A 143,737-nucleotide genomic window follows, 5' to 3' on the forward strand; every position below is an offset into this window, starting at 1 on the left:
GAAGCTAAAATGGAACCTACAAACGACATAGACAAATATGCAGTGGCGGTCTGCAAAAAAGGAGATATTGTTGGTCATTTGCCTAAAGGAAAAACAGGAAAATTTGCCAAAACCATATTTTACTTTCTGAAGTCAGAGATGTTGTGTACTTGCAAAGTAAAAGTGACAGGGAAAAGAACTAACTTTGGAGATGATAAGGGATTGAGGATCCCCTGTTTGCTTCAATTCTCTGGACCGAAGGAGAATATTGAACTTTTGAAGAAATTGCTTGAAGAGTGTAAATAGCCATGAATATTGAAACCTGATTTTTTGAAGAAAAAAAGTGTTTTAATCGCAGAAAATCAATGTTCTCACTCGACGATCTCCCAATAAGAAAAATTCGAATAACCGAGGGTGACTTAGCCTATAATTGACCCCAAGGGGAATAAAAATTACTTCGAATAACCGAATTATTCGAATAACTGAAGTTCGAATAACCGAGAGTGTTTTTGCCTGAGTTGGGTAAGCAGATCCAAGGGGAACGCCATCTCACTTCGAATAACCGAATTATTCGAATAAGTGCAGGTTCAAATAACCGGGAGTCTACTGTATATGTGGTCAACTGTCATAACCGAGAGGTAAAGCGTCGTTCCCGTCATCACTCCTAATTATTTGAACAAAATAAAGTCAAATAAAATCTTTCCTTTCCTTAACGAAAAAAATACTTATTTTGATCAGGCTTTTCGGAATGATTTGTGACTATAAATAATAGTCGTTAGCCCGTGGAAAAATCCACGGTTTCGCCCGTCCTTTTTATACCGCATTGCGTGCGTCTCGCTACCTGCGCAGCTAAGCTACCATTTTGCGTGACAGACAGACGTACGGACAAACGTATACGGTATTATAATATAGATAAAAAATTTAATAATGTATGCTCATAAATACCACGTCATATCATAAGTACAGTGGAATCCCCCTAAAGCGGACACCCTATAAAGCGGACAGCCCTCTAAAGCGGACAAAAATTTTTGCACCGGCAGAATTTAGGTCAAACTCTCATAAAAAAATCTCTATAAAGCGGACGATTATAAAGCGGACACTCTATAAAGCGGACAAAAATCTTTGCACCAAATGACAGTTTCCCTTATAAACACTCCCTATAAAACGGACAATGGAAAAATAACGAGATGAAATGTCACTTTTTCTTAAAATTTAAACCATTTTACTTAGTACATCTTTGAGTTTTGTTATTTACCGAGTCCAACACTTTCCTTATATTTTTCTCGGCCCACTCAACTGCCTTTTCAACACCAATTAATTGGTACTGGGCAGGAATTTCTAGTCCGTAGCCAGCACCACGGTTCACTCGCTTCCCAGTCACTTTACATCCGATGGTACAGTTAGGAAGCGACATGAATTTGTTGAATAGTTTGCTAAGGTTTTTAGGGACGTGCCCAACTACTTTATCGTCATCTGTAACAGCTACAGCAAACTTGTCATGTTCGTTATCTTCTTCCGCTTTTAAACAAAAATTCTCTTCTCCGACTTTTGGGCTCCATATGTCCATGTAAGCATGGTATCCACGGATAAACGAGTCGAAGCGATATTCTTTCTGTTTTATAAGGATAATCTCAATCTGTTGGTCAATGTTTTTGAGAAGCATCTCATTTAGTTGAACGTTCGACATATCTGTGTTCTCTTCAGCTTCTTTAACTTTAAAATAGCATTCGAATCGTGAAGACATTGCAGCGTAAAATTTTAAACTGGAAAGAATTTCGAATTTTGAATTTCTAATGCACATTCAACATGGCAATGTCGAAGCAGCAGCTTGCTGGTAAACTAGCGAAGAAAACTTTATCATTAGATGATAAGATCAAGTTTTTGGATTTCGCCAAAAAAAATCCAAAACTTGGATGTAGAAAACTAGCAGACATTTACAAGATTGGAAAGACAGCCGCAGCAAATATTTTAAGAGACGAAAAGAAAATTCGTGAACAACATGAAATTTTTCGTGAGAAAACAAAAAAACGTAACCGCCATGGCAAGTATCACAAGATAAATGAGATCTTATTCGAATGGTACAAAAGATGTTGCGCTTCTAACATCTACCCTAATGGTGTAATGCTTAAAGAGGAGGCGTTGGAAATTAAGGAAAAACTTCAGAACAGCGATTTTGATAATTTCTCCGCCTCTGACGGTTGGTTGGATCGTTGGAAAACAACATATTCCGTCAAAGAACGTCGTATTGTTGGTGAAGCTGGTGACGTTTCTACAGAAACGGTTACTTCCTGGATGGAGAGGATCAAAGAATTGGTTGAAGGTTATTCACTAGAAAATATTTGGAACATGGACGAGTCTGGCTGTTTTTTTAAAGCTCTACCGGCCAAAGGGTTAGTGGAAAAAGGAAAACAAGCAAAAGGTGGGAAAAAGTCAAAGCTTAGATTAACTGTCGCTTTTTTTGTAAATGCAGCTGGGGAAAAGATCGACCAGCCTGTTGTTATCTGGAAGAGTAAAGTCCCGCGTTGTTTTAAAAAATTGAAAGATCCATCGCGTCCAGCTAACGTTCACTACTTTTCAAATCCTAAATCTTGGATGACATCTCAAGTAATGGAAACTGTACTGGCACGTTTTAACAGAAAACTTTTATTTGAGGACAGAAAAGTTATTCTTTTTCTGGACAACGCCACCTGTCATCCGGAGTCAATGATAGGCCAGTTTTCACAAATCAAAATCATTTTCTTACCGAAGAACACAACTTCAAGGCTTCAACCACTCGATGCGGGGATCATCCAAAACTTCAAGGTGAAGTACAGAAAAAGACTGGTCAAATACGTGCTTGCAAGGATCCAGGAGAATAAATCTGCAACTGAAATTATCAAGAGCGTAGACATACTTATGGCTATTCAATGGGTTCAAGATGCGTGGAAAGAAGTAACCAACTTGACCATCAAAAATTGTTTCGAGAAATGTGGCGTAGTTCAAGGAGAAAGTGAATTGATGGAAGATCAAGAAGATGACTTAGAATTTGAAGCTCTGGTGAAGGAATTAACTGAAGATATGTCTGCTGCAGAATACATCGATTTTGACGCCGATGTTCCAGCTTCGGAGCCAAGAATTAACGAATTAGAAATAAATTGGCGACATCAAATCCGAGAAGCTAGCATTAACGCAATTGAAAATCCAGAGATGGCATGTCAGGTCGAAGAGATTTCCGAGGATGATGATGAGAGTGAAGACGTGGTTGAAGAAGAAATGCTTGGTTTCACCGAGCTAATCACTATGCTTGATAAAATTAAGCGATCTACTATTTTTGATGATACATGCCAAGAAATGTTGTCAACCATTACGAAAAAGATTGAGGAACTTCAGCTTCAAAATAGAAAACAATCCTCAATCAAAGATTATTTCAAATAGGGAGAAAAACGTGTATTGAAAGACCTATAAGATAAATGAAATATATCTTCGTAATATAACTTGGTTTCTTAGTTTATAACCTTAGCAACACTTAAAGGTTGGTTGCAACACCGACAAATTTGAGCTGCTAAACTTACTTTACACAGCCAACTTGGGTTCTTTGCTCGATAAGCTAAATCTATTGATGTTGCCGTCTACCCTAGTGTTGCAAGTCACCCCATGATACCCGCCAGTACTACAAAAAAAGCTTTTTTGGTCAAAATTAGGTCTAAAACTAATTTTTTGGTCAACTTCCTATAAAGCGGACATCCCTCTAAAGCGGACACTTTTTTTTGCACCAATGGTGTCCGCTTTAGAGGGATTCCACTGTAATAATATTATTTAAATAATTTATAAAATGTTTTATGGACAAGAATTTGGCCGATACGAACTAGCCAACATCTTACCAACTATATATGACATGCTAGCATGTTCATACGGGTTCAAGGGACTTACCATTTGGCGTGACAACTTTTAAGTTATCTGTGAATAGGCGGCCACAGAGGTTGAACTTTCTTGCTTAACCAGAATCGAGACCTGATAGTATCCTGATTTTGTTTTCGTTTTTAAACTTCCTTTTGTTTTTGTTAGACTTTATCGTCCACTTCTTTACACATAAAGACTAGAATTTTTATGAAGGCATCTGAATGATGTTGTCGTGAAAACACGGCAAACACCCAATAATACTAGTCCTTAATTCTCATCTTGTTAATAGGTTTTTTAAGGTCTTTTCGTGATAAGGTAGGGTGGGGTACACGTCTATTATTTCTTGTAAATTATTTTTTGTAAACATATTCCAATAACATGTTATCACGAAGTTCTTAAGGCTTTTCTCACCGTTATGTTTGTCCACAGGCATGCGGAATGGTTCGTAGTCGTGCGTGTATAACTAAGATGCGAATGTGAAATAATGTCAAAGGGAATAATTGATTTTGAGCGTTATTATTAGAGGATTATCCGATACCTATAACAGCTGACATGTGCATTAATGTCATCTTATAAATTTAGTGTGGTTACGCTAAGTTGCAATCCACAGACCAAATAAATCTTTGCGTACAAACTTAACTTCTTCCTTCGAAACCTTCTTACTGTCACCAACGCTAAATGTGAGAGTTTAATTCTCTTTAAGCACGTCAATTCAAAGCGCACGCAAGACGGTGCTTAATATTGTGGAACATTTAGAAGCGCTGTTACCCTGCGCTGTTTGTTTTAAAAGTAAAGTCTTTTCGAAATTTTCATAAGCGGTAAAAGCACTATAGAATATAGCAAACCACCATTACGAGTTTGTGTGCGTATTTCTGTTTCCAGTGGACATTGTGTAGCGCGTATGTACGACCACAAAGCGCTAAGTACGACGGTCTTTACGATCTAAGTAGACTTTCGCTTTAAGTAGCAGCGTTTCTCACAATGTTTCATGATAGCTCGTCATGTAAAAAACGCGCAAAAAGCGATTGCGACGTTCAGAAAACGGCAAAACAAATATGGTTATCTTCGAACAGCAAAAAATTGCGAAGCTGATAAAAAAACAGGCCGCGGGAAATTGTCAAAATGCCATTGAACACACAAAAAGCATTACAAGCATTTTGTTAAATTTTATTAAAGTTTTTTGTAAACAGTATATAAAGTGCTTTACTGATGGTAAACTACATTATATATTACAGTTGCTACAATCACAAAGCTAAAACAAAATGCAAAAGATCACTTAAAAAGACATAATAAACCAGATTAACAAATGTAAGAAGAAGAACTAAGAACAAGAAAGAGATAATATAAAGTAAAATGACATATAAAATATAAACTATTAATTAGATATCCACATTATAACTACAAGTAACTCACATGCACACACACATCTACACACTGGACACTATAAACGTCAACTTAACAACCTTACAAATATATAAGACAGAAGTCTCTAATGGACAATTAAACAAACAATTAAAAAAATAGAATAGTGCACTGCGACATCACAACATAGGAACTAATGCACTCATGAACACTTTCTGCATACACTTGTACTAAAATACTTAACAACATAAAAATAGAATAATCAAGGTATAAACACATTAAGACCAGCTAAGACACTACGCACGCATATACAGTTAGCTCACGGTAACACCGAAAACTTGAACTTTCGTTATCTCATCGTTTTCTTTGGTCCTTTGAACTTTCGTTAATACTTTCTTATAATAAAACTCCAGTTAACTCAACCCTCAGATTACTCGAACATTCGTTAACTCGACCCATTTTCGTCTATCCTAATCTTCGGATAACTCGAACTTTATAATTAAGAAAAGGATATCAAAGACTAGATAAATGTCAGGTTTTATTCTATGATGTAATAAGATAGATAATGTTGTGTGTCAAGGAAAATTTAATTTTACCTGCCTTTTTCATCACCAAGATTTCCGGTAACAGTTGCCCCACCACTTACTTTACGGGCAGAAACTTTCGCGTGTCATTAACTTTCGCGTTAAAAAAACGCGAAATATTTGACAAAAAATTTTGCGTTTGCCGATTTTCGAAACAAATTTCCCGGAAAAAGCTTTCGCGAATTCAAAATAAGGTTCATATTCGCGTTAAAAAACTTTCGCGAATGGGTAAAATCCAAGAAAAAAAATTATTCGTTAAATCACATCCCGGGTACTTACCGTAATCAAAAATGTATAAAATATACAAGGTTAGGCTAAGTAAATTTAATTATCTCCCTCTTCCCATTCTGAATCAGTATCGTCTTCACTTTCTTGTATCTTGCTTCCACATGACACTTCAAATTTCTCAACTTTAACATCATAAATTGCTAAGAGATGGCTATCATCAGATTGCTCAACATCATTACTCAGCATCGGATCTATATCTTGGAAAGGATCAATCGATGGCATTTTGCCTGAACCGAATAAAACCAACAGAAGACATAGATCAATTTCGTCATGACGTTGCCGCCTACAGTCGTTACACCGCAAGCCTCCGGCAAAAGGAAGAAAAAGACTGCATCCACAAGCACTACTGTTTCAAATAATCGGAACACCCGAGAAATGCTCGCAGCTCCAAAGAAGAAAAAACACCAAGTGTTATTGTAGTTGACGACGATTAAAGTAGAAATAAATCATTACTTTTGACAATTCCCCGTTTTAATGATTTTTTTATGGTGAAAAAACTTTCGCGTTTTGATTATTTAGAATTTCCAAAGTCATAAACTTTTGCGAAAGTGACCAAAAACGCGAAAAACGCGAAAGTTAATGCCCGCGAAAGTTTCTGCCCCTAAAGTAAACCTTATTTTAGTATAAATTTGTAATAACGGGAGCTTCGCTTAACTCGAACATTAGTTAAGATGTAAACATTTGATAAACACTAGAAAAGAGACCAAAATAAAATTTTAATTTCGTCCCCAAGATGAAACTTTATGTGAAGGAGGGGGGAGGCGGGAGGGAGGGAGGGAGAGGGTACTGGATTTTCAAATCGGAAGTAACTTTTTACAAATTTTAAAAAGTGCGCTGCATCTATGTTATGGACTTTTTAGGTCAAAAATATTAATTAAAAATACAATTTATTTATCTAAAATAAGCATAAGATTTTCGGATAAAATCCGTCATAATCTACACACCATATGTTAAGAAACTGTCAGTCCAGCAAATTGGATCTAATTGAAGACATTTTATTGTTTACCTTACCTTTAAATTTTCTTACCCGTATTTTTATGTTTTCTGTCCTCTTTCCAGCGTTAATTTTCGCGAGAAAACGCAATACAATGCATGATTCTGTAATAGACTACTCGTCAATATAAAAACCTAAATATAGAGTTTTTTTCTTTGCCATATATTTTTATAAAATCCCTGTCGCACTTTCATTTGGGGGAAAGAACTAGTTTTATTACTATTAGCACTTTTAATATTTAATTACTATTACTGCGCAATCTCTTTGCATATTGGAGTGTATTTCGCCATTGGATTTTTCTTTTACAAGCGTGTCTTGTACATGATAGTAACTAACAAAATGCAGCGGCTGCATAAACTATCTCCCATGTTAATGTCAATTACACATCACTGCAACAATGTGTTAAAACCGAAAAATTGATTTACCGAAGGCAGTTTTGCGTAAAAAAAGCTCGTTGAAGACGTAGCAAATTGACCATTTGGGATATAGTTAGTTAGTTGGTCAGTTAGGAGTTGTAAACCAGTACTATCCTCGCAGGCGAGGTAGTAATTACGTCATGATAATATGAACAAATTTAACGTCAAATAATTTACTTTGCGCAAATACTCAGTGACGGAATCTACAATGGTGGCATGAAGATTGTGAAAAAGGCAAAGAAGTTTATAAAAAGTTTTAATCATATTTCTATCACATTATGTGTAACCTTTTTATAAGTTTGTGCAATGCAGTTGAAAGTTAAAAATAAAACAAAAGGGAGATCAACAAAAGAATCCCTTGTGCCTGAACAATATACAGCATGTCACACCATTTCTGACATGGATAGGTGTGAAACGTTTCCATTGCTTCAAAGCCCTTATCATACAATATGACGATTGTGATCAACTTGCACAAATTGCTTTCGATCGGATTAGTAACTATGAATAATTTTATTGCATCTTTAGAAAAGTTCATTCGATTTAATTTACGAAACGGTGTTTTGTGAGTTACAGTTTCAAAAGCCTTCAAATAGTAAACGGCTAACGTCACTTCTCTTTTGTTAAGGTTGTAAGAAAGAATGTGATACAAAATTTGATCATTTAGACGCTAAAGTAAATGCAATACCTGGAATGATTGATGAAGCTCATTGCTTTATGAATCATTTCAGGTATTGCATTTACTTTAGCGGTGAAGACGGCTGCAAAAGCTGTTGAAAACCACGAGAGAGAAAAGGCAAAAAGAGTGAAAGTCGAAGAATTAATGGAAAAGATGAAAGGGGAACGTGATGTTTTAACAAAGGAGAAAGATGGATTACGTCGCTGTGTCTTTAATATAGAGAATGTAAAATTAAAAAATTGGAAGTGCTCAACGCATATCAACAAAATGCAGTGGAAAATCTAAAGAGTAAGAATTGATGAGCAAAATGAGCAGTATGCTTAATACAAAGAGTAAAAAAAGAGTTTATCACCGTGATTCGCAAAACGTTTTATGGCAATGCAAATATTTTTTGCATAACTATTTTATTTGCAAAATTTTTTCAAGAAATTTTTTTAAAAAGAAGCTGAGAGTTGTGGCTGCAATTGAGGAAGTTCAAGAACTGCTTCAATTGCGTGCTGCAGAAATACAAAAAAATTAATTCTTTCCCTAACCCATACTACCTTTATCCATTTTTTATTAACTTTTTTTTTTAATTTTTGTTTCTATTTTCATTAAATTATTTTTTTCTAACTTTTGTTTCTGAATTTTTTTTTGAATTCCGTTTTTAGATTTCCTTTTTTTTTGATTTTTTTTGCATTATTTTCTCTGAATTTTTTTTCTTGTTTCTTCTTTTTTCTGAATTTTTTGTTTTTGATTTTTGCCGAGCCTCTTTTTTGAATTATATTTTTCTAAAATTTTTTACGCCAGACACGGCCACGCGCTATAGTCAGCCACAATTGTCCATCACATACTTTTGATGGACGCGCATTTAGAGAAACGCACTTCATTTCTTAGTGTGATAATTTTTAAGTTTTTTGTGAACAGGCAACAGAAGCTTGACTTTTCCGGCTAAGCTAAAGTTGAGTTCTGATATTACAATTATGTTAATAAAGTAGCTCTTTTTCTTTGCTTTTAAAACTTCCTTGGGTTTTTGTAAGTTTTTACCGGCCAACTTTTTTGAACATGGAGAATTTATATAAAGGCATCTGTATGATGTTGTCGTGAAGAAGCGGAAAATCCCCGACGACGTCATATTTTCTTTTTCAATAATTCTAGTCTTTAATTCTCATCTTATTAATAGGTTTTTTAAGGTCTTTTCGTGATAAAGGTAGGGTGGGGTACACGTCTATATTTTCTTTGTAAATTATGGTTGTAAATAATTCCAATATCATTTAATCACGAATTTTTTATGGCCTTCCTGACAGTTAAGTCTGTCCTCGTGTGTCACAAGGAAAAGCTTGTAACTGTGGTACAGATGAGAAACGTCGCTTTCGCAATCGATTTTTTATATGACGAGCTTTTATCAAACTTTAACTACAGAAAAGGCTGCTGTAGTCAACCTCCGGCAATGTGTCATACTGCCTCTATTAAGGCTAAAGTACACTCGCAAAACACGTTTGCGCTTTTCAGTCATACGTCCAAACGACACAATGTCCGCTGGAAACAGAAATATAAACACGAAATCAAAATGGTGGTGATGCAAGCAAATTTAGTGGTCAAGATCATGAAAATGCATTGCTATTTTCTGCAGTACTTTTATCGCTCATAAAAATTTCAAAATAATTTTACTTCTAAAACAAACAACAACGCAGGTTAATAACACTTCTAAATATTCCGCAATAATGAACGCTGTCTTGCGTGCGGTTTAAATTGACGTGCTTAAAGAGAATTAAACTCTCACACTTAGCGTTGGTGATAGTAAGAAGGTTTTGAAGAATGAGGTTAAGTTTGTACGCTAATATTTGTTAGGTCTGTGGGTTGTAACTCGGCGCAACCGTACTATACTTTAACAATATAATATTGAAAGCAATAAACAATTGAGTATTTGTAAAAAGATAATTTAAGCTTAGAGACAGCATGGTTATCGCGGTCAATGAATTATACATTATGATATAACATGTCGCGTGAGCTGAATAACTAATAGCTGTGCGATTAAGTTAACTTGTTAGAAAAATTTAAATATGAATGGCTAGCTGGAAAAAAAAGTTAAATTTAACAATTTTAAGCGAAGTGAAAAAATAAGAAAAAAAACAAGGTTGATAGAGATTAGGTTGAAAATGATGTTTTGTTTTAAAATACGTTATTTAAGGATTTGTTTGGAAAAATGAAGCTTGGTACTTGTTTTATTCTGGTCTTTATTTTATACCGTGATATTTCGGTGAGTAAGACTTTTCTTTAGTTATTTTTTATTTAAATAATAATTTTAATCATTAATTTTAATCCGTTTTTTAGACTTTCCCTTTTTTTTTCAGTTAAACTTTCATGCTTGGTTACAAATATTTATGAAAAATTCTTAAAAGTTTCATTTTTTAAGCCAAGGGGGAGAAGAGGAGGAAGAGGGTGGCTGCACAGGAGCCAGTGCAATTTGTTTCTGCCCTAGGGAGTACCATGGTTGGCACAAAGGGAAGAAGATTTTGCAAAGCGCACTTTAATACGATGCAATTTATGATTATTTTTTTTAAACTTCAAAAATATATTGTAAGGGGAGAATGTAAGGGACGAGAGGTGGTGTATTGCAGCCTCGGCTCCAAATTACTACTAACCTGACTGAAATTGAGGTTGACTTTAAATAATAAAAAAAAATTCGGCAATGATCAGTGGTCAGGCCATTCTCGTCTCCAGAGCTTTTTGAAATTAATTCGAACGAAAGTGGACGTTTCAATCACAAAGAGCTCTGGGTACAAGAATGTGATGATGCCAATGAAGCTGTACTCAGGTACACCAAGTTGATTAATTATGTTTTTAACTTTTAGAATGTAGCTTCGCTTATTCCAAATAGTGGCTCATCAGGAACCCAAGCATCTACAAGGTAAAAAAAGACACGCATCTTATGAGTGATTAAGGCCTCTCTCTCTCTTCAAACTTACACGTAATTTTTACGTAGTTACACCAGCTTCGTTCACAGGAAATTTTTGCATTTTACATAATTTTAAAAGGGTGCTCCGTAACAAAAGCTAAGGAGCCAAAAACCTGGGGACGAGGCTGGAAGTAATATGCTAAAAAATATACACGTATTTTTATTCCTATTTTGTATTGATTGGATAATCGCAAGATATATTATCGACTCACATAAGAGCTAATATATTCATTGTTATTCTGTTCTCTTTATTAACTGCAGAAGTAATATGAAACAGAGAAAAACCCAGCGCCAACAAAAAAATCTATCAATGTGTTCACCATTAACGTAGAATTTCATTTCTTCACAAAATCGTTTACAGGTTCCACCAACCTCGTTCCCAGGGCATTTTACATTTCTGATGAATTTAATAGCGGCGCTACATATTACCGGCTCAGGGACCACAAGACCCTGGGGTCGAGGTTGATGGCAAGTTTCTCCATGTTGTGACATGAAGTTTCCCTTTCGGCTACCATGTTGATAACATTAATCATTTTATTTTTAGTAATTGTGTCAGTAACTGCGGCAACGAATCATTTGTGACCGGGTAAGGTGATTCATTTATATTTGTCCCTATATGATTATCAAGTAAATCTAAATGTACCACGGCCTTTTTTATCTGGGCCTAACTTGTGTGCTTACAAGGTTGTCTTAAGGTTGCGCGTACCTTATCAATTTATGGGTACACATGTTTTACACAAAAAGAACATTAAATTTTGCAATTTTTATCTCTCCGTAAAAAAAGTTTGATACTGCTATCTCTTAAAAAAAGATAATAATTGCGCAATCAATCTTATCTTTTCATCTTTTTTTTCATTTCAGAACTGTCCTATTTTTTCTATTGTTATTCACATGCGCTTTTTGTGGTATCTTCATCAAGAAAAAGAAAATTTGGAAAAAGATCAGGAACAGATTATTTGCAAAGAAGGTTTCTACCGTACATCCTTTGGAGTCCTCCATTCGAGCAAATCCTACATACAATGTCCGTTCGGACCGAGTTAGTGTGATTGATCCTACACAGTATTACGCTCAGTTATTTGGATGCGCTCGGATGGACGACCCAGAATTTATTGTGGTCAATACGGAGCTACCTTCATACTCAGAACACGACAATGCAACCACGCAGCAAAATATGGCCGAAGACGCTCCTCCGTTGTACAACGATGAAATAAACACTCCCACAGAGGTGCAACAAAACCCACCTGATTTTCCTCCAACGTATACCTGCAGCAACGGGGAAAATGGAACTCCACCAGAGATGTCCCAACACCCGAACGATCTTCCTCCAACGTACAGCTCCATATACATCAGGGGTGAAGAGACATAGACGCCATGTATGCAATAATACCATACACACCCATCTACTTTATGGCATATAAAAGCTTGTATACATTTCCTGTATACATGACATTTCGGAAGAAGTACAAGACGGGGACACGATGCAACCAAAAGTTATCATAGCATTCTGACGTCATTCGAAATTCCTATCTCACCTTAGAACTAGCATTCAAACTAGAAGCACAAACGAAAGAAGGTTAGATTGACATAAGTAGACTTCATATTGTGGCAAATGTTTTTTCTTTACAATAGTGGAAACATTTTTTGTTGCTGTTAACACAACTCAATTGGTGTAACAGGAGCTAAATCCATTCAAAGAGATAACTCACTTGATGTAACAGGAGCTTAAATCATTTCAAAGAGAGAACAATAAAGATTGAGTTGCTGTACGACAGGTAGTATTCACTAAAAAGGTTATAACTTGTTCATAGAGGTCTGGATATTAGGTTGGATACACTTCCAATAGAAGTAGAATACTTCGGATTTGTAAATATGTAAATTCTTGTACATAAAAAATAATTTAATAAATAAATAATAAATCACGTGACACCATTCATTTCTTCCTGTTCACGCGGTAATATAATTTCTAGAGAATCAGAATTCGAGTTTGTATCTAGCGTTTCACTGGGCGGTATGTCTAGTTCAATTTCACTGTCGTGAGGTTCTGTATCCATATCCTCTGCGTTGGAGCAAGTGTTCTCCTGCGTTGGTTTTGCCTCAGAAATATGAATATTTTGGTTATTTTCAAGATCGCCATCGCCTTTTGACCCGGTTTCTAAGCTTTCACCTAGGCCTTCTTCATGCCTGGTATCTATGTTCGTTTTAAGTTCATTATTCACATCATCTTTTTCACAGCCTTCCTGCTCTTGTTGTGATTCGAACTTGGGATACAAACTAAAGTGAAGTTCTAACGGCTTTCTCTGAAGAAATGAAAATCGTATAAACTTAGTAAGTTCGTAAACTTTTAGGGTTCTTTTTTTTTGTTCCTTGTATGCTTCAACTATTTTTACCGTACTATACTTCAAACATGCACTTACGCATTTTATGATGGAGAATCATCCTTATTATTAAAAATAAAGGAGATAGTAACAACAAAAACAAATTATTACGACCAATGAAAAACGCAGAGTAAAAGAGAGATTCTGTTTTGTGATTGGCCTAAAACCTTCAAACCACGTATTTTAGTTGCATAGAAGAGCACAGAATTATTTACGTACATGTGGCGTGAGTTCGCAGTGCTTCAAATTCTCGAGTGAAGATGTATGTCACATGTCACATGTTAGGGTAGTGTTTTATTTAAACCATGATTTCAAAAAACAAGAAGCGGTAACTAACCTCCCTGTACAAACCATAGATTTGGACGAGTTGTTTTAACGTTAACTCGTCAAGTAGTGTTTCATCACCTCGCCACAATTCAAGCTAAAAGAAACAAACCGATGCATCAATACTTTGCTTTTAGCAAGCATAAAGCAAATAATTCTAGTTACATTCGTGTGCGGTTAAAAAAAAGATTTAAAAGTAGATTTCGTAATAATTTACGCCGCAGAATCCCTAAAACGTGATACTAAATAAATTAACTAAAAAGAGAAAAATTTGACTCGCTGAGTATCATTTTTTGCCGACAAAAATTTTCTAACGACTTTATTTTTCGGTGAATAAGGTTGTCTACTGATTTTTGTTTCTTCTTCCTGTAGCGCATAAAAATCAAAATGCCTAGCATTTTTTAAGTTGTCTGATATAAAAAGAAGAATATGAAAATTTCCTTTTTGCATGCATATCAAAAAACGTTCTTCCGTTACTTTATCCAAAATTAGTCGGCAAAAATTGACTAAATTCGGCATAGTGCGACAAAATCAACAAGACCACTAAAAGCAATACTTCGCTGTTTATGTTTTTGTGTTAACGATTGATGGACCGGTGTAACGAATTTGAATAAATGTTGTATAACACACATAATCACAATACTTGTAATTATGCGTGTTATACAACATTAAAAACAACAGCTGCTCAACTTGTAAGACGCAGTGAAAAAGTTACTACCCTCCTTCCACATTCCGCCCCCCCCCCCCCCCCCCGCCCCTCACAGAAAAAAATTTGAGAAGGTATAGGGGCGCAGGTCAAAACGTATATTAAATTAAAGAATAAGGGCACTCCTCAGCTGATTTCGACAAAAATAAACAAATAAACAACAAACAAAGGTTAGAAACAACAACAGACCTCAAACATATCCTGAGATATATCAAACTTGTGCTGTACAAACTTTTTTAAAACACCGACAGGCATTTCAGGTTGACAACATAAGTATCTTGTTGGAAATAACTGAAGGACCTAAAAAGCGGAACGATTCAAGTTAAAAAAAATAGTAAATAGAAAAAAACGGGTATGATGGAGGACTCACGTTTCTTTAGTAATAAAGTGCCAATGTCAGACAACTTTAAAATAATCAAACAAAATACAATGTACCTTTTCTGTTTTGATTCTCTCCATACGTGACGTCCCTCTGCAATAAAAAATGCAAGATATGCACTTGTTCACATCAATAGATGAATACATTTATAAAAATGTATGAATTGGTTGCCTCATAAAATTCATAACAGATCTATAAGATCTTAATCAAGATTATTAACCCTAACCTAAACCTTAACCCTAATCCTAACCCCAACCTCTTCAGTTACCAATAGAACTGTTATCAATGAGGGTCCTGCGAAGGGGTCCTAGTGCATTTAAAGCTCCCATTTTAGCAACGGAGGGTACGCAAGCACAACAGCCGCTTAACTAGACAACCACCTAAGACATCAATCCTACTCTCATGATGAAATTTAAGCAGAAAGGATCAATTCACATGTCTCTGTTATGACTCGGCCGGGTTTTGAACCGAAGACTTTTGCATTAAAGGCAAACGCTCTTCCACAAGGCCACCAGTCCTTCCAGAATGTAGTTAAACCTTACACAGTCATACCTGAAATATTTCAAGGTGACTAATATCCTAGTGTCGTGTGGGGAATGTTCTGTGGAAGTTGTGGTAGCACCATTTTCTAAAGAAAAGAACATAAAGAAATTAAAAATCAAGCTAGGGGGAACTCTTTCTTATTGCTAAAAATACAAGAACGTAGTTACAGATTTCTCCTCCAACAGAAGTATGTGTTTAAGAATAAGATGTTATATTTACTATTGGGTGAAGACATCTGAGTGTCCACCCTGGACAAAGCCCAGATTTTTTTACTTTCTTAACATAAACGGAAGCAACGCAACAAACTGGCTATTAGCTGTGAAAATGCTACATTTGAAAATAGATGTAGAAATAAAAACATTAGAAGAAAAAGCCATTTGGCATTATAAGTTTCATAAACTTGACCAAAATACCTTTACTTTTATGATTAGATGAGATATTAATTTTGACTACTTTCCCTGACCATTACAAGATTTCGTCAAAATTCCTCACCCCTACAAACTGTATCATCTATTAGCCATAACAAAACCCATATGGAGCAGAATTAAATTTTCAGCTGGCAGCGCCGTGCTTCGCCAACGTCGCAACAACAGTGGCTAGAAATCATGCCTAATAACGAATCTCCACGTACGGTTTTTACGATGATCGTCATCAATACAAGAATTTGATTGGTCGCGATTTTCGTCGAGGCGAAAAGGTTTCTACTTTTCGTCACAAAAATCGTCGCGAATATCGTCCAGTGGAGATTCGGCCTAATCACGAAAGATAAGCGGCGGAACACCATTTTTCAAACTTTTAAAAAAATATGAGAGAAAATTGAACCATCTTAAAATCAAAAATTAAGAAAAACTATTAAAAAAAATATTAGAGGTCAAATCTTAAATCTCTGGTTTGGTTTCGCACTATATTCACAAAATGCGAAAAAAAAGGTGCAAATTGATTTCTTTTTTTAACCCCCATAAATTATGCATGATAAATATCGTGATTTGAATCAGGTGTTTTTTTCTGCAATGACGCATCTCCTAGCCATTAACGTCACACAGTGAAAATAATATTAATAATAATAAAATATTCACCATTAGAAATGTCCAATTTTCGCCATTCATATCTGCGCTGTTCCTCTTCTAAATGTATGAGTATATTACTTTTTAGATGAATACACGTTTCCCGTTTTTTTTTTTTAAATTTTAGAATTTTGAGATTTCGACTTTAAGATGACTTTCAGCATCATTGAATTGGTGTGTATAAATTTTCAACTTAACCAGTCATGTGAAAATGCTTTTTTGGTGGTACTAATGTTACGCTTAAATTCTTTTTAATTTTTGGTTTAGGCTAATAAGCTTCTGTTTCAAGCATTTAGAAGTCAATAAGTGCAAAATTAAAAAAAAACTGTTTTATACGAATCTAAAGATTTCACATTTTATCAAGTTTTAGGTGAGGATTTTAAAAATCACATTCATTTTGTTTGACAAAGTTGAGAAATAGCAGCGGTACATCAAAGAAAACTAATTTGGGAAAAGGTGTATTCGAGACAAACACGTAGTCTAATGTGGTAAGACTAGACCATGTTCTCAAGATAATACCTCCCGCTTTCACAAACAGGTAACCTCTGAACACGTAACATAAGAATAATTTTATTAGATGTATTAAAATCAATATACTTGCAAAAAGATCTGGAACAAGTTTATACACAATTTCTTGAAGACTGGGATCTGACCTAAAATGTAGGATAGAAATTGGAGCTATGTTTCACGAAGGATTTTATTTAAGGATTTAAAATATTATATCCATTTTTGTAAAATCTTTTTTAAAGCTTTGGCACATCAAACAAAATAAAAACAGCTTTTTGAAAAAAACATCTAATATGTGTATGCTTTGTTTCTTTGTTTTACAAATCTATGTTGACTTACCTGATATACTCTAGCGGTTTAGTTTTATGAATCTCTGTGTTACATTTCGGACAGTTGTACGACAATTCGAGATGTTTGATAATGCAACTCTTACAAACTGAAATCAAACAAAAATCGATTAATCCTACATTAGCTATAACCTTAACATATCTTACTAAAAAGACATGTCGGAAAATATTTGACATTATCCATGGCAGGGTTTTCCCCCACAAGACCCAGCATGTGTTTCTGAAATAACTCCGTATTGGATTATTAACAAAAATTGATATTAGCAATCAGTATGTTCTGAATTCAGGAATATAGGTTTACAACGCTCCCAAATTTCAATGCAAACACCAAATAGTGTTTTCTTTTTTCTCTCCAACTTGTTCTTTTATCAAGAAAAAGTTTAATATAAGAGAAATGTATAAAATATATCAAATTTACTAGTCAATCACAGGGTTTAATCTCTGCATTAGTTCTACAATATCTTTCTAAAATCGTACGTTTTTTTAATATTCCGTATTTTTTACACTTCGTACGTCCAAAGAAAAAAACACGAGGTTGTAAACGTATTTCGTATACACGTTTTTTTATAAGAACGTCAAATTTCGGCTGCGCTGGATGTGCTTATTTTTACTTTTTTTTAGCTTCAAATGTCCTTATTTTGTGCTTTTCCAAAAATAGTAAACATACGGTCAAATTTACGGATGTTGATGAATATTTTATTAGGATTGGAAGAAATAGATGATGTTGAAGTTATCGTATAGCTAGCAAAAAGAACAAGAAACTGTTTGGAAAATCTATAAAGGAATTCAGGCTGAGTTCGTTCTTAATTTTTTCTTAAATTTCGACAAAATCTCAGCCGCAACGTTCTTATAAGCTAGGTATATACAAGTACTATGCAATTTTACAATTCAACACAGTAGGGTTAATTGGTTTTTACCAATGGATATTTTTGCGTTATTACTTTGTAATTTATTGGCAGTTAGAAACAATCTCATTATTATTAGCAATGGCCATTCGGTACCTAACCAAAATCGTACTCAAATAAACATCGAAGTAGCAAAAAATGATATAAGAGTAGACGAATCATACTGACAACATCAAAAATAATCGACAATACAAAAATTTATAGAAGTATAGACATAAACCCCACTTACATGAATGCAGACATTCCACTATTGTTGTCGCATCGACCAAATATCCTTTGCATAATGAACATACCAAGTAAGGATTAATATTTTGCAGAGTAATACTTTTCTGCATTCTGCATACAAAAAGAAAATAGTTATCAATAAACAGTAAGACAACAAACAAATAAATGTTAGCAAACCACATAAAGGAAATTCATTTGTCCAATCAGGGAAAGTCACTTTATTTGTCCAATCAGAGAAATGATTTCATTTGTACAATCAGAGAAATGAATTCATTTGTCCAATCAGAGAAAGTTAGAAAAAAGCAATTCTTTTGTTCAACCACAGAAAAGCACATAAAGGAGGTTCGTAGCACAAGCGAAAATATTTCCCCCAAATTATATGCGCATACGTATCCATTGTAACATCACATGACAAATCATACTGACATTATTTACGAGTCATTTAAACCTGAAAAACACCTGTTTATTTTAAAATGAAATATACAACAAGACAGGTATTCATTCTCATCTCCACTCCATATCGAAACAAATAAGACAATAACAATGATACAAAAGGATTGGCCATTTTACTAATTAATCCTTGTAATGCTATTAATTTATGAACAATTTTAGCATTAGATGCTTTAAAAAGCATCAGGCAACCACCTAAGAATTTTCGTTCTGAGGTGGCTTGACTGAAACAGAAAAACGATAATTCAATTGGTTAACTATATATTTGTAAAATAATTCTTGCATTCTTTAAATTCATCAGAAAATGCGTCAAACACAATCTGATCCAACTAAGGCATCACGTGGAACAGAAAAAACCCTATGGAAAGCCTGTTATTTCTCAAATCAAAACGACGCACATGTTGATAGCAATACTATCTAGAATGAAAGAAGAGAAGTCAGTTTTCACTAAAAGGCAATCCTTTTCCATTTGATTCGGTTACATTTCGGACTTTGGTTCTGCTGCACATTTTAATGAAGTACATTATAAAGCATTTAAATAATTATAAATAAACTAAGCTCATAAACGTAAAAAATTAAAGAAATGAATGGCCTAGATAGCTAAAGATCGACTACTGACTGGCAGGTACATAACGATTTAGACTTCTAAAGACTGTTCCTTCGTTGAGGTTTCTTCGTTGAGGAGGTTTTGTTTCAAAGATTACAAGAGTTAAAAATATGACTAATTTTGGATCTAGCCTTCGAGAAATCTCTTTCTTTGAATTCTGATAAACTTTCTAACAAGTTTAAATGAGAATAGGTATTCAAATATTTTTTTTAATTTTGCAAACCCGTATATTATTAAAAAGTACTGAATGTAATTGATAAGATTTGTGAAATTTCTATCAGAATACATCTCGGTGAAAAAACAACAACATAAGCAAAACAAGAAAAATAAGAAGAAAAATATACGTCAGAAAAATTTGGGATTGAAAAAATAATATTTGTTCTTAAATACAGTAATCGCATTATGTTTATAACGTAATAAATTAGTTAAAAAAATAAATTTTCATCGTTAGAAAAATAAAATTAATTATTACCTAGATATATCGAACGTAAAAAAATACAATATATGAAGAAAACATTTATGTGGACCTCACTCATACCACAACCAAACTAAAACAGCACACACCACACACACAACCCCAAAACTAATACAAACAAACAGGACAGAATACAGGACAACATACACAGGCGGTTGTCCACTTATTCCAATGCAAGAACGGACAACCACTGGAGAAAAAGACAGCCCATTATGCCTAAAAAGAGTGTAAACAATAACTTGTACATATAATTCGTATATAATTCATATATATAATTCGTAATTATGCTTTATTTTATTGCTTTTTCTTATTGTTTAAATTATTTCGGTACAGCACTTAGAATAGCTGTTACTTCTTCAGCAACTGCAGTCAGTGCGAATTCAAACTGGCCCTAAAACAAAGAAAGAATTTACGTTCTAAGAGAATTCATTAAAACAGGTAAAAAGATAGGATAGGTAAGATGCAGACTACTACATAACGACGTATTACCTATCCAATTGGTGCAGTATCTACAGAGCTAGTGCTAACTGACTTAAACTGTGCATCAAACAACTAGCTAATACAGTTTACGCAATTACTATTTGCTATCTCTTTTTTAAAGACCTATACAGTGGAATCTCTCTATCTCGACTACTCTCTATCTCGAATTTCCCTCTATCTCGAGCTATCTTGGTCCTTTTGTGGTCCGCCTAAGGTGTTTTCCTTTCTTTATCTTGAACTTTCTCTATCTCAAACAAATTTTTTGGTTCCTTGCGAGTTCGAGAAAGAGAGATTCCTTTGTATTTCTATTTTTCCTGTGTGTTTTTAAGAATAATACGGGGCTTATATTTCTGTTATCCAAGAAGAAGGAAAAGAATGCTGAATCATGACTTTAAATTTCAAATGTCGCAGTAATTCAAAACAAAATTCAATCTGACGCAGATTTGACAATATAACCTTCTCAAGTATATTTACGCATATGGAATATTCTTCTTACCTTAGTTTTCACCATATCAGGTCTTTGGTCTCTTAAATGCTCCAGTGTGGCAGCCATATCAATTTCTTTCGTGCCTAAAACAACATGGACACAACCACGTAAATAAAAACGATGATTGTCACGTCAGTTTGTCAAATATAGTGGAAACATACCCTTAATCATTTTATTCAAGACCATATCAAGAAGAATGTATGTTCCTGTCCTTCCGACACCATTATTGCAATGAACAATTATAGGACAGGCATTTCCACGATAGCATTTGTTAACTTTCCTAACAAAAAAATTAGAATTGTAAATAAAAACTACATGAAAAATAATACATTGAATAGAAAGATTTCGTCAAATTCAAAAACAGAACAATGAATCCTAAAAAACACATACTGATTTTGAAATTTTGTTTTTAGGTAGTAATTCTTATAAACAAAAAATACCATCAAATTAGTTCCTACGAAATAATTTGATTGTATTTCCTCAGCTTCATCAAATACCTCCCAAATGAGTGTCCCTTGCGATCACTTTTTATTAAAAAAACGCCCCTTTTTGAAAATTTAACAAAATATTACATACCTTCTAAATTCCAGTAATGGCTTTGTGGAGTTTGGGACATCTAGATCAGGCCATGCAAGAAAGTGAAATTGAGTGATTGTCCGTGTTTCACCAGTCTACAAAAGTAGAAGTAACAGATAAAAACAACAACTAAGAAACCATAATACACCATCGCAAGAAGGAAGAGAAAATGAAAAAATATATGCGGCAAAAAGTCAAATAAACGGATGGAAAAACAGTTAATAAAGGAAACACATACCTGAAGATTTTTTAAATATAAACTTCGGACTAAATAATCATCGCACCAAATGTGTTCAGAAATCAGATGAACCTACAAAAAGTTTTTGTATTAGTTCTAGTACACTCTGTATTATTAACAAAGTACCACAAAGAAATAAAATGTTTTTTAACATGCAATGGTCTCTTCTTTTTATAACAGTTTTATTAAAAACATTTTTTTCGGGGAAAAATAATGCATACACTTTTTTAAAAAAGAAATGATTTTTTGCACTTCGCCCCAAACATTGTTAAACTACTTAGGGAAAAACGCCATAAAATATTGTTTAGTTATCATTTACCAGGTATTTTGAGCCAAAAGTGTTTAAAGTCACAACATTAAAGTTAGCAAATTATTATTCATTCAAAGGAAACCTACTCAATTTAGCCCCACCCCCTCCCCCCAAATTCTTAAAGCATCATGGAGAACTGCTTATTTATGGTAAGGATTGTGCAGAAGACTTCAAACATTTCAAGCAAATAGTCCTATTTTTGACTATTCATCCGAATTGTTTAGCAATTGAGTAAAATTTCGGCATTTTTTAGGACCATTTTTTAAATTTAGCATTGTGTTTAAAAAAATTGTATTGAATTAAAGTTGTCTAATCATACCTCGTATATGTGATAAACTTCACTTCCATCTTCTGGCCAGTAACGATGACATTGTGGCTTAAAAGAACACGAGGTTCATAATTATGACATAATTATAAACGGAGCTACACAATATTTAGCGGTTCTACACTTACCAGTCCCAAATCTGATAATTTTGTAAGATTGACAATCACAACAATACCCTGTTCCCAGACCATCTAAAACAAGACAATGTTTTCATTAGACTTTTCTATATAATTGCAAGCCATTGCTATTTACAGGTCGTGAATACGATTTTCAAGCAAGAGAAATAATATCACACAAAGTCTAGTGATTATCACGAGTGACGTTTTTAGATACCGAAGGCTGACAGAATTCAGTCTAAGAAATGACTATAAATATTATACAAAACATCAAATACTTTATATTCAAGCAGTATGAGTTCAAGCCTATGGGAAAATTCATGGGTTGTGGACTGCTAGCCATACATATCCAGTCCTTAGAATTTTCGCCCATCGTACATACTCTTGGCATCACTATTTCGCGCATTCTTAGGGCAAGGTAGTGATTCGGTTCCATTTTGAATAAAATACGGGTATTAACATAGGAGACTAAAAACCAATTCTCTAACAATATTAACAATGTAAAAAATAAGATGTTTATTTCTACACAACCCCAAACACGTTTGGTGCTTTAGATAAATGTTTTTACCTCAAATTTGAATATTAATTAGTATATAAAACTAGTTGTTAGCCTGTGGAAAATCCACGGCAGTTTTTTTGTCGATAAATTATATCGCATTTGTAGCTTCAAGTTTTTGTTACAAACATTTGTTAGCGTTACAAACATAAAGATGTACAACAGCTATTATTATCGAGAAAATTATTCACATATTATTCAGACATTCTTAAAGTACCAGTTTTCCAGTCTTACCTGCCAAAAGTCTGCTGTAGTTTTTTCAAGAGGTCCTTGAGTAGCAATGTATTCAGGTTTTCGTGGGTTGGCGTCAGTCTAAAAATAATTGGTTTCATAAAAGAATAATGCATACACAGACAGTTAGGATATAAGTAGAAATCTTTCAGTGATATCGACTCACAATAAAGCTTGCATTAATGTAGTCTGAGTGATAAGCATTTGTCAATTCATGAAGCTTTACACGGTTTGTATCATCTGAAAAAAAAGTATAAAAAATACCAATTACAAGCACATAACCAATGAAAAATATGAACAACAATATGAACAAATTTGATAAGAAATGAATCTATTTTATCTATTTATTTTAAAAACTAAAAAACCTTTTTCACACTATCGTGAACTTATACAGTGTTAATTACAAGAACCTAGCTGTAAAAGGAATTTTCCTACAGAAATTTAGGGCAAATTCGAATGATAGAGCATCGCTACAATTTTTTTTTTACAAAATATTTGTATTTATAAGATTTTTTATTCCCATTTTTATACAACACTAATCTGGTTTTCTTAGTATAGTGTATATAGTGCAAAATACGGTTTCTGAAACTGCCATTTTACACAAACTTTACTAGTGAATATGGTCTATTATATGCCCGCTCTGTGTGCTGCCTTTCTCCACAATTACTATGAAATTAGAACTTTAAAAACTATAAAACTATAAAAAATAACAACATTAGTTTAGAAAATTACATGGCAAAACATCAGCATAACGATTTTTGGAGGTATTCCTGGAATCAGCACCAATATTTTTCTCTCCGTTGTCAACTTTATAGCTACACAGTGCCTATAACAATAACAAAGAATAATATTTAAAGAAAGCATTACATGGACTAAAAAAAACAAGAAACAATACCAGGAGAAGAGAGAGATGCTACTTGAAACATTGTAGTACAAACTGGTTGCCAAACTAATACATATTATTTAATTTATTTGTTTTTTTTATGATTATTCACTGTGGACAGACTTTTCAGCGTCTATTGTATTGTTACCACAGAGGCCCTAGCAAAGAATTTCTCGGCACAATTAAAGCTGCATTAGAGCTACAGAAGATCCGGCAAGATTCACCCTATACTAATCTTATCCCGATGCTAAATCCTAAGCATAAGGATCAATTCAAACTTTTAAGACTCGGCTAGGGTTTAAAGCCTTTGGAAGCAGTACTATACCACAAGACTAGTGGTCAGTAAACCATGTGTGAATGAAAATATAAACACATTTCACCTCCCACTCTTTGTTTAGTCTATCTTCATTTTTTAAGTGATCTTCCATATATGCCTGCAAGAGGAAAAATAGAATTATATCTTCTTAACCGTTCGTTGAAAGCATTATTCTGATGAGACTTTCAAGCTCCTTACAATAGATGCAACAGATTCACAAATTTCTGAAAAAAAAATTTTGTGCATGCAATGCTGACGTCATCAAAATTTCTAAGACCTCTACCTTATCCATTGTTTTCCTGTTAAAATAGATTTTTTCACAAGCTTATCGCCTATTTTTTTTTATTTCGCAAATTTTAAAAAGGCTGAATGAGTTTAATGTTTTAAGCTATTAAACAAATTTAATTCTAGCCTTCTTTATGAATACCATGCAATGTTCAATTGTTCTATGCACGAATAAACAGTAAAGTTTAAGTGCACATCCTACCTAGATAAAAATACCTAATGCAAACCAGTAAAGGAGAACAAAAAGCAAGTGTAAATTTATTACATACCAAAATCACGTGACCTGTTGTGATATCCATGTTGTATGGAAAAGTATCATCATTCCTGTAAGGAAAACATCACCAATTTTAAAACGTTAAAATTTACACCCCTATATAACCTGCAAAAAAGACTTTAAGATGAATATCCCATACCAAGCGTTCCTCATTGTATTTTCTTTTTCAATATCGTCTTCCTCTGGTTGAGAGTTCACTACGGACATTTGAGTCCGGCACAATTCCTGCAAAAAGTGTCGTACTGCAGTTTTTAAATGCAATAAAAAATCAGTTATCTGTTCCATAACTTAAAAGCTTAATTTTCACGTACCTACACTACAAACACTAATAAGAAAATAATGTTTTATGAATACATGGAATTATATTTTATGCACAATGCACCAAAGCAATTAAAAAAAGGAATAAAGTCTGGCTTGTGTGTTTTGATCTTAATTAACATAATTGAGGATATTTTTGAAAATTTTATTATCATTTAGTAAAGGTATAGTTAATGCCTATGTCAATTAACGGGAGCATTTAAACACAGTTATGTTGTTAAATGAAATGCGTAGTCTAAACATAAAGTGCAGTCTTAAAACAGTACCTGGTAATCTTCTACCGCTTCTTGCTTCTTAAACGCAACAGGGGTGTCCTTTCCTCTCCTATTTAGATAAAAAAACATAATAAAACAAAGATAGTCCAATAATATCTTAGGTACTAAAATAAAGATAAAATAAGGCTTAAAAATTATTAATTATACACAAAATGAGCAAAAGAAAAGTAACAAACGAAAAATGTAAACAAAAAATTAAAATTTTACTTTTTCACTGAGCAAACAATAAGAGCAACCACAACCAAAGCTAGTGTACAACCACCAATAATAGCTGTCAACAATGTAAGACGATCCCACGCTTTATTTGGTGCGACTTTTATGGGGGAGGATTTTCCCTAAATAAGTTAAACAATAACATTATGTAGGAGTAAAAGGGTAAATATACAGACTTTTATTTTCGAAAATTGCGGGACCTGTTTGATATCATCTAACGCCCTGGTTAGTAATGATTCACAGCAGTAGCTTTTATTTTAAAACACATAACCAGATAATTTTATTGGCAGATTTTTCTTAAACTTTCTCTTATTCTGAATGAATTTTTACAAAACTTAAGTTAAAATTGTGGTTACTAATCACACCACTACCTAATTAAACAGCATTAATGAGGTATATTAGAAATGATAGTAAATACCCATACTCTACAAACATAAACTCTGGATTAGCAAAGTGTTTTCACAAACTAATCAACAAAACAAGCAGTTGAAAACCAGAGCATTAACCGCAATAAATGTGCATTTACTTACCAAGGGAGCTTGTGAAGAAGCTGAAGTTACAGTAATTCCTGTAGCTGCTTTTATTTTATTCTTTAAATCTGAAAGACAAAATAAAAATAAAAATGCAGGTAAAAAAGCTTTAATTTATAATTAACACAGCACAAGCAGATTAAAATTTAACATGCAACATATTAAGATGTGCATCCGTTATTATTTTTTGTTATTTTTATATGATTACACAATTTTTTAGCCTTGTTTTTTACATTAAATACCTCAGAGTGCACAAAAATGCTTATCTCAATTTTTTGATGCATTTCAGTTAACTAAGGTCAATTTTTTGCGTTCCTTAGTGTGTATTTTTCAAGTATGTATTAACCCCATCTTAAAATTAGGAAAGACAATAGAAAAAGTACAAGCACAGGTCAAACATATTGTATTAATTCTGCCCCTATTTCAACACAACGCTTGAATTCTCTCAAAACAAAATAATTTTTTTAATATTTTGTTGCACTTAACTAAGCAGTCAAAAAGAAAGTTAATTTTGACAAGGTGAAATGATTTAAAGCAGAAGTATTGATCTGTGAAATAGTGCACATATCAAATCATACCAGTGTTCTTACCTTGATCTAACTTGTTAACAACAGTGCTAGCATCGTCAACAGATTCAAACCAGGTTGGCTGTGTTACCATATGATATTTCACTGCATTCTGATTCAAACTGAAATGTAAACCAACGTTTGTTTTCAAGCTAAGAAATTTTCAATCCTCTTATCAGACAAAATCATACAAGCAACATTTTTAAATATAATATAATTAAAAATTGATAACCATATCATAACATTCAACTTTAATAAAATAAAATAGAAATATAAAAAGTATTTAAAATAAAATAATAAGCTTAAATGTCTTGCTTTATTCTTATCATTCAAAAGGTTTTTGTACACATCTCATAAAACTGAGTTTTTTCATTCTATTTAGTGTTCATTTAAGACATCTAAACAATAGGTTTTTACAAAATTATAACAATAATGATGGGCTACAAAGAAAACACCATAACAACAACTTTTTCACAAAAGTATAACAAAAGTGAATCCAGACAAAATAGAAAACTTCTGGTTATCATCTTTTTTTGGTTTGAATGGTTTTTAAGGGCTTTCATTTTTCCTTATTGTATTTTATTCTTTTTTTCTTAAGCCACTAATTTTTTACTACCCCCTCCCTCCCCTGTTTAGCCTCATTAAGTTCTATCATATTTAGAACTACAAAAAAAATAACTTGGCATGGTAAAAAAATTAAAACTGACAAACATCTATTAATCCAAAGAATAAAATTTTTTTTAAAATGACGTACAAAAAAATTTCTGTCTGAGTAGAGCTTGTATAATAGTTTAATTGGCTTTATTAAAAATTATCATGCATACCCCATATAAAAGGGTCCCTCTACTAATTTCTGAAATTTTTAGTCACTTTATTTGTGTGCAATTATTTATACTACACATCTCCTATAATCATATCAACCCAAATACATCAAAAAATAAAAAAGTTCAAAATGAATGCTAAACTGCACCGACAATAAAAAACTGTGGCATACTTTTCAAGAGTGAATATCGTATGATCTGCAGCTTTTATGTTCCACAAGAGTTCTTGAAGTTTTTCAACAAGTGTTTCAGCTTCACTGTTTGTAAGGCTATAATAAAAAACGCCAGAATAACAAAAACTATTACATGATATTATAGGCCAAAGAAAGTTGATTATCTGTTTTGTGTGATGGCTTCGAAAACATTGTAATGCGGTGCGTTGTACTAACTTAAACATAGAAACGCCCCACTCACATTTTATGAACTCAAAAATCAAATTGTGTTTTTTTAAAATAGAAGAAGAAACCATTTTTAGGAAATACTTTAAAAAAGATATACCAAAACAGTAAATACATACTATACACAATGAAAAAACGACATAAATTTAAACTAAAAATTCAAATAAATATTAGAAAATTGATTATGAAAAGATTGATGAACAGTGAGCTATTTTTTTGATAATGGAATGAAAGATACGGTAAATAGCAACAAAATGCACTGTTTTGAGTATACGATCAGTGTGCATGTTGACGCACAACAGATAATTCACTCTCTTTGGCCTTACAACCAATGGACTGCAAAACTTTGATGATTGAGCCATTTTAAAGTTGATTAGTCTGTTTAGGGCTCAAATTAAACATTATTTATACACTAAATGTATCAACATGCAATATTTTAATTGCATTGTTGGTTAACGATGTCGCACAAAGCTATGTGGAGGGCTTGCCACAATTCTAACCATATATATATATAAAAGATTTGTAAGCTTTGATTAAAATAAAAACACAGGTCATTGCAGTGTATATTTGCTTCAAAATGACCGAGAAAATATATTTAAAATTACCTTTTTGTTGCTTTGAGGGTTAAATAACCTTTGTCTTCTTGAGTATCTACAAGATATGTTTTTATGTTAAAGTATGATTTCACAGAGGCAACACGAATCTAATTGAACACGAAACTTCATGCTGTGAAAAAATTTATGATGAATTTATGATAAAAAGTTATGATGATGCTAAAGCACATTACCATACATACTTCAAAGTATAATTAAATATACAAAAAAAACTTAATCAGGGGTAATGCAAAAATCTTGTAGGTTAGTATTGTTTAAAACATGTAACCTTATACAGACATTGAAACCAACACAGGAATTTCAAAAACAGAAGAATATCTTAAGCAAATGCATACCAGATGGATCCTTAGATGTTGTCTCCGGTTCTACGTCACTACGCACAAAGACTGGCACGGCTACTTCTTCCCTGTCTTTCGAATATAAAGTTGTAGATTCACTATTAAAATTGTTTTTATTCAAAAATACTTTTTTAACTTTGACAGTGAAGGGATTATTTCGATCAGAAGTGTCTTTATTCAATTTAGTTTGATCAGAATCTGAAAATTCTTTCCTTTGAATTATTTTGTTTAGGAGATGTACTGCATCATGTACTAATATTTTGTTCTTTTTAACGGATTCTGTATTTTCAATATCAGATACAAATCTTCTTGGGGTCCGATAAAATAAGGTATTCTTTATAGGTATTTCACTTTCGTAGTTTTTTTTTATATTTTCTTCCAGACTTTCACGCAATGACTCCTTTTTGTAAGCCCTATAAATGTCTAAAACTCTTGAAATTCTGTCAGTTTGTAATTCCTTTGAACTTTTCTTTGCAATAAGTTCTCGTTGCTCGTAGTCTGGATAGCTTCGTTTGTCAAACAAGCCTGGAATTAATGTTTTTAAAATACGTTTTTGTAAAACTTGTGTTGAATCAGGTGGATTCCAGTCCAATGTGGTTGACGCAGCTTTGTCTAAAAAACATAGTCCAAAAGATAAACAAATAAAGCAAGTAATCAATGCCAGTAATGAGAAGCAATAAAAAGAGAAAAAAAAAACAATAAAATTAGTTGTTATCCCAAAAGAATGTGAACTTACCAGTTATAAAACTATTATCATCCAATACATATTTGTGGACACACTTTAAAAAGAATGCTAAAGAAAAAAAAATAGAAAACGTAAATAGAATCAACAGTCACAGATACTTTATAAGGAATTATAATTTTTTATGGGTTTATTTCTTTATTTCTTGGCAAATTAAGAAACTAGCATTGGACACTTAACACAACTAAAAATTTGTGCAGGGTTCATGCTACAAGGAGGGGGGATTCCATTGTCCCCTTACATTTGGATTGTATTGTTGTTTTTCTGAGAGAAAGAAAATTGACTACCGTGCAACACGAAACTTCTTATACAGGCCTTATGTAACCTACCTTTTACCTAGTACTCGCTAGTGAACAAAGGAAGTATCTCTTAAAAAGTTATTTAAGCAGAACCTATCCTGCAAGTAACACTTCCTCCAACACATCACCTAAATAACAAAAGCTCTTGACTATCTCCAACAAGTAGCTTTGGTACATCATTAAAGGTAAAAACTCTGTAATCTATAATCTTCCTTTGCAATGCTTATAACTGGATGCCAGCTCTTAACTTCCCTACAATACCACTGCACTTCTTTTGTACCCAATGCTTAGAAACCTGACAAAAAATTAAGCTACTATCAACCCCTTTCCTGGAAACTTCACAATGTCAATTTATAACTACAAGTAATCACATCATATCACACTTGGCTTCAGTTCTACCAATCAACACTTTAGACCCCTTCTCTTTCACTGCATAATCTGCATACAATAACTCCCATGCACGCCTTGCTTTAATTCTGTTAACAACGCTGTTAAGGCTAAAACAAACAAAAAAGCTTATAGCAGCTTCAACAGTCATACTGTTTCAAAACTTGTCTTACGCACTAGTTACCTTGAGTACAAAGATGAAGCTATAAGTACAAGCATAACTTTTGAGTAACTTCTGCGTATGTTTAGTTAATTGTTTGACTACTTGTCTATTTTTATTCTTTATATAACAAAACTATGAATAATTTTTATAACCAAAGCTGAATAACTTCCATACGTTTTCGTTTTCTGCATAGCTTTAATAAAATAAATGTCATTCCATGTTCTTTTTTGATAAATATATTTTGTTTATAAAGCATGTTTTTTTTACCAGTAGCACGCCACCTTTTTTTAATTTTTTTATTTCTGCTTTGATTATCTGCCTCTTTGTGGTCACATCTGCTTGAATTAGAAACTACTTTGTATTTTATCTTAATATTGTTTGGTCAAGTAAGAAATGGTAGAAATGGTGGACAACAATTTGGCTGTCTAAACAAAACACTCATATTTTACTTTAAAGCATGACTAAACAATAAACAACATTGCTTTATAAAATGAACCATCTTGCCACTTATCCACACCTAATTTTCTCATAGCCCAGCAATAAAATAGATGTGGCGCTCTATCAAAAGCTTCCTCAAAACATAGAAAGGCAAAATTGAGATTTTTTTTCTAAATACTTTTCCTGAAGTTTAAACATATTGCATCTGTTGTGCCATGCCATGGAACAAAACCAAACTGCATCCTATCTATATCAATTCTTTTTCAAAGTAACTTATCAATCACACTTTCAATAACTTCCATTACTTGGCCAGCCAAATTCGAGCCTCCATAATTAACAGTTTCTAAGACATTGAAACAACTGACTATTAAGCTAGACTGCCAGATCTCAGGATAATAACATCCTTTATAATCTAAAATAAGCTCAACTGCAGTATTTTCAGACTCTTTACCATCTCTACAACAGCACCTCACACTCTACGGCTTTGGTAATCTTCACTTTTCTAATAGTCTCTGCTATCCGTTTTGTCTTTATCCACACATCTGGCTATTTGACTGCAGGCAAAAAATCCTTATCACGATTAAAGTCTGATAAAACTCTTTAACTTTATCTCCTCCTCTGTACTAGCCAAGACAATTCATTGTTAGAATACACTTCTCACCTACAACATCTTGATTAGCTATACTATCATTAACACTGCATTACACTTGTCTTCCCTTCTTAAGACATCTACAAATCTGTTTCTCTCTGTTTCTAACTTTGCCTTATACATTGCTGTACGAGCACAGTCCTTAGATTGTAAGTACATATTTTTATTTGACTTTCACTCTTTTTCTTTATACACCAGTCTGTTTATGACAACCAATCATTTTTTCACTTACAAGTATCATCAGAAGCATCTAGATAACAATTGTTCTAAACATTGTCCAATATGACAAACCATTAACCTATGCTGGGAAACACTCTCTTCCCCTGATAAAACTTTCACATCCTTCACCACCTCTTGTTTAAGACTTTCAAGCTCAGCAATAATCAATATATCTGCATCTCACAACATCCTCACTCTTGTGTTCTTGCCTACTCTGTGTCTTAACTGAATGTTATGTTGCGAGCCAATGTGCCGGTTGCCATTTTTAACACCAACAATCTCTCACCTTGTTGATTTCTAATTCCCCATCCATAGCCTCCATGTACATTTCTATAACCTTCAGCTGACTTCCCAGTACAACCATCAAAGTTGTCACATACTGTGACAAGCTTACTTTCTCCAAACCTTGATGTTCCTGCCATAAGCTCATTATAAAACTCATTCTTGTCCTCTTCACAGAGTCGACACTGTGGAGCTGATTAAAAAGTGATTCCATTATCTATCAAAAAACTTAGTCGCTATAATACCAACATGCACATAACATCATGAATTTGTTTACCCACTTTTCTGTAATGAGTATGCCAACTCCTACATATCCATCACAATTAGCAATCTAAAAAAGCTTATGCCTTGCTATCCTACCTACGAAGGAATCTCACTGAAACTTCTCTTTACATTACTTCCTGAATACAACACATATTACCAGATCTACATTAAACAATTTCAGCATTCTCACCTGCTCTACCTCTCTGTGCATCAACATTTACACTAGCCATCTTTAAACTAGTTTACCTTGCCAAGTGATAGCTGGGCAACAGTCTCATAAAGCTCACACCTGATAAATGTCCTGTCATGCACGACAAACTCCCTAGAGTTTCAGGCCTGTTTTTGTCGTTTATTTGACAAATGTATGGTATCCAGTAAAAAAAGCTAAAAACAGGTTAAACATTTCAAATTATATTGATTATTTTCTCTTATATATAATAATTTTGATGAATGAATTTGTAACTGGAAATAGACTCCCCTCAGTAAAAAAAAACAACACCCCCACCATCCCTTCCCCAAAAAATCACAATTCAAAATATTTTGTGAAGAGAAATAAGATGAGGAAGCAATATTATTATCACTTTTAGATTTTATTAAAATTAAACAGAAAATTTGTGTAGGTTATTTATTCGGCAAAGACCAAAATCAGAAAACTTTTGACGATGTCCTGATGCATTGAAGATCAATGAAGGTATAGAGTATGCAACCATAAAAATATTTAAAGATCTAATCACATCTTCTATACTGTTGTGAGAAAAAATATTTTAAAAATATTGAATTTTTATACCTTATACATTATACATTATTAGGAAGCCAATATTTGCTTTCGTAAAAGAATCTAACTTTTTTGATAAAAATCCCACACAGTTATCTATAACAAATGTTTTTTAAGTATATATAATTTTTTGTTTGAATATTTCCTGATGATTGCTCATTTGGAATTTTATTCCATGGTTTAACCTGAGAAATTATTTGTGTAACTTTTCTATCGCTTTTATTTCCTTCTCTTAAAACTCCTCCGACATAACATAAATGTTCTAATTAACTCTTCCCAATTGTAAGAGGGAAAATAACAATGGGGCAATTAAAAACAACAACAACAACAAAAATAATTTCCTACAGAAAAAAAGAAAGATTTGTTGCAGGTGCAGACACTTTGTTTTGTAGAAAGTGGACAATGCAATTTAAATGTTTTACTTATTTACCTAAACAAAAATTTTAACTTTACTTACTGTAAACGCATGCATGTACACTATTGGACTTACTATAGACTAGCCAATGGAAAAATTAGTAGTACTTAACCTGTGGGGGGCCAAGAATGAAGCTGCCCACAACCATTTTAAAGAAACAAAATACAGTTATTAAATAGATAAAAAAATATTAAAAAATCTTTATCACCTTTATCATCAACACACCACGGATCTCTTTTACAAACTGATGCCAATGTTTCGCATTCTAAAAGATACAAAAATGGTTCAAAACCTTAGCAGTCTATTTTAACCACATACAATCACCAAAGAAACATTTTTTAATATTATTGTATACTGCTCCTGGCTTAGTTGACAACCAGGCGATATTTTTAAGAAAGTTTTAAGAAAGTGTACTGACAACACTGCTTGTCTTGTATGTGCTTATTAAAATATCATCACAATGTTGACACTCTATTAATTGAGCACCAAATATAAAAACTACCTGCCCTAAAGGTCATGGCCTACCAAAAAATAATCTCAGGGTTTTGTGATGGTTCTAAAAGATTATTAACAACTTTTATTCTCCAAAGAATAATTTCACAAAGCAATTGGAGTTAGAACATTAACGACACTAACTTATTATTTTTTTTATCCAATTTAATTTGCAAATATCATCATCAAATGCTTGGTCATGGAATTGACCAATCACTTTTCATTGCAAAATATATAATTTAAAAACTTTAATTAGGAGAGCACTTGCCAATTCATGCTTAATTACATATACTTTTGGTATTACAATGTGTTACACCGTCTGAAGCATGCTCTATACCCAAAATGGGAAGTTTATGGTTTTGATCCCTTGCAAGAAACAGGGTCACTTTTACATAGGCAGTGACCAAGCACTGTTGTTACTAATAATTCTATACAATTTTTACCCCCAAAATTCTGGCAATTGGATTTGTGATTTCGCCACAGCTTAATCAAAACTATTTAATTTGAATAACTTAATCCTAACGATCATTTAGATTTTGAATTGATGAACATTCGAATAAACATAATAGGAGATTTATTTCACTATATTATTAAGGGTGGATAAGGAAAACTGACTCATTCATGGGGCTGACAAACCATTTTGTAGAACCACTAATAAAAACTTTGCATTTTTTTATTCTGTTTCCTTTTAAACACTCTTATGCAAAAGCACAACCCATATTAAACAGAAATCTTTTGGAATGTGCTCTCATACACAGAGACCTGATCTTGTATATGTTATTACATGTACATAAGTTTTAAAGAAGAAATCCTCCCTGGGGTGCAAAAATTCTAAGGAGATTTTAAATCGCAAAACAACTTCCCATCAGGGTTTCCCAGAATAAAAAATCTGAATATATCTTAATGAAAACACCATTTAACACCCTGCATAGAGTTTTATATACCTGTTCATGTTTAGTAAATTGTACAATATATATAGTACTGGAATAAGGACACCTAACATCGTGAGGGCGTATCATGCACAACACGAACAATCTGCGATCTAATCGTGAGCAACGCGATAGAAAAAATGTTAACGAAGAACTTCGTGATAGTCGCAATGTATAAAAAAATAACAATGTTATCGCGATCGTAACCATTGATTGTGATTGTCACAATGGATCGTGAATAACAATAAAAATATTAAACAATAAATGCGTATAATCTTGTGTCTTTGTTTTTTTTTACATTTAAAAATTCTTCTGCATCTTGTATTATAATTTCATCAGAAGTTGGATTTTAGAAGCTTACGGTTGGTCAGTCGGTCGGTGAAATAAATATAATTTTATCGAGAATGTATGGTCAGAACAACAAAAATAATAATCAAGAAATAACAACAAAGGAGGGTGTTACGACAAGCATATTTTGCATTTGTTTTTTTAATTCTTTTTAATTCAAGCTAGAGACAAGTACACTCTTGAACTCCAAACATGTTTGAACTAGAGACTCTCTCAGTATTAACATCTCTGTCTCTGATTGCCGAAATAATAATAAATAACATAATAATTATCATGGATTGTCTATAAAAGCGATGTACATAACATCCTTTTCTAATATTTATATAATTTTGTTATCCATTTACATCTCAGCAATCACAGTGTGCATCATAATAAAATAAATTGCAGCAATGAGGAGATAGTTGCACATGCCTTATTAATTGTTTTTTTAATTCAATTTTCATATTTTCAATGGTCACTTGTTGCTTGAAGGTAGCTAAGATAAAAAGAAAATTATCATCTATACATATAATTTTAAATTTTTCAATATTTTTACCAGAAATTAATATTAAAGTCCTGAGCACTTGGTTGTGAAATAAATGCCAATAACACCTAAAAATGTTACCTGTTACACTGCTCTATTACCAGAAGCAAATCATTTCAATGTGCTCAATGTGATTGCAGAGATATAAATAGATTAGAATTACATTCAACACAAAAGAAAAATGATCTCCTGAATTGTGTTTTAGAGAGAGCTTGTAAAAGGGGCACTGGCACGCAATATATAAGTATATAGTTATGCAGCAAGAATGTTTCTTTTTTTGTTTTAAAGTTATACTTGGGATGTTTTGAAGTTTATACAGCAAGTTATTCTCTTCCTCTTAAAATAATAATAAAAAAAAGATATTTGATAGTCTTTTAGACTAAATTTAAGTGTAAAATACTTTTACGGACTATAGTTTAGTTGACAATATTTAAAGTCTTTTGCGGCATTAAAACTATTTATTTAGATTCACAAAGGAGGAGGGTGTTACAACAAGCGTATTCTACCTTGTTTTTATTATTTTTCCTAAATGGTATCGACTAAAAAATTTTTGTAATTACAAAATTATCGCATTACACATTTTAGTTTCATCTTTTGTTGTTCTTTAAAACTTTTTTGCCTGATGTTATTATTTTTTTGTTTTGATGATAAGGGTGAGTCAGACCCGAAGAACAACTAGTTGGAGTTGTCTTAACAAGAAAGATGGTGATGACGAAAATATTTTCAAAAAAATCATGACACCTCGTGAAAGTCAACCCTACGATGGATTGCAACTTTCACAATGCTAAAAAATTTTACTATCGTGATAGCATCCCAAATCGTGTGTGACACGCATGATACGCGTCCATTATGTTAGGTGTCCTGATTCCACTACTGTAGTTGCTACACAAAAGAAACGAAAAGAAGGACTAATAAATAGTTATATTGTTGCAACTGCATACCTATAATGCTTTTTTGCATCCCTTAAATAGTTTTGGCTGCAATAATCAACACACGTCATTGTTAATTTGAGAGAGTGATGTGAGCCTGTATATCTCAGCTTAGACAAGCTTATAAACTTTGGGTAGGCTTAAAGTTTAAAAGCACATCTATGTGTTTTGTAGTTATATTTAAGTAACTTTGCAGATGTTTTTGGTATACTACAGTGAACTCTACTACAGTGAATTCTTACATTGTTTTTAATTTTTCCCACATGTTCAAAGAAACATGACACATGCAGTGAGTACTTTCAAACATAACAACTTTTTTAATGACGTTTTTACGCGTTTCTACTTTATCTTCAGGTTAACAAGCTTACAAGTTTGCTAATCTAATTTCCACTGTGTTAGAATATTTCACAATACTTATTAAATACAAAGGTTTCAGGATTAACTGGTGATTGGTGGTGTTCAATTATGTAGGTCGCTTTAAATTGTTTATAAATCTGTTTAAAAATATATATTTTAGAATAAGTAGAACCACATTAGGGATTGTCTTCACGATTGTTTAAAGAATAATCATTTTAATTTTGTATAATATATTTAAAAAGATCTATATATATATAATTTTAAAAGAAAATTTACCAAAAATTTATAAAAAAATAGTGTCAAATTCCTTTAATCGCTTTGTTGTAATGAAAATCATGTTGCAATTGTTTAAAAAAATCAAAATTAAGTCGTCTTAACACTTTGTGGAATTGTTCAAGTTTAAATTGTTTCAAAATCGCTCCTTACACATATCATACATCATTGATTTCTAAAGAATTTTAATTATCAATTTTTTTAAATCTTTGCATTCTTTGTTAGAAAAATATCAAAACAAGATTGCAGAATGCTGAGACGTCTTTGTAAATTGTTTCAAAATTATCAAAATGGAATAAATGGGATCACAGGAAGTAGATTGCATGAAAGGTCACCTTAAGATCATTTGAAATTATAGCAAAAACACCACCCAGATTATTTCAGAAAATTCTAATGACATATCTGTAGATTGTTTAAAAACAATCAAAAGCAGATTATAGGAAAAAAAAACAAGGTCGAAAAACTTTTAAAAAATTTCAAAAGGGGATAATAAAAAGTGAATCAAAGTGTCTGATGCACTGGTACCGTACATTGAAAAACTAATGAACTGGTACCGGATTTCTCCAGCTCACAACTAGTGAACCAGCAAAGGATTTTCCAGCAAACTTCCTAGTTTTTGTGTAAAATTTTATTTTGACAACAAAGATGATAAAATAAGTATTACTAGAAATGATAAATTCTCGCACCTTAATAATTCAACTTGAAGAGGTTCTTGCGAAATACATGTTTAATCCGTTGGCCGTTTCAACCATTTTAATAGAATGATTCATTTCAAAGAAGCAAAAGCCTGGTTTCTATTTCAAGGATGCAAACCCTTACATATTAAGTAAAAGCTTAGATAACAAGACACTTGAAGTTTCATTGAAGAAATCAACCGTACTGCTTTCATACGCAGAAAAAGATTATTTTTTTTCACTTAAGAATTTTAAATTTTAATATATGGCATCTCAATAGGCATAAATTCACTATGTCGATTATAGTATACTTTTGTTGGAGAAAATTATTGACTTTTCAGGAATTAAAAATATAATTATATAGATACATAGAAAGAATTTTGTTGATGTCTACGTTAGATAACGCAACAAGGAAAGCTGGAAATAAAGTTTAGATCCCGCGTAGGTGCACTAAATTTACAAATATGGGGTCCAGTGGTAAAGTTTCATTACTGGTGCAGTAGTTCTGAAATCTACAAACCCGGTCCCGGTTCAGTAGTTTTTTAACGTATGATTCTGGTACTGGTGCAGCAGACACTTCAAAAGTGAGAACATTATACTCATAGATCATTTAAGAAGTATCATAACGTGATTGAAGAAAGTAAAAACATTGCTGTAAATCATTTAACTACGATCAAAACAAGATTGTGTGAAGGAAACACATTCACTTAAATTGTTTAAAAAACTACCAAAAAAGGACAAAATTGCCTTAGATTACTTGATAATTATCAACAGGAAGCAAAAAAATGCTGTAGATTGATTAAATAACAAAAAGGAAAAGTTGATCTAGAACATCCCTTGTGGTCCCTCTTGAAAACAATTGACAGAGATCCTTTGGAATTAGTGGAGGCTAACAACATTTTAGGGCCTTCGAAAAAAATTTTTGGGCCCTGTTAGCGGGATATCGCCGCTAAGATTTGAACCCCCTCCTTTCCCCTCTTTTAGCGGATTTCCGTTCGTCAAATACAAACACTTGGATAAATCTTACAAGGCTCAGGGGCATGTTTTGTAGATACAAGTTATCGAAATTGATGAAAAGGGGAATTATGCTTACTAATGACAAAGAATTTTCTGGCCATGAACAAATTTTTGAAATTTCTCAATCCTTAGCGGATTTTTTTATCAAACTTTAGCTCCCCTCCCCCCTCTCCCTTAGCGGCGATATCATGCTAACAGGGCCCAAAAAAAATTTTTTTGGGCCCTGAAAAAAAAGAAAAAAAAAGGCCCCTTATATATATATAAAAAATGTACAGTTCTGGAGATGACACTAAAAGGGAAACGGTTTCCCATGTTTTATAGGGAAATTCCCATTTCATATAGGGAAATGGTTTCCCATATAGAAAACTGTTTCTTAAACTATTTTATTTTTATTTTAATTTGGGTTTCCCTTTTGGGAAACCGTTACCCATTCTCAGAACCATTTTACGGAATTGCGGAAAGAGGCTACGATAATTTTTTTTTTCCTTTGGTGAAAATTTGTAGGAAAGTATTCCCTTTCTATTTGTTAAAAAAATTTGTAGTGCGCTTCTTAACCAGCTTGTGCACAGATTCCTTTTTATTTTGGTGGTTTCCCTAATTGGAAACCATTGCTGTATTTCTGGCCTGTTTAGACTAACATTTTCCCAAATGGGAAACCGTGAAGTTTCCCAAATGGGAAACCGTTTCCCAGATGGGTAGTGGTTTCCCTTTTTGACTCGACTCCTGAACTGATGTAAGCTATAATCACATGGAAATTAGTTCCCAACAACTCCAAGCTACACATTACTGAATTATGGTAAATTTCTAGTTAATTTACCCCACAATTTCTTCATTTTGAAACTTTAGTAGCGGTTGGATTTTTTGATAAAAAGAAAACACAACATACCGTGTACTTTTAAAGAACTGGCAACTTTCAAAATTAACACAAGTATTAAGTATAACAAGCGAATTATGGACATTTGGTCATTTGCCCTTCTTGGGCAATATAGATTAATCGAATCTTCTGCAATACCACATTTCTTTTCTTGGCACACTTCCGATCAGAATGTTCCTCTGAAATTTATCCTGCTTCAAAGTGTTCTATATTATTATTGGCTTGATGGACCAGCTGCCGTGAACTGATTTCCGATATGTATTTCAGTGCGGGAAGATATAGAATCTAAATATATGTCACGTGGTATATAACAAATGTTTGTAACATCACATGGTAAATTTTTATCAGCGTTGCACAAAATATGAAGCTCTTCAAAATAATAGTTAAACTCGATTTCTTCACGCTGCAGATCTCAGGCCGTTGCTCATAAATGTAGCTCATGGTAAGTGGTTGCTTGCCTTGTCTTGTGCTCAGGAACTTGATTCCTTACAATCAAGTTCTTAACTTATCATTAGGCAATTGATGAAGGATGTATAACCCTTTTTTGTTCATTCAACCCTCATTGTTCATTTCTCTAAGAAACGTCTGTGGTACTCAGTTTATAGCTAGCTAGCTACATTGAATATGACTTCAGTGCTAATTTTTGATACTTGATCTAAAAGTTCTGGAGATATAGAAATATAGGAGGAAAACCGACCAAGCAAAAGTACTGAATAACTTTCTGGTTGATAAAGACAGACCAGTCGAATCCCCGCTAATAAAATGTTTGCAGACAATTATTGGCTGTGGTAATAATTTGGCTAAACTTTAGAATATCCCCTTAAAATAGTAAATTAAATTTAATACAACCAACAACCAACTTTTTTGTAAAATGATTAATCAAAATAAAGCTATATGCAACATCTTCGGCACTATCACGTTAGCGCCTATGCATCTTTTAATTCGTTGATTCGCACAATGCCACGACATCATATCCCATGTTAAAAGTAACGACCGTTTATTAAAAAGTCATTCTTGTAACAAACGGCTTCGCATATCTATCACCTATATCTTTTATAATGTATTCTTCAAAACCAATTATTAATTCACAACCTGAATTAAACTCAAGATTTATTAATCATGACGTCAAGTATGAAAACGTGCTATCCGAACAATTGTTTACATATCTTAACAATAAAGCAACAGCTGTAGGTACAAACATTGGATATGTTCTTGCTTCCGTAATAACTACAGCTAATCATTTGACCGCTAAAAATCAAGGTTCGATTAAAATAAGAACAATTTTCTTGTTTGTTGCACAGCAGGAAAGTGGCCTGCTATTAAGATGGCAGTTAACCAACCATTAAAGGCTATGTAAGAAGATACAGACCTTATATCTAACACCACCACATCTGGCTTGACAAAGTGCCTCTGTACAAGAAAATGTGCATACATTGTAAATGCCAAAATACAGGAGTACTTGTACAAAATATTGAAAAAAAGCGATGAGAGTTACACCGGGGATATGGAGATTCTGTCGAAGATTTTTAGTGGAGAAAATGTGTCTATTCAATTCAGTACTAAAAATAAGAGATATATACCTGAAAATTGCACATTGTGCATATTAGGTAATTATTTTTTATTTATCCTTTTCCCTTTTCTCCTTATGCAACGCATACCGTAAATGACGGATTAAGCGCCCCATGCTCAATACGCCCCCTGATGAATAAGTGTCCCAGGGTTAGGGAAATAATCGTAAATAAGCGGCTCGGGACCTTAATCCGTTATTTACGGTATACGCAGATGAGGTTTTTTAATTATAACACCTCGTTCATACCATCCGATGCCCAAGGAACAACAAATCACCCAACAATCCTCAACAACCAACGATATCAAGGATATTTATGCCAACTATATGTACACATAGATAATACAATATTCTATTTTGACGAAAATGCGTTAAAGTAAGAAGATTTTTAATAATTTTAAACTTTAAACATGGCATGATAAATAATCTCTTCTTTCTTTTCTTTAATTCTATTTCCCCCTCTTTAATTTTTTTTACCAATTTGTATAGACTGTACGACAACATGGAGACACAGTTTTTGACCGATCTAAACAAGATCTTTTGCACGGCAGACCAACCAGCAAATCTAAAAAACCAGAGTTAATTCCAAAAGTAGGGGATGCTCTACACACAGTGAAATACTTTTATAATGCCCTTTTTAATGAAGTTGAATTTACATGTCTACCAGAAGCTATTTCCTTGCCAACATTGGAACATGCCACAGGCAATTTCTTGAATAAAACTATGCCAAAGCTACAAAAAGCACCCTCTAAAAAAATTACGAGTGCTATGGTGTGCGAAAAATCACACTAGTAAGCAAAATTTACAAGTGCGATTCACACTATTTGCAAGTGTGATTCACATTTGAAGAATATAATGTTTTTCGATTTGTTACTGAATTGGTTAGTACCAGCAAAACACCAACTTCTAACGAATATAAAAAAGCCTTCGTCACATACAGATCCTTCAAGTACATCAAAAAGATTTCTCGGTTTACTATCCCAAGAATTTGTTAAGTTTATAGAAAACGTTATTGACAAAGACATTGGTCGTTTGGCTAGTGTAAAAGCAGTTGTGTCGTCAAAATCATCAAAAGTATTCATTAAAAAAGAATTTAGGGACTTGCCATCCGAAATAAAAAATTGCTTACAAGAAAGTGAATATGAAGCAAAAAGGCTCGCCAAACATCCTGCGTGTATTACGGATTGGATTATCGAGTCTATTAATCTTGAAATTCATTAGCAAAAACTTTTCAAATAATTCTTTTTCTATATCCATAGAATAAGTTGTTCTTACTTATAAAAAAGTTTACAAATTTATCAACACCAAAATATATAGGTTATAACAAACTTAATCGGCTTTAAAATTGTAAATTTATTAAACTTATTTTACTCGATTGAAAAATTGTATACAGATATGCCGAGGCAAAAAAGTGCTTGAAAAATAACAACAGATAACATCAGATAAATGTTTTCTGTTTCTTATAAAAAGTTGCTTGTACATGAAAAGTGTAAACACTGTTCGGAAATTTGCGTAACATTTGAGTTGTGTTCAGCATGTTTTTACTATTATTTGTATTGCTTAAATTTAGTCACGTTTTCTTATTTTCTGTATGATTAATATGAGTAATTGTAAAAAAAGTTTCTGAAGACAAGTCATGTGTTTTTGATGAATCTTTTAACACTACAAGAGTAGCTAAAATTATGCAATGTAAGAAATTCATTAACGTCCCATTATCTGACATAAGCTTTTCTGTGTATCACGAATGACAAATACTGTCTGAGAAATTACAGTAAGGGACCATAGTAAGTACATTTTCTATTATTTTATAATTATATTACAATTTAACGATTTATCATTCGTTCTTCAAATATACATATATTCTTTGATACAATAATTTCAATAACTTGCAAAGGAGTTGATTAATTTCTGATTAAATCGTAACTTGATTACCCACCATTAAAAAGATTAAGAAGCCGGGGGACACAATGTGGTGTTAATAGAGTTAGTCGTGACAAATCAAAGCAATTTGGACCTTCAAATAACAGTTATGATCGTTTTATCCGCTCATCCGATAAAACAGCATTTACATACAACACACAAATACTTAATCACAAACATCATGAATACCAAAGAGAATGCCTTATCGTGGTGTTTTGATAACAATTTGTTAATCAAACAAAGAAAATGCGATAAATGTAGCAATGACATGAACTTGTCTAAGTGCAAAAGTTCAGATGGAATTAGATGGTGTTGCCAAAAGAATGGTCATTTTATTGAAACGTCAATTCGCAAAGGTAGCTGGTTTGAAAAGTCATTTGACGATAGAAGAGGTGATTGAAATGACGTATTGGTGGACCACTGGTATCATTCAAAATCAAATAGCCAAACAAATGCGCATATCAAGTTCTACTGCTGTTGACTGGGATATGTTAAAGGTTTACAAGTTCAAATGCGGTAAAGCGGTAAAGGTTTACAAGTTCAAATTGACGAGAGTAAGTTTGGAAAGCGTAAATATCACAGGGGCCATCGTGTAGATGGACAGTGGGTTTTTGGTTGTATAGAAGAAGAATCGTGAAAGAACTTTCTTGTAGCAGTAGAAAAGAGAAACAGAGAAACACTGATACCTATCATAAAAAATTGGATCCTGCCTGGTACAACTATAGTTTCAGATTTTGGAAACCATATGATATTTAAGTGAATTAGATTTTGAACATTTAAAAGTTAACCACTCAGTTGAATTTGTTAACTGTAACGGAGATCATACAAATAAAATTGAAGGACACTGGAGGCAAGTTAAATCAACATTACCATCATTTGGAGTAAAAAAATCCCACTTTTCATCTTACGTGGCGGAATTTATGCGGAGATATGCTAACAAGGATCAAGATTTATTTTCGAAATTCATTTGCAACTTATGTTCTGTGTATTTGTCAAATGAAATTTTTGCATTAATTACATAAATTACTTTCGGATTTTTTCAATGGATTCTTAATTTAAATTGGAAGATAAAAAGTTTTTCAAAAATTTTGTTACAATTTTAAAAAAAGGCTTTTTCTTCGTTCTTTTTATTTAACTTTAAAGATTTCCATTTGAGCTTAGATACATTTCCACTCAAGAACAGACGGATAGGAGAATCAATCCTTCTGTACAAACTGATATTTAAAATCAATTCGACTGTCCTTGCAGATATATTTTAATCTTGGATTTGACAGGAACAAAAAATATTAACTATAAATTCTATGCTGGAATCCTTTTAAACAATTTATCACCAGGCTATTATTTTTGTGTATTTAATTAGCAGTTAATATGAAATTTTAAAATTTTAAAATGTTTTATCCACCTACTAGGATTTATAGATTTATATAGTTAACATTGGTCGTTGGCCATTGGTTCATAACCATTTGTTGCTCGTAATCGTTTCGTTGGTAGTTGGTCGTTGGAACATAACAAATAATTTTTCCTAATTGTCATCGCTGGTCATTGGTCTTGGGCCGTTGGATGATAACAAATGCTTTTTCTTGATTGTCATCATTGGTCGTTGGTCGTTGGCCGTTGGATGATAACAAATATTTTTTCATGATTGTCATTGTTGGTCGTTGGTCGTTGGCCGTTGGATGATAACAAATACTTTTTCACGATTGTCATTGTTGGTCGTTGGTCGTTGGCCGTCGGGTGATAACAAATACTTGGATAGATAATGTTTTAAATAATATGATAGTAGGTCGTTGGTTATTTGTATTACTGTCTTCTGCTTTAAAGGGGAATTTCTAAAACCGCTCCAATGATTCAAAAGCCACACCAAACCTGATAACGACGGTGCCGATAAGCTGCATTCGCCGTAAAAAGTGCGGCCGTTTTCGGGCAAGTTTGGCGTTTTAAAAAAAATTCAAGTATTGCTCGAAAAAACCCGCATGGGCCTGAACAATGCCCGAAAAAAGACTAAAAAAACAGACACTCTATAATTATATTCAAAAAAACTATAAAAATTAAAATAAACTTACTAATTGGTAGCGAAGTTCCTAAAAGAACTGTTTTTAATGGTTTTTGATAAAGTTTACTTTATAAATAACTTCGATATAAATTTTATTAACTCCTTTATCTTCAAGCGCCTTCTTCCCAACTATCGTCCGCATGGTTTGTTACAAGGAATTGCATTTCGGGAATGTCCCGGGTGAGTTTGGGAAAGTGTGGGCGGTTTGGGGGGACAACCGCCAGTTTTATTTGAAAAGTTGCCCGAATTCGCCCGTTTATATCCGCGCATTTGTGGCTTATCGGCACCCTCTTAGCAGATATTGACAAATTTTTAGTGACGGACTTATGTGGGCATTTATAGGTAATCCCAAAAGAGCGGGATTATAAAAATATGTCTGAAAAGCTGATTTCTGAGGAACTAATCATTCAAACACTATCTATTTAAAAATAAGATTAACTTTAATATTTTAATGTCAAACCTGATCCCCTGTGATAACACAACTGCCATTTATTTTGCTTTTGTTTGGTTTATAAAATTTAAAGGGCTTCTTTTGTACATGTGTAAGTTTTTAGAGGGTGCCGTTTTCCCAGACTGATAAAAGTTATTTCTAGACCTCTTTGCAAGCCAGCAGGATGAAAGACACTGTTCTGTGCAGATTATGAATGCTGCTCAGATTATGAACGCTGCCCAGATTATGTACGCCAGCTTGTCCCCTTTATAAACAGGGCTGAAAATACATAATTAGAATAATCAGGACTGGTTGACTATCATTCGTCATCATTTCCGACTAGCAAATCGTCTCTGTGGCAAAGTTGTTGTTGTTCTCAAATTGGATGAAATTTCATGGAAACTAAATTTTGGGATTTGCATGTTTAATAACTTCACCAAACTAAATTCCTGCAAGCTGAATAATTTAGGTCATCCCCAGAATTTAATTCCTTGCAAAAAATAAAAATAAGCCCAACCATCCGCAAAATCTAGTTCTGTGAAATTTAGTACTTCAAAGTATATTATGTTGAAATGTACTCAAAAGAGTAGTTTAGACTTTTTCTTTCGCCATGCCTAGTTTTCAATGGTGTTTTATCTTGCAGATCATTCACAAAAGTTCGGACAAAATGCCAATCTGCCTGGCCAGCCAATATATCAGCGTTCATAATCCGGTCACCATGACATAATCCGAGCAAAAAAACATAATTGGGCCATGCGTACATAATCCGGCTGTCCTGTTTATAAACAGGCCGCATTCGCAATCTCAGCACCACGACATAAAGGTTTTTTTACCATAATCTAACTTTTTTAGTGCCTGTTGTTGTGCTTGATTTTTTCATGTATGCACACAAATCCTGTCATTCCTAAATTTTTTTTCATTGCAATATTTTCCATTTTAAAGGAAATTGTTAGCGTTAAGAAAAACTGTTTATTTTTAGTTTTGAAAAACTGTTTTATGATATTTATGATAAAAGATGTTGTTGATGATGCCAATGTTGTGTTGAATAAAAGAAAGAGAACCAATAATTTTATATTTATATATAAGTTTAATTGGTTTTTAATTAGTTCAACATTGTTTCAAAATTTCCGCTAGACTGGTTCATTCTTCATGTACTTGCATTAGTTAGATTGACACTTTTAATCTGACTACTATTTGTAGCTCTTTTGTTTTGTTATGTATACCCAAAGCGCAAATAAACATTTTAATTTTTTCTTTTTTTGTTACATGATAACAAAAAATTGTAACTTGTATTCTCATATGACTTTATGCTATAAAAAAACAGGTGTTATTAAAAAAAAAAATTTTATGGAAAACTTTATATATTTTGGAAAAGTTTTCTTAAATATTATTTTTAAAAATGGCAGTAAAGCTAATAATCTTCTTTTTATACATGCTATATGGTGACAATATTTGCTTCTCTCCATATGAAATTGCTTATTAATACTTCGTTTGTTATAAGTGTATAATTTTATATGAAAATTCACATGTTAAATCCTAAAGTGGTTTTGTACCTACACATATACTTTTGTTTCTAGCAACTAAAATTAAATTAGTGTGTATCGAATTCCTGTTGTTGGAACATTGTTGCTGAAAACAAAATGGTTGCATACTGGAGACAAGCTGGACTAAATTATTTACAATTTTCTCGTATTGCTGCCCAGGCAGTTAGAAGGTGTTTGAAGCCTGAATTTCAAACTGAAGCCATGATAAAGAAAGAATCCGGTTTAAAGTTAACAAAATGGGAAGGTGGAAAACCGACAGGTGAAACTAAACAGATCAAACTGTAACAAACTTTTTCCTTTGTGGATAGTTTTAGATTGTATAGTCATTTTGTTATTCAGCGTTTAAAAGAAATGTGATCATGACTAACAAAGTGTTTTTTCTGTTAAATTTTTTTGTTAAATATTTGATTGCAACAAAGACAGTTTATTTACTGCTGAGATCTTAAGTTTATTACATATGCTTAGTATCCTTAGCCTAAGTCTAATTTGAATTTTGCATGTGTTTTGATTTGCGGTTTGATTTTTAAAATTGTTGTCTTCTTAAAAAAGGTGAAAATAATTTATCACATAATTTAGTCCTGCTCAACAATGTGACCAAGCAACACAGAAGTGTGTGTGTAAACTTAAAATGGTGGTGAGCCAAGTAATATCATGAACAATTTTATTTAAAATCAAAGCAGGCTGATATATTCTTCAATAGAATATTTGTGTGCAATATTGTTTTGAACACAGGCATTTGAAGGAAACATGTGTGATGTTGATATTTTTTAGTTTAAGTTAGTTGTGAAAAACGAAAAAAAGTTAATAATTTAAGTTGTTTTATTCTGCTTTGTATAAGGACTTAGCGTGATAATTATTTTTAAGTAAAATTTATTTAGTCTAATGTTCTTATAAAAAATATTCTTATGAAAAAAGTAGAAGTCATCTATACCTTAGCTGGTCAATTTTTGTGAAGACTTACTGCGGAGACTTACTCGCGAATCAGTCATGTGGAGATATTTTACGAAGATGTTTCTTGCAAATGTAGTATTTTTTCGCAACTTCAGTTTATGTCAGGCCTAAAGGATAACCTTTAATGAAGTTGCTCATATCACAAGCAACAAATACCAGCCAATAAAATCTATGTGTGGCCAGGCTAGTGGACTTGTGACTCAGTCCCATTGTGGTTGTTCTTATGCTGCTTTATATTTCAAATTTGTTTTGTCTTTTTAGCCTTTTTTTAACTTTGTTGTTAGTTTGTCTTTTTTATTATTATTTTATCTAGTTTAACTATGTTCGTTAACCTACTAGTATTATAAGAAAGTAGGGAATAGGGTTTTTTAAAATTAAGTGCTTACAAGGCATTCCAGAGAGAGTGAGTTTGAACACAGGTTGACTTTGTTTTATGTTTTTTGTTTGCCTTTCTTTTAAATGTTTTTAGTCTTTGAAGCCTAATTATTAAAAGTGTCTATCATGTGGAGGGAATAATATTCGGTACTTATTGTCAGACACCTTTACTGGAAATTGGCATTTCAAAAAACCCTATAAAAATTTCTGCACTTAATTATAATTTTTTGTGAGTTGCCAAGCTAGGTATCTCACATATATATTTATTTTTGTGGGTGATCAAAAATTAGCATATTTTTTTTAGAGTTAGATTTGTTTTAATTGTAAACATTATATAGCCAATTAAAGATTTATTTTTAGGGGTCATTGGAAGGGGTTGTCTAGGAAGTAAATTCCATGAATACCACATAATTTCTTTAACCTTCTTTACATTTTTTTAAACAAAATTTCACATTTCAAGACTTCTTTGTGGTGTACTCAGCGCAGTAAATTTATTATAATAATTCTCAATTCTATTTTTATTCTGTGTTCAAGGCAAGATAAAATTTGTGAGAATTATCTTTTTTACTTTTGTGTGAAGAACTCTATTTCTATGATAGAAGTAGTGGGGCCAATAACAGGATGGAAATACTATTTTTAAACATAACTTTCTGCACAGAGTATTAACATCTTCCTTAAAAAGCGGAACTTGCTCATGAAGTTTTGAAGTCAACAAGATTTGTTTTGTGTGATTATAACGATAATTTATGGATGGTGCTTGTTTGAGATGACAAGGAGAGCAATGGCAAATAGCTATACTGTTTATCGTAAGTGTTTTTTGTTTATGTTATAACACAGTATCAGAAATACCTTCAAATGTATTTAAAAGCCAGATACTAATTTTTATAGTTTTATGAAAAAATTGCTGGTGTTATTTGCATGCCAGGTTTGTTTACATGGTTGGTATTCACATCAGCATTTGCTAAGTGCTGATGTGAATTATCTGTATAAACCACTTTTCGTGCAACGTAATGTTTTAATCTTGCATTGAGATCAATGGCTGATGCACTTATTCCTGTAAAAAGAAGATGTAAACAACAGACCACAAAAGTCAAATTAATCCATGTAAAAAACGAATTATTCACATTAAATAAATAAAAAATAATTTCAGTGTCTTTAGAATCGTTTGCTTCAAAAAATTTGTCTAAAATTCAATAATTGCACCATATGGTCCTGCTTTTTCACCTGTAAAAAATGTGTGTGAATGTACTCTGCCAGTTTCATTAGCTTTTGTAAACAAAAACCAAGTTGATTTCACATAAAAGAGCTTGTAAATTTGTATAGGTTTTTGCTTGATTTAAACAATTTTGATGGATTTAGAAGTTTTGTCATTATGCTAAAAGTATGCCGACATCTTAATTGTTTAAAGAAAAAACTTAACCATCATTTTTTTTTTGAAAGAAGAACACTTAGCAACTGCACCGTATCCCTTTCGAAAAAGAAAACTCAGTGACGTAAAATCAACATTGCAACATTTCAGAGAAGAAGGACAAAGATTATTACAAATATGACGCAACTCCCATTTCCCAGAATTGAGAATTTTATTGGGAAATATTGCTCCATTGAATGATAAATGCTGATTTTTATCTTTTTTTTCAAACATGCACAAGTAAAGCAGGATATTTCAATAAGAAAAACCTCTAAAGTAAATATAAAACATGGAAAATTTTAGAAAATACATAGAAGATTTAAGAGACACTCAATTAAGTAAAGTGGCTTTAAAGGATGACAGAAATTTTTCTCTTTTTATGGTGGCACAATGTTTGACCTCACTTGATAATAAAACGAATAAAAAAACATGCCCAAATTTATCTATATTATAATACCCGTATACGTCTGTCTGTCTATCTGTCACACAAAATGGTAGCTAAGCAGCACAGGTAGGGAGACACACGCAGTGCTGTAGAAAGAGGACGGACGAACCCGTAGATTTTACCACGGGCTGTCGACTAGTTTACATAAATTATTTTCCATTAATATACAGCAACAAATTAGAAAGTAACTTCTATATATCAACTGAGTACACATTTTTTTATAAGAAAAAATATTTATAAGCACTTTTAACTGCTAACTTGGAAAGTATTGAAAAAAATAAAAAAAGTCAATTGATAGATAAACAGCAGTCTGACTCAATAACATTTCAAAAAATCTCCATTGAAATTAAGAAATATTAACCTATCTTTTAAAAAAAGACCAGACCAATTTCATTTTGCAAGAACTGATCTTTTAAGCCGTTACAATGATTTTTTTCTATTTTGGAGTTGACCAATTTACTTTACTAAATTTTCAAAGAGGCTTCTAGTGCATTTTTTTTTAAATATAGAATCTTAATCTGTTCGTAGTATCTGAAGTGGCCACTTTCCTTTTTACTCAAGCATGGTTGTGCTTCCTCCACTTTCAAAGTTTTGTTGCAGAAAAGGTTACTGGTTATATTTTTGCAAGTGTGTGATATTCATACCGATTTGTATACAAGTGCCATAATTCAAAAATCTTTACATAGGTAAATATAACTCACAACTATAAGTGTATACTGTGTAGTCCTTTAATGTCTTTTTTATTTCCGGTCTAGACTTTTAAAGAAAATATATTTAAAGGTTAAGGTACTCAATGACGTACAAGCTTGAGGGGCTGAACATAATAATTCCCTCTCCTTTTACTCCCAGTAGAGCAGCTAGTAAGGAGCTTAAACCTGAGTAATATTTGTCAAAAGCTAATTAAAAAATGTACACAGAAATTTCTGCAGCTATAACCCTAAAGGTATTCAGAAAAACTTCAGCAATTTTCTTATATTTCATTTTATATTTTATTTCCTCTATTATGCCTGCCCTAATTAGATGTCCCCCAGAAAACTTGATACCCTAGGTTATCCCAGTCTGTGTCTATGTTCATTCCTGTGTCTGTTGATTGTTAGCTTGCTAAACTTAGTTTAAATGAAAACTAAAATGTTCAGTGCTTATAAATATATTAGAACATTTATGAGGTGTTTTGTAAATACACTCTTTTTCTTAAATAGGACTACATTTATCCAAATCTTTGACACAGATATATTTACAGGTGCCATTCAAACAAATATTACTGCAAACAGGCTGGCATGTTGCTTGAGGTTTAACTTCTCCATAATCTAGTAATTCGTCATTTACGTCATTTTCTGTTAGGTCTTCATATAGTTCAGCTAATGCGTCTTCATCCAATTCATTTTTATTCAAATTTATATGGCGTTCTTCAGAGAAGGTGATCAATATCAGCAAGCTTGCCAGTAGGAATGCTATCAAAGAAGTCTTCATAGCTAGAAGTTTAAAGAAAGATCTTAATTGAGGATAAACAGTTGTATTTGAACATACATATCTTTTGGAGGAATTGCACATTGAGGTACACCTTTATATTTTTTTATATTTTTATTTAAGTTTCTTTGCTGCATTTACTTTGTTTACTAAAAAAGTGAATATAGTACGTTTTATGTTTTGCAATTTTTACCTTATTTATACTTTTTTTCAGAAGAATTGCTTTCAAAACGAATAATGCAGGATTTGGTTCAGGGGATTTGCCACTGTGTTTTGATCAGCAACATCTTTGTCCTGCAAAGAATTAGACGTGGAATCTCTTACGTGTATATGTTGAAAGCACTTGTACGACAAATTCTTTAATCAACAAAACAAATTTATACTTTCTCTAGTTCTAATCACAGTATTTATTGTGCATGAAAACAATTTAAAAATCAACCAAACATTTTTTTGATTCTTGAGAAATATTTTTTCTAAATAATAAATAAATTAAAATAATTTTTTTTATTTTTGGTCAAATTGCAAAAAAAAATTGTAACCTAATTTAATACTGAATTATCAAAAAAGGTAAAAATGATGTGATTTTTGTTCTGGGATCAAAGGTAAAACAGTACATTGATCTAAAAATTTGTCATATAACTTACCTCTCTAATAATTCTTCTAACACTGCGTTTACACACTTGTATTTCACGAAATTCTTTTCTATTGTCAATTCAACATTATTTTTCCATTTTTATATTTATGTTGTGTCAACATATGTGGTTTTGTTTCCCCCTGATCTAATTTTTTGATTACTCTGTAGAATTGGTTGGTTAAATAATACAACTCGAACTGTAAACATTGTGTGGATAAAAAGAAATGTGTGTGTGTTGTGTCCTGGTAACTAAAGAATTCTAATGAAGTACTCTTTTTAGCACTGTTTGTTTTGCAGGCCTAATATGTTATAGGCTTCCCACTGCATTATCCATTTAGTGTAAATTTCTTTCGGGGTAAACAACATTTTCCAGGAGCATGTCAATGCCTTTTATTGTGTCATTTTATTTTGGAATATCTTGATGAATATTTGTGAAATTAGTGAAAGCTTTTACTTCAGATGAAGCAAGTTTTGTGTGTTTAGAATATTATGATAAGCAACAAAATAAATATTTGCACTTTCTTTCACAAGTGTAATCACTCTATCCAATCGCTTTGTGTCTCTACAATTTTCTTGTTTAACAAGTATTATAGAAACCTTCTGTCTACGTTTTATATTTGTTTTGGAGATTTGTTTTCATTGAAATATATCCTGCTTATTTGTGCGTTATTTGATAAGAAAGATAAAAAGTCAGCATTTAAATTCTGATGAAACAATATTTACCCCATAAAATGCACAATTTATGGTAAAGCCCATTTCTGTGGAGGGTCACATTGGTGAATAATCTTCATAATAAGGTTATTTCCATCTTTTTGTCTGAATTACTGCAATAATTTTAGTTTCAGTTGAGTTCCAATTTTTGAATGCCATAGAGTGTAGAAGTCGAGTTATTTTTTACTGACAAACAGATTGTTAAAAAAAATGTTAAAATTTGGGTTAAGTTGCTTAGCAACTTAATTTTTTCTCTCCAACTTCTATGTTAAAGATATGCAGTACTGAAAGCATCGTATATTTTAAGCGTTCCCTTTTACTTAATTGCCTATACCGTTTTTAATTAGTTGATGCTGAGTTTAAATTTGTTTATGATGAAAAAAATTGTAGATGGACTTTTAGCATCGAGACATTTTTTATCAATATACGACCTCATTATGGATGTTTATATGTGATATACAGAGCAAAAGTTAAAATAGGATTTAGGGGGAGGCATATCTTGAAAAGAAACAATTTCTTTATAAAAAGCTCCTCGCTCTCTCCTTGGTGGGCGTTAATAATGTTGAAAAGTCCAATAATTTTCTCCAAGCAGTTTTAAGCTGCTACAGTCAGTATTTTTACCCTTTTTAAAACTCCTATTTCACAGATGCTCTTTCTTACCGTTGCGTTTGAGATAAAGACCCATGCTCCAAAGGGAGGCTTTTATTTTCAATAATAATTGTTAAAGTATATGATTATTTAAGTTCTATTTTTTAGATGCTATGTCTAGCAATTTTTTAAAAATTTTATTAATTTACGGGTTTTTGTCACGAAGATATATGCATGTTTCTGAGTTTCGACTATCAAGACTGAATTTATGTAAAAAAAAAAAAAAAAATTATAATTAAAAATGAAGACCATAGCCAATAATTTGCGTGACATTTTAAGGCACCTCAAGGATTCACTTTTAGCGAAAAGTTAAATATTGTCGATTGGAAAAAATTTTCTGTTGTTAATAATTTGACTTAAATTGTGGTTACCATTAAGGACAACCATCTGGATAAGATGCCTTGTATCTGCCCAAAACTTTACAATATTTCTAAAAAGTTCAGGACTGGAGCCAAAAAATATAGAGATTTGGATAAAAAATGGCGTTCAACGTTCTTGCTACAAATGTGCTTTTTGTGGTTACTTTTAGACGTATTTTTATGTACAACACAAGACCAAAAAATGTGATTTTAAAAGAAGCAATCACATCCCTGTGTTATTCTTACACATTTGCTTATTTCGAGGTTAACCATAAGTATATTAACTTTAATTTTTTAGATATATCTTACTACTTGTATTCAATTAAATTATAGGTACTTATTGTTTGAAGTAGGTGAAATAGTTTACGCCCTTCGCTACTAACACCCATTCTTAAATTTACGCCCACGCTTGATGATATTTTCTTAATTCATTCATTTTACAGTTTTAGCGAGTTTGGCGCTCTGTGAAATTTTTAAACAGTGTTGATGGAAGACAGTATTTTTTTTTCTTGCAAATCCTATAATATATTCTGCCATCTGTGTTTGACAATTACTTTGTCCTAGTCCATCCTTATTTTCTCATGTTCTAGTAATGTGAAAATGGAGAAAAGAAGACAATACAACCATAATTTCGTAAGAATTATTTTGAGTATAATTATACATAAATACATAAATATTCCTAATAACATCTTTAAATGCTCCTACCACAGCTGCATGCTTTTTTAGATATAAACACAAACAAAACACGTTTCACGGGTCTGGGTACTAGGTTGCGTGTTACAGTTATTTCGTTTCCTTAAACAATGGTTTGCATTCCTTACTTTTTAAAAAACACAATTTTCGACATCCGTTATAGCAAATAACGCGACAGTCGTAAATCTCCTTGCATGGAGTGCCTCCAGCAGCTCTTTTGAATATGTCTGCAGCAATCGCCTTGTCAAGGTCGTGTGAAGCTTGTTGGAGTTGCTTTTTGTAGGCAGTGCTGATAACTCGATAGTCTTCCACGAATTGGTGTGTGTTTGCAACTTGCATTTCATCACTCTTTGCCACGTGTCTTCCATTTGAAGTGTGAAGAGCGAAAGCGAAGATGGAAAGTATGATAATATGGAACTCCTAAAAACACGAAAGTATTTGTGTCGAACTTAACTGTATTTGTGGCATCTTCTGTATATATGGAACCACAAGTGAGAATCCACCTGGTCGCCACACTTCTAAGATCTCCTAAGTAACCTAAAACAAATTTGACCCTAAAACCTCCTAAATTCTCATAAAATCTCCTAAAATTACGAAATTTTATCTGTGGCCACATTTTCTATAATCTAAATAACCTAAAATTTAGACCCACTCCTAAAATTTGACCCTGAAACCTCCTAAATTCTCATAAGATCTCCTAAAATTACAAAGTTTTATATCTGTGGCCACCATACTACTGTTTTTCTTTTTTAAAAAAAAATATCTAGTTCTTTCAATTTTTGATAATGAAGAATAATATACCTACCATGTTGTTAACCTGACACTTTGTGAATACTAGTGGTAGAAATTATTTTCACCAGTCACCTGGCTATAAGTTTTTATTATTTACTCTTTCCATCTATTTCATAGAACGCTGGATTAGTTTTCTATTGGTGTGGTAATTCGAAAACGTTTGTTTTATGTTTGCAGTTCTCATTTTGACCGTGTGGTATATTTAAAAGCGTTTTTTATTTTATATATTTATTATTTAAATATTTGTTCCTGTAACGTGTAGATTGCCCCATCTAGCTAACCCACATTTTGTTGGTTTCCAATTTTTTTAGTTTCTGTAGGTTTTGACCTTTCGTGATATTTCATCAGTTTGTATGTTTCTGTATGCTTTTTATCGAATCTCTTGTTATGTTAAAAATCGTTTCTGTTGTTATGAATAGCGTTCTTAATTTTCGTATGGACAAGAAGTCCAGGTGATTGAAGCTCAAAGTCATTAAAGAAGTAATACCGGCCTCTTTTTGTAAGACATACAATTCTCGCAGTATAGGTTATGTTTGGTATAACATAAATACTAAAACTCATCGATTTAGGGCTTCTCGTACGTTACCACTATAGAAAAAGTGTTCATGGTCGGAAAAGAAATTAAAACAATCTTTTCCCCACTCAAATTTTTGCTCTGAAATTATATTAGCGTCAATGCGCCAAATTCTGTTTTTAACTAAGAGAGAAGGAGAGAGCCAAGTCGCTTTAGAAAATTGTACTGAATATTGTGTTAAAATATTAAATTTAAAAAATATTAATTTACAGCACTAAATATGCTCTTTTATATTGCATTGTCTTTTGAGTTAACGAGTTTCTGTTTGAAATATTCTCTGTCTATCACCTCAAAGTTTCAGGCCGTTACCACACAATTAGTCAATGCATTTTACAGTACCGTATTTCCTCTAATAAACGCCTTGGGTGTTTATAAAATTTATAAGATTTTTAGGTGGCTTTTATCAGATAAAGGGCGTTAATAAAAGATGAGTGAAAAAATAGGGGCGTTTATTGGTTAAAATACGTATCTGTTAAAGTAAGGGCGTATGTGTTTGATTTAAAAGTTTTATTTTATAGAGCAGATAATATATTTTTTATACTTTATTACAACCTCTTACGATTAACATAAAATGTTTATGCACACAGATCAGAACGAAGAAAGTCGCGATGAAGGTTTGTGTAAGTTCTGTTTGTTTTTCCTTTCCAATCAATATTTTGACAGTCAAAGGGGTTAGTTGCCTTGGAAGAATAAATTTTTGCGAGAATTAAATCAACATTTTATGCCACTTATTGCTAAAATATAGTGCAATTTATACGTTATATAATAATTAGATATGATTTCTTAATCATTCGCCCAAATTGAATTCTTGTGAACTCTAAAAGAATGGCTTATTTTTTTATTCGCAAAGTTGTGAACGTTAGTTCTCGCGAAAATAAGTTCTCGCAAAAATACGTTCTCGCGAAAATTAGCTCTCGCGAAAATGAGTTCTTGCGACAATTTACTCCCTTACGGCACGTTTTATGCTAGATTGCCAAACTTTGCAAAGACAAAAGATCTTGCACCAAGTTTCCGGTAGAGAAGGCTGTTTTAATGATGTTGTCATCAGCCGTAATGATGAAGTCAATCATGTGGTCATTCTGTTTCCTGGTGACGCTCAGGTACGGTATGTCTTGGTTTGTATTAATGTTATACCTTGTGGACCTACCCGGTACAGGTGAGGTCCTATAAAATGACCTGTGTCCGTCCGTTACCTGCTTTTCTCAGAATTGTGTAATTAGTTTTTACTTACTTTTTTGTACAAATATAGAGAATAATAGACTCTCGAATGTGACGAAGTCGGTTTTTTGAGAAAAATCTTATCGCTTCAAAATGGCGGATTTATGCGCAAAATAAGCCAAAACGGTCCAATAAATACGATTTAACGACATTTCTCAGGATTGGATCATTAGTTTTTTCTGATTGCACTCAATGCACAAATATTGACAAGAACTGAACCTGATATATGACGAGGTCAGTTTTTTAAGAATTTGTTTTTCCGACCAAATAATGGCGTAGTCGTGGTCAAAATGAGTCGGAACAGTTCAAAAATTGGATTTTAAAACTTGGAACTGCGATATAAGTTGTTTTAATAAATTTACAAAATATTTGATAATGAATACCAATGACACTATTTATTGTCCCTTTTTTTGAAAAATTGGATGGTGTTGTTCCAAACATGAGTTAATTAATAATTCTAAGTAAATCCATTGAAATTTCGCTTGTTTTGTTTAGAAAACGGGGCTTTTTATTTTACTTGATTTTGACTAATACATCTCTGAAAAGTAACTAGTGTTCTATTCTTTAAGATAGAAAATCTTCTGTGAAGTTTTTGTAAACCAGTTTCTTATAAGAAATCGTGTAATGTACTTATTTGTATTTTTCTTTTTTTTTCACAGTTCAATATTTTTATAAGAAACACAATGTTTCTTAACCCAGGCTGTGATTATAGACATTTTTAACAGGTAACTTGCAAAAAAAATTGAGAAAATTGATAAACTCGCATATCTCATCTTAAAAGTATTTTAAATGTATATAAAACCGGGACGTGGCTCTACAGATTTTTAGAATATGCCCTTAAATGTTCATCCATGCTGATCTTAAAATTCATGTTTCTCATAAATAATGTGGTCTGTCTTAAACAAGAACTGTCTGAACAAGTGAGTCAAACGCGCATCTCAAATCCAACATGAAGTACTTCCAGCGACAATTACTGACATTTTAACAAAACAGGCATGCAAATAGCATACCACCTCGGCAAACTTTTTAACGACGTGAACAAACTTGAATTAAAAAGAACGTAACTATTTCTGGTTTTATATCTATGATCGAACTGCGAGTCGAAAGACAAATATGATGTGGTAGTGTTTGGATAATTTTGGGAAGTGAAAGTTAAACTATTTCATGCTTACTTTCACGCTTTTTATTCACATTGTCTTCTACTTATTTTTATTATAAACAACGATAAAACTTAAACAATCAAAATAAAAATTGTTTTAGTTATAGACGCTTCTTTCACAATTCTGCTGGGTAACTAAGGCTGCATAGCAAAATTTAAATAAAAAATGGTTTACTCGCGGTTGTAAACAGTCTAATGTAAACATCCCTCTTAATCAATCAATCAATCAATCAATCAATACAAAACAAGCTTGCATCAATCACATGAGAACAGCCTGCCTAACGTGACCGGGACAATGAAACGAATCTTGGCATAACGTGGTTAAAAACAACATGAAACTTAATGCTCCTTAAGAAACATGCTTGTACGGGGCAAAATACAACAACTAAGACCGACATTGCACAACATGATCCATTGTAATATTAATTGGTCAGCTGACTACTTTTTCAAAAATTATATTGATTGTAAAATAAGAATTTTGGACGTCTATTTTCCAATTTTCTTTTTTTAGGATTTCACCCAAAATATGACTAATCACAGAGACAATTTCAGATGGAAAGAATATTCACTTGAAAACACGTCACAAATGATCAATCGAAAATATCCTCATGCATGCGTATGTCTTGTGAAGGCTAGCTATCTACACTTGAGAACATTCGCCTGTTACAGAAACTTCACAGAGTGTAACATGTTCGGCGTCCCTACATATACTTCGGTCAATTTGAATGCTTTTAGTCAACTGTTTGGTTTGTTTAAAGGCATATGTAGACAAGGTTGGTCTCTTTGCTAAAAAAATCACATATGGCAGAGTGGCCAACAAATTAAACATTTTCAATATTTTTTGATTTCTATCTGCGTGATTGGTCGGTATAATTTTGGTTAATCAATGCTAAATTCATTGAGTACAAGTGACCTAGTTGTACAAACCTCGACTGTGCAGATATTTGAAGAATGTGTAAAAAACTCTGTAGAAATACATAATTTTTTTTCAAAAACTTGTGCCAAAATCTCTTGATCCCCTAACGTTTATATTAAACGACTGGCCTATTTCTACGAGATTACGTTAGCATCTTGCTTCTTCAAACATAACCGCTGTTCTAATTCTCTTAAATAAGAATCACTGTAAATTGGATCCTACGTATCGTGGTGAATTAGGAATTAACTTTTTCCCATTGTTTTCTTTCAGATCATATAAGTGTTATTGTAATGGCATATGTTTTAATTTTGACCGTGGTTTTTTTCTACGGTTGTCACTTTCTATTATGCTATAGAACTGTTCTACGTTCTCCACAGGATCTATCCCTTTCTTTTAGAATCACTGAAAGAAGATTTACCTGTAACTTTGATCGGCTTCAGTAAGGGTTGCATTGTGTTGAACCAACTTCTGTACGAACTACCTGCTCTCTTGGAGTCTTCAGAGACTGCCATCAAATCATTCTTCAGCAACGTGCGTTCGTTTCTTTTGTTAGATTCGGGTGTTTCCGGTTCGTCTGGAGCGTGGGTAACAGATAAGAAATACATCCAATCTGCTGCTCAGAACGTATCAGATATTCAAGTTCATCTCACTCCATACCAAATAAAAGACAAAATGAGGCCGTGGATAAATAAAGAGAAAAAACAGTTTGTCGAGGGATTAAAAGAGTATGGCGGTAATGTTTATGAGAATATGTATTTCGATGACCATTTGCCACAGTTGGCAGATCATTTTGCTTTACTGAGAAGCTTTGAACCTCTTCGTTGTACAAAAGAGTTTCTGCACAAGCATACGGAAATGCAGTAATATAGCATGTTTTGTATGTTCTATGTAGGATGCTGTGCATATAATTATATATATTCTATATTTCTTTCGCATTAGATTTTATTTAATTTTTTAAAATTATTTATATAAGCACGTTACTTTTAAAAAAACATTTAAAAAAATAAATTGTCCCTAAATTAAGAAGTTTTGCAAGTTTAAAATTTCTGGTGGTTCTTAAAAATCTTCATATCTAAGCGTTTGTCTTTTTTAAATTACAAATTTGCTTCAAGACGAGGAAAAAAGTTCTCAATATTGCAGCAGCACGCTAAGTGTATTCAGCGAGTGTTACTAAGTTTCGCGTTAGACGCGTAAATCTCTTTAACGCACCGTTGTTTTTTTATTTTATTTTAAGCAGTGACCATTGTAGCTAATATAATTTTCTTCCTACAAGTTCTTCTACAAACCCATCTTTATGTGTGATGTAAGGTATGGCATGCAGGTGTAGCGGAACTGAATGGTAACGTGTAGAGTCAGTAGTTCCCAGTTTTTTGTTGACATTCACAGGCTTGGATTCAGTGGACACTTCATAGTTGGTATATTATAGGTACAACCAATCTAATCCGGAGATAAACAAAGTATATGTTTTCACCAGTGATCACATGGAGGATGATGATTCTATGCGTGATAATGATAGTATTCATGCCACGAGCAGTTTTAACCGATGGGTGTACGAAGAATATGTACCTGCACAATGACGGAAGTTGTCATCCTTTTATTGACTGTCAACATATGGACAGTGTTGTTATTCAACATGATTTGTCAACGATTGGTTTCGTAAAAAAATTGTTTCGTGCAACGGTGGATAATATGGCTGTGGTGTACAGCTATCCAATAAATAAAAGTGTGGAGAATGATTTTTTGCATGGAATTAGGATGTTAAGAGAATTTCAAGGTTCGTCACTTGTTGCAGAGATGATAGGATACTGCGATGAAAAAGAAAAATTACAAGTAATTTTTTTAATTTCTTAAACGCCCTGTTACACCTGTTCTAAATTAACGCCTGTCTTTTTACGCCTGCTGTTCTTGGCGTAAATTTTGTTGACGGAAAATGCTCATAGATAAGCATCTAACGCTAATCTGACGCTACGTTTTGATTTACGCCATGTTTCAAACATTTACGCCATGTTTCGAATATATACGCCATGTTTTAAGTATTTACGCCATGTATCAATTATTTACGTTTTAATGTTTACGCCATGCTCCAGATATTAACGCTCTTTATTGCTTGTATAAAAAGGGTCGATATTAGGTGTATATACAACAGAGAACTTACAGACACAATACTTGGTTGCACTAAATGTCGCACTAAAACAAATAGAATGGTCTTTTGTCTATTCTTAAAATTTTAATGTTTCTTTACTTAGCGTTCCTTGATATTTGCAGATTTGGACGTTTAAATGCTTGTTTTTTCTGTTTTTAATGTATCAACCTGTAAGTTTGTATTTTTCAGCTTTTAACAAAGTATTATAAATATGGTTCCGCAGATCGTTTGAAGGACATACTGGAGAAGAAATCGTTACGCGAACAGTTACAGATCAGACTGAATTTTTGTTATGATTACTTAGCAGCGCTTAAATTTTTGCATGATAGTCCACTTGGTGTAAGAGTAATGTGTGACAGCAACGATGTTACGAAAACATTATCGCAATTTTTAATCACGGACGATTATCGATTGGTCATGGTTGATTTGGATGCGTTACCGGAAGTGGATCTCGAAAATAATGTTACCGTAAAATGTGGACATAGACAATTATTTGGTGATTTTGTAGCACCAGAACAGCTGTGGCCACACGATCATCTTGTATTCGACGATAGGAAGATGCCTGGCTACGATGAAAAAACGGATGTGTGGAAGATTCCGAACGTACTATCGTATATTTTAGGGACTACTTCTATGGCGAAACAAGTTAGATTTCGTATGTTTGACATATTTCGACAATGTAAAGAGTTGGAAAGCTGGAAAAGACCTACGGCAGGTTCTGTTTTAAGAACACTTGTTGATGTTGTAAAAACATTGAATTTAAAGATAGAATTATAACACGAAATTGTTTGCGAAACACCCTTCCAATCTAGAATAAGGATACAAAGGTATCGGCAAAGCGTTATGTACCAAGGGACTACAAAACCGCTATTAGGTTTTCGACTTTAGTGACACAAAAATCGGGTTATTACCAGTGGAAAAGGTTAGGATCACTAAGGACGTAACAACATCTAAACCAACCTCGACCTCCCAGCTCTTTGTCTCTTTTTTATAACGGACAAATTCTACTGCACCGTTGATTTTCGGAAGTCTTTTAGAAAAGTAGAAAACTTTTCAAAATAGGAATAAGTGGAAACTCTCACTATTAGTTCTTTATTATCTCTTTTTATCTCGAACAATCCCACAGCCCCGAGAAAGACATAAAATATACTCGATATTGAAAACAACCCTGGAAATATCAACTTTCCAAAAGGCGGACACCTCTGCTTCGCCGACAGATATTTCTTTTACACCAATGTTGTCCACTAATTGAGGAAACTTTTGTACTATAGACTGGAGAAACGCATCTATATTTTGTCTGAATATTTACTATTTTCTCCTAGTCCTTTGGAAGAGTATTTAAACTTGCGCGAAAATGCGTGCAATATGTTATATTCCCATCGCGGGAAAATTAATATTCGAGAAATAGATTTTGTCACTGCGCGAAAATTTATACATATTGAAAATCAATACGAATAAGGTAGTATTAGAAGGGAGAATTTACACTTAGATCGCCTCTGGGTTAATTTCCAGTAATACATCGATTTACGCAAAATAAACATTCGTTATTAAGACGCCAGAAGATAGATTTATCACTTTCACTCACAGAAAGAGAGTAAAACGCCTGAGTTTTATGTTTCGTTAATCTGTTTAGAATGAACAGTGAGCTTATGAATCGCGTCGTAAACCATCAGAATAGCAGTCATTCAAACTCATCTCTTGACGATTTTAGTATCTAAGAAGAAGAGTAATCACCTTTTTTTGCGAAATAGATCCTATTGTGTTTATGCAACTATGCATGTATATTCCGTGTGTTACCGGTAATGTAGTTGGAAAAAGATAAAATATGTTTTTTATGATAAATTTATTCCTTCACACCTTTGTAAAGTAATTCAATCTTTTTCATTGACGGATGTATTCAGACACCATTAGTTGTGGAAAGTATGTGAAAATATTACCAATAAATACGTTTTTATTTTATTGTATTCTGTGGCTGGGCTTGTAAATCGTAGTATATCGTCACTTGTTTTATTTGTACGCGATGCGAAAATAAATGTCTTTTTATATGAGAGTAAACGATATTTGTGTTGGCTGCTCAACGACTTAGGTATAAGAACATTCTAAATTTTTTTTGTGTAATTTAAACATATGTTTATATAAAATACATCTTAAGTAATAAAGAAAAACTCTACCTGGAAAAGCTAGAAATATATGGAATTTATTTGACCCCTGGAAATATACATTAAAAACAAGGGTTTTCAGTAAAAAACACCTGGAAATACCTATGGAAAAAATGAAAGTAATGTTCCTATTTTTTCTAAACAGTTTGAGTTTACTTGTTTAACTAATTTTATATCCTTTTTTTCTTGTTTTGTCAACTTATTGCTTAACCTGATTTACTGTCTCCAAATATTACCTGTAAAGTTTACTCTGTGTAAAAAATTATCGATTTGCATAATTATTTTTCTAGGATAGATGGCTGTTTTTCCTCAGAAAGGATATTTTTATATTAATTCTTGTAGTGTTGTATTCTTGTCGATGTATACCAACAATGCGTCTTATATCTTCCCATACTTAAAAGTATTGCGAAACTTGATAACCTTAGAGAAACTCAACACGACCTCAATAAAGTGTCAATCATGAGAGGTGTGTACGACGCAGTTTTTCAAAACTGACTTAAATTGATACAAAACCTGCTCTTGAGTGTCATGGTTAAGTGATCTCGATTGAAGGTTTTTACCTTCAGCATTTTAAATTCGCCACATAGTTTTTGTTTCTCAAACAAAATTAAAGCCTGTTTACAGTTCACAATTCACCTTGTGGAAATCTCCAGCAGAAAAACAGGCATAGTTATGGGAAGAAATTTTAGCAGACCCATCAGGGGAAAAACTGAAAATAATTTATTTATTTTTTTTGTAAAAAAATAGTTCCCCAAGGTGTAAGTTTTTGATAAGAAATACGTATTTTCAGGAGTCTTTTTACTGTCTCTGTCCTTGCCGACTCGATATAAAAAATAAAAGATATAAAAAAAAGCTTATTTCCTCTGATTGGCTGAAATAGCGTGAAAAACCTTGCATAATTCATGCAAAGTTTTTACTTTACACAATTCTCCTCTCACAGAAATTTTTTTTTGATTGTTATCGTGAGCAGGATTTGTCAGTGTTTTTTTCATAATAAAAACATAGATTCCATTGGAAAGAAAATTTAAATGTGCCGTGACCAGGATTCGAACCTGGGTTATTGCGGCCACAACGCAATGTACTAACCACTATACGATCACGGCTCTGGCACCGAGCAAATATTATTAGGATAAATTACAAATTTTTTAAGAACATCAAATCTAGACATCAAATCTTTAAATGAATCATATTTACTTCAAAAGTTAAAAATAAATTTATTCGTACAGAACATGCAGTTTAGCAAATAACAAAAATTGTGGGTCGATGTTGTTCATCATTGGTTTACAACTAATGGCAATGCTTTGAAAGACGCATCACATGATCACAAAACGGACGTCTGCTGATAGCGCTGAAACCCACTTTACTTTCGTTTTGCAGCTGGGAGCGAGCAGTTGCACGCAGCAAAGAAATTGTTAGTTTAGTTTTTCTTTATTGTTATTTAATGTCCATAAATCTTGACTGTAACTAATTGACAACGCTTCTGTAGCTTTGTAGCTATATAGCTCAACTTGCAATATAATTCAGGCTAAAAATGTTATCAGTGACTATAAAAGATTAGCCAGCAGTAGGCATCGATCATGATATAAATTGTGATTGCATTTGAGTTATAATAACTACATTTTTTTTAATTTTCGAACTGTATGTGCTTCTGTATGCGGCTACTTTGGTTTGTGTTTCCTGTTTGCAGCTACTTTGGTATTTACAAGTCTATCTATTTACTCTGCTATTTGGCTTACTAAATCCCTTATTAAGCTATATCATAGCAAACTAGCTAAGTTACTTTTCGCTAACACTAGGTAACTATTGCAAGCTACAGAGCTTCCTACCTAGCTACATTTCTGTGGTAATACGTTTAGTTTGATTCAGATTAGTTTGGACAATATAAGTTGATTTTAATGTCAAGTTGTAGGAGCTATTGCCAAAGTATATTTCATAGTCAAACACTTATACACCTGCTGCTTTTACTGGTTATTTTGTTATGTTCTGTGAAAGATGACTAAATAATTTACATTTTCCTGTCAGCATTTCCAATTTAATTGAACATACTCTAATACGTATACCAACATGTTAACTACACAGGCAGCAGGAATCGTGCCTTGCGTGAAACTAATAGTAATGCTTGCTAACTTTGTTATAAAATTTTTTTTTCTTTTTTAATTTTAGATCTGTTATATAAACTAGCATTAAAGAAATGAAAAATGGCGAAATGTTGGAAATCCATGTTGTTGTTTGCTTTCCTTGTGATTTGTGTTGAAGCATCAAAGCATCAAACTGCAAAAAAGGTATTAATTATATACCAATAAAAAATTTGTTCAGCCCTTAAAATTTATTTATTGTGGTGGCAAGAAATGTATCTATTTAGTAATTTATACATTTTTAAAATAAGTATATACGTGCAACATATATGAGGGTTCGAATTATCATAATATAAAAATGCTTCGCATATGTTTTATTTTTACTAGTTCAGTGTCTCCCAAGCGCAAAGTAAACCAAAGTAAAATTTTCAATTTTAGGAGTTTAGATTGTCAGAAAATGCATTTCCAGCATATTTAAACACTGTAATGGTATAACATATTTGTATGATTTCATTTTTCTACTCACCAGTGATGGATTTAAAGAACAGATTTCTTGTAAAAGCAATAAACACACACTAGTTGTTCAGCAATCACAATGTCTGGATATTTTTTTTTGTTTGTTCTCATCGTGCATTCTCACTTTTTTACAGTGGAGTAGTTACAAATAACTTCTTTCTCAGCTTCTCTGTTTCATTGAAAAAATAATAATAAGAGAAGTGGCAATAAGTTGTGACGTACTAAATGTCGGGGAAAGTGAACCAAAAGTCATCGAATAATTTCCTTTTTATTTTAGAAAATTTCCAACTTATAAAAATATTTTTTTATTAACTAATAAGTAAAAAAGTGTTAATTCACCATTCTCATGCATCGACTTTGCTGAAAGATAGTCGACGAGCGTTCAACAAGATGTTATTCCACAAATAATACGGCTAAAAATCAATGACGTTTTTTACACCGACCTAAAAGTTTTCGATACTAATTCATGGCTTGATGTATCTTAACATTAAGAAAATGCTAGAAATTGCATCGCATTTTTGTCCCACTTTTCAAAATCACTTTGCATTATAGATAGATGTGCTTATTTTACATGGCTAGCCTGAGAAATATCAAGGAATATACCCTGTCTATTATTTGCAGGAGGGGCTTAGATGGATAGTCCTAGAGTATTTAATGCTCATTTTGAGCTACGCAGACCCAATTAGGGCCTACACTCTACTAGACAACTCTTCGCAACATCCAACGGCCCACACAGTGTGCCATCTTCCCAATTTCCCTCACATGGTGTGCGTTAACCCGGGGCTATGGTAACATTCACTCGCCCATGTTGAATCCCCGTCAAGAGAAATCGAACCCTGGTCTCCCGCACAGAGTAGGAGAGTTATAACCACAATCTACGACGCCACAATAAACACTAATCTACAGTGCCACCATAGATTAGTGCAAGTGACAGTGACTGTGGGTACTTTATCATCTACAAATGTTTCCCAAGTCTTAAAATGGTATGCTATATCTATCAATTAAATTATGTCAAAACATGATGTTGCAGACAAGAGCGGTTCTTGTGTTTGGGGTTCACGAGTTGAAACGTCCCCCACTTGTCTCCAGCATGAAAAAACAGAACACACACACATGTTTATAAAATGATTAGAGTAAGTAAAAAGACGCAGGATTTTTTTTAACATGATGCGGGTTATGCAAAGGTGTGGGTAAGTATAACAAATTGATTAAAATTTTATGCAGTTTATATGAAGGTGCGGGCTATCTGATAGCATCTAGTTTATAACTCCCTAAAAAAGCTTAGCTGAGGGTTATGCGATGTGCGGGTTATATACCGGAAAATATGGTACATCAATACTTTTCATCATCGCCAGGCTTATTTTTTTTAAATTTGAATCTCATTTCACATCATCTCATCATTCAATCCTCAAGTTAGTAAAGTAGGTGGTCACATTTTGACTGCATAAATCAGTTGTTTTGTTTGCCATTGAAATTGCTGATATTTTAGGTTGTCTTCAAAGGTAAAATGTTTTGTAAATTTAACAAACACTAATTGCATTTTAGGAGCAGAAATCCCAGAGTCAAAATGGAAGATTCTCATTCTTATCAAAATTAAAATCACTCCATCTCAGTGGTTTGGGCAATGTTATATGTCCTGATGGAGTAACTTCTTGTAATGATGGATATACTTGTTGTTTGCTTTCTGATGGCAGATATGGTTGTTGTCCTTACCCAAATGCAAACTGCTGCAATGATCACATACATTGTTGTCCATATAATTATTATTGTCAAGTTCCATACTGCAATCCAAGGCGGAAGTTTGAGAAAAAGACATTGACACTTACTAAAACAGTTTCAAAAAAACCTAGTAACTATTTACTTCACCTGTATGGTGCTTATAATGCAGTGATATGCCCTGATAAGAGATACACATGTCCTGGAGGCCATACATGTTGCAAAAAGGAAAATGGGGAATATGCCTGCTGTCCCTTTGTAAATGCTGGTTGCTGCAGTGATGGTGTTCATTGCTGTCCGAAGGGATTTTATTGTGACTACAAAGAAAGAAAGTGCAATAAAGAATTAGTACGCATGCCTCTGGGTATTAAAACAAGGGCTAAGCCTATTCCTAAGTTGCTGCAAGCATTCTTAGGGTTAAAAAAGAAAGAAATCAGCAAACCAAACACTGTAAATTGCTCTGGTGGCATATATTATTGTAAGACTGGAGAGACATGTTGTTTAACATCAAAAGGCGTGTATGCTTGCTGTCCATTGCCCAATGCTGTTTGCTGCTCAGATCATCAACATTGCTGCCAACATGGAACTAAATGTGATGTAAAACAATTGAAATGCGTGCCAAAAAATGGAGGACTAGATCAAGAAATTTTAAAAAAACATCCTGCACAAATGCATAAGCATATTAGCTCTAAATTTCCTGTTCAATGTCCTGATCACACTCATTATTGCCCAGCTGGATCAACATGTTGTTTGACCTCCGCTGCTAGTTATGGTTGTTGTCCAGTTCCAAAAGCTGTTTGTTGTGAAGATGAAAAGCATTGTTGTCCAGAAAATTCAAAGTGCTTTTCTGGAAAATGTGCATTTTCTAATGGCAATGTTGTTACTGCTCTTGTAAAAATGCCAGCAAAACCAATGACCATATGCCCTGATGGACACACTTCATGTCCTGACAGTTGGACTTGTTGTAAATCTGAACAAGGGTATGGGTGTTGCCCTCTTCCAGATGCTGTTTGCTGTGATGATCTTAAGCATTGTTGTGAGAATGGTTATGAATGTACAGCAGGTAGAGTTTTTGATTTTTTTTTATTAAATCATGTCTATGCATGCTTCAAATCAAATTACTTGGCATTATCATTGAAAAAAAATTCTGCAAACCTTTGTTTATCTTTATGCTTTTGTGTATTACACTAAAATTGTTCTGGTTGTTGTTTTTTTAATTCAAAAAATATATATACTGAAACAAATTTTTCAAATGCAAACCAACCACATTATTAAGCAAAATTATGGATAACCATGATTTTAAAGGACCTGATACACTTGTATAATATTACTGAAATATACCTTATAATATCAATATAATTTCTTAAAATATGGTTATAATTTCTTATAGTTATAATATGTACAATTTTTAAACACCTGGAATGTGCATCAAAACCTCATATAATTTGCTGCATGGTTATAATATTTGAATAAAATAAATATGATTTTAATAATATTGTTGGTAATCTGGTTTCGAATGCCTTTTGTTTGTGTGACAATAGATCTATTATCTGCTAGCGTTGTTGTGGCAACGATGTCATGAAATTAAATGAAATTATAACGATATTACAACAAATTATAAGTATAATGTAGATAAATTATAAATATATTTTAGAATATATTTAATGATATTATACAAGTGTATCCTGGCCTTACAAAGAATGTGGTAGGTGTCTATACTTCTCTGTGAGAAGGTTGTTTAAACTAAATGGAATAATCATAATTCAGTAAGCCAGATCTATATTATAATGATTTTCTACTCGGTTTTCTTAGGGGTATGTCACCTTGGCACGACACAGAAGTCTATGGTAAAGCATGTTTCAGGATATGTTATCAGAAGCACAGATACTGATCAAATTAAACTCTGCTCTGATGGGAAAACGAAATGTGATGAATCCAAAACATGCTGTGATAAAATATTGAATGAAAGCTACTGTTGCCCCTTCCCTAATGCAGTCTGCTGTCTTAATAACAGTCATTGTTGCCCACAAGGCTTCACTTGCTCTCAACATGGTAGGAGATTATTTTATACTAGTTGATAAGGTGATTTTACCAATGACCCGTCAATAAAGAATTGAGTTTAAAAGTTTAACATCATTGACTTGCCTGTTTGGAAACAGGTGGGTTGACCCAGGCTTAGTTAATTGGTCCCAGGTGATGCCTGGTAACCCAAGCAATGAAAGTTAAGTGATGTCACCACCCTGTTTCCAAGTTGTTTGGCCTCAAAGTTATAAGTACTATGCAATGACTTAACTAATCTTATTAAAAACATAGACACTATTCTAATGTGTTAAGTCATAATTTAACATCAGAAAAGTTAACAAATAAGACGTTACTAATTTGCTAAATTGATGGAGAATGAAGTTGTCTACTTTGGTTGTTACAGACTTTGTCTTGTGTTTGACATTATCGCCTGTTTTAACCAAACTATCACTTTCTAAATGGGCTAAATTTCATTTTGCATGTTGCTCTATGTGTAAGGTGATACAACTCTAACATATCCAAACCCTAATTTGTAAGTTTTTTAGAACTGGAAAGGCAAATAAAGTACAGTTTACAGCCTTTTGATTCATTAAATAACAAGAACATATTCTCTTTAAATCCATTCTTGCAGGGCTGGAATTAGTCATTTTGCAAACATTGACTAATGTGGAGAACAAAAACCTCTTTGCTGCTCTGGTTTGGAAGCATAGGCCACTTGCCATTAATCCCTTGTAAATAGTTTTTTGTTGTGACAACCATTATAGAAGCAGGTGATACAAATTTTATTGTAGAATAATTCACAATGACAGGATTTATTTTGCAAATTCCAATTTGTCAACTGCTAATTCAAACCCTTTCGTTTCCCTTCTGAAGCTTATCTTTTCCCCTTTTATTATTACTGATTTGACAGTCAGCCTAAAGTATCAGGAATTGAAGATTGACATGATATTTTCTGTTTGTAGTGTTGCAAGCACACCACATCAATTGTTGTCCCAATACAAACTTTTTCCAAAAAAAGGCATGCACATCTGCAGCACCCATGTACAAAATGATCTAGGCATCCTATTAATGGCACGTGCAAAATGCTAATGTTCTCAAAACTTGACCATAACTAATACATCTCTGTAATAAAATATTTCCATTACAGCCTGAAGCCTTTGCCAGTAATTTCTAATGTATTTTTCATATGTATAACCATTAACAAATATTAGAAAATGAAGAATAACTAATACTATGTCATTTCCTTTTGCAGGAATTTGCAACAAAAACGGTGTGTCAAAATCACCATTTAGAAACATTTTCTCACAAATTTGTCCTGATGGTGTAACAGAATGTCCATCAAACAACACTTGTTGTAAATTATCTACTGGGGGATATGGATGTTGTCCTTTGCCTCAAGCTACTTGCTGTTCTGACGGTGTACACTGCTGTCCGAATGGTTATTCCTGTTCGGCAGGTACTTTTCATTTTAATTTTTCGTGCTTTAGCGTCTTCATTGCATATTTCCATTGGTAAAGGAATCCGCCGGGAACGATTAATGCATTGTGGAAACCTCTGCTCCATGGCAAATTCTTTCTCCGTCATTCTTAATTGGAAAAGTGACTTATAAAGGGTTTTGAGCTTTTCTAAAATATTCCTTTCGTTTGGCCCTTTATATTGTTTACTACATTTATCACACCAGCATGTCTCAAGTAGTAAATCTCCCTGCTATCTTTGTTCACATGTGAAATGGCTGGTTAAAGTTTATGTGTTCCATGTTAGGTTATTGTGTGAAAGGAGACGAAAGAATCGAAGCATCAAGACATACCAGTGGCATAAAAAAAGCCTTGGTAGTATGTCCAGACGGAGTGTCACAATGCCCTTCAGGAAGCACGTGCTGTAAACTGTCTACAGGAGGCTATGGATGTTGTCCCCTGCCCAAGGCTACCTGCTGTTCTGATGGTGTTCACTGCTGCCCAAACGGTTATTCTTGTTCAGCAGGTACGTTTTATGAGAATTTTACGCCTCTTAATATTTCTTTTGCATTGCATGGTTGGTAAAAAGAGCATGGAAAAGACTTGCAGCCTTTTGTGAGTCTTCTGTGTTCCTAGAAAACGGTGCGGTCCACTCGTAATGGCAACTTAGTTGAATTCATGCTTCTTCCTGTCCCTATGTACATTGATCTGATAAGATGTTTTCCGCTAGGTTATCGTATGTAATCTTGTCCTTTTACATTTCGAATTTATAATAGCACTTTAGGGTTTGTGTTTTATGTTAGGTTCCTGTGTGAAAGGAAAGGAACAAATTGAAGCGTCTAAACATACTAGCTCTATAAAGAAAGCCTTGGTAGTATGTCCGGACGGCACGGAATGTGCGACTGGGAGCACGTGCTGTAAATTATCTACTGGGGGATATGGATGTTGTCCTTTGACTCAAGCTACCTGCTGTTCTGACGGTGTACACTGCTGTCCGAATGGTTATTCCTGTTCGGCAGGTACTTTTCATTTTAATTTTCCGTGCTTTAGCGTCTTCATTGCATAATTACATTGGTAAATGAATCAGCCGGGAACGATTGATGCATTGTGGAAACCTCTGCTTCAATTGGAAAAGTGACTTATAAAGGGTTTTGAGCTTTCTTATGATATTCCTTTCGCTTGGCCCTTTATATTGTTTTCTACATTTATCACACCAGCATGTCTCAAGTAGTAAATATCCCTGCTATCTTTCTTCACATGTGAAATGGCTGCTTAAAGTCTACGTGTTCCATGTTAGGTTATTGTGTGAAAGGAGACGAAAGAATCGAAGCATCAAGACATACCAGTGGCATAAAGAAAGCCTTGGTAGTATGTCCAGACGGAGTGTCACAATGCCCTTCAGGAAGCACGTGCTGTAAACTGTCTACAGGAGGCTATGGATGTTGTCCCCTGCCCAAGGCTACCTGCTGTTCTGATGGTGTTCACTGCTGCCCAAACGGTTATTCTTGTTCAGCAGGTACGTTTTATGAGAATTTTGCGCCTCTTAATATTTCTTTTGCATTCCATGGTTAGTAAAAAGAGCATGGAAAAGACTTGTGTGTTCCTAGAAAACAGTGCGGTCCACTCGTAATGGCAACTTAGTCGAATTCTTGCTTCTTCCTGTCCCTTTGTACATTTATCTGATAAGACGTTTTCCGCTAGGTTATCATATGTAATCTTGTCCTTTTACATTTTGAATTTAAAATAGCACTTTAGGGTTTGTGTTTTATGTTAGGTTCCTGTGTGAAAGGAAAGGAACAAATTGAAGCGTCTAAACATACTAGCTCTATAAAGAAAGCCTTGGTAGTATGTCCGGACGGCACGGAATGTGCGACTGGGAGCACGTGTTGTAAATTATCTACTGGGGGATATGGATGTTGTCCTTTGCCTCAAGCTACTTGCTGTTCTGACGGTGTACACTGCTGTCCGAATGGTTATTCCTGTTCGGCAGGTACTTTTCATTTTAATTTTCCGTGCTTTAGCGTCTTCATTGCATAATTACATTGGTAAACGAATCCGCCGGGAACGATTGATGCATTGTGGAAACCTCTGCTCCAATTGGAAAAGTGACTTATAAAGGGTTTTGAGCTTTCTTATGATATTCCTTTCGTTTGGCCCTTTATATTGTTTTCTACATTTATCACACCAGCATCTCTCAAGTAGTAAATATCCCTGCTATCTTTGTTCACATGTGAAATGGCTGCTTAAAGTCTACGTGTTCAATGTTAGGTTATTGTGTGAAAGGAGACGAAAGAATCGAAGCATCAAGACATACCAGCTCTATAAAGAAAGCCTTGGTAGTATGTCCAGACGGAGTGTCACAATGCCCTTCAGGAAGCACGTGCTGTAAACTGTCTACAGGAGGCTATGGATGTTGTCCCCTGCCCAAGGCTACCTGCTGTTCTGATGGTGTTCACTGCTGCCCAAACGGTTATTCTTGTTCAGCAGGTACGTTTTATGAGAATTTTGCGCCTCTTAATATTTCTTTTGCATTCCATGGTTAGTAAAAAGAGCATGGAAAAGACTTGTGTGTTCCTAGAAAACAGTGCGGTCCACTCGTAATGGCAACTTAGTCGAATTCTTGCTTATTCCTGTCCCTTTGTACATTTATCTGATAAGACGTTTTCCGCTAGGTTATCGTATGTAATCTTGTCCTTTTACATTTCGAATTTATAATAGCACTTTAGGGTTTGTGTTTTATGTTAGGTTCCTGTGTGAAAGGAAAGGAACAAATTGAAGCGTCTAAACATACTAGCTCTATAAAGAAAGCCTTGGTGGTATGTCCGGACGGCACGGAATGTGCGACTGGGAGCACATGCTGTAAATTATCTACTGGGGGATATGGATGTTGTCCTTTGACTCAAGCTACCTGCTGTTCTGACGGTGTACACTGCTGTCCGAATGGTTATTCCTGTTCGGCAGGTACTTTTCATTTTAATTTTCCGTGCTTTAGCGTCTTCATTGCATAATTACATTGGTAAACGAATCAGCCGGGAACGATTGATGCATTGTGGAAACCTCTGCTTCAATTGGAAAAGTGACTTATAAAGGGTTTTGAGCTTTCTTATGATATTCCTTTCGCTTGGCCCTTTATATTGTTTTCTACATTTATCACACCAGCATGTCTCAAGTAGTAAATATCCCTGCTATCTTTGTTCACATGTGAAATGGCTGCTTAAAGTCTACGTGTTCCATGTTAGGTTATTGTGTGAAAGGAGACGAAAGAATCGAAGCATCAAGACATACCAGTGGCATAAAGAAAGCCTTGGTAGTATGTCCAGACGGAGTGTCACAATGCCCTTCAGGAAGCACGTGCTGTAAACTGTCTACAGGAGGCTATGGATGTTGTCCCCTGCCCAAGGCTACCTGCTGTTCTGATGGTGTTCACTGCTGCCCAAACGGTTATTCTTGTTCAGCAGGTACGTTTTATGAGAATTTTGCGCCTCTTAATATTTCTTTTACATTCCATGGTTAGTAAAAAGAGCATGGAAAAGACTTGTGTGTTCCTAGAAAACGGTGCGGTCCACTCGTAATGGCAACTTAGTCGAATTCTTGCTTCTTCCTGTCCCTTTGTACATTTATCTGATAAGACGTTTTCCGCTAGGTTATCATATGTAATCTTGTCCTTTTACATTTTGAATTTAAAATAGCACTTTAGGGTTTGTGTTTTATGTTAGGTTCCTGTGTGAAAGGAAAGGAACAAATTGAAGCGTCTAAACATACTAGCTCTATAAAGAAAGCCTTGGTAGTATGTCCGGACGGCACGGAATGTGCGACTGGGAGCACGTGTTGTAAATTATCTACTGGGGGATATGGATGTTGTCCTTTGCCTCAAGCTACTTGCTGTTCTGACGGTGTACACTGCTGTCCGAATGGTTATTCCTGTTCGGCAGGTACTTTTCATTTTAATTTTCCGTGCTTTAGCGTCTTCATTGCATAATTACATTGGTAAACGAATCCGCCGGGAACGATTGATGCATTGTGGAAACCTCTGCTCCAATTGGAAAAGTGACTTATAAAGGGTTTTGAGCTTTCTTATGATATTCCTTTCGTTTGGCCCTTTATATTGTTTTCTACATTTATCACACCAGCATCTCTCAAGTAGTAAATATCCCTGCTATCTTTGTTCACATGTGAAATGGCTGCTTAAAGTCTACGTGTTCAATGTTAGGTTATTGTGTGAAAGGAGACGAAAGAATCGAAGCATCAAGACATACCAGCTCTATAAAGAAAGCCTTGGTAGTATGTCCAGACGGAGTGTCACAATGCCCTTCAGGAAGCACGTGCTGTAAACTGTCTACAGGAGGCTATGGATGTTGTCCCCTGCCCAAGGCTACCTGCTGTTCTGATGGTGTTCACTGCTGCCCAAACGGTTATTCTTGTTCAGCAGGTACGTTTTATGAGAATTTTGCGCCTCTTAATATTTCTTTTGCATTCCATGGTTAGTAAAAAGAGCATGGAAAAGACTTGTGTGTTCCTAGAAAACAGTGCGGTCCACTCGTAATGGCAACTTAGTCGAATTCTTGCTTCTTCCTGTCCCTTTGTACATTTATCTGATAAGACGTTTTCCGCTAGGTTATCATATGTAATCTTGTCCTTTTACATTTTGAATTTAAAATAGCACTTTAGGGTTTGTGTTTTATGTTAGGTTCCTGTGTGAAAGGAAAGGAACAAATTGAAGCGTCTAAACATACTAGCTCTATAAAGAAAGCCTTGGTAGTATGTCCGGACGGCACGGAATGTGCGACTGGGAGCACGTGTTGTAAATTATCTACTGGGGGATATGGATGTTGTCCTTTGCCTCAAGCTACTTGCTGTTCTGACGGTGTACACTGCTGTCCGAATGGTTATTCCTGTTCGGCAGGTACTTTTCATTTTAATTTTCCGTGCTTTAGCGTCTTCATTGCATAATTACATTGGTAAACGAATCCGCCGGGAACGATTGATGCATTGTGGAAACCTCTGCTCCAATTGGAAAAGTGACTTATAAAGGGTTTTGAGCTTTATTATGATATTCCTTTCGTTTGGCCCTTTATATTGTTTTCTACATTTATCACACCAGCATCTCTCAAGTAGTAAATATCCCTGCTATCTTTGTTCACATGTGAAATGGCTGCTTAAAGTCTACGTGTTCAATGTTAGGTTATTGTGTGAAAGGAGACGAAAGAATCGAAGCATCAAGACATACCAGCTCTATAAAGAAAGCCTTGGTAGTATGTCCAGACGGAGTGTCACAATGCCCTTCAGGAAGCACGTGCTGTAAACTGTCTACAGGAGGCTATGGATGTTGTCCCCTGCCCAAGGCTACCTGCTGTTCTGATGGTGTTCACTGCTGCCCAAACGGTTATTCTTGTTCAGCAGGTACGTTTTATCAGAATTTTACGCCTCTTAATATTTCTTTTGCATTGCATGGTTGGTAAAAAGAGCATGGAAAAGACTTGCGGCCTTTTGTGAGTCTTCTGTGTTCCTAGAAAATGGTGCGGTCCACTCGTAATGGCAACTTAGTCGAATTCTTGCTTATTCCTGTCCCTTTGTACATTTATCTGATAAGACGTTTTCCGCTAGGTTATCGTATGTAATCTTGTCCTTTTACATTTCGAATTTATAATAGCACTTTAGGGTTTGTGTTTTATGTTAGGTTCCTGTGTGAAAGGAAAGGAACAAATTGAAGCGTCTAAACATACTAGCTCTATAAAGAAAGCCTTGGTAGTATGTCCGGACGGCACGGAATGTGCGACTGGGAGCACGTGTTGTAAATTATCTACTGGGGGATATGGATGTTGTCCTTTGCCTCAAGCTACTTGCTGTTCTGACGGTGTACACTGCTGTCCGAATGGTTATTCCTGTTCGGCAGGTACTTTTCATTTTAATTTTCCGTGCTTTAGCATCTTCATTGCATAATTACATTGGTAAACGAATCCGCCGGGAACGATTGATGCATTGTGGAAACCTCTGCTCCAATTGGAAAAGTGACTTATAAAGGGTTTTGAGCTTTATTATGATATTCCTTTCGTTTGGCCCTTTATATTGTTTTCTACATTTATCACACCAGCATCTCTCAAGTAGTAAATATCCCTGCTATCTTTGTTCACATGTGAAATGGCTGCTTAAAGTCTACGTGTTCAATGTTAGGTTATTGTGTGAAAGGAGACGAAAGAATCGAAGCATCAAGACATACCAGCTCTATAAAGAAAGCCTTGGTAGTATGTCCAGACGGAGTGTCACAATGCCCTTCAGGAAGCACGTGCTGTAAACTGTCTACAGGAGGCTATGGATGTTGTCCCCTGCCCAAGGCTACCTGCTGTTCTGATGGTGTTCACTGCTGCCCAAACGGTTATTCTTGTTCAGCAGGTACGTTTTATGAGATTTTTATGCCTCTTAATATTTCCTTTGCATTGCATGGTTGGTAAAAAGAGCATAGAAAAGCATTGCAGCCTTTTGTGAGTCTTCTGTGTTCCTAGAAAACGGTGCGGTCGACTCGTAATGGCAACTTAGTCGAATTCTTGCTTATTCCTGTCCCTTTGTACATTTATCTGATAAGACGTTTTCCGCTAGGTTATCGTATGTAATCTTGTCCTTTTACATTTCGAATTTATAATAGCACTTTAGGGTTTGTGTTTTATGTTAGGTTCCTGTGTGAAAGGAAAGGAACAAATTGAAGCGTCTAAACATACTAGCTCTATAAAGAAAGCCTTGGTGGTATGTCCGGACGGCACGGAATGTGCGACTGGGAGCACGTGCTGTAAATTATCTACTGGGGGATATGGATGTTGTCCTTTGACTCAAGCTACCTGCTGTTCTGACGGTGTACACTGCTGTCCGAATGGTTATTCCTGTTCGGCAGGTACTTTTCATTTTAATTTTCCGTGCTTTAGCGTCTTCATTGCATAATTACATTGGTAAACGAATCAGCCGGGAACGATTGATGCATTGTGGAAACCTCTGCTTCAATTGGAAAAGTGACTTATAAAGGGTTTTGAGCTTTCTTATGATATTCCTTTCGCTTGGCCCTTTATATTGTTTTCTACATTTATCACACCAGCATGTCTCAAGTAGTAAATATCCCTGCTATCTTTGTTCACATGTGAAATGGCTGCTTAAAGTCTACGTGTTCCATGTTAGGTTATTGTGTGAAAGGAGACGAAAGAATCGAAGCATCAAGACATACCAGTGGCATAAAGAAAGCCTTGGTAGTATGTCCAGACGGAGTGTCACAATGCCCTTCAGGAAGCACGTGCTGTAAACTGTCTACAGGAGGCTATGGATGTTGTCCCCTGCCCAAGGCTACCTGCTGTTCTGATGGTGTTCACTGCTGCCCAAACGGTTATTCTTGTTCAGCAGGTACGTTTTATGAGAATTTTGCACCTCTTAATATTTCTTTTACATTCCATGGTTAGTAAAAAGAGCATGGAAAAGACTTGTGTGTTCCTAGAAAACGGTGCGGTCCACTCGTAATGGCAACTTAGTCGAATTCTTGCTTCTTCCTGTCCCTTTGTACATTTATCTGATAAGACGTTTTCCGCTAGGTTATCATATGTAATCTTGTCCTTTTACATTTTGAATTTAAAATAGCACTTTAGGGTTTGTGTTTTATGTTAGGTTCCTGTGTGAAAGGAAAGGAACAAATTGAAGCGTCTAAACATACTAGCTCTATAAAGAAAGCCTTGGTAGTATGTCCGGACGGCACGGAATGTGCGACTGGGAGCACGTGTTGTAAATTATCTACTGGGGGATATGGATGTTGTCCTTTGCCTCAAGCTACTTGCTGTTCTGACGGTGTACACTGCTGTCCGAATGGTTATTCCTGTTCGGCAGGTACTTTTCATTTTAATTTTCCGTGCTTTAGCGTCTTCATTGCATAATTACATTGGTAAACGAATCCGCCGGGAACGATTGATGCATTGTGGAAACCTCTGCTCCAATTGGAAAAGTGACTTATAAAGGGTTTTGAGCTTTCTTATGATATTCCTTTCGTTTGGCCCTTTATATTGTTTTCTACATTTATCACACCAGCATCTCTCAAGTAGTAAATATCCCTGCTATCTTTGTTCACATGTGAAATGGCTGCTTAAAGTCTACGTGTTCAATGTTAGGTTATTGTGTGAAAGGAGACGAAAGAATCGAAGCATCAAGACATACCAGCTCTATAAAGAAAGCCTTGGTAGTATGTCCAGACGGAGTGTCACAATGCCCTTCAGGAAGCACGTGCTGTAAACTGTCTACAGGAGGCTATGGATGTTGTCCCCTGCCCAAGGCTACCTGCTGTTCTGATGGTGTTCACTGCTGCCCAAACGGTTATTCTTGTTCAGCAGGTACGTTTTATGAGAATTTTGCGCCTCTTAATATTTCTTTTGCATTCCATGGTTAGTAAAAAGAGCATGGAAAAGACTTTTTTGTTCCTAGAAAACAGTGCGGTCCACTCGTAATGGCAACTTAGTCGAATTCTTGCTTCTTCCTGTCCCTTTGTACATTTATCTGATAAGACGTTTTCCGCTAGGTTATCATATGTAATCTTGTCCTTTTACATTTTGAATTTAAAATAGCACTTTAGGGTTTGTGTTTTATGTTAGGTTCCTGTGTGAAAGGAAAGGAACAAATTGAAGCGTCTAAACATACTAGCTCTATAAAGAAAGCCTTGGTAGTATGTCCGGACGGCACGGAATGTGCGACTGGGAGCACGTGTTGTAAATTATCTACTGGGGGATATGGATGTTGTCCTTTGCCTCAAGCTACTTGCTGTTCTGACGGTGTACACTGCTGTCCGAATGGTTATTCCTGTTCGGCAGGTACTTTTCATTTTAATTTTCCGTGCTTTAGCGTCTTCATTGCATAATTACATTGGTAAACGAATCCGCCGGGAACGATTGATGCATTGTGGAAACCTCTGCTCCAATTGGAAAAGTGACTTATAAAGGGTTTTGAGCTTTATTATGATATTCCTTTCGTTTGGCCCTTTATATTGTTTTCTACATTTATCACACCAGCATCTCTCAAGTAGTAAATATCCCTGCTATCTTTGTTCACATGTGAAATGGCTGCTTAAAGTCTACGTGTTCAATGTTAGGTTATTGTGTGAAAGGAGACGAAAGAATCGAAGCATCAAGACATACCAGCTCTATAAAGAAAGCCTTGGTAGTATGTCCAGACGGAGTGTCACAATGCCCTTCAGGAAGCACGTGCTGTAAACTGTCTACTGGAGGCTATGGATGTTGTCCCCTGCCCAAGGCTACCTGCTGTTCTGATGGTGTTCACTGCTGCCCAAACGGTTATTCCTGTTCAGCAGGTACGTTTTATCAGAATTTTACGCCTCTTAATATTTCTTTTGCATTGCATGGTTGGTAAAAAGAGCATGGAAAAGACTTGCGGCCTTTTGTGAGTCTTCTGTGTTCCTAGAAAATGGTGCGGTCCACTCGTAATGGCAACTTAGTCGAATTCTTGCTTATTCCTGTCCCTTTGTACATTTATCTGATAAGACGTTTTCCGCTAGGTTATCGTATGTAATCTTGTCCTTTTACATTTCGAATTTATAATAGCACTTTAGGGTTTGTGTTTTATGTTAGGTTCCTGTGTGAAAGGAAAGGAACAAATTGAAGCGTCTAAACATACTAGCTCTATAAAGAAAGCCTTGGTAGTATGTCCGGACGGCACGGAATGTGCGACTGGGAGCACGTGTTGTAAATTATCTACTGGGGGATATGGATGTTGTCCTTTGCCTCAAGCTACTTGCTGTTCTGACGGTGTACACTGCTGTCCGAATGGTTATTCCTGTTCGGCAGGTACTTTTCATTTTAATTTTCCGTGCTTTAGCATCTTCATTGCATAATTACATTGGTAAACGAATCCGCCGGGAACGATTGATGCATTGTGGAAACCTCTGCTCCAATTGGAAAAGTGACTTATAAAGGGTTTTGAGCTTTATTATGATATTCCTTTCGTTTGGCCCTTTATATTGTTTTCTACATTTATCACACCAGCATCTCTCAAGTAGTAAATATCCCTGCTATCTTTGTTCACATGTGAAATGGCTGCTTAAAGTCTACGTGTTCAATGTTAGGTTATTGTGTGAAAGGAGACGAAAGAATCGAAGCATCAAGACATACCAGCTCTATAAAGAAAGCCTTGGTAGTATGTCCAGACGGAGTGTCACAATGCCCTTCAGGAAGCACGTGCTGTAAACTGTCTACAGGAGGCTATGGATGTTGTCCCCTGCCCAAGGCTACCTGCTGTTCTGATGGTGTTCACTGCTGCCCAAACGGTTATTCTTGTTCAGCTGGTACGTTTTATGAGAATTTTACGCCTCTTAATATTTCTTTTGCATTGCATGGTTGGTAAAAAGAGCATGGAAAAGACTTGCGGCCTTTTGTGAGTCTTCTGTGTTCCTAGAAAACGGTGCGGTCGACTCGTAATGGCAACTTAGTCGAATTCTTGCTTATTCCTGTCCCTTTGTACATTTATCTGATAAGACGTTTTCCGCTAGGTTATCGTATGTAATCTTGTCCTTTTACATTTCGAATTTATAATAGCACTTTAGGGTTTGTGTTTTATGTTAGGTTCCTGTGTGAAAGGAAAGGAACAAATTGAAGCGTCTAAACATACTAGCTCTATAAAGAAAGCCTTGGTGGTATGTCCGGACGGCACGGAATGTGCGACTGGGAGCACGTGTTGTAAATTATCTACTGGGGGATATGGATGTTGTCCTTTGCCTCAAGCTACTTGCTGTTCTGACGGTGTACACTGCTGTCCGAATGGTTATTCCTGTTCGGCAGGTACTTTTCATTTTAATTTTCCGTGCTTTAGCGTCTTCATTGCATAATTACATTGGTAAACGAATCCGCCGGGAACGATTGATGCATTGTGGAAACCTCTGCTCCGATTGGAAAAGTGACTTATAAAGGGTTTTGAGCTTTCTTATGATATTCCTTTCGTTTGGCCCTTTATATTGTTTTCTACATTTATCATACCAGCATCTCTCAAGTAGTAAATATCCCTGCTATCTTTGTTCACATGTGAAATGGCTGGTTAAAGTCTACGTGTTCCATGTTAGGTTATTGTGTGAAAGGAGACGAAAAAATCGAAGCATCAAGACATACCAGTGGCATAAAGAAAGCCTTGGTAGTATGTCCAGACGGAGTGTCACAATGCCCTTCAGAAAGCACGTGCTGTAAACTCTCTACAGGAGGCTATGGATGTTGTCCCCTGCCCAAGGCTACCTGCTGTTCTGATGGCGTTCACTGCTGCCCAAACGGTTATTCTTGTTCAGCAGGTACGTTTTATGAGAATTTTACGCCTCTTAATATTTTTTTTCCATTGCATGGTTAGTAAAAAGAGCATGTAAAAGACTTGCGGCCTTTTGTGAGTCTTCTGTGTTCCTAGAAAACGGTGCGGTCCACTCGTAATGGCAACTTAGTCGGATTCTTGCTTATTCCTGTCCCTTTGTACATTTATCTGATAAGACGTTTTCCGCTAGGTTATCGTATGTAATCTTGTCCTTTTACATTTCGAATTTATAATAGCACTTTAGGGTTTGTGTTTTATGTTAGGTTCCTGTGTGAAAGGAAAGGAACAAATTGAAGCGTCTAAACATACTAGCTCTATAAAGAAAGCCTTGGTAGTATGTCCGGACGGCACGGAATGTGCGACTGGGAGCACGTGTTGTAAATTATCTACTGGGGGATATGGATGTTGTCCTTTGCCTCAAGCTACTTGCTGTTCTGACGGTGTACACTGCTGTCCGAATGGTTATTCCTGTTCGGCAGGTACTTTTCATTTTAATTTTCCGTGCTTTAGCGTCTTCATTGCATAATTACATTGGTAAACGAATCCGCCGGGAACGATTGATGCATTGTGGAAACCTCTGCTCCAATTGGAAAAGTGACTTATAAAGGGTTTTGAGCTTTCTTATGATATTCCTTTCGTTTGGCCCTTTATATTGTTTTCTACATTTATCACACCAGCATCTCTCAAGTAGTAAATATCCCTGCTATCTTTGTTCACATGTGAAATGGCTGCTTAAAGTCTACGTGTTCCATGTTAGGTTATTGTGTGAAAGGAGACGAAAGAATCGAAGCATCAAGACATACCAGCTCTATAAAGAAAGCCTTGGTAGTATGTCCAGACGGAGTGTCACAATGCCCTTCAGGAAGCACGTGCTGTAAACTGTCTACAGGAGGCTATGGATGTTGTCCCCTGCCCAAGGCTACCTGCTGTTCTGATGGTGTTCACTGCTGCCCAAACGGTTATTCTTGTTCAGCAGGTACGTTTTATGAGATTTTTATGCCTCTTAATATTTCCTTTGCATTGCATGGTTGGTAAAAAGAGCATAGAAAAGCATTGCAGCCTTTTGTGAGTCTTCTGTGTTCCTAGAAAACGGTGCGGTCGACTCGTAATGGCAACTTAGTCGAATTCTTGCTTATTCCTGTCCCTTTGTACATTTATCTGATAAGACGTTTTCCGCTAGGTTATCGTATGTAATCTTGTCCTTTTACATTTCGAATTTATAATAGCACTTTAGGGTTTGTGTTTTATGTTAGGTTCCTGTGTGAAAGGAAAGGAACAAATTGAAGCGTCTAAACATACTAGCTCTATAAAGAAAGCCTTGGTGGTATGTCCGGACGGCACGGAATGTGCGACTGGGAGCACGTGTTGTAAATTATCTACTGGGGGATATGGATGTTGTCCTTTGCCTCAAGCTACTTGCTGTTCTGACGGTGTACACTGCTGTCCGAATGGTTATTCCTGTTCGGCAGGTACTTTTCATTTTAATTTTCCGTGCTTTAGCGTCTTCATTGCATAATTACATTGGTAAACGAATCCGCCGGGAACGATTGATGCATTGTGGAAACCTCTGCTCCGATTGGAAAAGTGACTTATAAAGGGTTTTGAGCTTTCTTATGATATTCCTTTCGTTTGGCCCTTTATATTGTTTTCTACATTTATCATACCAGCATCTCTCAAGTAGTAAATATCCCTGCTATCTTTGTTCACATGTGAAATGGCTGGTTAAAGTCTACGTGTTCCATGTTAGGTTATTGTGTGAAAGGAGACGAAAAAATCGAAGCATCAAGACATACCAGTGGCATAAAGAAAGCCTTGGTAGTATGTCCAGACGGAGTGTCACAATGCCCTTCAGAAAGCACGTGCTGTAAACTCTCTACAGGAGGCTATGGATGTTGTCCCCTGCCCAAGGCTACCTGCTGTTCTGATGGCGTTCACTGCTGCCCAAACGGTTATTCTTGTTCAGCAGGTACGTTTTATGAGAATTTTACGCCTCTTAATATTTTTTTTCCATTGCATGGTTAGTAAAAAGAGCATGTAAAAGACTTGCGGCCTTTTGTGAGTCTTCTGTGTTCCTAGAAAACGGTGCGGTCCACTCGTAATGGCAACTTAGTCGGATTCTTGCTTATTCCTGTCCCTTTGTACATTTATCTGATAAGACGTTTTCCGCTAGGTTATCGTATGTAATCTTGTCCTTTTACATTTCGAATTTATAATAGCACTTTAGGGTTTGTGTTTTATGTTAGGTTCCTGTGTGAAAGGAAAGGAACAAATTGAAGCGTCTAAACATACTAGCTCTATAAAGAAAGCCTTGGTAGTATGTCCGGACGGCACGGAATGTGCGACTGGGAGCACGTGTTGTAAATTATCTACTGGGGGATATGGATGTTGTCCTTTGCCTCAAGCTACTTGCTGTTCTGACGGTGTACACTGCTGTCCGAATGGTTATTCCTGTTCGGCAGGTACTTTTCATTTTAATTTTCCGTGCTTTAGCGTCTTCATTGCATAATTACATTGGTAAACGAATCCGCCGGGAACGATTGATGCATTGTGGAAACCTCTGCTCCAATTGGAAAAGTGACTTATAAAGGGTTTTGAGCTTTCTTATGATATTCCTTTCGTTTGGCCCTTTATATTGTTTTCTACATTTATCATACCAGCATCTCTTAAGTAGTAAATATCCCTGCTATCTTTGTTCACATGTGAAATGGCTGGTTAAAGTCTACGTGTTCCATGTTAGGTTATTGTGTGAAAGGAGACGAAAGAATCGAAGCATCAAGACATACCAGCTCTATAAAGAAAGCCTTGGTAGTATGTCCAGACGGAGTGTCACAATGCCCTTCAGGAAGCACGTGCTGTAAACTGTCTACAGGAGGCTATGGATGTTGTCCCCTGCCCAAGGCTACCTGCTGTTCTGATGGTGTTCACTGCTGCCCAAACGGTTATTCTTGTTCAGCAGGTACGCCTCTTAATATTTCTTTTGCATTGCATGGTTGGTAAGAAGAGCATGGAAAAGACTTGCGGCCTTTTGTGAGTCTTCTGTGTTCCTAGAAAACGGTGCGGTCCACTCGTAATGGCAACTTAGTCGAATTCTTGCTTATTCCTGTCCCTTTGTACATTTATCTGATAAGACGTTTTCCGCTAGGTTATCGTATGTAATCTTGTCCTTTTACATTTCGAATTTATAATAGCACTTTAGGGTTTGTGTTTTATGTTAGGTTCCTGTGTGAAAGGAAAGGAACAAATTGAAGCGTCTAAACATACTAGCTCTATAAAGAAAGCCTTGGTAGTATGTCCGGACGGCACGGAATGTGCAACTGGGAGCACGTGTTGTAAATTATCTACTGGGGGATATGGATGTTGTCCTTTGCCTCAAGCTACTTGCTGTTCTGACGGTGTACACTGCTGTCCGAATGGTTATTCCTGTTCGGCAGGTACTTTTCATTTTAATTTTCCGTGCTTTAGCGTCTTTATTGCATAATTACATTGGTAAACGAATCCGCCGGGAACGATTGATGCATTGTGGAAACCTCTGCTCCAATTGGAAAAGTGACTTATAAAGGGTTTTGAGCTTTCTTATGATATTCCTTTCGTTTGGCCCTTTATATTGTTTTCTACATTTATCACACCAGCATCTCTCAAGTAGTAAATATCCCTGCTATCTTTGTTCACATGTGAAATGGCTGCTTAAAGTCTACGTGTTCCATGTTAGGTTATTGTGTGAAAGGAGACGAAAGAATCGAAGCATCAAGACATACCAGTGGCATAAAGAAAGCCTTGGTAGTATGTCCAGACGGAGTGTCACAATGCCCTTCAGGAAGCACGTGCTGTAAACTGTCTACAGGAGGCTATGGATGTTGTCCCCTGCCCAAGGCTACCTGCTGTTCTGATGGTGTTCACTGCTGCCCAAACGGTTATTCTTGTTCAGCAGGTACGTTTTATGAGAATTTTATGCCTCTTAATATTTCCTTTGCATTGCATGGTTGGTAAAAAGAGCATAGAAAAGCATTGCAGCCTTTTGTGAGTCTTCTGTGTTCCTAGAAAACGGTGCGGTCGACTCGTAATGGCAACTTAGTCGAATTCTTGCTTATTCCTGTCCCTTTGTACATTTATCTGATGAGACGTTTTCCGCTAGGTTATCGTATGTAATCTTGTCCTTTTACATTTCGAATTTATAATAGCACTTTAGGGTTTGTGTTTTATGTTAGGTTCCTGTGTGAAAGGAAAGGAACAAATTGAAGCGTCTAAACATACTAGCTCTATAAAGAAAGCCTTGGTAGTATGTCCGGACGGCACGGAATGTGCGACTGGGAGCACGTGTTGTAAATTATCTACTGGGGGATATGGATGTTGTCCTTTGCCTCAAGCTACTTGCTGTTCTGACGGTGTACACTGCTGTCCGAATGGTTATTCCTGTTCGGCAGGTACTTTTCATTTTAATTTTCCGTGCTTTAGCGTCTTTATTGCATAATTACATTGGTAAACGAATCCGCCGGGAACGATTGATGCATTGTGGAAACCTCTGCTCCAATTGGAAAAGTGACTTATAAAGGGTTTTGAGCTTTCTTATGATATTCCTTTCGCTTGGCCCTTTATATTGTTTTCTACATTTATCATACCAGCATCTCTTAAGTAGTAAATATCCCTGCTATCTTTGTTCACATGTGAAATGGCTGGTTAAAGTCTACGTGTTTCATGTTAGGTTATTGTGTGAAAGGAGACGAAAGAATCGAAGCATCAAGACATACCAGTGGCATAAAGAAAGCCTTTGTAGTATGTCCGGACGGAGTGTCACAATGCCCTTCAGGAAGCACGTGCTGTAAACTGTCTACAGGAGGCTATGGATGTTGTCCCTTGCTCAAGGCTACCTGCTGCTCTGATGGTGTTCACTGCTGCCCCAATGGTTATTCGTGCTCTGGAGGTAATTTTGTCTGGATTTTTATCATAAGATTCTAAGTTTTCGAGTTATTAAGTGGGAATACGTTGCGTTTCTGTTTTTCGATTTTGTGACAAGATAGTGTTTTCTGTGTGTGTGTAGATTTGTTTTGGGTTATATCTATATTTTACTTTCTTTATTCTGTTTCTGATCATATATTTTACTGTTTTAGGCTTTTGTACTAAAGGTGGTGATGTCTTAGTCGCTTCAAAACACTTTGGAGCTATTTCCTTCCCCTCAGTTGTGGTGTGTCCTGATAAGGTATCGCAGTGTTCAGATGGTAGTACGTGTTGTAGGTTATCAAGTGGAGCTTATGGCTGTTGTCCTTTGCGCAATGCTGTCTGTTGCGATGACCATGTTCATTGCTGTCCTGGAGGGTATAGGTGCAGTGGCGATGGTAAGTATCCTATAATATAATATTTAATCAGGAAGGGGCGCGGCGGTAAAAATTTTATTCGGAAGTTTGGGGGAAATGTGAGAACTTATACATAAGTAAGTAGTTTTTTTCTGGACTTTCTAGGCTGATATCTTTTACAACTATCTGATTCGATGTGTTATTTCGGTCTTAATATCACGTAATAACAAATGTATTGCAAAAATAAAGAAGAGAGTAAAATAATTTGTTGGAGAATGTGTGTATTGTGATTGGGATGGATGGCAGGTGTAATTATAAGCTACTAGCCGGTGGTCCGCTTGTTCACCTGTCCTTTTATATACTGCATTTCGCGTGTCTCGCTACTAAGGTTTCCATTGCGCAGAGACAGACAAACGACGGCTATTTGAAGATATAGGTATTTGAGGTATTCAATTTATCTTTCCTATCTGGAATGTTCTACCCAGATTTAGTGCAGAGTAAAGGATATACTAGCCAAATCTAAGCTTATAATTACATGGCCTTTTTTATTTTTTAACTCTATTTTGTTACTTTAGGATATTGTGAAGCTGGTACCCAAAAAATTCTGGCATCAAAGACTCTTCAAGTGGACAACAAAAAAGTCCCAGCACTTGATGCCTTTTCGTATCATAAGGATAATACTGCAACGCACGTCTCCAGGGGCAGTTACTATTCGCGAAGAGATGATTTTCTCATGAAAGTTTTGCTTAATCAAATGAAGAAATGTCCAAATGGCAAAACAACCTGTAAGCAGTATGAAACTTGTTGTGGCAGCCAGTGTTGCCCATATGGAAATGATTGCTCGAAAGATGGTATGTAAAATGCGTTTGAATGAGTATTCTCTCTTTTATTATTCTTATCAAATCCTTATTGCTTAAGTCTTTAAAAGAATATTTTAACCAACCCTTTTTGTTTTTACGACGCTTCCAGAAACGCATCTGATACCACCAAATAAATTTATTTATCCTTAAGTCTTTGAAGAAGATAGACACTTTACTAAGAAGATAGACACTTTACTGTCCGAGGTATATTTGGGCAAATTTTCTTTCTGTTTTCGGTTTTGTTGCAGTGAGGTAAAGCTACTTAGTGCATCACAAACATATTCCTTGGCATTGAGCGGATATCTAATCCGTGGTTCTCAGAACTAGAAGGCTTTCTTAGACAATCCAACTACACTACGTGCAATGTGTTATCCATGCTTAACGCAGTTCTACTTCTATACGACCATACTATTTATAATCGCTGGCCATGATCGGAGGGCCGATCGGGGTAAACCATTTCCGGTAGAGGTTGTACACACGGATTTGCCATGACAAACTACAGTTAACTCCCGGTAACTCGAATCTCCAAGGGACCAGAGAAGACAGTTCGACTTAACGAATGTTAGACTTAACCAAAGCTCCCGTTAACTCGAATTTAGACAATGATGACATATTAGTTCGAGTTAAGGGGATTTAAATTTTGTAAGATCAAAAATTTCAGCAAATTGAAGAGCCTTCTCTTTTATCATATTGCCATCAATTGGAACGTTTTAACTCGTTTATAAGGAGAATCATTTAAGAACAGCCTTTTTAAAATTTAACCATTTGTTTTCTCTTTAGAAACTAAAAAGTTTGAGTTATCCAAAGAAATGAATTTAACGGGGTCCAAAATGGTTCGAGATAATGAATGTTCGAGTTATCCGGGGTTGAAGTTAACGAGTAGTTTTTATAAGGAAGTAAGAAATGTCCAAGGGACCGTAGAAAACAGTTCGAGCTAATAAAAGTTCGAGTTAACCGGTGTTCGAGTTACCGGGAGTCTACTGTATCATCTACATATTTTTAAAAAATCGCGTATTTTTATTAATAAAGGGGAATTGTTTTTTTTTCTTCTGATTTAAGGAGTTAACTGTCAAGAAAATGTCAAGAGCAATAAGATAGGGGATACACTTTGTCCGGATGGCAAATCGAAATGTCTTGCTGGTACATCATGCTGTTTGACGAAAGGAGACGTGTATCAGTGCTGTCCAATAGCGCATGCCACATGTTGTGACGATGGTGTACATTGTTGTCCAAAGGGCTGGAATTGCTTAACATCAAAAGGTAAGCAAGGGTTCTTTTTTGTTTTAAATAGAGATAACCGTGTCCGCAAAATACACACAAGTATTGAAGCAGAAAACAAACAAGGTTTATTACGGGAATAATTGTAATATATCGCAGTTGCTTTCCTGTTACAATTTGAATTTCTCGCTTTCATGTTTATTATTTTAAGCTGCCACGGTTGCTTGTGGAAACGCGACATAGAAAAGAGCTTGTTATAGCGAAGTTTAATCACGTGGCTTTAGATTCATACACCTCTCCCGAATTCATAAATTATAATAATTATGACGTCATCCAAAATTTTATAATGTATCTATGCTCTTCAAATAAGGATATTCAGATAGAATATCAAATTATGACAAAAATGAATTTTTTAGAGCAATATAATATTCTGGTCGGATTTTATTTAGATTTAGACAGAAATATTTACGAAATTAGGTAATTTGTTATACCTTTTGCTAAGGAACTTAGGAATAAGATTCATTTTTAGTATCGACCTCTTTAATTGAGTTCGAAATAATTAGGAAATTCGGGAAAGGTCTATTCTGATGCGCAATCTTGTAGCTAAGATTCATACGATAGCTTTTCAGTTTTGTAATGAAGTACAGCAATGTTTCAGTTTTGTAAATCACATTTGATGATTTTATATGGAAGTAAAACGATATATATATCCACTTTTCAACTCACTTTTTTTCTTGCCAATCCATAATTTGAACTTTTGCTTCGAAACTTTTTTTGCCTTGTTGTATTTCGATGGCTGGGATTTTATAAACAAATTTTTTCAACACCTTAAAAAATTGTAAAAATAAATTTTGTTACCCAAAGCCCTAATTTGTGTTGGTTAAGGTTTTTAACCACAGCATGGTGATGGCTAAAAGTGTGTATGTTCTTTCTTGTGTGTTTTTAGGTCTTTGCAAACGCCCTGGTGTGTTAAGTTTTGTTGAGATGAGAAAAACGGAAACCAGTGTGTCGGTAGTGGGTAAGTACGTTTTAGACTGGTTGAATTAAAGATTGTTTTTATAAAAATGTTAATGGCCGCCTCTTCCAATTTTTGACGTCGACCCTTAGCATGCTCAATTTTCCCGTTTGGAAGGAAACTTTTCAACTTCTAAAGCTATCGAAATACTGGTAGGGCAGTTAAAAAATATCTTATACGCCTGCGCAGGTAATGGTTGGTTGAATTTTATGGATGATTCGGAATGTAGAAAGCAAACCTAAGATTTTCCTGGTCATTTAAATTACTAATTTACTAGTCGATAGTGGAAAAATCCGCAAAAAAACCGCCCGCCACTACTAGCAGATGCCATTTTAGGCTCACAGAGTATTTTCGCGCGTGCCTTGTATAAAAATAAAATTGTTACCATTCAAAAATGAAACCAATCGGATCGGAAATTTGTGATTTCTGAAATTTGATTGGTTAAAATATTTTCCGTTACGATCCAAACGAAGTAATAATCAAATTATTCTTGTTTCGTTTTGTTGTTGATTAGAAATGTAGCTTAATGTTTTATATCTTCGATGCTTTCGTTTTAGAAGAGGAAGTCCGTCAAGATGGCGGATATGTCACGTTCTAATTTTTACTTTTTTCTTATATTTCTGTTTTGTTGTGTTAGAGATGTTGAAAATTGATAACTAGTTATTTTTTCGACTTAATTTTTTATTTTGTGTTGTGTTGTTGGAATTATATATTAGAATAAGTAGTTGATAGAGAATTTTGATAATTATTCGTGTGTGTGTGTTTTGTTAAGTGAAAAACTTTTAATACGTCAGCATTCTTAAAATGTTATATCTGTAGTTTTTGCTAGTTCATGATGTATAGTTTAGTGTCTGTTTATTAAAATAAGATTTGTCTTGGCGATACACGCAATTTTGAAGGAAAAAATAAAGTCTTTAATTTTTACTTCTATGCTTATGTAATGTTGATTTAGTTTGTAATTTTTATTCGTTAGAATTCTTTTGCATTTTTTTGATTTTGTAAAATTTGTATTTTTTTTTACATATGAAAACTTACTGTTATGAACGAGGTTATTCACTCTACCAACCTCGATTCCAGGCCCTGGGATTAAGGTTGATAGAACTTTAAACTATAAAAAATAATTTGAAAGTCAGTCTTATCATGAGAGTCATGAGATAACATTTTAGATACACTAAGCGTGACTTCTTATTTAAATAAAACCCAAATATGCGAAAATCTTTTTCGTCTTTCTTAAAACCAACTCGAAGAACAATTAGGACTGACAATCTTCCTCCTTCAACGTCTACCAGAAGGTGGCTGTTAGTCCTTTTACTAAACAAAAAAAAAGAAAAGATGGCTTTACGTTGATATACGCAATACTCAACCTCATTCCCAGGGCATTTTGAATTGCTCCGTAATAACAGCTTAGGCCACAAAACCATTGGGACGAAGTTGCGCGATACTGTTCGAGTGATCGTGTATCAAGTAAATAATTTTTCAATGTAACATTAAAGAATGTAGACCTTATACGTTGAAAGATAACAAAACAGTTAAAGTGAACACTGATATTTGCTCTTGCTTCAGCGTCTGTAACTGCAGAACCTGAAAAATCAGTTGCTTCAGTAATCAGAGAATCAGGCGTATAACTATGCATACCCTCAGCAAAAGGTAACCATCAAATCACGTCACTTATTGTGACGAAAACCGATGAAATGACAATGCATGCTCAATGGAATTTTGTATGCCACATGCACAAATAAGTGGCAATCCCGGTGGTAATTTAGGCTAAAAAGGCCTAAAAATTTTTTTTTGAATTTGTTTTTTTTTTGCTTCATTTAGTAACTTTAATATGTCTTTTAACGATTCCACCACTCTCCAGTCAGTTTTCAAGGATAGTTTGATCAATTCTAGGTCAAAAAGTGACCTACCTGATAATTTTAAGATGGAAATACCCCTATTTCACCCTTTTTCCCACCGAAATTGCAATATCCGCCTTGTTTTCGGCGGTATTGCATTTATCTTATTTGCTTTCCACGGCTTTTCATAATCAAAAAACCATGTTTTGAAAAAACAATCGAACTTAGCTGGACCAACTTAACTTCTTGGTGTAGTGCTTGCCATCTTGGTTGTTACATGTTTCCATTTGAATTAAACATAGCAGTTGAGATAAATATAAGAGTTAATTGGAACAGTGTGTAAATAAGTTGTGCATCTTTAACAGAGAAGAATGAATGGATGAGTAATGTAAAAAGTAATAAACAAAGCAGTTGTCAAAAGAGAAAACGTCGCTGGAATGGACACGTCCCCGGTGGAAAAACAAACAATCCTCAGCAGATGCAGCTCAGCTTTTAACTTTCTTTTAAAACAGATACTGTTGGTTCTGGTAGTATAGATGAAGATGAATTTTACATTTTTGCTCACGTAGAAAAATATTGTCGACTAATTTACGCTTTTTCAGGCAAAACCAATGTTCAATGGTAGAGTTGTTAACCAGAAGCGCCAGTCGATCTTGCAATTTCGTTTAATTTTGCTGCATCTTAGGATAATCGTCCCGCGTCACATCTTTTAGATTGTTTAAATTCCTTTCCCTAGCCATCTTTGACTTACTTGCTTGCTCGTCAAAGCAGTTGTTGTCACCATCAAGTTTTGATGTTTTATCTCTTTCGTGAGTTCGTTGGTGACAAGTTTTAAAAATTCATATTCCATTTTCGTGATCTCAACAACATTTATCAAACCAAGGCCTCCCATTTTCATCGGAAGGGACAACAATACTTGTCATCGTCACCTGCCCGTCCATGACATAAGGAATCAATTTTCTCCAATTTACATTTTCAACTGGTTGCAACACCTCTGAAATACCAGCTATTGTTCGAATATAATAGTTAATTTATGCCTGTATCCAGACAAAGGCAGAATATACAACTTGAGGTTGAACTCCTGCAATTGCTGATAAACTCCGTAGTTCGTTCACCAATGTATTGACCAAGTCTTTTACGTAACGTTTCTTGTATTCAAGGAAACCATTTCAGATCTTATGTTGATGTTAAAGTTTTAAATACCTGCTTGTCTGCTTTAACTATCACCCATGATTTGGACGCTTCTGGATAGTAGCCAATTAACGGGCCCTTTTTTGATAATCGTTTGCAAACAATTTATGAGTTCGCCCCCAGCACTGATATCATCAGTATCAGCTACATGTTTTACCTCTAGCAGTGTGCGAATACCAAGTGCATATATTGCCATCGCTGTGGCATCTCCCTGAGTGGTTCCCTCACAAGATGAGATCTCCAGTACACCAGTAACAAATAATCTCGCTTGAGTCACATAAATAGCTAGTTTCGGAGAAATAATTATTATATTGTGCAAAAAAACTCTTCTGTTAAAACTGTTAAAAGCATTTGGTACGTCTACTAAAAGCACACCATCAGTTCCTTCATCTTCGAATATGTCTTTTATCGCATTAAGCGGTGCTTCGCATCCGGAGTTTTGTCCAGCAATTAGTTGAAGGTTTCCAGCTGCATCGATAACGTCGCATTTGACAAGACACATTATGGATTTGCCAATGATTCGTCTTAATACCTCCCCAATAATAATGGGGCGCACACCAGGTGATTTGTCCAAGGGTGAGGCGACAAGCACCATATCATTCTAGAGAATTGTCTCTTTTACTAATTTTTTCTATACACAAGGTTCTAGTCATTTTAACACTAGCATTGCATATATCTGTAGAGTATGAACCAAATGATTTCGACACCAATATTCTTTTCCACCAATCAGCGTCCAGCAGCACCTTTTGTTCAAAAGGCAGCTTGGTATGGCTTTGGTGTTGCATCACCATTTAATTCATTAAATGCAGCAATGAATTCAACAGGTCCTTGAAGAAGAAATTCATTAAATCGATCTTTCGCCGTAAGGATTTCTTTATAGAATTCTTTGAATAGCATTATTAATATGCAATATACTGTCGATAATATGTCGTTTTTAGGAGGAGGGAGGGGAATTTGTTCAATGACGTGCAATCCTCGTGTGGCAAAAAAAATAGTTTCTTTATTAATGAATGCAGAGAAAAAATACTAAATTTATCATTAAATTTATTTTGGCGTAGCAGTAAAAAAAATCTCTAATATTATCGAAAAAAATGTTTTTGTAGTTCTTTAGTATAATTCTATGATACACTCTAATATTTTCTATAACACAAATCAACGTCTTTTAAACGGAGGTACAGCGACACAGAAGGAAAGGGCACATTAAGGCACATTAATTATTTTAAAAATGTTTAAAAAAAAGGACATAGAAAAATAACAAGAATCTTTTAAAATGCTCTGTTTACCGTTTTTTCAATTTCAATGCTCAGGCAAAAAGCGTTAAACTTAAGTTCACCGCTGGCATAAAAAGCCCTTGCAAGGTAATAATTTCGGAAAGCTTTAAATCTGAAACAAATGACTTCATAAAGTCCTGACTTCAAAACCTCGTCCCCAGGGCTTGTTAGTCCAAGTGTGAAAAGCCTAACAATCGTTGGGAACAAGGTCGCTGACTCTAGTTTGCCGAATCATAGGCGGCCATTCGTACTTTAGTTCGTCCTATATAAACAACAAAATGAAACAGTACACTCATGATATATACGTAAAAGCGCTGCACGATTATGACAAATACAGACAGCAATTCATAACAAATGTAAAAAAATTTAAAAAAAATTTCTATGGTTACAATTGTTTTTATTCACTACAGCTTTAAGCAATAAAAATAAAAATTATATAAATATGTTTTATTTACCCGATTGTGCCTCACGCTTGAGACAGCGCCCCTGTTATTGATGTCAAAAAAAACAAGAAACGCTTACTTGAATGGGTTTTATTCGTGTTATCAAAACGAGCGCTCCTTCGACACAGGCGGCGAGAGGCTTGGCGAGTAAATATGGCATAGATTTTTTAAATCGTAGTAAAAAAACTTAAATAAATCAATACATACAGAATGACCACTCAAAAACGGAGGTCAAGTTATAGATGCTAAGGAGAATTAGGTGTTTTGGACTTTTTAATTGCAGGTTTTGTCATTAAAATTTAGTAAAAAAAGTTTCTTCATATCGACCATGCATATCAGCAAAACTTCTGTTGAACAATATAATATGCATTGGGACAGAAGAAAATGTAAAAAAATTTTATACGCCTAAAGTTCTTTACCGACTTTCTAACAGACCATTTCCATAAAAGGTTATTGAAAGAGTCTAAAGAGGAGTGGTCACCCCGATGCTTAAGCGCGATCTATATAAATGAGCGCGATCTATAAAATAAGCACTATATACCAATAAGCACGATATATCTACACGAGCGCGATATATCTAAATGGGCGCGACATATCTAAATGTGCACGATATATCTAAATGAGCACCATATATATGCAAATGAACGCCATTTATTTGTAAATGAGGGCGATATATATAAATCAGCGCGATATATGAAATGAGCGGGAAACAAAACGTATCTGAGGCACAGAACGTTAGAAATCGGTAATTCGTAAATGTCGAGCTCATGATGATTCTAATATAAAATTTGTTGTCTATTTTTCTAAGTTTTAATTAAAATGCACTTTTCTGCATTCGAAGGACTCTGTTTTTACTGTCATCAAATGATTGCTTTTCTCCGTTCTCTTTTATTTCTTCCATTCCCAAACCACGCAAGTTGAATCGAACGAGTACGGAATGATGAAATCAAGCCACGAGTTCTAAAACATATATTAACCTATTTTTTCAAATGTTCAGATAACACATTGGCTAGATTGATGAAATTATCGCGCGAGTTTTAATCCCTTTTTCACACATTTTACCACAATTTTTGCGCATTACTTTATGGAAAATAGAGAGAGTTTTACGTACGCCTCAATGAATTTCACATCTTTCAAACTTAAAATTATATGTAAATCTTAACTCTTATATTTTTATAAAAAACGATTGATTGACTCACAAAATCTCAATTAGCCGGCTAGCAATGTGATTTTTTATGGTAACCAAATTTTATAATTATGGGTAGAAAAATTCTGATTTTTTTTCCTGTTTTGCGCAATTTAATATTTTTGCGAAACTTCCGACTAATAATATGTAACGCAGCCTCTATTTTTTTGGCGAGCCAAATGTATTTCACGAATCCATGTTCTTAAAAAGGAGAAACGGTTCTTTTGTAAAAGTTGAGGACAACATTTTGTACATGAGTAAATCACATTGGAATACAGTTTTAAAAAACACGACCCAATAAACATCAAACCACATTAATTACACTTTTCTTGAATTACACCTTATAGTTTTGTTCTTTTGGTTTCACCATATTCACCATGATTGAATTAATGTGTTTATCAATTTTTAACTTATCTAACTGGTGAAAAAGTTGTTTTAGTGGTATTAATGTTACAGTCAGTTTTCTTAATTTTCCAGTTGCACTAGCCACGGTTGTAAGCAAAGATCAATTAACACAAAATTAAAAAACCTAAAAAAAGGTTGTTTTTATGTATAAATCTGAAGATTTTACATTTTATCAAGTTTCAGATGAGGGTTTCAAAAATCACATTCATTTTGTTTGAAAAAAAAGAGAGATCGCAATGGTAGATTAAAGACAACTCGGGAAAGGTGTATTAAAACGAGTTAAGGTTTGAGGTAAAGCCGGATTTCCAATGAAAAAATGTCACGCGTATCGAACCAAAATCAGTTGATATGATCGCACAAGCTAAATTTCTTCGTCGATAGGTGAAAAATTAAAATTGAATTCAACTTTTTTTTTTGAAGGATGCGAATCAAAAATTACTTAAACAAAAGAATAATTAATAATAATTATCTCTTCCACCAATCATTGTAGCCAAAATAATACGTTACGTTGTATTTTACATTGAAAGGCTGGCTAAGTTATTATAAAGTACTTGCGCTGGCTTTTATAAAAATTGTCATTTGTTGCTAGACAAATTCGTTCGTAGCTAGCACGACATCACTCAATGTAACAAACCAAAAGACGGAAATATTGCTGCGGAAAACATTTCATAAAATGCTTAATAAAAAGAAAAAGATGCAACTTACAAAGTCTCGTGTGCAATTTTGACTGGCGTACCATTCCACGCTGTACATAGTCATCAGTATCCCGCTACCCATGGTTAACGATACCCACAAGTATATATTCCACAGTGGATTATTTGAGCCTTTTTTTGGCCGCACGAAGAAAAACACCACTAAACGATACAAACGGAAACTATTAATGTTTTAGCACTGCGCTAGGAAAAACGCCCCTAAATTGATTATACAGAGCGAGTTGTTTATTTCAGGGTGCACTTTCCAATTTTCAGTTTACGCAAATCGCTTAGCCCATTGTTTAAAAATTTGGCAATTTTCGAGGACCATTGTTTAAATATTGGCATTTTTTATAACAAAAAGATGTACCATGCAAGGAGTTATGTTAAAACCCGGGATCTTTTCCGGGCTGTTTTTTAAAATTATAGGAATTTTTCAGAATTGTGAAAATGTTGAGTATGGCCAGGTATGATTGTCATGAATAAACGTGAACAATTAAGTTTTCCTTGTGTGCTCAAGTATTATAAGCTTTCCAAATAAATCGCAGACCATAGAAAGACATCAAAGGACGCTTTTCCACGCAGTAACGTTTTCAGATCCTTTTTATGCCGGACTTTTTTACCTTAAGTAGTGATCGTGATTAGACGCAGCTGGGCAAAATTAACGCTATCTTAGGCAAGCGTGGATGGCTAATAAAGTACAAATTTGTTAATTCGAATGCCTTTAACTTGAGAATTTGCTATATCAGGGAAACTTCTTGACCCTTAATTTCCGGACGTCTTCCCTTTACTAATGCTTAACGCATTTTTTCGATCTCTTACGTGTACCGTATCACTTAATATCCTTTAAATCAAAATACACAATGAAACAAACTGCAAACAACTTACGCCCAACACCACCAAACATAAACAGCAAGGCGGGATAGAAAAACCGGAAGGCCACAGCAAGTATGTATTCGTGGAAACATGCTGAGATAAAGAAGACCAAGATAGCAGCAAAACCGCGACCTCTTCGACCAAACAGATAGTTAAAGTCTTTGTAAATGTATGCATATAACCAATCGTGCACCACCACGTTCCACATGCGATAGTAACTCGAAAACGAGTTAGAATTCCACCAGTCCTAAAAAAGGGAAGTTAGGCACAGCCTAATTTAAGGGAAGAAGGTGTTGGCGGATAAACATTAGCGGTTTCTGAAAAATTAGCAAAAGCTTATTCTTGCCATACGTAAGGTAAAGCGTAGGCCGCAAATTTTATCCAAATACCCGATAAAACATCCGATCTGCAAATCTTGTCATTTCAGCAAACGCATTCAACCATGAATGCAGAATGGCGAAGAAGGCAACCAACAGGACAAGTACTCCAGGAAGCATGCACGAAAACGCAGATAACAGAAGCGTCCTAGTAGAATAAAAATTACAACTGAATTACAATTGTGTCAACGCGTTTGCTGAAAAATACATAAAAAACGTTAAGTAACAAGCATTGCAACCACAGCTATTGACTGGTGAAAAAGTCAAGCATTTAACCCGTCGCTATCCTAACGACAATTCTTTGATTGGAAATGTACTAACATCAAAATGAGCATTAACAAGAACTTATGAGCTTTTGGGTAAAAGAGACTGTGTTGACTACAAATATAAAGCAAGACAGATAATTTCGAAGATCGCCACCACAAGTAATTACATAGGCTATTTCTATATTACGCACGCACATTTTCAACTTGTGAACGTTCAAAGCGCGCTGGATGTTAAGTAATTTAGTTAAATCCATACACGATATGCTAAATGTTGCAACGTCAAATTTTTTCCCACAATTTTCGGACCTTCGTGGGCAGCGAAGTTGATTATTTTGTTGTGCATGGGCGCCAGGGAAGGCTACTAGCAAATTTAAGACGCTGTCTACTTGGCCTATGAGTCCGTCAGAGTAGCTTGCCAGCTGCACAGTACTAAACATTTGACCCTATTAACCAAATTTAAAAAAAATAATTTGTCCATGATTGTAGACTCTAACCCTCCAATAAATACACACATTAAATTCAAGCTTGTTTTTTTTTACCTTATATTTCCTTTCTCCTTGCCAGTATTCTGAAATACAGGAACGCAAAATCTTGCGAACATGAAATAGGTGTAAGCTATACAGCCTAGGACTTGAAGAAAATTCTTGACCACAAAATCCCAACGAACATATGGTGTCCTATGAAAGAATGGATATTTAATACACTGATTTTAATCTGGAATCAAAATACTAAATTAGAACAAAAAATACACCAGTATTCTAAAAATATTCAAACATATATATATAAATTAAACATTGAAAGAGTTTTTTTTTTGTGGTAGATAATATACCTTATTCCAGGAAATGAACGGAACGCAAAATTAACAAACACGAAGAAAATTTACGCGAAAGAATTAAATCAATGCAATTTAGTTCAACTGATTGACAAAAAGCATTTAATAACGCAAATTAGTAAAAGTGTTTATTTTTAGTTTAAGATTAGGTTCATTAATAATCAGTTTCCGTTATTTTCTTAAAATTTTTATAATATTAGATGCCCTGCAGTTTGCTTTAATCGCATTGGGTGAGCCGTATCCAAGACGACACTAATTTCTTTTCGCGTCAGTGAAACAGAAGGAAAACGAAGTATCTGTGTGTTGAGCTTTGTATTGCAAGTAGTAAAAAAATAGATTTTTAAACTTGATTATAGGTTTTAAATTACCTAGTAAATTGTTTACCGTCCTGGAATTTGCTGTACACGTTAAAAACGTGCGTTTAATTAAGACGGTTCCAATCATTGTTGGATCCCCTTTAGTCGCTATAATGGTCCCTCTATTTTGCAAATATTCATTAAATTTGTCGAAAAATATCAGAAAGACAGGTGGGAAACAGTCTCCAAACGCAAAAAACTTGCCTTATAACCGACGAAATCGTACAAATCTTTACGATTTCTACGATTTCGTCCTAAGGAGGAAAGTCCCTTTCTTATTCAAAAAGGGACTTTCCTCCTTAAAAGCTTTTTTTTATTCAAGTACTCAAAGTTATTCTACTCACATTGGATAGTTGTCTCTGTAAATAAGCGTCGGGATGAAAAGAAAATATAAATACTGAGAAAATCCAGGAAGTTTCAATTCTGATATGTCATCGTCATCTAAATATTGACAATCAAAACAAAAATTATCCTTCAAAAAATATTTTTCGAAGTCCGCCAAACAATTACATCACAATTAGCATCAACTTTAAGACTATAACGTCAAGAAAAATAGTTATTTAAAATGTACACAAAAAAATAAGCATAAACCTTTTTCAATTTCAGCAAATTTCAAAACTTTCGTAGTGTTGACGCGGACAAACGCATGAACCTTCATCATTAGACGGACCTACAATCATAACAAATCTCTTATGCTAGATGTGAATTATCAAACCACAATTTACAATGTGTCCTCAATACATTTGAAAGATTTGCAACTTTAGGTGAATTCACATTTAAAGAAAGGTCTGTAGTACACATAGCCACAAAGTGAAGCAAATTTTAGTGTTGTCGACGCCAATTTATCCTGTTATTAAAGTGTTAGAAAAGAATATTAGATAGAGAATCTCTTTTCAAGATAAAGGAAAAACGCCAATTTCTAAGCTTTAATATTCATATTCGTCTATTTTCTCAGCTTTTATTTTCCCAAGCATTTATTATTATATAAAAGCTGATGCCTACTTTGGCAGGGCAATTTTGGGAGAAGCTGTCAAAGTTGCACAGATAGGCTGTTTTTGCACATGGGTAAAATAAACAGTATTTAGAATTATACCTGTTCTGTTATCAAAATTATCGTCGAAGCTGGTGGTAAGTTATCAGACAATGCACCTTGAACAGGAAAAGTGAGGAAGATCAACATGTACGCTATGTAACCAACACTCCACACCGACATCGGTATTTTTGCCCAAGATGTCTGGTTGCTGGCGTAAGAAGTAAAGATTGGATATATAGCCAAGGTGTAAGCTTGCATATATAACCAGTTTTGAATGACACTGGAAAAATTGCCAAAAGCCCACGATACTACTGAGAAGTCGATTAATCTAAAAAGAAACAAGTATTTAGAATCACCTTCGATTGTTAACATAAAAATGTTGTATTTACATCTTTTCAATTTTCTTTCCAACATACTAAAAAACTTAAGGTGACTAGTGATGCTTGGCAGTTAAGTTATATTCGCACTGAAAAAACAAAATCTTCGGGGTTGCGGAATGTTTTGACCATTGTAGTCGCAAAGTGATGTACACCAACTTTAAGTTTGTGGCATGACACTGCATCAAGTTGGGAACAAATCCAAACTGTGAAGCTGCACTTTTATTTTACAAACAAGTACTGATTGCAACTTAAACACCCAAACCCCTTCTCACAATACAAAACCAATAAAATGCCAAGTTTAGCAAACTCACACAGTCGAAAGCAGACTGAAAGTTTTACTTGGCAACAAAGAGAAAAAAATTGACTAACTTTTGCAAGTGCAAATACGACTAAATGAACACACATAAGTACATATTATTGCTTGCTTTTTAAACTTTAAATATCAACCATAGAATATCACTTAAACGACATTTTTCTAAGATGATCATGGTCAAGATACTCATATACTCATCATTGCTTAGATCTTAAAACATTAATTATACCTGCCAGTTTCCAAGAAATCGTAGAGTGCAGTATTCATTAAAAACACAAGCAGAAGTGCAATAAAAACATTGTATATCGTTTGAATATGATTGATCTCCAGCAATTCACTAAAAAGGGAATAAAGACAATGAAATTATGCAACCATAAAAGATCACAAGATAATATAAATATGAAGAAAAAATACTTTACGTCAGCAGGGATTCTCTAGCCACAAAAATCTTTAACCCATCTTCATCGTATTCACTGAAAGTAAAAAGATTCCAAATTTTATCCTACAAATAAGGGGTGTATGTTTATGAAAATACACAACAAAATGGAACATTCGCACTACCACAACGAGTTCTGACGTGTGGAAAAACTCACTCTAAAACATATATTTCGAGCAGGGATTGCTTGAAACCAAAGCAGTACTACTTTGTGCATCGCTAACATACTGCTTGGCAACTATCTTAAGGAAAACATCTTTGCAAAAGAAAAATTGCAGAATTAAGGTTGCAAATAGATTCTCAAAAGTATCGATGGCCCCTATGGCTTACTTCTCTTCTTGATAAAACCACTGATCTACTAAATCGAAACACTTCTCTTCTTTTTCCCAAATCTTCTCTTCTGTTCTAAAAACTTCCCTTCCAAAGTGAGAAACACTTTTCTTTCAAGAACTCAAAAAACCTCCTAGAACAAATTCTAGTCCAGGAATATTGATTGAACTGGATTTTGATAACTTACGTTTTTGAATGAATGAATGACCGACATGACCGACCCTAGACCCTAGTGATAATAGATGATGGCGAATTTCCCTAGAGACAAGGGTAAATAAATGACATGCTGGTTCCCGGCCATGAAAAAAATCAAGTGGTGTGGTGGACCATAAACTTAAGATAAAGAAAAGGTATGTTATAGTTTGCTTGGTGGACACTACCATGATTTTGAGGACTCTGAAAAGCCATTTCTTTTGCCATTTATCATGTCCATTGATAAATACAACTAACTACTATGCCACTAATCTGAATTGATTTGTGATATTATTTTATTCATGCACATGTTCTGGGGCCTGGCACAATATAAAGCATACTTCTTACGAGAAGTGAGTAAAGTATCCAGACCCATATGGGTGTAAATTTGTGGACCAGATTTTTAAGTTTAGTTATGAAGACACAATTTCGGACCATGTGCAGAGAACTGTTAAGTGCAAAAGAAAAGTGTCAAAATACAGAAGAGAAGAGTAAGAATACAAAAGAAAACTGTTTAAATCATAGAAGAGAAGTGCTCTTAAATTGGAAGAAAAGTGAGCCATAGGGGTCATCGTAAAAGTAGACTATTGCTTTTCTTATATCATATTTTATACAAAATTCAAAGAAAATGAATCAGAAGTATGGTGAAATGCGATATTAAAGAATTTCTGTTATTGTTTAAGGAATGTAGATTATAAGTTTGCAAATGACAAGGAACATTCACAAACATGTTCCATGTTCATGTCCATGCTACCGAAGGTAGATCCATGGTCAACAGACCTGCAAGCTTCAAGTAAACCCACAGCACCATGTGCTGCAATATTTTATTGCCAGATGTAGATAGTTTATGCAAATAAGATTTAATTTGATTACACCAATTACACTCAAGTCATCATGATCGGTTGAATGTCTGATTGTGAGTAGCATTCTTAGTAGAGAAAGCATGCATGGAATTACCATGACCACCAACCTTCCTCTTGATTGTTTTTTTTTTTTTTTTACAAAACAAATTGTTATAATCATTTTAGTTAATTTCTAATGTTCAAATTTCATTTTCGTTTTAATATCTTAGTAACAAAAAATGAAACATGTTTACTAAAATACTATATATATATAGTGGAGGGAAAGCATTTTTAACACAGTGTGGATACACACCACTTGTTAATGTGAACGCTCAGGATTGTGCATTAACTTTTTGTTACCACTAGTTTAATTTAAACGGTCCAAAGGGTCTTTTGTGATTAAGTAACAGCTTTTTTAATTCAAATTTGTTCTATTATTCCCCTGCTGGCTTTCAACGCATCAGCTTATGCGTTGCCAATATGAATTAAAAAGGGTGAGTGATCAAGTAAGTATTATACTTTAATAGATTAAACCAAAAGAACAAGTTACTTGGCATGTCTACTTTTCTTTAGCTTGGGTTGTTCCATATCCATTGCTATTTTTTCAATAATTTCACCAAACTGTGATTCAAACATTTCATTCATTTTTTGAGCAAGTTCCTATGAATAAAAAGTACTTTAATAATTACAAAGAAATGAACTTATATACCTGTTTACTATGCTAGTAGAAAAAAAATTATATTTTCAAATAATAGAAGATAAACATATTATGCAGAATAGAATTAAGGTATATGATACATACCATGACTTATTTTTGGGATAAAATAAACAATATAAGAAATTTGTGTTATCAATAATACTGCTATTAGAAATAACTTATGTTAATAAACACATTGTAAATAATTGTGAGTTTAAATTAACTCCACATTAAACACTATTGAGCAATTGGAACTTTCATTTTTTAATCATTTTACAACTTAAAGTGAAACTATTAACTTCTGCTAATTTGGAAACATAATTTATTATCTCTTGCTTATTTTTTTACTTAATATACACTACTAATATAATGTAAAGGATCATGTGTTTTTTCATGTATGGTTAAAGGAGATTATCAAGGTTTTCAGTTTTTCGGTGCAACATCAGCCAGTTGCTATGTATATATACTTCTTTTTTAGAAATTTGTGACAAAATGTGTAAAGGGTTATATTTCAATCTGTATTATCCTACACTAAGTGTTAAGTGAAAAGGAGCTACGTTGCTTTGTTTTGTTAAATATGCATAAAATCTACAGAGAATATGCAAATTCAAGTGGACAGTCACTAAGCAAATTAATATTAAAAACAACTTATAGTTCACCGCAATGACGTACTTCAAGCAGTATTATATTTGTTTATATGTATCGGTACAGTATGTATTTACACTGACATGTTTTTAATTGGTAAAAATCGTGCTGATGTTTGCGTGACTGTTGCAGAGCGCTGAGCTTTAAGACAAAACAAGCAGATCCAGCAGAATACAGTAAATTGAGGGTAAAAAGAAGACCAAAGTAGACAATGAAATATAGACATATATTTTGGTCTGACAAGAAGGTTAAAAAATGATCTGCAAACCTGCATCAAAAGATGCAGGTTTGCAGATCTATGAGTGGGACAGCCATCCAGACAGACAGACCTTTCAATTCAAAGTTATTAAATTTTAAATGTAGTGTAATACCTCTGCTTGTCTTTTAAATTCACCAACTTTAGCAAGGGCTTCCGCATTGCCAGATATTCCACATTGTGAGCTGCAACGAGAACCTGTTGAAAGAAAAACCAATGTAGTAATGCACCCTGATAAAGTGTATAAACCTTTAAAAAACTAATCACGTACTTCCTGAAGTTTCCTCTTTTAACTTTTTAACACAGCTCTTCATTGCAACTTCATCTTTTACTGGCATAGCTTGGAACTGATAATAATAGAATAAAATCAATACTAACCAGCTATACCAAGTAAATGCAAAAATAGTAGTAAAAATAATAAGAAACAATTTTTAAAACCTTGTATTTCCACAGGGCAATTATTCTCAATGTCTCAATGACAATTAATCTCAATTTTTTCTACCCTGTTGGTAACTATATATTGTATGTTAGAGTGGATATAATGTTTCCTTTTTAGAACATTAGTCTTGCTTCACAGAGCACACATTTCAAGTACTGCCAAATCAATAATGGGCAGTTTTTGCCGAATATTTAAATCAGTTAAAATGAGGTGTTATTAAATTGGGATCAATGTTAAGAAAGATATAAAAAAATTCACATTCTGAATACCAACAAGAATTTAAAAAGACATCAAAATATTTTTTATCCAAAATGTAGTTTAGTAGCTACACCTTTTAATGTATATAATATATATTTTATCTAATAGAACATACTGATGTTAGCACTCTCTATGGTTTTATGCCACAGTTTATACCAGAATAAGGGCTCAACTTCATGTTACGTTTTGAACTTTCTTCATAACTTATTCTGTTAAAGCAAAAAAAAAGATAACTGACTGTGTTTGCTTTAACAGTTGGTGCTCACTCAAAAACAAATACGGTCAAAATATAGTCAAAACTTTAAAACAGATTATTGCATGTGTCACATGTTTGACAGGCTGTGTGACTAAGTATTTAAGGGTGACATAAACGTGCTTTGAAAAGTCACAATGAATTAAATAATGGCGTATAGAGCTAGGTATTAACCCTACTCATGTGGTGTTGTGGAAGATGAAAACTTCTCAGGTCATGCCTAATCAATGGACAGGGTTGTGAAAGTGCCCAAATTCTGCCTCTCAGGAAGTATATATCGCTATTACATTGATCCATACACCTTACCAAGTTTTCCCAATGTAGCATCTGGTTTTTGAGTATTAGATGAATTCTAGTGTGACATTATTTGTTTACTTTTCCATGGGAAGCTCTTCCTGGATGGCAGGGGAAAAAAAGCTAGGATTTGGTGAAATGAGGTCTTTTGTCTGTGGATTTCTTCCCTCAGAACATTGTTTGAGGTCTTAAATTATTATTGAGTGTAGATTGATGCCTTTCGATTTATTTGAATTCATTTAAGAATAAGTTCTAAGAATACCTTTTTTTTTCTGCCAAGCAGATACCAAAAGTCAAAAAGCTTACTGCTAAAAATGTAAACAAAGAAATTCATCTATAGAAAAAGATATATGCCATTGCTTAAAGCAGCAATTAATTTAATCTAAGGCAAGTCTGTAAGTATTGAATCCATTTTAAACATTAAATAGCATAGGCTTATAAAAAATTCCAATGGGTCTCAAATTGTAAAAAAAAAAACACATCACAAGATTGAGACGTAAATCATTTGAATAGGATGCGACAGTGAAAAAGTCAGCCCATTACTGGCATTTGTTTAAAGGGATAGCGTTTTAATACCATAAAGTTATTTAGCTGGGAGTCTGGAGTATTTAGTGCTCTCTTTGAGCTACGCAAACTCAATTAGGGTCAGCATTCTGCCAGACATCTCCCTGCCACATCTAACAGTCCCCACAGTGCGCCATCTCCCCAATTTCCCTCACATGGCTTGGGTTAACCCAGGGCTATGATAATATTCAATTGCCCATATTGAATCGCCACCAGAGGGAATCGAACCCCGGTCTCCCACAAGAAGAGAGTAATAACCACTACGGCGCCATAATCACTTAATATACCTTAATAATGACGATATAAATTATATATGTAACTAAAAAAAACACAAAGAGACGTTAATAATATTTTAATATTTGCGTCCTCCTGACAAAGAGCAATAAAAATCTTCCTTTCTTGGCATTTCTTTCCATAAAAAAAACTACAGCTAGTTAAATTCTGATTCATGTTGTGGACTTTGTACTTTGTTGTCTCGATTGCTTTGTTGTCTTTTTGATGCGTCAGCAAAAAAATATTCGTTATCGCATACCCCGCCCCCGGAATAAACGGAAGCAAAACCCTTGGGGGCTCCTGACACAAAAATACTAAATATTTTGTTAATAAGAATAAGAAGTTTGTTTGGGGGAGGGGTGCGGGTTCGAACAATTTTAATCTACATAAATATCACCTACCATTTATTCTTCGCATATGCTTATTTATTGAATAAATTCACTGAGCCTAAAATGTTATGTGTGTTAACAACATGTAAAGAAAAAGAAAAAACATTATTACGACGTAAACGTGATCGTTTATATATATTTTTTTCCAGAAAAATATTCTTCGATAAGTAATATACCTAGTATATAGATCTTTCTTTCTATCTAGTTAACAACAAAAAGTTGAGTGTGACTTTTGAAAGCTAAATCTACTAAAGAGGAGGGTTATAATTTGGAATGGATTACTTGTGACAGGTAATGACAAATACGGTTTTAGTTTTCGTGGGAATTGATTAGAAAGGAAAAACACTTTGAAATGCAATATACTTTATATTCATTCATTATTGATTACTTTTTGGAAAGCATTGTACTCAAAACTCACTTGACCAATGTTAGTTCTTAAAATTTTTCCACAATAAAAGTTTTCTCTTGTTTAACTTGCTGAAAGATCGTAACGCTTGTCAAAGGGAATTTCGCACATCGTATTATACATATACGCATCGACAGCATTAGATTCACCATATTTTTTTATCGTACTGTTGGTACATATTCCATATAATCTCTTCCCTATATTGATATACATTATGTTTGTTTATTTGAGGAGAATCATCGCGTCAGAAAACTTAACAAATAAAACATTCAATTATCTAGCCGACTTTAAAATGAGGTGACTCTTTTCTCTTAACATTCGTCGTCAAGTCTGCTTATGAATACTACAGTCGAAATGTAGGAAATGTTGGAAATTTTAATGTCGGCATTGGCATGCTCAGCGTGCAAATAAATTAAAATTGTTATATTTAGTTGTAACAGACAGATAAAAGTATTGTATTAGTACATGAGGCTAGTCTATGATACTAATTGTCTACTTTCATCGTAGGTTTGTAACAAATTATCTATTTATCGAAGTAAATACATTCGCTGGACGGCAATAACGTAGTTATTGCTAGTGCAGTCACTGTATTGTACTTATAACTTGAGGCCAAATCACTTGGAATCGGGTAAAAATAGCTGATGTCGTTTTCTGCGTGGATAACTTGTGATCATCTAAGCCCAAAACGCGGCCAATTTACTAAAACTGGGTTAAAGCGTCATCAAAAAAACCTTTAAAACCTCCATATCTCTTAATCGTTCGTCTAAATCCCATGATCCTATACATTTTTATCGTCAGCGTTTGAAGCTCTACACTTTAAAGGTAACAAGTGAGAAAAATATTATTGTTTTTATGTTGACGGGTTATTTTTTTGATTGCTTTTTTTTGCCTTAGTTGACTACTTGAGTAATAATCAATTTATTAACTTTTGTTCTGGGATGTGCGACTTGAAAATGTGAAGAAGAAAAAATAGAAATAACAGCCAGTCGATTTGAGTTATTTTGACATTTAAACCAATCGAACATGGTGCACTTATCTGCATAGAGAACCATACATTGGCGACTATTTTAAAGGACTTTTTGCGTGTATGGTAAAAGTGTTAGTGAAGTTACTACCCCTACAGAAACGGTTGTAAAGATGATTGGCTTATTAGCGGAGAACACCGGATATGAAAGTAATTTCATTAGCATGTAAGCCACAAACTAATTGCAAAAAGGTAAATATACAAACACATGTTGTTGTTTGTGAATCAGCTTTGCAGATGTGTGTAAGCAAGCATTAATGTGATTGTCATTTCTGATTATTTTTGCAGCAATTTACAAAGCGATTTTTTACATTGTATGAATTAGCTTAAGGTTTTACTTAAGACTTTTCTTCCATGGTATTGCCGACTGTGGAGGCTTTGGATGCATTTGTAAAAACAAAAGGCTAAAATTGAATTTATACCCCTCGAAATTATAGGTATACACAGTAGGCCACTCGATGTATTTGTTTGAGAAATACAATGGTGATTTTTTATTGACGACAGAGAGAAACAACTGGCGAGAATATTTCAACCCCTTTAGAGCTAAGTCTAACAAGCAAACTTTAAAGATTTCAAATTGCATGAACCTTGTATCGAAATAGGTTCTATAATTACTTGTGAAAACAAACTTCGACATTGGCCAATTTGTGGGCGCTGTAGATATGTATTACTTAAGTCTTATATGTATTTCTGTTTCATGCTGTCCGTGATTAGTCTCAATTACGTGAGATATTAAAATATAAACAATATACACAATTCCTTTTAGCAATTTTTTTCGTGCACATAAATAAATATAAGGTATAAGCTATGTATAAGCTATTTAAACAGGCCGGAAATGTTAACTGATTGGTTTCCGTTTGATAATTTTATCATTACTCGCCTGATCTATTAATTCTTCCTCCACAATTAAAATTACTAATAAAAACAAGATGGGTAATAGGTCTTATCACGACATCGTTATCACAGACGCTGGCGTAAAATGAACTACCTTTCAGAAACGGCAGCGTTTATTTGACAAATCCAACGTAATTCTTATTCAATCACAAATGAATTCACAGTTTTAAAAGTTCTAGAAAAAATAACTTAGGAAATATATTGAGATTTCTCGGACTAAAAGCAAACACTTTTTTTGTTCCAGAACTTTCATGTACAGTCAACTGAAGTGCTATACCATTCACTAAAATTGTGTTTTCCATCTTCAATGCAATATTCCTGTTGTATTCAGACAACAGAATGAAATCAAAGCATATCAACCAACGCAATTAGATTTAATTATATTTAATGATGTTAAGTTTATTTATGTCTTGTATGATAAAATATTTTGTTACATATATATTCACCACTTTTGCATATAAATAGCATTTAAACGACAATTACAAATCAAAAATTCGTCAAATTATGTTTACAGTCTTTTATTAAGCGGACTTATTGTTCGGTTTGCACAGAAAAGAAAAATGAAGAAACACCACGTGACAAAGATAAATGTCGCAGCCATGCATGCATGCAGCCTGAGGTCAAAATGGACATATGTTGCCGCAATGAATGGTAAGCGGGAAAAATATAACAAAAACTCTGATTAAGGTATATAAAATAGTTTTGAAACACGAATGCAACTTTTATATCCCAGTTCTTTAGGTGTTCTGCAAGTTTTCTTTGTGTTATCATCATCACTCCATGAAAGTTTTTCAAACAGGGTAGCATTTTCTAAATTAGGTTTACATATGCGGATCACAATATCTCAATCTGTCAGAATAAAAGGTAAAATTACTGCAATTTTTTCACTGCTCAATATTTACTCAATACGAGCTATTGTAAAGTATCAAGGAATAATTTGCTCCTAATTTCAATACGGCTCCAGAAATGATGAAGTTTTTTTCTCTTGTGTAAAATAAATGCTGAAACATTCTTTTTTCCTCTCCAAATGGAATTCAAAACCACAAACGGTGTAGCTAAAAATGAACAAGACTGTAGAATCGACTAACAGCGGTTGTTGTGGTGTTAATTTAAGATGACGAAACAGGCTTTGGTGTATTGGAATTATAGGTAAAACTGTACAGTTGCAAGATTGCATGGAATTTATTGAATTTGATTTTCCTGCAACATTACTTGATGCAGACATTGCCTTTTTGTAGATATAAAGTGTTAGATATGGAAGGCAAATACTAAATACACTCACATAGAAGTTTTGGATTAAAAGACTCAACTCAATCGTGTATCACTTGGAAGATTTAAAAAGTTAAAGCAAGATAAAAATAGGTGTACTTACTTGGCAAGGAACCAGTAAATCTTCTTTTCTTCTTTTCTTCAACCCCTTGTTTCCATGGAGGAAAAAGGAAAAGAAATGATTTTGGTCAGAGTTGTTCTTTTGGTTGGATGAACATCTCTGTTTAAACATTTCGGATGTCACCTTTCACAAAGTGGTCTTGAAATATTGATATATATGGCAGAAAGTAATATCCATGTTTGAAGATGGATAATCATCTTTCTTAAAGGAATGGTGCAATCAAAGTTGTAAAGCTATTACAACTCCTTGTCTTTTTATATACCCATTGGTTGTATCAATAATTTTAAATAGAACTATCCAATCATAGAAATTCCAGAGTCATTTTGTTGGAAAACATGGTATGCAACTATAATGCTGAATGTAAACAAACACGGGATGCTGCAAAAGAGAAGATAACAATCGAAGGAAGATATTTAATCTTAAAGTCAGACGTTGTATTAACAGTGTATCGAAAGAAATAGGAACGTTTATAATCTATATTTTCGTTGGGCCTTTTTGTACCGAAAATTCTGGTCAGCATGTAATAAAAATACTTGGCAATTTCTTCATCGTAAGTATTTCGAGTATCTTTATTTTATACGTCTTTATCACAGATATCAAGTTCACAGCCATTTCAAAATTACAGACAAAATGCGGGTGTTAATTTAAAACAGGAAAATCATTTCTCTGTTAATATGCCAGCAAAATCCTCCAAACTTGTTTCATTTCGAGATTGCTAGACGTCTAGAGCATTAAAGGCTATGGCATGAAGGAAAAAAAAGGGAAAAGGAAACTACACGACTGGAATTTTTGTACCAACGACGAGAGTGGAACACTCCAATGGAATAAACCATGGTAGCTATTGTTCACTCTTTCAAATTTTTAAAGTAATTTTTTGAACCAAAATGGAACAATCATGTCATATGGGGAAGCAAAATATAAAAGTACCATTATAGTCTCCTATTTTACGCTTTCCAAAAACTGTTTTAAACAACTTGTAAGACATAGTAAATTTCAGGAAGTTACTGAATGTTAATTATCGTGTCAATAACTAATGATTAATAATTTTAATTTTGTTTATCATTAATAGTTAACATTGAAAACACCAATTGTTTATGTCCATTACATCAAAAAGGAAGAATCTCATATGTTTTGAAGCTTCTTTTAGAAAGAGAGCGCCGCAATATTAAAGAAAAGAAACTATTAATACTACAGGAATAGTTGTTCTCCTACTAACTGTGTCTAGCTAATAATGATTATTGTCTGCATGGATTTTTTTAAAAAGGCCAAGAACTAAAGTAACTCTCGAATTACTGCAGGCACCCTTTAATTTAATTTATAGGTAACTAGCCGGTTGAGTTTAGCAAATGCGAAATGCGAATCGCTTACCAGGGGGAGTCCTATCCGTGATGTGCCGCACAATGAGTCGCGTGTATTATCAGCAAACTGGTTGCAGCACAATGATTCTCGCGCAATACCACTAAACTGTGTGTCGCACAATGAGTTGTGTGCATTACCAGTGAACTGTGTGTCACACAATGATTCGCGCGCACTACTCCTAAACTCTGTGTCGCACAATGAGTTGTGTGAATTACCAGTAATCTGTATGTCGCACAATAAGTTGTGGTTATTACCAGTAAACTGCGTGTCACACAATGAGTCGTATTCATTACCAGTAAACTGTGGTTCGCACAATGAGTCGTGTGCATTACCCCGGAACTGTGTGTCGCATAATGAGTCGTGTGCATTACCCCGAAACTGTGTGTCGCACAATGATTCGTGTGCATTGCCAGCAAACTGTTTGTCAAACAATTAATCGTGCGTTATGCCAGTAGGCAGTGTGTCGCCGCACACCGAGTGGAGCACCTGCATGTATCAATGCAAAAAGCAAATTAAAAATAAATGTAAAGGTACAAATTAACTTGAACAACTGAAACATACTCACTAATGCAATTATGACATTTCACTTAATTGGACTTGTTTTTTTATATTAGCGGAAAATGGAAAACCTCTTTATCGTGTCCCTTGTATTTATAAGTATTTTAATGTCTTTGTGTTGTAAGAATGTTTTGAACAATACAAATTTGTTTTAAAGCAATTTAGCAGTAATAAATTACGCATTGCAAATATGACAAAAATTTAAACGGTATTGACAAAAACACAAAAGCAATATGTAAAGGAAACATTAAGAACTTTGCTACGCTATTTTACTTAGAATATTTAACGGTTCATTCAAAGTGATATGGCAAATTCATTTGACGGTTAAAATATGCAGTTACAGTTTATAATATCGTTATCAGCCCGATTTATAAGTTATTAAAAGATGTCCTCTTTACGCAATAAATGTAAATTTCGCGTTACAGGCATTTGTAACATTTTGGTCCAATCATATTCACGCATTCATCAGTTGGAGACTGCTAAGTATAATATATATCTTAAATATATCTCGTTTGCACGAAGCGCCGTTTTTTCTGAATTGAGCATACTGACTGAGGCTCTTTTCCGTTTAAAACAAAATTTGATGCACTAAATAGAACAAAACATGCAGAAAATGATAGCTATATGAAAATTTTGTGGCCAAAATACGGGTTTTTATAGAAATTATAAAAGCTTTGTTCTTACAAAATTTAACACGCTGTACCAAATAGGATGGTAAATGTAATAATGACCAAATTTTGATTTTTTGCTACCTTGTCGGTAGAGAAACGTCATAAGCATGACGATGTTGATATTGTAATATTGTTTTTTACATCTTGCCAAAGTGAAACTACTAAATTCCGCAAATAACTGAAGATGAATACTTTCAACAGGTGATAATTACATCTCTCTCAATTTATGATTGCATTAAAGTCCAAAGATTGGCTTACCTTACGAGTAAGCACTTCCTAACGCTTGTGCAATGTATCGATAATAACACACATTTAGAAATTGGTTTTTCATCTCCAGTACTTTGATGCTTTGATTTATCCTGTTGTGTGAACACAACAGATTTACACAAAGCATTTTCACCAACACAATTAATGTTAAGCTTTATTTATATCTTGTATTAGAAAATGTTTTGTTATGTTATCTTGCGCATCAATTAATGCTTCAATCACCTAATGTCATTACAACGTTTTAAGGAATGTATATTCTTTGCAAAGAAGGAAACAGCTATTACACGTCATAAATAAAGCAAGTTTTGTCACAGTTTTGGTAAAAGTACACATGTAGAAAGTCTTCCTGTTGCGTTTAGACAACAGAATTAAACAAAGTATTTCTACCAACACAATTAATGTTAAGCTTTATTTATATCATGTATAAGAAAATGTTTTCTTATCTTATCTTGCGCATCATTTGTTATTCCAATCGCTTAATGTTATTACAACGTTTTGAGGAATGAATATTTTTTGCAAAAAAAATAGGCTGGCAACAACGATTACGCGCGTTAAATTATTCAAACTACAAATACTTTGTTTTGACACAAATGTGTTACAAGTATACGTGCAGGCGTACAAAGGGTAAAATAATCAATATCTATGTGATGAGTGATTTTATTGATGAAACAAGGAATGGGTAAAAATTTAAGAGAATACTATATATATACATGTCAGATATCTTTTTAATGAAACACCAGTGCAATATTTATACGTCAGGTTTTCTGCAAATCTTCATTTTTTATCCTCATCTGTCCACGAAAACTTTTCAAACAGGGTTGCATTTTCTAAATCAGACAAATATAGCCATGCAGATTACATTATCAAGCTCTCAAAACGAAAGGTAACATTTCTGTCCTTAGTCAAATTGCTATCCAATATTTTCTATGTAAAGTAACATAAGTAGATGTTGAAAATTGTCAAGAAATAACTTACTTCTAATTTCAATACGGCTCCATATATGATGTAGATCTTTTCTTTTGCTGGAATTAAATGCTGAAGAATTCTGTTTTTTTCTCCAAACGGGATTCAAAACAACAAACGGTGTAGCTAAAAATAGAAAAAAACTATAGAATTCTTTAATAGCGGTTTTAAGCGTGTGCAACACGATTTTTAGTTCATTGCACCAACACGCAAAACTATGCTATTTTAGTGCAGATATTGCTTTGTTGTATATATGAAGATGTCAATGGAACCCAAAAATTAAAAAGTAATGCGAATTGACGTTTTATTTTGAAAGTTTCAGCAAGAAAAAAATTGTTACACTTACTTGTCAGGGGCTCAGTCAATTTTTTTACCTTTTCTTTGTCGTTTTCTTTTGATGGAGGAAAAATAAAAGCAATGATCTTGGTCAGAATTATACGTTTTGTTGGATGCACATCTTTGTTCAGACATTTCGGATGCCATCTTTTACAAAATGGTTTTGAAATGGTGATAGCTACGGCAAAAAGTATTATCCATGTTTGAAGATGGATATTCATCTTCTTTAAATGAATAGTACAATCAAAGTGGTAAAGTTAAGACAAATCCTTGCCTTTTTATACACCCACTTGTTGTATCAATAATTTTTAAATACAACCATCCAATCATTGAAAAATCCAAAGTCATTTTGTGACTGATCTAAGTACAGAAAGTATTGGAAGATGCTGACATAGGCAAATCTAATGTTATATGTTAACAAACAAGGCATGCTGCGAGAGAAAACATAACAACGGAAGGAAGATATTATGTTTTTTGGCAGAGCACCTAAGGCAATGTCATTACGACCAAATACTCCAAAAAAGAGTCATCTATTTCTATAAAGAAAATTTCGACCTGTTTAATGCGATAACAAAAATCAGTAAAATTCTCCTCCCAAATCTTCCTTCCGTTATAGCTGATTCAACGGCAAATCATTTATTATAGAACCGACAGGATGGCAAAAGAGAGACAAAATACGGGTGTTTTGTAAACGAGAACGAAATCATTTCTCCGTTAAGGGCTAATTTTACGCCAGTTACTGCTCGAAAAAAAATCGTAAAAAAGATTATAAAAATATGCACATATTTCGCTTTTGCATCGATCTTTTTCTTTTTCTACCTGTCTTAGTAGACGTAAAAAGAAAATATTTTTTTTGGTCAATCAAATTAGATACTACAAGATGGTATTTTTCATGAACTTCAGAAAATATAATTGCTTGAATCAAGGGAGTAAAAATTTAAACAAATTTAACAAATAAACCGCAAAATTTATTGCCATATTGTCGAAAAAGTTTCTCGTTTATTTTATTTAAAGAGGAAAAAAAAATAACAATATAATTTTGGATATTCATTCAAAAGTCGAGTTTAAAAAAATAGAGAACAGTAAACAGTAGGCATGTTATGGTATTTTTAATTGCTCTGTTGCATTTGTTTTCCTGTAAATGAGAACAAGTTGTGGTATTAAAATTTATCCTGTGTTTTTTGTTTTTATTTGTATGTATTTGTAAAGCGCATGTTTTGGTGAAACTTGCCACTAAAAGAGCTAACAATTGTGGAACTACACCACCAGTATGGTGACGACATTTGCCAAAATAATTCATTAGTTAATTACGTTGTAAGGTACAATAAATTTCAGGAAGTTACAGAACTCTAATTATCGTGTCAATTACTAATATTAGCAATTTTAATCTTGTTGATCATTAATGATTAACGTTGACAACACCAATTGTTTATATCAATTGCAATAAAAAGGAAGAATTTTTCGTTCCCATCTTTGGCAAAGATATGGTTGCGTGCATGAAGAGAAAGGACAAGTATTGCTATTCGGCATTTATGACGCATTGTAGAAAAGTCGGGAAATGACGTTTCTTTTCAGTGCGGTAAACAGAAAAAGAAGAGAACCCGTAAATGCACTTACCGACGAAGAAGAAATACTTCGACAGGAAGTTTATTTATTTACAGAGTCACAGAAACGTACACGTGCAGTCAACTTTGTTAATAATTAATTTATTTCATTTCATGCTAATCAACAAAGAGCGGAGTCAAAGGAACACCAACAAAAAAGGGAATGCTTTCCGATAATCTAAAAAATAAGGACCAAAACAGATGTAATATAGATCAAAATTCAAAACAAGAAACAAAGTAAGGAAGGCAGTAGACAGAATAGACATCCTTAATTTGTGGTGAATATGTCGCACTGGGTCGGAGAATTGCAACGTATCAATAGAAAAGAAATAATGAAACAATGATAACAGAACATAATAAGTTATACCTTAAAGCTTAGTTGTATTTTATTTGTTTATAGAAGCGAAAAATATAAAATCACGGACCTCATGCAGTCACTAACATTTTTTGTGTGTTTGTTTTTAAGCGTGTTTCGAGCAATATAGATATTTAAATGCAGATTAGTTATATTAAACATTACTACGAATTTTAAACCAATCTTTGTAAGGCTGTTGGCTCACTAAAAATGGAAAACTTTGGTTTGTGGAACTGTAATATTATTAATTTTACATTACTATTGCTTCTCTTTATATGTGTTTTACTAAGCATAAATAGCTAGCTTTAGTTTGAGCTAAGTGTTCGCAGTTTTAGTATATTTAACTGGGTGTCTTAGCTACTGTTAGCTAGCTAACGTTAGCCTCCAAGTTCAGCCCCCCATCCCATGGCTTGCTCTAACCTATGACTTCTGTTGTTATTTCTCTTTTTAATTCTCTATGGCTAACCACTATAGTTTCCAAATTTCTCTTCTTTTATGAGCACGAATTATGATGTAACAAGCTAGGTAGCTACCTACAAAAACTTTCAAAGACTTGAACTTTTTCAGGATAGTAGGATGTGTTTTTATGCCCATAGAGTATATAGATGAATCCCGTTGTTTACATTTGCAGTGGTAAGCTCTTTCGGCTTTGGCATTTGCGTGGCAGGGAAAAAGATTGGGGTGCTAGGTAAAGCAAAGTAATTATCAGTTTATTTCTTCCAATGAAGGCATTCCTAATGAATTCAAATAAATCAGAAGGCATCAACCCACACTCGATAATAGTTTATAACCCCAACGATGTCCCTGTTAGAAGAAATCCACAGTAAAAGACCTTTCTTCAAGCATCTTTTTTCCTGCCACGCAAAAGCCAGAGCCTAGGAGTTTACCGCTAAAAAGTAAACAAATGACGTCACGCTGGAATTCATCTATAATTTTTTTAACATTAATTGTGCACTTTACAAGGAGGACCACATACATTATGACAAGTGGAACGAACTCTATAGAATTTAAAGTGTGTGTGTTAAGTTATTTATTATTATTTTGTTCATGATTTTGTAATCTAATGGGCGATGACTGTATGCACTGAAATGACTGATTTTTCTAAATTTGATGTGTTTCATAACCTTTTTGTAGAAGATTGATGGGTAATGGCAATATACGACATGCTGAATGAAATTATTTTTGTTGATTTAGATGTGTTTCTCAGAAACCGATCTGTTTCACATTTTGTGTAAACTTTTGTTTACAAACCGTATACAATGTCTCCAAAATAATGATCTTTTTTAATTCTAGTTTATTCTTTGCTTATTGATTTTTTGACATTTAAGTTCAAAATTGTTGGTAAAGGGCAGTAGGATTATCATACTAAAAAAGAAAATTTTTTGTGTTTTAACTGGTTTATTTTTACATTTTGTGTACATTTTTGTGACTGAGAACGGTATGCAACTGAAATGACTGATTTTTGTAGATTTGCATTTAATGTTTTCTAAACTATGGCTTTTTCATATTTTTCTATAAGCTTTTAAGGGAAAGACAATATTTAAAATGTATAAAGAACTTATTTTTGTTGATTTGTGCTAACTCTTGCAGGCCAACTTTTTGACATTTCTGAGGGTTTTCAGCATAATCACTTATAAGATGCACATATTTGAGATGCGTTATTTCTGACATTGTTATTATCCGTGTTGTGACTGTTGGTGTTCTTACTGTCGGTTTTTGAGTATTAGTGTTTTGTGTGTCGATGTTGTGGATGTCGTTGTTGTAACTTTTTATCAACTAGATTTTGCACCTGTTTTGCACCTATCCTTATTTTGTGTAAGATTTGACATTTGACATTTTGTGTAAGATTTTAAGTACATTTCTTTTTTGTATATGCATTGCTTACGTCAGCAAAACATCTAAAGCAACTTATTTTTTTAATGGCCTTTTGCCTAAGTGAATTTTTTCATCGGCTAGTCTATATAATAATATGCCGCTTCTGCGTCTCTGTAACAGGCAAAGTGGATGTGTTCATTTTTCTTTGATATTGTCGAAAAATGCATGCCTAATATGTCAATATCTGATATTAAGTTAAGGAAGCTTAAAGTACACTTAAAATTCTAAGACCAAATAGCTTGGAAACGAAGTGGTGACGTCAATGATTTTTTTACCGCGTGGGTAACAAGGGACAACCTAAGAGCAATTTGGGTAATTTTCCCAAACCCGGATCCCCAAATCCGTTTCGGAATGAACGGGTTGGTACCGTCTTCAAAAAACCTTTAAACCACAATATTTCCGTAACCGTTTGTGATCAGTGTTTCAAGATCTCTATGATGAAGGCAACGGGCATACAAATTTCAAAAGAAAAATTTTTTGTACTTTTAATAGGGACTTTGTTGACGTCAGCAAAATTTTTAAACCCTTATAATCTCATTAACCATTCATCAAAAGAACGTGATTACATGCATTTTGTTAATCAGCGCTATACACAATAGAGGCAACGTACAAACAAGGTTCTAATTATTTTTTGCAGATGAGTTGCTGACGTCATCAAAATTCATACGATGCTTATTTTTCAATTTTATCTTGCCTCAGTGGATTTTCCACAGGCTTTATCGACTAGTATGCTATAATATTCTTTACGAACCGTTCAGGTTGTAGTTGATATATTCTTCTGCTTAATATCATTATCAGTCCGAATTATAAGTATCCTTACAATTAAAAATTGGTATTACGAAGATGATACACATAAAACTCTATAACATGTACCATACAACAAACATGCTGGATTGCATCTAACGGAAACTTCCCGAGTCATTTAAATCAACAAGCTACAATTAGGACAATCCTAACTGTACTAATCCTCAATTAAAACAGCCCTCTTTAGAAGGCGTTGATGGAAGTCACCCTCTTTTACCCCATGATGTGAAATCACGATATGCACTGAAAAGAAGCATCACATTATTAGAGCAAAATTTATTAAGCCACAAAGAAAGATACACCATTGTGGTAAAAATACAACCAGCTACCTACGTGGAATTTTAAATAACTTTCCCAGCGCTATGATCTATCGACGAATAATGATTTCTTTTCGTTGGTTTGGCATTTTTGATTTTATTGTTATAGTACCACTGTCCAGAATCCCTGTGTCTTTATGCGGGGTAATGTGCATGATTGTGACAGCTATTTTAGCAAAATAGTAATAATATTTTAGGTTAACGTTCTGCACTATCTTTATTAATCTTATGTAGTCTCCATAATAACAGTCGTATTCTGTCTGTCACTGCGCAAAACAGTACCTCAAGTAGCGAGACACACGAAACGCAGTAAATAAAAGACGGGTGAACCCGTGGATTTATCCACGGGTGCTTGACAGCTTTTTTAAGTTTTAGTGAATTATTTCAGCGTTCAGTTTATTTATCAAACAATGAAGCCATTGCATTGCACTTATAAACTTATACTGGGATATCAACCGACGTCATTTTTTGCGTGGGTGATAGGGCCTTTTTGAGATCAAAATTGATCAAATTACAAAAGTCTGGGCCAAACCACTCGTTTCGGAACACATGACGACGTCATCGAAATAGCTTTGGACCTTAATATCATTAAATGTTCACGCATGCTTTTTCGGTCAAGTGTAGCACTGGGGAAAGGTGCATACGCTTAAGTGATAAAAGTTGGTATACTTAAGTCTTATACATACAGAATTAAATTGATGACGTAATTATAATAAGAAAAGTCCCATATGCCTGCAATAGGCCATTTTTTCAATTTTACAATAAATTTGTATTTCTCAAGCACTACTCACGCTACGGCATTAATTCGTGGTAGATTTATAGAAAGCAATTTTTAGCATTCGGCTTGTAATCATAAGATTTTAAGTTCCAGTCCCAACTACAGTGCACAAATGTAGTCTGGTCAGCCCATTTAGAGTCATCCACTTACCGCGAACTGGCTTGTGCGTCAGGCAAGTAAGTTAGAGCAAGGCTATACTTATCTCTGGCGGTGAAGTAGCATAGTTACAATCCAAAGGTTGAGATAGCCAGCCATTAGGATGGAATCCTCAAGGACGGTGATCTTCCCTTTACTTACTTATTTGTGAGAGAAAATGACGTAGCATTTGTACTGAATTTTTTTTTAACGACGAGGGTAAAAATATATATATTTCTGAAAATATTGATGTTCATGTCATTAAACTTGGTACATGTTTAGAATATGGCATTTTAAAGTAAGGAAAACACTACAATGACGCCATTAGGATTGGAAATCTGGTCTGTATCCTTATAATCCATATATATCCCTAGCAACACCTTAGGCGGTGGGTACTTTACGCCCCCCATCCCTCCACCTTAACACTAAAAATAATAAATAATAATAAACAAATTTCATGAAAAATATTTTTTTGGACGAACCATTCCTGACGTAATCAAAATATTGTAGTCATTAATTGTTTTCATTGTTTCTTGCATGTGTGGATTTCCACGAACAATGTAACTGATCTATTCTAATAATAATATTCTAACTCTGTATGCCTTTTATTTATTTATTTTATAAATATTCATACAGGCTTTCCATTCCAGCTAAAATAATATAACCTGTTATTAACTGGGTCTAGAAACTCGGCGAACTTCTACATTCTTGTTAATATATAGTGGTCTTAAATTATCAGTAGAGCACTTGTAAAGGTTAATTGAAAATAAAAGTTGCATTCTTGAAAGCAACGTCTCAGTATTAGAGGGTAGAAAATGCTTTAAATTCTAAGGTTTAGACAATGTAACAACAATAAAAATTATTTGTCATAAAATCCTATTGTTGGTTGTGATCGTTAATGCGGTTTTAAAATATGGCAAAATTATTGCCCACGCGTAGTACGGGCCTAGGAACCTGCAACCCTTAGCATACTCTAAATACCAAATAAATGTGGACGAGGCTATGTAACTTGAAAACATGAAGAATCTTGTACGGTTGATTTATGCAGTTTAATGATGACATGTCACTAAAGTCCAACGTTGTTCTTTATTTTCAAACTACTGGCATTCTTACATTTTTGATCAATGGATTGACGGCTAGAATAAGTATGTTGGGTTGAAAAAAAATTGACATCCAGGAATAGGCGACCGACTTTGCTACAATTTGGTGTGGTAACTGCTATGTCGCAAATTGACACATCATTCATTAAAGTATAGATTTACCTGTCAAAGCTAAAATAGGGAAAAGCAAGTAAGCTTTGGCTACATTTTGTTTATAAGTCAATGAAAGGACGAATGGAAAGGAATAAAAGATATTTTATTATTAATTTGTACAGACGGAATATTGAAACCTAAACCATTTTAAAGTATCGTAAACAAAACGAATAAACAAAAGCAAAAGAATTTATCAAAAGGGACCTTGTTAAAGAAGAGTCCATAATAAGTCAAAGGTTTACGTAAGACAAAACAAAAACGCTTCAATACTGTTTTTATAAATATAGGGGTCATGTCAAAATGTGAATGTGATTTTTAGATTCTTCAGTTTATAAACCTATGAGTTTTATCGACTTAGTTTTCTATTGGTGACGAAAGTGCTTATTTAAGCAGTCAAGATGCATAGTATAGTTTTAGAAATGAGCTCTTACGTACATATGAAAATATAACTAGTATCTTTTCACACAAGTCACAGAATCTAAGGTTCCCTACATTTTCACTTTACAGTGGTTTCTGATTATTTGGAACTACCTTAAAAAAGGTGATTTCTCCTCAACGATCTGATTTCCAGATGTTTTGTTCTTAAATTGCCACCATCCAACAATAACATCATTTAAGCGAGGCTTGTGATTGTATGAATCAAGAACGTCTTGTTTGCTTAACTCTCCATTATAAATAAACAGCTCAGTTATCTTCCCTTCAAACATCTGATCAGGATCATCTACTTTATGATTATCATGATCTTGACCAAGATATAATGTCCCTACTGAAGTTAGATGTTTGCGAGTGCGAGATTTTGTGCCCTGATTAAACACTTTTCCATCGATATATAGTGTCCATTTCCCACCATTGCTTCCTGACCAACAGAAATGTTTCCATCTATTCACGAGAAACCTTCTTCTCGTGCTAACTGTATTGTTGAAATAAATAACTGTCATTTCTCCTGTATGGAACCAAACCATAAAATCTTCCCTTCCTTTGATGGTGTAGGATACAACGCCTTTGTATCCCCATCCTGGTAAACGTCGCAGTTTATACCAGAAACATACAGAAGCCGAGTCAGTTTCAGGGAAAGTAACGTTATGCAATGTCGGAATATTTCGGATTGTACGCTGCTTAAAATTTATCGCAAATGCTATATCTAAAAAAGAATTGCATCTTTGTAAATTTTGCTCATATATTAAGCTAAAAAAAGTTGATCTAATGGTAAGCGAGTTGGCGCACAACCCAATTACATTTTATTTTAATTCCGACACATTTCCCTGTTTTATTTTATCTGAGATAAGAAAAAACTAGTAATATCATGAATAGCCATCTCTTTATTCTAGTTCTTACAGCAGAGGGCCCTAGATTTCTATAAATTTCTTATGTCTTAAATTTTTCTCCGACAAATAAAAAAGGAAAGATAAAGGTTTACGACACAAAAATCTAAAAAGGTTGGCGCATAGCCTCCCGCATTTTCAAGTTTTTCAACAATTAACCGATGGCGCATCTACTTTGTGCATGTCACACACTATCCAAAATGTCAACTTTCCTTGACTGACCTTTGTTAATGGTAAAAAGACACAAATGGCGCAAAAAATCACAACAATTGACATACGAACAAAGATCTTTTTGTTGTTGCAGCGATCGACAATTCGATGAGTTCGGGGTTTAAGATTGACGCTAGATAAGGACATTAATGTCAAAGACTTTGTGTTGGCGAATAGAGCATCCATTTATGATTGCATGTAAATGTACTGTTAAATCAATATTAGCTATATGTCGTTTCGTATTGTAATGTCACCTTTTCAATGTTCAAAGTGTTATCTTTCCACGTATAATAGGTTTAGTCATTTGTGTTTTATATTGTAAATTTTAGCTTCATTTATGTTAATAAATTGTTATTTACTTTAAAAACGAAAAAAAAAAAACAATCAGGGTTTTAATATTAATCTTAAATTTAATAACACGTTACTTTTTTTTTAACATGTAGCACGTATATTACCTTTGCAAGTATCATTACCATTGCCTACAAATCCTTCTTTGCAGTTACATTTTTCATCTCCAGATCTGTCTGTTTGGCATTCTGCATTAGCTACACAATGAATTGATTTGCACTGGTCTGAAGTAAAATATTCTAAAGGAACAAATCAAGTTTCTCAAATTTTATAACAAATGGTAACATGATTTTATTTTCTTCAGTTTATGACTCTTCTTCATCGCCTCGTATACGAATTAGTTTCAAGTAGCGACTAGGAAAAGATGCAGTGTTCTTAAATCTAGAGCACTCATATATAGAAACAGAAAATAAATAGTATCTGTGCTTCAAATAAGGTACAGAATCTGAGATTCCCTACCTTTCTACTTTACGATTTTTCATAATAATTTTTAACTACCTTCAAAAAATGGTGAATGTTCTTCAACGATCTGCTTTCCAGATGTTCTGTTTTTAAATTGCCACCATCCAACAATAACATCATTTAAGCGAGGTTTGTGATTGTATGAATCAAGAACATCTTGTTTGCTCAACTCTCCACTATAAATAAACAGCTCAGTTATCTTCCCTTCAAACATCTGATAAGGATCATCTACTTTATGATTATCATGATCTTGACCAAGATACAATGTTCCTACTGAAGTTAGATGTTTACGAGTGCGAGGTTTTGTGCCCTGACTGAACACTTCTCCATCGATATATAGTGTCCATTTCCCACCATTTCTTCCTGACCAACAGAAATGTTTCCATCTATTCACTACAAAGTTTCTTCTCGTGCGAACTGTATTGTTGAAAGAAATTACAGTCATTTTTCCTGTATGGAACCAAACCATAAAATCTTCCCTTCCTTTAATGGTGTAGGATACAACGCCTTTGTATCCCCATCCTGGTGAACGTCGCAGTTTATACCAAAAACATACAGAGGCCGAGTCAGTTTCAGGGAAAGTAACGTTATGCAATGTCGGAATATTTCGGATTGTACGCTGCTTAAAATAAATTCCAAATGCTATATCTAAAAAAAGAATTGCATAGTTTGTAATTTTGCTCATACTTTGGGCCAAAAAAAGTTGATTTAATGGCAAGCAAGTCGGCGCACAACTCTATCAAGTTTTTATTTAATTCCGACACATGTCCCTGTTTTATTTTACCTAACATAAGAAAAAACTAGTAATATTATGAATAGCCATCTCTTCGTTCTAGTTCCCACAGCAGAGGGCCTTAGATTTCTATAGAATGTTATGTTTTCTCCGACACTTACGATGAAATGGTAGGTCAAAATTAATTGAAGCAATTAAAGAAGGAAAGATAAAAGATTTAAGAGATATAAATCTAAAAAGGTTGGCACATAGGCTCGCGCATTTTCAAGTTTTTCATCAATTAAGCGCTGCCGCATCTACTCTGTGGACGTGACACACTATCCAAAACGTCACTTTTTCTTGGCTGGCCTTTGTTAAAAGTAAAAAGACACAAATGGCGCAATCAATCAGAACAAATGTCATACGAACAAAGATCTGTTTCTCGTTGCTACGATCAACAATTCGACGAGTTCGGGGTTTAAGATTGACGCTAGATAAGGACATTAATGTCAAAGACTTTGTGTTGGCGAATAGAGAACCCATTTATGATTGCATTTAAATGTACTGTTAGGACAAGATTAGCTATATGTCGTTTCATATTGTAATGTCACCTTTTCAATGTTCAAAGTGTTATCTTTCCACGTATAATAGGTTTAGTCATTTGTGTTTTATATTGTAAATTTTAGCTTAATTTATGTTAATAAATTGTTATTTACTTTAAGAACGAAAAAAAACAAAAAAAAATAATCAGGGTTTTAATATTAATTTAAATTTAATAACACGTTACTTTTTTAACATGTAGCACGTATATTACCTTTGCAAGTATCATTACCATTGCCTACATATCCTTCTTTGCAGTTGCATTTTTCATTTCCAAATCTGTCCGTTTGGCATTCCGCGTTAACGACACAATAGACTGATTTGCACTGGTTTGAAGTAACATATTCTAAAGGAACAAATCAAGTGCAATTCAACATTAACATTAATGATAACAACGATACTAGTGGTTATGCTATTATCCAACAAAAATTCACAGTTTCTCGAATTTTATAACAAATTGTAACTATGATTTTGTATTCTTTAGTTTATGACTATTCTTCATCGCATCGTATACAAATTAGTTTCAAATAGCGACTACGTCAAGATGCTGCGTTCTCAATTCTAGAGAGCTCTTATATAAAAATAGAAAATAACTAGTATGCATCAACTAAGGTACAGAATCTGAGATTTTCTACCTTTCCACTTGACGATTTTTTATAATAATTTTTAACTACCTTTAAAAAATGGTGAATGTTCTTCAACGATCTGCTTTCCAGATGTTTTGTTTTTAAATTGCCACCATCCAACAATAACATCATTTAAGCGAGGTTTATGATTATATGAATTAAGAACATCTTGCTTGCTCAACTCTCCGCTATAAATAAACAGCTCAGTTATCTTCCCTTCAAACATCCGACCACGATTATACACCTTAGGATTGTCATGATCCTGACCAAGATATAATGTCCCTACTGAAGTTAGATGTTTGCGAGTGCGAGGTTTTGTGCCTTGACTAAACACCTTTCCATTGACATATAGTGTCCATTTCCCACCATTTCTTCCTGACCAACAAGATTGTGTCCATCTATTTACGACAAAACTTCTTCTCATGCGAACTGTGTTGTTGAAAGAAATTACAGACATTATTCCTTCAAGGAACCAAACCATAAAATCTTTCTTTCCTTTAATGGTGTAGGATACAACGCGTTTGAATACCCATCCTGGTGACTGTCGCAGTTTATACCAGAAACATACAGAAACCGAGTCAGTTTCAGGGAAAATGACGTTATATAATGTCGGAATATTTCGGATTGTACGTTGCTTAAAATTAATCGCAAATGCTATATCTAAAAAAAGAATTGCATAGTTTGTAAAATTTGCCCAATCTTTATTGCAAGAAAAGTTAATTTAATGTACAGCGAGTCGGCGCACAACTCCAGGAGCGTGGTCAGTGATTTGTGGTGTTCATTATATGGTGTTCGTTATATAAAAAAGGTGGTACTCCCATTGCCATGATTTTAAAAACTAATCAGAAGAAAGATCGCAGAACTGTCAAAACATATCTGGAATTGATATTCGTTTAGCGTGAAACTGACAATTATGTACTTTTAACTTATTTTCGAATACATTGAGTTTTACCATCGCTCTTTTTCATCTTTGTTGGTATTGAGCACTTTCTCGACAGAAATAATTTTTGAAAACTAATTACATATACAAATAGTATAGTATACCTCGACAATTAAGGAAGATTACCTCTGCAATGCCTTTTTTGGTCGTCTAAGATAAAACCTGTTGCACATGCGCAGAATGATGTTCCATTCTTATACCGACAAAATGCATTCATGAAACAATCTTCATCAGATTTACATGTCAGTTTTGTATTGTTTTCTTTACTTTCTATAAATAACATAACGTCTGATGATGCAAGTAGGAAGTTAAAAATAAATTGATTGAAATATTTCAATATTAAGAAAGATTACCTCTACAGTGCTTCTTCTCGTCGTCTAAGATAAAACCTGTTGCACATGCGCAGAATGATGTTCCGTTCTTATACCGACAAAATGCATTCATAGAACAATCTTCATCAGAACTACATGTCAGATTTGTATTGTTTTCTTTACTTTCTATAAATAACATAACGTCTGATGATGCAAGTAGGAAGTTAAAAATAAATTGATTGAAATACTTCAATATTAAGAAAGATTACCTCTACAGTGCTTCTTCTCGTCGTCTAAGATAAAACCTGTTGCACATGCGCAGAATGATGTTCCGTTCTTATACCGACAAAATGCATTCATAGAACAATCTTCATCAGAACTACATGTCAGATTTGTATTGTTTTCTTTACTTTCTATAAATAACATAACGTCTGATGATGCAAGTAGGAAGTTAAAAATAAATTGATTGAAATACTTCAATATTAAGAAAGATTACCTCTACAGTGCTTCTTCTCGTCGTCTAAGATAAAACCTGTTGCACATGCGCAGAATGATGTTCCGTTCTTATACCGACAAAATGCATTCATAGAACAATCTTCATCAGATTTACATGTCAGTTTTGTATTGTTTTCTTTACTTTCTATAAATAACATAGCGTCTGATGATGCAAGTAGGAAGTTAAAAATAAATTGATTGAAATACTTCAATATTAAGAAAGATTACCTCTACAGTGCTTCTTCTCATCGTTTAAAATATAACCTGGTGCACACGCGCAGAATGATGTTCCGTTCTTATACCGACAAAATGCATTCATAGAACAATCTTCATCAGATTTACATGTCAGTTTTGTATTGTTTTCCTTACTTTCTATAAATAATATAAAGTAAAGGCGGTGCAAAAAATGTTCAATGCTTTGTGTGAACATAGTTGCACTGGGTTTGGAAAGGATTTGAATCTCACAAATATTGTACAACTGCAGCACTTAAAATCCTATTTACTCCCCTTTCTTTCCATAAGTATTGACACAAAGAGGCCCAGTAAAATATTACCTTTGCAATGTGTCCCGTTTTTAATGTGTCCTTCTGCACATGCGCAAAACGTGCTTCCTTTCTTGTACCAGCAGTAAGAATTGTTGCCACAATCCAAATTTGATTCACAATCAATACGCCCAGATGTTATTTTTCCTGCGTTAAAAAGTAAGATCGTAACTCATTATGTCGAAATATCTCTTACAATAATAGCCGTATTCCGCTTGTCAGTTTGTGCGCGAGAAAAAAGTCATGTTGCGACTAAAGGGCCGGCGAACCCGTTGAATTATCCACGGACTAACGACTAGTCTGTCTGTCTGTCTGTCTGTCTGTCTGTCTGTCTGTCTGTCTGTCTGTCTGTCTGTCTGTCTGTCTGTCTGTCTGTCTGTCTGTCTGTCTGTCTGTGAGAGGCAAAGTCTATCTTTTTTGCTCAATTTTCATTAAAAGTGACAATAAGATATCTCTTAAAACGATACTCTATATTTAAACTTATATATTTGTTATAAATTAATGCACAGACAAAGTCATGGGCTAATTAAACATTGTTATTGTTTTTGTCTATTTCATTTAAAAAACGTTTTATTTGCAGCGTTATTAATTAAATCAATAACAAATTGTTTTGTGATAAGAAGCTCAATATATAAAAAAAAAGTTTTTAAATTCTTCCACGGGTGGACACAACTGGTGCTCAATATTATGAGAAACAAGCATGTTCTTTATTTTATTTTTACATAAGGTAATCATAACCTACTAATGAAGTTTACTTAAAACGAGAAATGAAATGATAACCTGGAAATTAGAAGGTTGTTGATTACGATGAGGATGGTCCCCTTGGTGATGTCTAATCAAGTCAAAATTTTGTACACATAGACCTTATCTTTTAAAATATGACTACAAAAATTTTGGTAATAATATTTAATCTTTAAGGAAAAGTAGCTACAACACTAGAAAGCTCTATGAAATAGTTTTCATTCTAAAAAACACTAATGGAAAAAACGTCAGATTTTTTTCCCTGAACCGAGTTTGAATTTTAGCCCGTGCGAAACTTTCTACATTTAGTCACCCCACCCCTTAAGCTTAAATGCCTCGAGATAGGCATTTAAGCTTAAGGGGCCTAGCGCTAGGTGGTTAAGTTTTTTAATAATCACAATAAGCTCTTCGCGACAGTGTTTTCATAGGAGCATCAACTTCATTTTTAACACGACTTAAACAGAGATCTTTCCCAATTATTACCAAAACTTCAAGCAATCTTAACATTGGTTTACAAAATTGCAAGCAATATTAATTTTGGTTTAAAAAAGTTGTTTGGGAATCATCCTTTTCCATTTTCTCCCTTCTTCCCCAAGTTCTCATTTTTCTTACTGCTAACTAGTCACATTTTCTAACTTAAGCTCAGTTTCCTTAAACATTTTTTGTGAAACAACTCTTGTTTCGCTTTGTTGTACAACATCTGTTTTAAATAAAGTCATACCAGTGACTGCAACAGTTGCTCAACAAGTTTTTTATGTTAATAGGAACCGACCTTTTTACCAGTGCATCATCTATACCAGTGTATCTTACCTGAGTTTGTCTTTTCGTTGTTATCACTGGAACTGGAGTTTAATTTTGTGTACAATAGCACAAAAGTGACCAGCAAAACCAACAAAACGACTATAATAATTGACAAAACAGTAATTTTTCTTTTCTGTTGTGTGCGAAGCTTCCTTAAAGCGTAAAAATCGAAATCGTATGAAAATTCTTTGCTATCTTCATTATACAAATCGTCCGTATCCATAATATTTCGAATCTAAATTGAAAGAACTAGAATATGTTAATTATATTTAAACAACAAAATATAAAAGTAGGTTTGAACCTATATAAATTATTATGAATCAATTACACGCTTTTTATAAAAAAGAATATAGTATTTCTGGGATTTCAGCTTAAAAAAAATGAGTCTATTGTTTAGGACAATAGAAAAATGTAATCCCAAACCAGGTTAGGATTTGTGTATCCTTATATAAAGGCATGTAATTTTTAATTAACTACTGCTGACGTTTTTTTACTCTTTTGAACTTACGTTATCAAATCTGAGTAGTTCTGTGCTTTTCCCCTTGCAATAAAGTGATTATTTAAAGACATTTTTGTCAATAAATGCACTGTCAATATTTTTTAATGTTAAAACGATTAATGTAAAGGTGAAAACATTAGGCGGGTTGCCACTGAAATGAAAATAGTTGAATCGATCTACAGAAAGTATTTTTGCGTCGATCTACATCAATTAGTTAGGCTGATTTTGTTTAAGTTGAAACCAGCCCATACAGCATTGTTAATTGAACATTTTTTATGAATCGCAGGTTTGAACTACTAAGGATTTAAGAATAAATTAAAAATAACTGAAAGGAGTTGAATGCAGCTTTATTTTATATCTGACATTTAAAACTTTCAAATCTTAATTGCCCTTTTCCTTCATAAAAGGAAAATTCAGTAGAATTCAGAGAAAAAACTTTATATAACTTTTCTACTGTTCTAATTACGAAGCTATTCTCCTAGCATGAAGAAAATTATGCACTAGGGCTAAGGAAGTATTATAAGAACATATACAGACTCAAAAATTAACATCTTAAGAAAGTCTAAGTTTTGAAGACGGTGTATGAGTTCTACAAAAAACACAACTTTTAGCGTGTTAGCTTTTGTATAACATATTCTCGCCTTGATTTCATTAGGTTTATCATAATCAAACATACTTTGAGTTCACGTTTTTGATTTTATAAGAGTCTCTTTATGGTTGACTAAATCCTAAATCATATTCTTAGTAGATTAAAAGTGAATGGTAAAAACCAACAAATGATAAGCATGGAAGGATAGTGAAGCAGCTTAAAATAATAATCAACAAAATCTGCTAATGCATTACCTGCGGCCAATGTCCAAAAACACTCCTCCACAATGCTGATTACTTTGAAAATGTTAACAAATACCCCTTACCCGCTTTTATTTATATTTTCTTTATCGCGGAAAAAACATTCTGCAAACGTAATCAAGATTTGAAAAATTGGTATTTACAGGAGATTTAGCATACAATTATAATTAATGAATTCACATATTTTCTCAGTTATATATCTAATTAAAATAATTGTATTGAGAGCATCAAACTTAATGCGATGTTAATACAGCTTGGGCATGCCTAATCATTAAAAGTCTCTGGTGTAATCTCTTATTAAAGAGTTTGGTTTTATCGAGGCTACAAATCAAGTGCCTTGTTTATTTCGGTCGTTTTCATAGGGTTAATGTCAGCGATTCTGATGTATAAAACTTTTACTTGGGAATTACTCTCCTTATATGAGCTCATCTCTTGAAGATATTGAAAAAAACTTTTTATATAATACGTGTAAAATACGTGATAATGAGATCATATCCATATCCACATTTTTTGTCGCAAATCTGCTATAATGATAGTGCCTGCATCTTGGCTGTAACTTCGATATATATAATACACATTTCCCGAATTAGTTTTCTTTGATGTACCGCTGCTATTTCTCAACTTTGTCAAACAAAATGAATGTGATTTTTAAAATCCTCACCTGAAACTTGATGAAATGTGAAATCTTTAGATTCGTACAGCAAACAAACAACCTGTTTAAACAGTTTTTTGTAATTTTGTACTAACTGACTTCTGCTTAAAAGAGAAGCTTAGTCGTACAAGTCAAAAATTAAGAAGACTTCGACTGCAACGTTAATACCATCAAAACAGCATTTTCACATGTCGGATAGGTTAAAAATATATACACGCACCAGTTTAATGAAAGTCAAAACATCAAAATTCTAAATTTTTACAAAAATTCAGGTCGGTCAATGGAGTATTCGTTAACAAAAATACGATTTTTATAAAAGTTAATTCATAGAACAATCGCCAGCAATTAATCAACCAATGACCAAGCTATTTGCTAATTTGACAGATTTACCTATCTGCTAGCGATGTATTAATGATGCAGACAGACCGTGTAATTTTCGGAATTTTTTGAGTCCAGGTTTGGTGTGTGGATGTTACAAAGGTTTTTCATTGCCATGTATTGTGATATTTTTGTCATGTAAGGGAGTTTTTTAGAGTTCTTAACTACTTTAAAGGAGGCACGAACATGAAATAAAAATAAGTTTCAATTAAGATCTTCAACCGAGATTAAATTAATTTTGTTGTAACCTTTGTTAATACCTCTTTGAAATTTCAAAATATTTGTCACAAACAACAATAATATTTTGTTGTGATTTGTTCCACCCTTCCACAAAATACTCTTAGTTTCGCATGATAAAATTTGTTTCAATGAAATGGCGACAAATTTGATAAATATACAGACCAGAGCACGTAGCGTAAGTAAGTTTTCGAATTTAATTCCCTATCGTCTCATGTAAAAATACCAATTTCTAAGTCATATTTATCATTAAATATGTAATTAAAACTGTATATTTTGTAAAGTTTGCAAACCAACTCTGGCATTATAAACTGTTAATCAGCAGCTGTGCCCGTTGCTACTCCACCTGTCCTTAAAAATGTCCTTAATTGTAATTGTGAATTATCCGTCTGACTTTTTAAGTGCTATTGTAATACCTAACATACATTTATGATAATTCCTAGATTGTAGCAATAATATCAAAAGGATATAAAAAATAAAAAAGATGAAAAAAAAATTTATACAAAGGTTAAATGTATCCGTAAGTAAGTCAGTATAGTTCCTTAGAAGAGAACTAACGAAAAAAACTACATGACGTATGGATGCAGTGAGGACCATGCAAGTGACAGAGGTCTACATTTTCCATTATAGACAGGATAATAAGGTTAAGAAGTCATTCATTACCCCGCTAAATGACAATAAAAAAGAACTTTGAATAACACCCGTTGTTTAAGGAACACAAAATAATTAATTGGAACCAAGTCACTTTTTTATGTAGCGAAATGTTCAAAACACACATTCGATTCAATACACTTCTTTTGTAAACCATACTATGAGTAAATATACAACGTCCAAGAACAGGATATTTTTATAAACAATCTTATTTGTTGTCATTTGTCTGGATACCACCAAAGAAGAATGACTCGATTGATATTGTAGAGCTTCACCTTTTTTATATCTATGGACTGGTTTATATCAACCTACAGTTTATTTTACTTTTTCTTTTTCTCTTAAACAATCCTTTCTTCTGTGGTTGGTGGCAAATCTTAGGAGAGGTTGAGTACCCCGGTTACAAAAACTGCTAATCCAAAAAAACCTGTATGCCTTAAAGGAGAGGCGAACAAGAAACTATTTTGTGGCAGGCAGAAAATAAATTTTAAGCGAGAGAAAAATATATATAGATTTCCAAATCCTAAAATCTGCTAAGATAACTACTATAATACCAAATAAAAAAACTATATTTCATGACTAACTACCTATATATTTATACTACCCAACAACATTTTTACAGAAATTTCATGGCTTTATGGGGTGAAAATAAGTTGGTTTTAAATGTACTTTCTAGTAAACATCAAAAATAACATTTTACTTGAGATAACCATAAATATTTTACGTACTATAGTAGTAACAGCTTTTTATAAACTTCGTTTAAACTTCTTTGAACTAAAGAAATTTCTGTCATAACCAACAACAATATTTTTTCATGTTTTGAGTCCCTTTTCCACAACATACTACCAACTTCGAACGATAAAGTTTGTTATCATGAGATGGCGCCAAATTTGAATAAATATACAGGCCGGAAACCTTCAATAACAAATCGAACGTGCAATATGGTGGCTTCATCTTCCTTGGTTTTTACTTTCTTTATCTTTACTCGCTATTTTATTCGCAAGTTAAGTAGTATAAAATAATAAAAATATGTTCTTTACATGTCGTTCAACATTTTTGCCATTTTGATCTTCAACTTTTTCTTATTAAATCACTTTGTGTACATTGACCCCGTGACCATCACAAAAAAGAGAAATATATCCCATTGTTTTTTAATTTAGCCACCCGTTTGACAATTGCGTAAAAATACTCAGTTATAAATAATTCAGCACTCACAAAAATGTAAACAAAATGGTGTATGGTTTATAGTTACAGTTTATGAAGCAGGTGAGCAAGCCAATCAGTCTGGTCTTTAGAATCAACACTTATCATAAACTTTTATTCAGCAGACGTGCCGCAGTGCAGTTCGCCTCTCCTTTAATAAGACGTAGAGCAGAGGAAAAACCACGTTTATAAGAAGTTGAGGAGGGGGGAGCACATACGCTGGATCACTTACGTCATGCCAAAATAAGACTACAACAAATCCTTTAAAAGTAAAAAACGTACAACCTACTCAAAACAAGGTTATTGTTCACTATAACTGGCGGAGAAGACGATATTACAGATATTCCAAGGTCATGGAAATAGTAAAAATAAAAAATCCTTTTGACCAACAATGCATTCAGTCTTTGAGAAATGTAGAGAGAATGTGAGAACAGATCTGAGACCTGCTGATACATCATTGATGATTTTGAAAACAATGATCTTCACACGTGCTGTTTGTGACGATGCTTCTTCTATTTTACTACCGGAAATACTTAACTAGGCTAAAAATGCAACTTTTGCAATTCGTCCTTGGATGAATTACAACCGTGTATCAAAGACTTTTTGTACCAATCTGGAGGACAGCCAATGCTTGTTCTGTTCTTAGGAAAACATTAAATGTCATTACAAAATTTTGCACTTAAACAATCAATTTTCTCTCCAATGGCTTTTGATACTATTTTCAACATCGCAGAGTATAAGTTCACAGACAACGTGCAAAAACCTCGGCCTTCTCAAAAAAGCAGAAACTTGCATCCTTAGTTCCCAGGTCCTATACTAATTCATCGACATAAAGAAGAAACTTTTTCTTTTTCTGGCAGTCTGTCACTCCTCACAAAGAAAACCTCAAACAAACCACGGAATTATAACGGATATATTCGGTGATACCGGTTAGATATACTGTGTCACGTGCAAAGAGCGTGAAAAGATGTTAGCCACCCTGATGAAAAAATGGGACAGCATTGAAACCTTTTGTTTTTTAACCCAATCGGGTAAAAATCCGATGGCTTACGAATGTTGCGTTAAAAACATAATTTAGTTATTGGAATAGCTCAATTATGGCAAAACTGAGAACATTTTCTGTACATTCATCTCAATTAATGTTAGGGAATTTTTTATTTATTCCTTTCGTTTTTTTGGAATGTTGAGAACACTGAGATTGTTTTACATATATTTTTTAAAATTATATTAGTAATTTTTTATTTACCATCTTTGTTAAATCATTCACAGTCACTCGTAGTACTCCTAGTCACCTATAGTCACTCGTACTCCCATTCGTAGTCACTCGTAGCCCCATTCGTAGTCACTCGTAGTCCCATTCGTAGTCACTCGTAGCCCCATTCGTAGTCACTCGTAGTCCCATTCGTAGTCACTCGTAGTCCCATTCGTAGTCACTCGTACTCCCATTAGTAGTCTCATCCCTAGTAACTCATAGTTCCATTTGTACTCCCATTCGTAGTCACTCGTACTCCCATTCGCAGTCATTCGTAGTCCCATTCGTAGTCACTCGTAGTCCCATTCGTAGTCACTCGTAGCCCCATTCGTAGTCACTCGTAGTCCCATTCGTAGTCACTCGTAGTTCCATTCGTAGTCACTCGTACTCCCATTAGTAGTCTCATCCCTAGTAACTCATAGTCCCATTTGTACTACCATTCCTAGTCACTCGTAGTCCTATTCGTAGTCACTCGTAGTCCCATTCGTTGTCTCATCCCTAGTCACTCATAGTTCCATTTGTACTCCCATTCGTAGTCACTCGTACTCCCATTTGCAGTCATTCGTAGTCCCATTTGTAGTCAGTCGTATTCCTATTCGTAATGACTCGTAGTCCCATTTGTAGTCACTCGTACTCCCACTCGTAGTCCCATTTGTAGTCACTCGTAGTCCCATTCGTAGTCGTTCGTAGTCCCATTTGTAGTCACTCGTAGTCACTCGTAGTCACTCGTAGTTACTCGTAGTCCCATTTGTCTGTCTTATTATAACTGATCACTTTTGTTTACGTTAAGGTGATGTTAGAAACTAGGTATGTCCTTCAACTACGTAGAGAAGAGAATTCCTAAGAATTTAACAACATGCTATAATAAGTAGAAAGATATTTGTACTACTTCCATAAAAATACAAAAAAAAAAGTTTTGTTTTCAAAAAGTCACTTCCAGCGTTCTTTTTGTTAGCAATCAACACATTTCATTCCACATAATCTTTTGACCAAAAATAAATGAAAACACTAGTAGTCTTAATAGATCTTTTAATACAAAAACAAAGACATAGACGTAATACTTGTAATGTTTTTTTTTACAGGAAACTAAACTAACCACGAAATATTTTTAATTCAAAACATAAATAAAATTAATATTAGACAATCACAGGAGACTGACTACAGTTTATTCCTTCAGTATTCCATTCTTTCGTTCATCCAGAATGCGTTTGCTTACACCCCCCACAGGATTACGTCCTCATCTTGTTATCAATCGTAAACTTGGACATAAATAGAGATAAATATAAATGGCGAAATTGTAAGAGAGAGATTAAGTCATGCGATGTATTTTTTTAAATAGAAGATACATTCATTTCTTGGAGCTTGACGCAAAAAAGTCCTTCTTGTAGTTTGACCTAAAAAGTTATTACTGCGAATGTATGGAAAGACCGTTTAGGGTGCTTTAATTTATCGAAACTATTGTTCATTCTATATGCTTGGCAAATAATTAACATGATAATTTGGAATATTAAGGAATGCTGTCATGTTAGAAACAAATTGATGAAAAATGAGCGCATTAAGAGTCATAACTTATAACGACATTTCAGGGCTGTCTATGATTTATGGTAATAGGGGTGTTTATAAGATAAATGAAATAAACTTTTGGTATATATTTGATGATTAACCGCCTGGAATGCTAAAGGATGTCACATTACTGATTTCAAAACCATTTTGCTATACTAGCCGAGAGTCAGCGTCGCGCATCAAGTGTAGCACGATATAAATTCTTTCCACAATTTTCGTTTGTTATTCCTTTTCATTAACTTGAGTAAAAAGAGGATTATTGACTTGAAAGTTGGTACGGGTGCTTTTCATTGGAAAGAAATTAGCACAAAAAATTGTTTCATGTTAGGTAAACTTCTTGAGTTCCAACAATTAGGTATTTTAAGGAAGATTTGGATTTTCAACAACACGATATGACAAGTTTTAATGCTTGGCATTATAGTTCACTATTCAATTCATGGTGACTATTAATCTTTAAAAGATATCAGATGTCGTCCCTAAACAATGAAATATGTGATACATGCAGTAGCTTGTTAATATAAGTTTTTTACGGATACTCAATAACATTGACATTTGACGAAGGGAATGTGCTCGCAAATTGTTCTCGTCCTTGATTATATTAGAACTACAGGCCGTCAAGCCGAACATATTTAGCACAATGTGATGCCATTCTAACAACTGCTCACCCATACAACTCATGAACTGTAAGTTATGTCAGGTATGCAGTATCATTTTCAAATTAAAAAAAGTTCTGAGATTCATCTGACATTTTTGCTGCGAGTATTAGAACAAGCAAACAGAGTAGGTGCCAAATTAATATACTCATTTATTTATGGTTTATAAGAAAACTGAAATTTAAAATAGGCCCTCTTTTTTCCTACCGAAAGAAAATAGTTTGGAGCGGCGCCCGTCTAGTTTAGTTACCTATTTATTTAAGTTCTCCAGTGTTGTGAACAGAATTACCGCGTATTTAACATGGTATAGAGCCCTAGGCTATTGACTTAATAAATTATTTACCTATTGGAAGTTTCAACTGGCCGAAATATATTTCTAGAAAAGGAATATGAATATAAAATGGTATTACACTTTCTTTTTATCTTTTGAGTAAGTTTGATAGCTACATCAGGAAATAAAACTAAAAAAAACGAAAAAACCTTCGAACACTTTTATTCCGAAAAGGGTACGTCAAATTTGATAATAGAAATCATACCGTGTACCGACCAGGGCTTTATTTAAAAAAGTTTATTTTTGTTTAAAAGAAGCCAAATGATACAACAACTTCACTATTTCAACTTTAAGAAAGCAATATTAATCTGAAGTTGATTCAACAATGTGTGTATTTCCTAAAGAAATCTGTAATCTATATGATAACACCTGTATACATTTGCCATACCTCATGATACAGCAAGTAGAGAGAAACACGCAACGCAATATAAAAAGGACGGACGAACCCGTGAATTCTTCCACGGGCCACCGACTAGCCAAGCGCGAGTTATTGAACAATCTGTAAGCTACTTATCCATTGCCGACCAACTTTATTTTAAGTCAAATGGACAAATAATGTGTGCAAATTACGTGTTTTCACGAACTCGTATAGAGAGTTCCATATATTTTTTGCGAGTTGTGAAGGCAAAATTATTTGTTTCTTTTGTAAAAAAAAATTAGTGGTTGTCTCGTGGTTGATAATTAAAAGGTCAAAGGTTTTCAGTTTGCTATTTTCTTTTGGACAATATGTAGAAATGCATAGAAATTTTTTCAAGATGAAAGTTTAAACCTTCTAAGTGTCATTTTTTGAAGGAATTGATGGCGGAATTTGCTCTTGTTATCTACTTAATGAAACAAACTTTTTATAAGCAAAATAAAGGACATTAATAAGTCAGAACGCGTGTATGCTTAGTTTGTGTAGGACATAAGTTGGAAGCGATACCTGGAAAGCGGGCCTTTGATCTCAGGATTCGACATGATAACTTCTAATACTTCTCAACAGGTCAACTTTCTCTACTGAACAAAAGATCTGAATCTAAGTGCTGAGATGTAAATTTCTTTCCTTTGAATAATCAAAAACTATCCCTCTGGACTAAATTTATTTATTTTTTATTGTACATAATTGTATAAGCCTTCCTAGAGTATTTAATCAAGTTTCTTTTTCTATCATTGTATATAAATTACATTTTTCAGTGGTTTTTTTTTCATTTTATATCTGATGATCGCATGTAGCGTGAAACTGCCATTTGTATACTATTTTTAATTTTTAACAAATGTGAATAAATGTACCAAGCTAACAAATGTGAACAAATGTACCAAGCTCTACTTTGTATTGAGCACTGTCTTTGACATCTTTCACTACATACTTAATGTTACTTATAATTGATTTTAAAAATGTCGACAGCGCACTATTTTCTCCAAAACTTAACTTGTGCATTGTTGATCTTATTGTTACTTTGTTATCACACTTCATGTTTTCAACCAGGCATGACCACGACCATTTTTGTCTGTTTTGTCTATATCGAGAGCAAATCCATGGACACATGGATGTGCCATTATTAGCCCTCATCTAAACAACAAATGTGCATATTAAGTCAAGATTCACATTTCTAATTACGCTTTAGCATCTCAATGGCTTTGTGGTTTCACAACTTTGCGGCTTCACGCTTTCAAAGGAAGGGTAAACGAAGTACTTGCAGTTGGCCACAAAGTCAGCAGTTTTCGTTAGTGGAAAGGTAAAGGGATTATTCTAAAGTTTATCCTCAAACGGTTAATACGATATCAAAATGTTCTATTGCTGTTGTTATTTTTACATGTAATTAACACGTCGATTTCGAAACGTGCTGTTTATTGGGGTGGTTGTGCTTTGACAAATTCTGAGTTCATATGCGGAAATAAAGACTTAAACTAGATACTCACTTACTTGAGTAGGCACTATTCCTTAATAACATGAAGTCAGTTTTCAAATTACACTGTCTTATACATGACATCAATGTATCTTGCTCAAAACGTTATTTTGGATGATTGCCATTTGCTTGCAAAACATTTCTGTTCCAATTAAACATCAATCAATCACTTTTACCTCAATGTTTATTTAATTACCTTGCAATAACACAAGAAGTAGAGCAACCAATAGTCCTGTTTCTAGGGCTTTTTTCTTTACTGCTGCTACATCGGTATGCAAGTACAACAAATACCAAATTACCAAGACATTTAAGACCTCTTTGTATCTACTACACATGGATCGGGCGGAAATGACAACAGCTAATAAACAGATTCCAACAATGTGATTATTAGTCGTTAATATTCCACGTAATGACCTTAATAAACCAATGGGTTATACATAGAGATTAGCTTGTTAAAAGGTTGCAAAATTACATCTTGCAGAATGCTTTGAGAATGATGTCAAAGCACTAAGTGACCGTATATGTCATCATAATTGCATGAAATCGATAAATTCTATTGTGCATAAGTGTTATAAAGTCGTACCTAAGCACAAATTAATATTTGCGGCAGCCAAATTCCTAAACATCTATAAGTAATATAAACGTAATAACATTTGCGGTCCTGTGTTCAGTTGTAGTTCGAAATTTCGAAGCATACAGAAATGGCAGTTGATATGGGTTGTAAACAGGATGCGAAAAAGCAAAATTACTGGATGACATTTGCAAAGTTTAAAACCAGTTTAGTTGTAGTGTCAGTTCTACTTTTTATTATTGCTCTAGCTACCTTGATTGTTGTAATACAGACCAATCACAAGCAGTATCAAGCAACCAGTTAGTAAAATACTTACATTGGCAATACGTTAGCGCTTATGTTATATGAGAACTTATACATCTAACTATTTATTTAGAAGCGCACAGTGCTTTACCTAGCTTGACCGAAGACGAATTGAACGCTTTGAATGGTAATTATCTTTTTTGTCTGTTTTTTTTCACATTCACTGTGGGTATGCAATGTTCAAGTTATAATTTTTATTCCGGTCTATACGTTAGAAGAAAAGCTGATATCTATCTTAATTAATTTTCCGTTGTGGCTTCGTGAAACTTTTCGTGCACGATGCAATACACGATGGAGAAACAGTCAATCATTTGGTCAATCTCTCTACACATTATTTATCCGAATTTAAGTTTTGTTGTCCTTTCTGTTGTGTATACATCCATGTTACTTACAAGACCGAGTGTTTAAATAATAAAATAGT

General features: G+C 34.0%; 10 protein-coding genes and 1 non-coding gene across 16 annotated transcripts; 5 read left to right on the forward strand and 6 right to left on the reverse strand.

Moving 5' to 3' along the window:
• The first annotated feature begins 1,785 nt into the window (after positions 1-1,785).
• On the forward strand, positions 1,786-3,393 carry LOC130621221 (tigger transposable element-derived protein 6-like). The gene has a single exon (XM_057436534.1). It carries the CDS (start codon positions 1,786-1,788, stop codon positions 3,391-3,393), a length of 1,608 nt encoding a protein of 535 aa, XP_057292517.1.
• Positions 3,394-9,928: 6,535 nt separating this feature from the next.
• Positions 9,929-13,042, forward strand: LOC130621716 (uncharacterized). The gene is made up of 4 exons (XM_057437053.1): positions 9,929-10,417; positions 11,013-11,068; positions 11,661-11,702; positions 11,978-13,042. Exons 1-4 carry the CDS (start codon positions 10,364-10,366, stop codon positions 12,480-12,482), a joined length of 657 nt encoding a protein of 218 aa, XP_057293036.1. The 5' UTR covers positions 9,929-10,363; the 3' UTR covers positions 12,483-13,042.
• Positions 10,948-19,030, reverse strand: LOC130621712 (polycomb complex protein BMI-1-B-like). Of its 2 annotated transcripts, none has more exons than XM_057437048.1 (9): positions 18,496-19,030; positions 17,354-17,450; positions 17,105-17,160; positions 16,520-16,567; positions 15,453-15,528; positions 14,957-14,993; positions 14,711-14,821; positions 13,829-13,912; positions 10,948-11,061 (listed from the first exon to the last, which is right to left on the reverse strand). In XM_057437048.1, the coding sequence occupies exons 1-9, from the start codon at positions 18,671-18,673 to the stop codon at positions 11,026-11,028; spliced, it is 723 nt and encodes a 240-aa protein (XP_057293031.1). In that variant the 5' UTR covers positions 18,674-19,030; the 3' UTR covers positions 10,948-11,025. The 2 variants fall into 2 exon arrangements, with proteins under 2 accessions (XP_057293031.1, XP_057293030.1); XM_057437047.1 differs by lacking the exon at positions 10,948-11,061 and adding an exon at positions 12,977-13,413 and having other exon boundaries at positions 18,496-18,708.
• A 155-nt stretch (positions 19,031-19,185) lies between these two features.
• Positions 19,186-40,452, reverse strand: LOC130621709 (receptor-type tyrosine-protein phosphatase N2-like). Its single transcript, XM_057437044.1, has 23 exons — positions 40,235-40,452; positions 34,015-34,071; positions 29,910-29,966; positions 29,171-29,785; positions 28,827-28,872; positions 27,997-28,092; positions 27,027-27,124; positions 26,437-26,504; positions 25,901-26,028; positions 25,685-25,742; positions 25,240-25,325; positions 25,096-25,150; positions 24,606-24,659; positions 24,075-24,168; positions 23,509-23,582; positions 23,346-23,423; positions 22,568-22,630; positions 22,434-22,490; positions 21,805-21,876; positions 21,567-21,661; positions 21,152-21,270; positions 21,000-21,073; positions 19,186-20,414 (listed from the first exon to the last, which is right to left on the reverse strand). The coding sequence occupies exons 1-23, from the start codon at positions 40,305-40,307 to the stop codon at positions 20,343-20,345; spliced, it is 2,289 nt and encodes a 762-aa protein (XP_057293027.1). The 5' UTR covers positions 40,308-40,452; the 3' UTR covers positions 19,186-20,342.
• A 14,911-nt stretch (positions 40,453-55,363) lies between these two features.
• On the reverse strand, positions 55,364-56,373 carry LOC130621717 (uncharacterized). The gene is made up of 2 exons (XM_057437054.1): positions 56,233-56,373; positions 55,364-55,847 (listed from the first exon to the last, which is right to left on the reverse strand). Exons 1-2 carry the CDS (start codon positions 56,233-56,235, stop codon positions 55,518-55,520), a joined length of 333 nt encoding a protein of 110 aa, XP_057293037.1. The 5' UTR covers positions 56,236-56,373; the 3' UTR covers positions 55,364-55,517.
• Positions 56,374-56,681: 308 nt separating this feature from the next.
• On the forward strand, positions 56,682-61,112 carry LOC130621714 (mitochondrial protein C2orf69 homolog). Of its 3 annotated transcripts, XM_057437052.1 has the most exons (5): positions 56,682-57,413; positions 57,763-57,893; positions 59,682-59,943; positions 60,484-60,525; positions 60,640-61,112. In XM_057437052.1, exons 1-5 carry the CDS (start codon positions 57,365-57,367, stop codon positions 60,948-60,950), a joined length of 795 nt encoding a protein of 264 aa, XP_057293035.1. In that variant the 5' UTR covers positions 56,682-57,364; the 3' UTR covers positions 60,951-61,112. The 3 variants fall into 3 exon arrangements, with proteins under 3 accessions (XP_057293035.1, XP_057293033.1, XP_057293034.1); XM_057437050.1 differs by having other exon boundaries at positions 60,484-61,112; XM_057437051.1 differs by having other exon boundaries at positions 56,682-57,407; positions 60,484-61,112.
• Positions 61,113-61,260: 148 nt separating this feature from the next.
• LOC130621713 (protein O-mannose kinase-like) lies at positions 61,261-64,193 on the forward strand. The gene is made up of 2 exons (XM_057437049.1): positions 61,261-61,916; positions 62,419-64,193. The coding sequence occupies exons 1-2, from the start codon at positions 61,548-61,550 to the stop codon at positions 63,004-63,006; spliced, it is 957 nt and encodes a 318-aa protein (XP_057293032.1). The 5' UTR covers positions 61,261-61,547; the 3' UTR covers positions 63,007-64,193.
• A 1,226-nt stretch (positions 64,194-65,419) lies between these two features.
• Trnah-gug (transfer RNA histidin (anticodon GUG)) lies at positions 65,420-65,491 on the reverse strand. Its single transcript has one exon. It is a non-coding gene; the product is annotated as a tRNA-His (tRNA).
• A 165-nt stretch (positions 65,492-65,656) lies between these two features.
• LOC130621708 (fibrillin-2-like) lies at positions 65,657-93,407 on the forward strand. 2 transcript variants are annotated; one of them, XM_057437042.1, is made up of 43 exons: positions 65,658-65,799; positions 66,552-66,670; positions 68,525-69,758; positions 70,508-70,747; positions 71,970-72,173; positions 72,479-72,697; positions 72,975-73,190; positions 73,469-73,687; positions 73,946-74,161; positions 74,440-74,658; positions 74,917-75,132; positions 75,411-75,629; positions 75,888-76,103; positions 76,382-76,600; positions 76,859-77,074; positions 77,353-77,571; positions 77,849-78,064; positions 78,343-78,561; positions 78,839-79,054; positions 79,333-79,551; positions 79,810-80,025; positions 80,304-80,522; positions 80,781-80,996; positions 81,275-81,493; positions 81,771-81,986; positions 82,265-82,483; positions 82,761-82,976; positions 83,255-83,473; positions 83,751-83,966; positions 84,245-84,463; positions 84,741-84,956; positions 85,235-85,453; positions 85,731-85,946; positions 86,225-86,443; positions 86,703-86,918; positions 87,197-87,415; positions 87,693-87,908; positions 88,187-88,405; positions 88,593-88,817; positions 89,351-89,626; positions 90,695-90,895; positions 91,800-91,871; positions 92,426-93,407. In XM_057437042.1, exons 2-43 carry the CDS (start codon positions 66,587-66,589, stop codon positions 92,464-92,466), a joined length of 9,756 nt encoding a protein of 3,251 aa, XP_057293025.1. In that variant the 5' UTR covers positions 65,658-65,799; positions 66,552-66,586; the 3' UTR covers positions 92,467-93,407. The 2 variants fall into 2 exon arrangements, with proteins under 2 accessions (XP_057293026.1, XP_057293025.1); XM_057437043.1 differs by lacking the exon at positions 70,508-70,747 and having other exon boundaries at positions 65,657-65,799.
• A 3,037-nt stretch (positions 93,408-96,444) lies between these two features.
• Positions 96,445-108,963, reverse strand: LOC130621711 (sterol O-acyltransferase 1-like). 2 transcript variants are annotated; one of them, XM_057437046.1, is made up of 14 exons: positions 107,535-108,963; positions 106,994-107,069; positions 106,838-106,920; positions 105,675-105,784; positions 103,744-103,797; positions 103,554-103,661; positions 102,692-102,959; positions 102,190-102,268; positions 101,943-102,039; positions 100,950-101,087; positions 100,157-100,292; positions 99,780-100,014; positions 98,905-99,053; positions 96,445-97,568 (listed from the first exon to the last, which is right to left on the reverse strand). In XM_057437046.1, the coding sequence occupies exons 2-14, from the start codon at positions 107,058-107,060 to the stop codon at positions 97,497-97,499; spliced, it is 1,596 nt and encodes a 531-aa protein (XP_057293029.1). In that variant the 5' UTR covers positions 107,061-107,069; positions 107,535-108,963; the 3' UTR covers positions 96,445-97,496. The 2 variants fall into 2 exon arrangements, with proteins under 2 accessions (XP_057293029.1, XP_057293028.1); XM_057437045.1 differs by having other exon boundaries at positions 107,161-108,963.
• A 15,401-nt stretch (positions 108,964-124,364) lies between these two features.
• LOC130622166 (uncharacterized) lies at positions 124,365-133,839 on the reverse strand. The gene is made up of 13 exons (XM_057437598.1): positions 133,634-133,839; positions 132,301-132,526; positions 130,762-130,896; positions 130,436-130,579; positions 130,209-130,352; positions 129,982-130,125; positions 129,755-129,898; positions 129,528-129,671; positions 128,510-129,121; positions 128,050-128,181; positions 126,560-127,171; positions 126,169-126,300; positions 124,365-125,322 (listed from the first exon to the last, which is right to left on the reverse strand). Exons 2-13 carry the CDS (start codon positions 132,512-132,514, stop codon positions 124,709-124,711), a joined length of 3,171 nt encoding a protein of 1,056 aa, XP_057293581.1. The 5' UTR covers positions 132,515-132,526; positions 133,634-133,839; the 3' UTR covers positions 124,365-124,708.
• Positions 133,840-143,737: the final 9,898 nt, after the last annotated feature.

The sequence above is a fragment of the Hydractinia symbiolongicarpus genome, chromosome 12 (assembly GCF_029227915.1).
Source record: "Hydractinia symbiolongicarpus strain clone_291-10 chromosome 12, HSymV2.1, whole genome shotgun sequence".
Lineage (NCBI taxonomy): Eukaryota > Metazoa > Cnidaria > Hydrozoa > Anthoathecata > Hydractiniidae > Hydractinia > Hydractinia symbiolongicarpus.

Bases quoted from the DNA above. Each gene is read 5' to 3' on its own strand.
- LOC130621221 (XM_057436534.1), top strand. From the start codon at position 1,786: ATGGCAATGTCGAAGCAGCAGCTTGCTGGTAAACTAGCGAAGAAAACT.
- LOC130621716 (XM_057437053.1), top strand. From the start codon at position 10,364: ATGAAGCTTGGTACTTGTTTTATTCTGGTCTTTATTTTATACCGTGAT. The intron at 10,418-11,012 runs GTGAGTAAGACT...TTTAACTTTTAG, and splicing joins TTTTATACCGTGATATTTCG to AATGTAGCTTCGCTTATTCC. The intron at 11,069-11,660 runs GTAAAAAAAGAC...TTTTATTTTTAG, and splicing joins GGAACCCAAGCATCTACAAG to TAATTGTGTCAGTAACTGCG.
- LOC130621712 (XM_057437047.1), bottom strand. From the start codon at position 18,673: ATGTGGTTTGCTAACATTTATTTGTTTGTTGTCTTACTGTTTATTGAT. The intron at 17,161-17,353 runs GTAAGTCAACAT...CCTACATTTTAG, and splicing joins AAACCGCTAGAGTATATCAG to GTCAGATCCCAGTCTTCAAG. The intron at 14,822-14,956 runs GTACATTGTATT...TCCGCTTTTTAG, and splicing joins AGAGAATCAAAACAGAAAAG to GTCCTTCAGTTATTTCCAAC.
- LOC130621709 (XM_057437044.1), bottom strand. From the start codon at position 40,307: ATGTCCATAATTCGCTTGTTATACTTAATACTTGTGTTAATTTTGAAA. The intron at 28,873-29,170 runs GTATGCATTTGC...CATATCTTGTAG, and splicing joins AACATCTAAGGATCCATCTG to ATACTCAAGAAGACAAAGGT. The intron at 24,660-25,095 runs GTATGTAATAAA...TTCCTCTTGCAG, and splicing joins CAACAGGTCACGTGATTTTG to GCATATATGGAAGATCACTT.
- LOC130621714 (XM_057437050.1), top strand. From the start codon at position 57,365: ATGTTTATGCACACAGATCAGAACGAAGAAAGTCGCGATGAAGGTTTG. The intron at 57,414-57,762 runs GTAAGTTCTGTT...GTTTTATGCTAG, and splicing joins AAGTCGCGATGAAGGTTTGT to ATTGCCAAACTTTGCAAAGA. The intron at 57,894-59,681 runs GTACGGTATGTC...TTCTTTTTTTAG, and splicing joins TGTTTCCTGGTGACGCTCAG to GATTTCACCCAAAATATGAC.
- LOC130621713 (XM_057437049.1), top strand. From the start codon at position 61,548: ATGTTTTCACCAGTGATCACATGGAGGATGATGATTCTATGCGTGATA. The intron at 61,917-62,418 runs GTAATTTTTTTA...TGTATTTTTCAG, and splicing joins ATGAAAAAGAAAAATTACAA to CTTTTAACAAAGTATTATAA.
- LOC130621708 (XM_057437042.1), top strand. From the start codon at position 66,587: ATGGCGAAATGTTGGAAATCCATGTTGTTGTTTGCTTTCCTTGTGATT. The intron at 76,104-76,381 runs GTACTTTTCATT...GTTCAATGTTAG, and splicing joins TGGTTATTCCTGTTCGGCAG to GTTATTGTGTGAAAGGAGAC. The intron at 88,406-88,592 runs GTAATTTTGTCT...TTACTGTTTTAG, and splicing joins TGGTTATTCGTGCTCTGGAG to GCTTTTGTACTAAAGGTGGT.
- LOC130621711 (XM_057437046.1), bottom strand. From the start codon at position 107,060: ATGCCAGTAAAAGATGAAGTTGCAATGAAGAGCTGTGTTAAAAAGTTA. The intron at 105,785-106,837 runs GTATTACACTAC...TTTTATTCATAG, and splicing joins AATTTAAAAGACAAGCAGAG to GAACTTGCTCAAAAAATGAA. The intron at 103,798-105,674 runs GTAACTTGTTCT...TTTTACTTTCAG, and splicing joins AAGAAAAGTAGACATGCCAA to TGAATACGATGAAGATGGGT.
- LOC130622166 (XM_057437598.1), bottom strand. From the start codon at position 132,514: ATGGATACGGACGATTTGTATAATGAAGATAGCAAAGAATTTTCATAC. The intron at 128,182-128,509 runs GTAGTTAAAAAT...TTGTTCCTTTAG, and splicing joins ACATTCACCATTTTTTAAAG to AATATGTTACTTCAAACCAG. The intron at 126,301-126,559 runs GTAGTTAAAAAT...TTGTTCCTTTAG, and splicing joins ACATTCACCATTTTTTGAAG to AATATTTTACTTCAGACCAG.